This window comes from Salvelinus namaycush, chromosome 22, assembly GCF_016432855.1.
Source record: "Salvelinus namaycush isolate Seneca chromosome 22, SaNama_1.0, whole genome shotgun sequence".
Lineage (NCBI taxonomy): Eukaryota > Metazoa > Chordata > Actinopteri > Salmoniformes > Salmonidae > Salvelinus > Salvelinus namaycush.
Genome location: NC_052328.1, coordinates 33,393,479 through 33,507,716, shown reverse-complemented (window position 1 = coordinate 33,507,716; position 114,238 = coordinate 33,393,479). Strand labels below are relative to the sequence as shown.

At 42.2% G+C, this 114,238-nt stretch overlaps 2 protein-coding genes across 2 annotated transcripts; both read left to right on the top strand.

Annotated features, from left to right (window-relative positions):
- The first annotated feature begins 2,305 nt into the window (after window positions 1-2,305).
- On the top strand, window positions 2,306-23,814 carry LOC120066956 (solute carrier family 22 member 7-like). Its single transcript, XM_039018293.1, has 10 exons — window positions 2,306-2,683; window positions 3,474-3,577; window positions 3,671-3,825; window positions 4,047-4,215; window positions 4,890-5,013; window positions 6,810-6,919; window positions 8,776-8,990; window positions 9,467-9,575; window positions 10,031-10,243; window positions 23,736-23,814. The coding sequence occupies exons 1-10, from the start codon at window positions 2,306-2,308 to the stop codon at window positions 23,812-23,814; spliced, it is 1,656 nt and encodes a 551-aa protein (XP_038874221.1).
- Window positions 23,815-40,205: 16,391 nt separating this feature from the next.
- Window positions 40,206-106,844, top strand: LOC120017767 (zinc finger CCHC domain-containing protein 24-like). Its single transcript, XM_038960740.1, has 3 exons — window positions 40,206-40,751; window positions 57,160-57,360; window positions 106,736-106,844. The coding sequence occupies exons 1-3, from the start codon at window positions 40,515-40,517 to the stop codon at window positions 106,766-106,768; spliced, it is 471 nt and encodes a 156-aa protein (XP_038816668.1). The 5' UTR covers window positions 40,206-40,514; the 3' UTR covers window positions 106,769-106,844.
- Window positions 106,845-114,238: the final 7,394 nt, after the last annotated feature.

Sequence of the window (114,238 nt, the reverse complement as noted above, 5' to 3'; positions counted from 1 at the left end):
CCCCGAAGAACTCAATGCAAGTCAATATTGCAACTAAATATTAGGAAGGTGTTCTTAATGTTTTGTAAACTCAGTGTATATTTCATTATTTTAATTGAGGATATACAGTATATCTATATATATCTGCATGTTCACACCCTTTAAATCATCATAGTACCGGCCTCTAAAATCATTGACATGTGCCACCATTGACATATGGCATCAGTAATTGTCCTAAAATAAATACATTTGTATTATTTTGAAAGAATATCTGTCAACTAGAAAAGGACATTAACTGAAGTAAATGTGGTGTGCTTGCTAGTCTTGAAGTATGTATGGTTGTGAAATAGTATTAGTAGTGGTATTAGTGGTAGTAATGGCAGTAGTAATGGTAGAAGTAGTAATGGTAGTAATAGGGTTTTCATAGGCTTTGTATTAGTTATTGTGACCTATTTTGGGGTGGTTTGTAGTCTTGGAGTTATTATAGTGGGTTATAGTGGGCTAGTATAGTAAGCTATAGTAAGTACTATATGATCATAAGCCATATAATCTGTTTTTAAGGTCTCAAAATCTTTCAGTTTGAACATTCTGTAAGTTTTGTGGCAGTGATTTGAGTTTAGAATATTGAAGCCTGCATTCCGCAATTAAAATTAATTATAGTTTAGAAATGATGAATGGTAGCAAAAACGTGTGTTTAAGCCATCAAAGTTGGGTTAATTCCTAATTCGTTTGCATGCAAAGAGGCACCAGATAGTCTGGTAACAATGCCAACACGGTGGACGCATAAGAGAGACATTTGAATACAATGTGAATACGTGACAAACCTTTATCAGATAGTGATTGGATCATATTGATCAGATCACAAAACTCACATGTTAGCACAAGGTGTAAAGGAGGCTTTGGTGTCAGTACCTACTTTTTTCTGTATCACAGCATATTTATTACAAGAATGTGAAAACACTCAAAAGAAAAACATTGTGTGTGTGGACAATGAACTATATTGACTTATGCACAATGTCAACAGTGTATCAACGTACCAATATCTTGTGACAAAAAAATATAATATAAACAAATTATAAAATGTTTGTCACACCTCTCCAATCAGAACAGCTCAGCTCTTGGCCAATGTGCTTGCCTCACACTGGTCCAGCTGTCAGCTAACACAACAGTCTAGTTTCTGAACTCTGCTCCCAGCTCAGGGGGTCGGGAGGTGTGGAGAGAGGGGGAGTGTGATTGAGTCTGGAAGTGGCATAAACTTTGTTTCCCATTTTGGTTATCTGGGGTCTGGGAACATATTTCCTCAAAGCTTATCGAAGGTGAATTAGAGACTTATCTACTTCTACTTCTGTTGGAAAGCCAGTGGAGGTGTTTCTACCTGAGAAGGACGTGTTTCCAGTAGAGAGGACATCAGAAGGCAGGCTAGCTCTTAGGACTCAAGACTTCAACCTGTGCCGAGAGTTGTCTGTGGTCCCACTGCTAGAGGGAAGTACTGGCCAGAAGAGTCTCTCGCCCACCCTCTCTTGACCCAAGACCTCTACTAAGTAAGTCCTAAATGATTTAATTCTCTCAAGCTCTGTGGATGAATACAGATGTAGGATCTTAATTTGAGCCAGTTTGCTACAGCAGGAAAATATTCCTGCAGCAACAGGAAATGTGAATTCTTATGTGGATTATAATTAAATCCTTAAGAGTGCGTGTGTGTCAATCTAAGTAACATAATAAAATAAACCCCCATCAAAATCTGTCAGTTTAAGCTAAAAATAGATATTTGTTGCATGGACTGCTTCTCAATCCATTGCATCCACATTTGTCAGCCTTATGCATCTGCATGGAAGGAGGCCGAGCTACAGCAATGTTTGTCAGACTGAGAAATCCCGAAAATCTGTCTCCTCACGAAAACGTCTGTACGGTAAAACCCCCATAAGCCCACGGGACTCGTCTGAAGTCGGTAAAGCTGATGTCCCAACTTCTGTCTGTAGTGTGCGAACCGTTTGCTCTACAACCCCCCCCCCCCCCCCCAACAGCTTAGAGTTTTAGTTAATGGACATATTTGTAGGGGTTGATACATTTTTTGTGGAAATTACAAACTTCAGATGCCTTTTTAATTTTGAAACCTCAAATACACAACAAGGAAAGTTCTCCTGGATCAGGGTGACCAATTTAAGATCCTACCTCCACATTAGCGCACTCACATTTTCCTCATTGCAGACTGCATACAAACAACACAGTAGGGTATATGTCATTGTTCTGCATGGCTTAAATTAAATTGATTCTCTTCCACTTTTAGCTGTATTGCAAAGGATCACCCTCTTGCCCAAGCTTGAGGATGAAGTTTGAAAACATTCTAGAGGAGATCGATGGCTGTGGATGGTTTCAGGTGCTGATCGTCACTCTGCTCTGTGTCCCTCGAGTGATACTACCGTGTCACTTCCTGCTGAACAACTTCATAGCAGCCGTGCCCTCTCACCACTGTGACCTCAGCGCTCTGGATGATGGCGGCCTCTTTGGGAATCTGACCCAGGAGCAGAGACTGACTGTCAGCGTTCCAGTACAGGAAGATGGAACTCCAAGCTCCTGTAAGATGTTCCCAGAGCCCCAGTTCCAGCTCCTTTCCAACTCTAATGACAGTGACCTAGCTACAGTCCCCTGTCAGAATGGATGGGCATATGACAACAGCACCTTCAAATCCACTATGGCAACAGAGGTAAAATACTTCCAATGGTATCAGTTGAGTGATGGATAGCTGATGCTAATGGTTCAAAGGCCAAAGCAAATTACAAAGGTTGACAAGATTAAAGGAATAAAGCAGAGGAAGGCAATAGGCGGCCCATTGACCAAATTCGTCCTGCAAGCGATTTTATTTGACCCCAAAAGTTTTCTAAATTAAAATGAAAAAAGGAATTCAACTCAAAATTCTTTTATGTTGGCATTTCCATTCCCAAGTATTCCCATGATTAAATAGAGAGACAAACAGTGTGTGATCGATCCTGTCTCAATATAATCAATGTATGAAACGATTATGATATTGTCAAATGAAATGTAGACTTCTTGCCCGTTTGGTCTTAATTGTGGTCTATTTGCAGTACATTAATGATTATAATGATGTTCCGGCCCCCCGACCTACGACCAGCAGATTAATGTCATTTTGTATTAACCAAGGCTTTGAGCAAATTATACAGTGTCTTGACCCATGAACACAATACAGAACCAAATTGAAAACTCTGTAAGACAATTAAGAGAGAAAAGGGTTTTAAATGAGACCCCTCAGAGTTAGTCAATTATTTTCAAATTCCCTGGTTTGTTGTTATAGTCACATTACATGCAATTCTGTGCCCATTTATTCAATCAGAATTTCACTGGTTAGATATTGTCCCCACTTTATGTAACATACTATTATCATTATTATTATTATCCTCTTCAACTGGTACATGTAATAGGAATTGTGAACGCATGCTTTCTTGACTGTCACTATCATTGCTCCTCTTTCTATAAAGTGGGACCTTGTCTGTGACAGAAAAGGCATGAATAAAGCCACAGCCACCATTTTCTTTGTTGGCGTGATGATTGGAGCTATAGCCTTTGGTACCCTCACTGACAAGTAGGTGATTTTACCCCAATACCTGATATCTACATTCTTTCTTTACATTGAATTATTTATTCGTGGCTATGTTTCTTGAATGCTCTTTTCCAGGTTTGGGAGGAAGCCTATGCTATTGGTGTCCTATACCATATCCATGGTATTTGGATTTGCCAGTGCGTTCTCTAACTCCTATACCATGTTCGGAGTGATGAGATTCTTTACTGGCTTTGGACTTACAGGCATCAGCATCATCTCGACCGTTCTCAGTAAGCTAAGCTCTATAGATTTCATATGAACAAAATGTTAGACTCCATTGCTAAGCAATTTAATTAAATGCAGTTATGAAAGTATTACCTAACAACATGTTAATACAGTGTATTTAATAGTGTAGTTAGTGTTGTTACAGAGGTATAAGACAAACTTAATGTAAAGTGAAACCCAACAATATTGTTAAAACATTTTTTAACTCTATTTACATTCTTTCAAGGTTTGGAGTGGGTGGACATTAAGCACCGGGCATTAATAGGTATAACGGGCAGCATGGCCTGGTCGTTTGGCAACATGATGCTAGCGGGCATTGCGTATCAAGTGAATGATTGGCGGATGCTAATGATAGCTGTCTCTGCACCCCTGGGCTTGGCTATCATCACTTGGTGGTAAGAATACACTGGGTGATATCTGGACCATATCCTAAACATATCAATGGATATCTGGATTTGACATGTTTTTGATACAGCATGATACCGATGCAGACGAAGATGCATATCTATACATGTGTAACCAGCCCCACCCACCACCATGGGGTAGAAGAACTCACCTGAATAATGCACATTCCAAATTTTGCATCACATACAGTAAACTACTGTATAATATAAACTGGGTGGTTCGAGCCCTGAATGCTGATTGGCTGAAAGCCGTGGTATATGAGGCCGCATACCACGGGTATGACAAAACATGTATTTTTTGCTGTTGTAGTTACATTTGTAGCCAGTTTATAATAGCAATAACGCACCTCTGTGGTTTGTGTTATATGGCCAATTTACCACGGCTAAGGGCTGTATTCAGGCACTCTCTATACCACACACCCTCGGGCCTTATTGCTTAAATATAGTTCACTACAGTATTGTAGTGACCTTAGGACAAGGTCCTTAGTGACCTCTTCAAGAGGGTCGGACCACTTCTTGGCATAACAGTTGAAGTGTTGGACTGCGAGTCACAGGAACCCAAGTTTGAGGCAGGATTTGAGGCTACACTCCAAATTCACTACATTATGCAGGGAACTGGTTATTATTGTGCTTTGACCCATTGTAATGGTTCATCATCACTGCAGGTGGCTCCCTGAGTCTGCCAGGTGGCTCATAGCCAATGGCAAAGTGGAAAGAGCCCATCTTTACCTGGAGAAATGTGCTCGTTTTAACAACAGAAAGGACTTCACGTCCAAAATCAAACTTGAGGTAAATGCAACAATTTTCAGTTGCTAGTATTTACTGCTAATAATTACTCTTATTCAAAAATGCACATGGCATGCAATCATTTATACAGCTTTATTACAGTTATGAGGTGTTAGAAAGAGCATAGGTTTGAAGCACAAATATACAGTACAAGTCAAAAGTTTGGACACACCTACTCATTCAAGGGCTTTGCTTTATTTTTACTATTTTCTACATTGTAGACTAATAGTGAAGACATCAAAACTATGAAATAACACATATGGACTCATGTAGTAACCAACTAAATGTTAAACAAATCAAAATGCATTTGATATTTTATATTTGAGATTCTTCAAGTAGCCACCCTTTGCCTTGATGACAGCTTTGCACACTCTTGGCATTCTCTCAACCAGCTTCATGGGGTAGTCACCTAGAATGCATTTCAATTAACAGGTGTGCCTTGTTAAAGTTCATTTGTGGAATTTCTTTCCTTCTTAATGCATTTGAGCAAATCAGTTATGTTGTGACATGTTAGGGGTGGTATACAGAAGATTGCCCTATTTAGTAAAAGACAAAGTCCATATTATGGCAAGAACTACACAAATAAGCAAAGAGAAACGACAGTCCATCATTACTTAAGACATGGTCAGTCAATCCGGAAAATTTCAAGAACGTTGAAAGTTTCTTCAAGTGCAGTCACAAAAACCATCAAGCGCTATGATGAAACTGGCTTTCATGAGGACCTCCACAGGAAAGGAAGACCCAGAGTTACCTCTGCTGCAGAAGATACGTTCATTAGAGTTAGCTGCACCTCAGAAATTACAGCCCAAATAAAGTCTTCACAGAGCTCAAGTAACAGACACATCTCAACATCAACTGTTCAGAGGAGACTGTGTGAATCAGGCCATCATGATCGAATTGCTACAAAGAATCCACTACTAAAGGACATCAATAAGAAGAAGAGATTTGTTTGGGCCAAGAAACACAAACAATGGACATTAGACCGGTGGAAATCTGCCCTTTGGTCTGATGACTCCAAATTTGAGATTTTTGGTTCCAACAGACGTGTCTGTTGATGCAGAGTAGGTGCATGGATGATCTCCGTATATGTGGTTCCCATCGTGAAGCATGGAAGAGGAGGTGTGAAGCGGGGGGGGGGGGGGGGGGTGCTTTGCTGGTGACACTGTTGCTGGTGTCACCTGGTGTGACATTGCTGGTGAAACTTATTTCATAGTTTTTATGTCTTCACTATTATTCTACAATGTCAAAAATAGTAAAAATAAAGAAAAACCCTGGAATGAGTAGGTGTGCCCAAACTTTTGACTGGTACTGTATGTGGAGGATACACTAGCCATAAATGTAACACACTGGAAATAACTATCCCAAGCCAGCAGCATACCGCCCTGCATCCCACTGCTGCCTTGCTTCTGAAGCTAAGCAGGGTTGGTCCCTGGATGGAAGACCAGATTCTGTTGGAGGGCCAGTAGGAGGCACCCTTTCCTCTGGTCTAAAAAAAACTACCATTGCCCTGTGTAGGGTGCTGTCTTTTGGATGGGACGTTAAATGGGTGTCCTGACTCTCTGTGGTCACTAAAAATCCCACGGCACTTATCATAAGAGTAGGGCTGTTAACCCTGGTGTCCTGGATAAATTCCCAATCTGCCCCTCATACCGTCACCTAATCATCCCCAGTTTACAATTGGCTCATTCATTTCCCCTGTAACTATTCCCCATGCTGTAAATGAGAATGTTTTCTCAGTCAACTTACCTGGTTAAATAATTAAAAATAAACTAACTTAGCCTCTCTCCCATACTGCTTAGCACCTGTCTGATGTGGTTGGCATGGACAACCATAACAAGACCTACTCCTACCTGGACCTGGTGAGGACCCCAAAGATGAGAAGACTGGCTCTAATAACAGGCATAGTGTGGTGAGTATATCTGGCTCTACTAACAGGCATAGTGTGGTGAGTATATCTGGCTCTAATAACAGGCATAGTGTGGTGAGTATATCTGGCTCTAATAACAGGCATAGTGTGGTGAGTATATCTGGCTCTACTAACAGGCATAGTGTGGTGAGTATATCTGGCTCTACTAACAGGCATAGTGTGGTGAGTATATCTGGCTCTAATAACAGGCATAGTGTGGTGAGTATATCTGGCTCAAATAACAGGCATAGTGTGGTGAGTATATCTGGCTCTAATAACAGGCATAGTGAGGTGAGTATATCTGGCTCTAATAACAGGCATATTGTGGTGAGTATATCTGGCTCTGCTAACAGGCATAGTGTGGTGAGTATATCTTCCTCTGTATGGACTGGTACTGTATAGACTAGTTTGGGGCTGTATGGACCGGTACTGTATGGACTGGTTTGGGGCTGTATGGACTGGTTTGCAGTACTGTATGGACTGGTTTGGGGCTGTATGGACTGGTTTGCAGTACTGTATGGACTGGTTTGGGGCTGTATGGACCGGTACTGTGTGGACTGGTTTGCAGTACTGTATAGATTGGTTGGGGCTGTATGGACTGGTTTGCAGCACTGTATAGACTGTTTTGGGGCTGTATGGACTGGTACTGTATGGACTGGTTTGCAGTACTGCATAGACTGGTTTGGGGCTGTATGGACTGGTACTGTATGGACTGGTTTGCAGTACTGTATAGACTGGTTTGAGGCTGTATGGACCGGTACTGTATGGACTGGTTTGGGCTGTATGGACCGGTACTATACTGTATGGTTTGGGGTTGTATGGACTGGTTTGGACTGGTTTGGACTGTATGGACTGGTTTGGGCTATATAGACTGGTACTGTATGGACTGGTTTGGGGCTGTATAGACTGGTTTGGGCTGTATGGACTGGTTTGGGCTGTAGGGACCGGTACTGTATAGACTGGTTTGGGCTGTATGAACTGGTTTGGGCTGTAGGGACCGGTACTGTATAGACTGGTTTGCGGCCCATACAGTACACAAACCAATGAAGAATCTCCATTGAAAGTGCTTCTTAATACAGGACTAGTTTTAGGCCTAGATTCAATTAGATCAAGCATTAACCAGCGATAGCACACACCCGCATAGCTGATGTTTTGGCAGTGTCAGAGGTGGAACTGCCTTGGAGCTGTAAAATCGTGAGTAGCTGCCCTTGCAATGATTGTCATGAAGCCACAACCGCCCCACTCGCGTTAGAAGATTAGAACAAGAAAGTGTAGGCTATATAGAAATAATTATGCTCAAATTGAAAAATCATAACACTAAATAATAAAGATTTTTATCATCCTAATCGAAGTGTAAATTACATCTCACATTCCAGTGTTTGAACTTGTAAACAAGGCTGCATGGGATTTCTGTTAATGCAGCCAATGGCAATGTCCGCTTTAGGTATAATGCCGGAAGCCACTTGTGGATTTGACAGGTCTAACGCAGTTCCACCTCCAACACCCCTGCAATGCGGATGTCGGCGAAAGCAGATCTGATTGGATAGAGCTCTTGATTAATCTGTTTCTGTAGAAAGTGTCCTTATGTGTCTGTGAGTTATCTTTTATCTTTATCAAGTCAAACATAATGTATACCTCATTGACTACTTTGGCAATGTCATCGTATTTCCAGTCACGATAGTGTGATTTAGACTAAACAGTCATTAGCCTCCCAGAATGACTGGGCTTATCATGACTTTAGGGCACTGCTATAGAGGGCGGCTTGAGAACGTTCATAACAATGGCATGATGCGACCGAGTGACAGAGGTGCAACTTATGACAAACACAACGTAGATCTCATTGTGTTCTCTCCTCACAGGTATGGCGTGGCCTCAACATACTATGGCATCAGTTTAAACATTACAGGGTTTGGCCTGAATGTCTACCTCACCCACTTCATCTACTCTGCCATCGAGGTGCCCGCCAAGATGGTCGTCTACTTCTGTCTCGATACCATTGGTCGGAAACACTGCCAGGCAGGCACCCTTCTGCTAACGGGAACCTGCATCGCCATCAACATCTTTGTGCCCAAAGGTGACTACATAAATAGGCCATTATTATTGCTTTATAAATGATCATAAAGGTTGTAAATGAATTATGAATTATAATGCTTATATGCAAAGAAATGATATGAATAAAGAAATATATATTTATTAATATTGTATAAAAAGTTTATAAATGCTTATGAACGTTTATATTAAAGTGTAACCCAAAATGAATTCCTAGATGATTATGTGGCCCCGTGTGGCTCAGTTGGTAGAGCATGGCGCTTGCAACGCCAGGGTTGTGGGTTTGATTCCCACGGGGGGCCAGTACAAAAAAAGTATGAATGTATGTACTTGTAAGTCGCTCTGGATAAGAGCGTCTGCTAAATGACTTAAATGTAAATGTAAATGTAATGTGGAGTAAATTGGACAGTAAGGGATGTTTATTATTTGGCCTTTTTTTCGTCAGTGTTTGAGAGATGACAGTGTAATTCTCAGGATCTGTTGTTTTGTTCCTCTGTTCAGGTCAGTGGCATGTTCGCACCATCGTCGCTGTGCTTGGGAAAGGCCTATCAGAGGCCTCCTTCACCACTGTCATCTTGTATACAGCTGAACTCTACCCTACGGTCGTAAGGTCAGATTTACCGGTGCATTTTCACAGTGAAACACTATTAGAGTTCATTTCCTCAAACTGAAGCATGCTTTATTTAACATTTTACATTGACATTTTAGTCATTTAGCAGACGCTCTTAGCTAGAGCGACTGACAATTAGTGCATTCATCTTAAGATAGCTAGGTGAGACAACAACACATCACAATCGTATCAAGTACATTTTCCCTCAACAAAGTATTTATCAGCAAAGACAGTGCGTCATGGGAGCTGTGAGAGTTGCTCAGGCTGCATAACAAAAATTACTAACAAAAATAAAATAAATGTAACCTTTATTTTACCATGTTGTCCCATTGAGGTCAAAATACCTATTTTTCAAGGGAGACCTGTGGAATGCAATGTACAGTGTCCATATTAGGACAGCTTCAGTCTCAGCAGGAGTTTTCTGAGTCTCACTATCAACATTTTCCCCCTAACAGACAAAATGGGTTGGGTTACAATAACTTCATGGCTCGGTTGGGCGTGTCCTTAGCACCCCTCATCATTCTATTGGAGGATGTGTGGAAGCCCCTCCCTGAAGTCATCATCTGTTGTGTGTCCATTCTGTCTGGTCTGGTGGCCTTCCTTCTCCCAGAAACCCACAATGCAAGGCTGCCAGAGACCATTGAGGACATTGAACAAACAAAAAAAAGGTAAACCAGCCGACTTCACAAAAATTGTCAGTGTAATTTGTAACCCGCTGTTACAGTATATACCAGCAGTAGTGGAAAAAGTACCAAATGGTCATACTTGAGTAAATGTAAAGATATCTTAACAGAACATGACTCAAGTAAAAGTGATATTCACCCAGTAAAATACTACTTGAGTAAAAGTCTAAAAGTGTTTGTTTTTAAATATACTTAAGTATCCAAAGTAAATGTAATTGCAATAAATCATTTCAAATTCCTTATATTAACCTGTTTGGCGTGCAAGCCCGACACCGGTACACTTATGACAACAGCCAGCTCAAAGTGCAGGGCGCGAAATTCAAAATATATATTTTTTTAAATATTTAACTTTCACACATTAACAAGTCCAATACAGCATATGAAAGGTACACATCTTGTGAATCCAGCCAACATGTCCGATTTTTAAATGTTTTACAGGGAAGACAAAATATGTAAATCTATTAGCTAACCACGTTAGCAAAAGACACCATTTTTTTTACTCCACCAGTTTTTTACTGCATCAGTAGCTATCACAAATTCGACCAAATAAAGATATAAATAGCCACTAACCAAGAAACAACCCCATCAGATGACAGTCTGATAACATATTTATTGTATAGCATAGGTTTTGTTAGAAAAATGTGCATATTTCAGGTATAAATCATAGTTTACCATTGCAGCCACCATCACAACTCGACTAGAATAACTACAGAGAGCAACGTGTATTACCTAATTACTCATCATAAAACATTTCTTAAAAATACACGGCGTACAGCAATTGAAAGACACAGATCTTGTGAATCCAGACAATATTTCAGATTTTCTAAGTGTTTTACAGCGAAAACACAATATAGCGTTATATTAGCTTAGCACAGTAGCAAACCACACAACAGCATTGATTCCAGCCAAACATAGCGATAACGTATTCACCACCAAAAATATAAATTTTCACTAACCTTCTCAGAATTCTTCAGATGACAGTCCTGTAACATCATATTACACAATGCATATAGAGTTTGTTCGAAAATGTGCATATTTAGCGGCACAAATCGTGCTTATACAATGAGAAAAGTTGCCAAGCTGCCCAGAAAATGTCGGGCGCCATCTTGGAGAGTCACCTAGTCTAATCAATAAATAATCATAAACTTGACTAAAAAATACAGGGTGGACAGCAATTGAAAGACAAATTAGTTCTTAATGCAATCGCTGAATTACATTTATAAAATTAACCTTACTGCGCAATACAGGGTGCAATACAGGGTGCGATAACGCGAGGCTACACTGCAAATAATGGCGTCTTATGCATTTTACTTTTTTCAACAGAACGAATTATCAGCATAAATAGTTCTTACTTTTAGCTGAGCTTCCATCAGAATCTTGGGATGGGTGTCCTTGTCCAAAAGAATCGTTGCTGGGTTGGAGAACGTCCTCTTCCATGTTGTTCCATAGCAGTAAACAATGGCATGCGAAAGAGAGATACCCAATTTTCTACAACGTCACAAAATGAAATACCCGAAAATCGCAATATACTGACATAAACTGATATAAATCGGTTTAAAATAACAAGATTATGATGTCTTTAAAGCCTATATTGAATAAAAACAGAGCCGGATATATATAGGAGCTAAAACCAGAGCTTCTAAAAAGACATGCCAAGACCCTCTCTGCGTCAGCGCGAGGTTCCAAAAGGGTGGACACCTCGATTCCAACCAATTTATAGACTTTCTGAACTGCGTAGAAACTCCATTTCAAGTCTCCCTATTCGCTAACAACCAGGGGAAGGCGTATGCAGTGCATCTCAACCAATAGAGGACAGGCAAATTAATACACAGGTCTCAGAACAGCCAGTAAAATTCTGCATTATTACATACACATAGGAAAATTGCTCTAAGTCGAGTTCTGTTTCACCCACAGATATACGGTTTTAGAAACTAGAGAGTGTTTTCTATCCAATAGTAATAATAATATGCATATTGTACGAGCAAGAATTGAGTACGAGGCCTTTTTGAAATGGGCACCTTTTACCTGGCTACTCAATACTGCCCCTTGAGCCCAAAGAGGTTAAGCAAAACAGATGGCACAATTTTCTTGTTTTTGATTTATTTACGGATAGCCAGGGGAACACTCTAATTCTCAGACATCAATTACAAACAAAGCATTTGTGTTTAGTAAGTCTGCCAGATCAGAGGCAGCAGGGATCAATCAATCCATCAAATGTATTTATAAAGCCCTTCTTAAATCAGCTGATGTCACAAAGTGCTGTACAGAAACCCAGCCTAAAACCCCAAACAGCAAGCAATGCAGGTGTAGAAGCACGGTGGCTAGGAAAAACTCCCTAGAAAGGCCGCAACCTAGGAAGAAACCTAGAGAGGAACCAGGCTATGAGGGGTGGCCAGTCCTCTTCTGGCTGTGCCGGGTGGAGATTATAACAGAACATGGCCAAGATGTTCAAATGTTCATAGATGACCAGCAGGGTCAAATAATAATAACCACAGTGGTTGTAGAGGGTGCAACAGGTCAGCACCTCAGGAGTAAATGTCAGTTGGCTTTTCATAGCCGATCATTCAGAGTATCTCTACCGCACCTGCTGTCTCTAGAGAGTTGAAAACAGCAGGTCTGGGACAGGTAGCACGTCCGGTGAACAGTTGAAACTGGATGACCACATGTTCTCATGATAAGTGCTTGAATTGGACAATTTTCTTGTCAAGGCATTCAAAATGTAATGAGTACTTTTAGGTGTCAGGGAAAATGTATGTGTCACACCCTGGCCTTAGTTATCTTTGTTTTCATTATTATTTTAGTTAGGTCAGGGTGTGACATGGGGAAGTTTGTGTGTTTTTTGTATTGTCTAGGGTGTTGTATGGTTTAGGGGGTTTATTAGAGGAGATGGTTTAGTGTTCAGTGTAGGTGTCTAGGAAAGTCTATGGTTGCCTGAATTGGGTCTCAATTAGAGACAGCTGGTTATTGTTGTCTCTGATTGGGAGCCATATTTAAGGCAACCATAGGCTTTAGCTTTTTTGTGGGTAATTGTCTATGTCAGTGTGTAATGGTCAGTGTCAGCACCATTTTGTTATTATAGCTTCACGGTCGTCAGTTTGTTATTTTGTTTGTTTAGTTGTATAGTGTTCGTTTTGTGTTTTTTCCCTCTTCTGAATAAAAGAAGATGTACTTTCCACACGCTGCGCCTTGGTCCAATCTCTCACCCAAAGACGATCGTGACAGAATTACCCACCAAACCAGGACCAAGCGGCGTGTCAAGCGGCAACAGGACCCACCTACACAGGATTCATGGACATGGGAGGAGATACTGGATGGTAAGGGACCTTGGGCACAACCGGGAGAATATCGCCTTCCTCGTGAAGAGCTGGAGGCAGCTAAAGCCGAGAGGATATGAGGAGGCAGCACGGAAGCAAGGCTGGAAGCCCGTGAGTACAACCCAAAAATTTCTTGGGGGGGGCCTTAAAGGGAGTGTGGCGAAGTCAGGTAGGAGACCTGCGCCTACTCCCTGTACTTACCGTGGAGAGCGAGAGTACGGGCAGACACCGTGTTACGCAGTAGAGCGCATGGTGTCTCCTGTACGCGTGCATAGCCCGGTTCGGTACATTCCAGCTCCACGTATCGGCCGGGCTAGATTGAGCGTTGAGCCGGATGTCATGAAGCCGGTCCAACGCATCTGGTCACCAGTGCGTCTCCTCGGGCCGGCTTACATGGCACCAGCCTTACGCATGGTGTCCCCGGTTCGCCTACATAGCCCGGTGCGGGTTATTCCACCTCCCCGCACTGGTCGGGCGACGGGGAGCATACAACCAGGTAAGGTTGGGCAGGCTCAGTGCTCAAGGGAGTCAGTACGCCTGCACGGTCCGGTATTTCCGGCGCCACCTCCCCGCCCCAACCCAGTACCACCAGTGCCTCCTCCACGCACTAGCCCTATGGTGCGTGTCTCCAGCCCTTTACCACCAGTGCCTAAACCACGCACCAAGCCTCCTGTGTGTCCCCAGAGTCCTGTGCGTCCTGTTGCTGCTCCCCGCACTAGCCCTGAGATGCGTGTCCCCAGTCCGGTACCACCAGTTCCGGCACCACGCACTAGGCCTAATGTGCGCTCCCAGGGTCCAGTATGCCCTGTTCCTTCTCCCCGCACTAGCCTGAAGGTGCGTGTCCTTAGCCCGGTGCTTCCAGTTCCGGCACCACGCACCAGGCCTACAGTGCGCCTCATCCGGCCAGAGCCATCCGTCTGCCCAGTGCCATCTGAGCCATCCGTCTGCCCAGCGCCATCTGAGCCATCCGTCTCCCCAGCGCCATCTGAGCCATCCGTCTCCCCAGCGCCATCTGAGCCATCCGTCTCCCCAGCGCCATCTGAGCCATCCGTCTCCCCAGCGCCATCTGAGCCATCCGTCTCCCCAGCGCCGTCTGAGCCATCCGTCTGTCCAGAGCCATTAGAGCCGCCCGTCTGTCCCGAGCCGTCAGAGCCGTTAGTCAGTCAGGAGCCGCTAGAGCCATTCGTCAGTCAGGATCTGCCAGAGCCGCCAACCAGACAGGATCTGCCAGAGCCGCCAACCAGACAGGATCTGCCAGAGCCGCCAACCAGACAGGATCTGCCAGAGCCGTCAGCCAGCCATGAGCGTCCAGATCCGTCAGCCAGCCAGGAGCAGCCAGATCCGTCAGCCAGCCATAAGCAGCCAGATCCGTCAGCCAGCCATGAGCAGCCAGATCCGTCAGCCAGCCATGAGCAGCCAGATCCGTCAGCCAGCCATGAGCAGCCAGATCCGTCAGCCAGCCATGAGCAGCCAGATCCGTCAGCCAGCCATGAGCAGCCAGATCCGTCAGCCAGCCATGAGCAGCCAGATCCGTCAGCCAGCCATGAGCAGCCAGATCCGTCAGCCAGCCATGAACAGCCAGATCCGTCAGCCAGCCATGAGCAGCCAGATCCGTCAGCCAGCCATGAGCCGTCCAGCCAGGATCCGCCAGAGCCGTCCAGCCAGGATCCGCCAGAGCCGTCATCCAGCCAGGATCCGTCCCTCAGTCCGGAGCTGCCGTCCCTCAGTCCGGAGCTGCCCCTTATCCTGGTGCTGCCCCTTATCCTGGTGCTGCCCCTTATCCTGGTGCTGCCCCTTATCCTGGTGCTGCCCCTTATCCTGGTGCTGCCCCTTATCCTGGTGCTGCCCCTTATCCTGGTGCTGCCCCTTATCCTGGTGCTGCCCCTTAGTCCGGTGCTGCCCCTTAGTCCGGTGCTGCCCCTTAGTCCGGTGCTGCCCCTTAGTCCGGTGCTGCCACTTAGTCCGGTGCTGCCCCTTATTCCAGTGGGGTTAAGAAAGCGGGTAGTGACTATGGTGGGGTGGGGACCACGACCAGTGCCAGAGCCGCCACCGTGGACACACGCCCACCCAGACCCTCCCCTAGACTTTATGCTGGTGCGCCCGGAGTTCGCACCTTAAGGGGGGGGTTATGTCACACCCTGGCCTTAGTTATCTTTGTTTTCATTATTATTTTAGTTAGGTCAGGGTGTGACATGGGGAAGTTTGTGTGTTTTTTGTATTGTCTAGGGTGTTGTATGGTTTAGGGGGTTTATTAGAGGAGATGGTTTAGTGTTCAGTGTAGGTGTCTAGGAAAGTCTATGGTTGCCTGAATTGGGTCTCAATTAGAGACAGCTGGTTATTGTTGTCTCTGATTGGGAGCCATATTTAAGGCAACCATAGGCTTTAGCTTTTTTGTGGGTAATTGTCTATGTCAGTGTGTAATGGTCAGTGTCAGCACCATTTTGTTATTATAGCTTCACGGTCGTCAGTTTGTTATTTTGTTTGTTTAGTTGTATAGTGTTCGTTTTGTGTTTTTTCCCTCTTCTGAATAAAAGAAGATGTACTTTCCACACGCTGCGCCTTGGTCCAATCTCTCACCCAAAGACGATCGTGACAGTATGGGAGTAAAAAGTACATACTTTCTTTGGAAATAGGGGAGTAAAAGTAAAAGTTGTCAAAAAATATAAATAGTATGTACAACGTTCGTACTTCAAAGTATTTGTACTTAGTTACTTTACACCACTGTCTTCCAGGGCCGCCAGGAAAACATGGTACGAGGCGGCATCCCTTGCAGTCAGAGTGCAGTATAACTGCAATACACTGCAGTTAAAGTGCAGTATAACTGCAGTATGCTGTAAATACTGCATAAAAAATAACACTGTTTTTTTACTGCAGTAATTTTGCTGTGTAACTGCAGTTAGAGTGCAGTATAACTGCAGTTATTCTGCAAATACTGCGTCCAAAATACCACAGTTGAATGAGGTTACTGCACTTTTACTGCAGTTTCAAAACTGCAATCTTTTATTGTAAGGGATTTGCAACAGCACTTTTCTATCGGTTTGATTTAGTTTTATTAAATATATTGATGCATTAAAAAGACAGGCATAGGGTTGTTCTTCAGACCGATTTGTCAACTCAATTTCTCTGTCCTTTACATCAAAGTGCTGCTTGCATGTCTTGACCAATCAGATTCACGGAAATCGCAGGTCGTGCGAGATGGGCACAAGCACAAAGCTCAAGGCGCGCTCTCTGCTTTCCTCCGGAATTTGTTAAGCAAGTGTGATAACACATCACTCCTGACAGACACAAGCAAAAGCTATTCCATAAATGTAGCACTCTACACCTAAACATCAGCGATCTGACATGTTTCATTGCATGAAAAATATAATATTTTTCAGCCTGATCAACTGTAGGCTACTAACAACAGCAGCTGCATAGTCTAGCATTCTATGCACCCTGTCCCTCTAGCCAGGGTAAACAAAGCGGTAACGTTGTGTATTTATAGCCCATTTGTTACCTAGACTTTTTCCATTCAAAATGATTAACTGCAATTAATCAATAAACACAATAGCTGACAAGTTTAGGCCTACAGTTGCATAGAGCAGGACTAAACCGGTCACGGCCGTTGAAAGAACTTGACCAAGGTGCAGCGTGGTGAGCATACATATTCCTTTATTTAAGTGAATACGCCGACAAAACAATAAATACTACAAAACAAACCGTGAAGCTAAAGGCTATGTGCCTTAAACAAAGTCAGCTTCCCACAAAGAAAGGAGGGAAAAGGGCTACCTAAGTATGGTTCCCAATCAGAGACAACGATAGACAGCTGTCCCTGATTGAGAACCATACCCGGCCAAAACATAGAAATACAAAATCATAGAAAAACAAAACATAGAATGCCCACCCCAAATCACACTCCGACCAAACCAAACAGAGACACAAAAAGGCTCTCCAAGGTCAGGGCGTGACAGTACCCCCCCCCCCCCCCCCCCAAAGGTGCGGACTCCGGCCGCAAAACCTGAACCTATAGGGGAGGGTCTGGGTGGGCATCTATCCGCGGTGGCGGCTCAGGTGCGGAACGCAGACCCCGCTCCACCACTGGCTCACCCCACTTTGGTGGCACCTCTGGTGCGGGGACCCTCGTCGCCGACCCCGGACTGGGCACTCTCGTTGCGGGCCCCGGACTGGGCACCCTTGTTGCGGGCCCCGGACTGGAGAACGTCGCTGGAGGCTCCGGACTGGAGATCGTCGCTGTAGGCTCCGGACTGGGGACCGGAGCCTCCTGGGGACCGTCGCTGGAGGCTCCGGACTGGAGACCGTCGCTGGAGGCTCCGGACTGGAGACCGTCGCTGGAGGCTCCGGACTGGAGGCCGTCGTTGGAGGCTTCGTGCCATGGATCATCACTGGAGGCTTCTTGCCATGGATCATCCCTGGAGGCTTCATGCCATGGATCATCACTGGAGGCTTCGTGCCATGGATCATCACTGGAGGCTTCTTGCCATGGATCATCACTGGAGGCTTCGTGCCATGGATCATCACTGGAGGCTTCTTGCCATGGATCATCACTGGAGGCTTCTTGCCATGGATCATCACTGGAGGCTTCATGCCATGGATCATCACTGGAGGCTTCTTGCCATGGATCATCACTGGAGGCTTCTTGCCCTGGATCATCACTGGAGTGAGGAGACGTATGGGCAGTCTGGTACGTGGAGCTGCCACAGGGCTCACCAGGCTGGGGAGACATACAGGAGGATTAGTTCTGGGCACAGGCACAGGACTCACCAGGCTGGAGAGACATACAGGAGGCCCTGTCCTTGGCAGAGGCACCGGATACACTGGGCCGTGGAGGCGCACTGGAGGTCTCGAGCTTGGAGCCTGCACAACCCGTCCTGGCTGGGTGGTTATCTTCACCCCTCAAATGCGGGGCGCTGGCACAGGACGCACTGGGCTGTGCAGACGTACCGGAGACACAGTGTGCAGAGCCGGCACAGGATATCCTGGGCCGTAGAGACGTACTGGCGGCCAGATGCGCTGAGCAGGCACCCTCCGACCTGGCTGGATGCCCACTCTAGCCCGGCCGATTCGGGGAGCTGGAAGGTAGCGCAACGGGCTGTGCACGCGCACTGGAGACACCGTGCGCTCCACCGCATAACACGGTGCCTGACCAGTACAACGCTCGCCACGGTAAGTGCGGGGAGTTGGCTCAGGTCTCCATCCTGACTCAGCCACACTCCCCGTGTGCTCCCCCAAAATTGGGGGGCTGCCTCTCGGGCTTTCTTGCTAGCCGTGTCCCTTCGTAACGCTGCCGCTCTGCTTTTGCTGCCTCCAGTTCCTCCCGTGGATGGCGATACTCCCCAGCCTGCCTCCAGGGTCCCTTACCGTCCAGGATTTCCTCCCAAGTCCATGAATCCTTTGCCATTTAGGGTGTCCTCCCATGTCCAGTCCTCCTGAACAAGCTGCTCCTCCTTACCACGCTGTTTGGTCCGTTTGTGGTGGGAAGTTCTGTCACGGCCGTTGAAAGAACTGGACCAAGGTGCAGCGTGGTGAGTGTACATATTCCTTTATTTAAGTGAATACACCGACAAAACAATAAACACTACAAAACAAACCGTGAAGCTAAAGGCTATGTGTCATAAACAAAGTCAACTTCCCACAAAGAAAGGAGGGAAAAGGGCTACCTAAGTATGGTTCCCAATCAGAGACAACGATAGACAGCTGTCCCTGATTGAGAACCCTACCCGGCCAAAACATAGAAATACAAAATCATAGAAAAACAAAACATAGAATGCCCACCCCAAATCACACCCCGACCAAACCAAACAGAGACACAAAAATGCTCTCCAGGGTCAGGGCGTGACAAAACCATGCAAACCAGTATAAAACAGCTCAGCCCTGTGAGTTTTATTGTCCAATCATGCAAATATGGGTAGCTCAATATGGCAAAAGGAGTATGGGTAGCTTCAGCCCAATATGGTGACAGGAGTATGCGTGAGTGGATATGTTGAAAGGAGTGGGTGTATGAAAAGAGAATCAGCTAATTGGGCAGCTTTGTTGTCACTCAAGACTGTTTGCATGGCTGATTGGGCTGCACTACGAGTCGAAATTAAAAGGCTCTGAGTGGTAAATCTGACTTCTGCAGTTGCCGTACAGCGTTGTACGTCCTCTGCAGAAGTCAGGGCATGTATACTTCTTGAACTTCGCTGAGCAGAGCAGAGCTGTTGTGAAGGAAGTTATAGAGGAAGTGAGTTTGTGTTTATACAGGACCTCCCACCAAACAATCATGTCAATACGGAGCTATATGGGGCCCTCCACATTGTTACACAATTTGGGAGGCGCACGGCGATGCGGTACAGAGCTCCATTTGGCCACAGCATACCTCTGGAAGCTCCAGAATTATGTCACACCCTTCATACGGAGCCTCCGACCACATTTTCAGATCAAGCATGAATTGGCTTTAAGCCGTCAGTCAGTGCTCCAGTGTTGTGCCTGTTGACTTGAAGTGCTTCCTACTGGGTATCATAGTCTTGTTGCCGGTGGCAGATAAGTGGCAATTTTTTTCTCTCACATGATTTTATTTCAAGTAGGATTGCAGCCTACACAAGAAATAAGTAATATTGATAACCATTTAGATGTCACCTTGATACATACATAAACTCAGCAAAAAAACAGGGCCCTAGAACAGTCTGCAGCACCCGGCCAAAAAATAAACGTCCTCTCACTGTCAACGGCATTTGTTTTCAGCAAACTTAACAAGTGTAAATATTTGTATGAACAGAACAAGTTCCACAGACATGTGACAGAAATGGAATAATGTGCCCCTGAACAAAGTGAGGGTCAAAATCAAAAGTTACAGTCAGTATCTGGTGTGGCCACCAGCTGCATTAAGATTTGTCAGTTCTTGCTGTGAGATGTTACCCCACACTTCCACCAAGGCACCTGCAAGTTCCCAGACATTTCTGGGGGGTATGGCCCTAGCCCTCACCCTCCGATCCAACAGGTCCCAGACGTGCTCAATGGAATTGAGATCTGGGTTCTTTGCTGGCCATGGCAGAACACTGACATTCCTGTCTTGCAGGAAATCACGCACAGAACGAGCAGTATGGCTGGTGGCATTGTCATGCTGGAGGGTCATGTCAGGATGAGCCTGCAGGAAGGGTACCACATGAGGGAGGAGGATGTCTTCCCTGTAACGCACAGCGTTGAGATTGCCTGCAATGACAACAAGCTCAGTCCGATGATGCTGTGACACACCGCCCCAGACCATGACGGACCCTCCACCTCCAAATCGATCCCGCTCCAGAGTACAGACCTCAGTGTAACGCTCATTCCTTCGATGATGAACGCGAATCCGACCATCACCCCTGGTGAGACAAAACCGCAACTCGTCAGTGAAGAGCACTTTTTGCCAGTCCTGTCTGGTCCAGCGACGGTGGGTTTGTGCCCATAGGCGGCGTTGTTGCCGGTGATGTCTGGTGAGGACCTGCCTTTACAACAGGCCTACAAGCCATCAGTCCAGCCTCTCTCAGCCTATTACAGACAGTCTGAGCACTGATGGAGGGATTGTGCATTCCTGGTGTAACTCGGGCAATTGTTGTTGCCATCCTGTACCTGTCACGTAGGTGTGATGTTCGGATGCACTGATCCTGTGCAGGTGTTGTTACACATGGTCTGCCGCTGCGAGGACGATCAGCTGTCCATCCCGTCTCCCTGTAGTGCTGTCTTAGGCGTCTCACAGTACGGACATTGCAATGTATTGCCCTGGCCACATCTGCAGTCTTCATGCCTCCTTGCAGCATGCCTAAGGCACGTTCACGCAGATGAGCAGGGACCCTGGGCATCTTTCTTTTGGTGTTTTTCAGTCAGTAGAAAGGCCTCTTTAGTGTCCTAAGATTTCATAACTGTGACCTTAATTGCCTACCGTCTGTAAGCTGTTAGTGTCTTAACGACCGTTCCACAGGTGCACGTTCATTAATTGTTTATGGTTCATTGAATAAGCATGGGAAACAGTGTTTAAACACTTTACAATGAAGATCTGTGAAGTTATTTGGATTTTTACAAATTATCTTTGAAAGACAGGGTTCTGAAAAAGGGATGTTTCTTTTTTTGCTGAGTTAACATACAGTCTACTACTCAATGGGGGGAGCATGAACGGCACCAACACCGGGACACAGTGCCCTTCGCTCCCACTTGACGAGACTACTGTCCGGCAACGGCGTGGAAAGTAGCTATCTATACTGAACCAAAATATAAACGCAACAAGTAAAGTGTTGGTCCCATATTTCCTGAGTTCAAATTCAAAGATCCCAGAAATGTTTCATATGCTCAACATTTGGTGCACAAATTTGTTTACTACCCTGTTAGTGAGCATTTCTCTTTTGCCAAGATAATCCATCCACCTGACAGGTGTGGCATATCAACAAGCTGATTAAACAGCACGATCATTACGCAGGTGCACCTTGTGCTGGGGACAATAAAAGGCCACTCTAAAATGTGCAGTTTTGTCACACACATACCACAGATGTCTCAAGTTTTGAGGGAGCGTGCAATTGACATGCTGACTGCAGGAATGTCCACCAGAGCTGATGACAGAGAATGGAATATTAATTTCTCTACCATAAGCTGCCTCCAACGTCATTTTAGAGAATTTGGCAATATGTCCAACCAGCCTCACAACCGCAGACCACGTATAACCACACCAGCCCAGGACCTCCACATCTGGTTTCTTCACCTGCAGTATCGTCTGAGACCAGCCACTCGGACAGCTGATGAAACTGAGGAGTATTTCGGTATGTAATAAAGCCCTTTTGTGGGCGAAAACTAATTCTGATTGGCTGGGCCTGGCTCCCCAGAGGGTGGAGAGTCTATTCAATAAATGGGGGAAAGGTGTATTTATCCCCGGGACACACCAGAGCCCAGGTGTGTCCCATTTCACTGATGACCACAGGTGGTATACAGAAGATAGCCCTATTTGGTAAAAGACCAAGTCCATATTATGGCAAGAACAGCTCAAATAAGCAAAGAGAAACGACAATCCATCAATACTTTAAGACATGAAGGTCAGTCAATACCTAAAATTTCAACAACTTTGAAAGATTCTTCAAGTGCAGTCGCAAAAACCGTCAAGCGCTATGATGAAACTGGCTTTCATGAGGACCTCCACAGGAAAGGAAGACCCAGAGTTACCTCTAAGGCAGAGGATAAGTTCATTAGAGTTACCAGCCTCAGAAATTGCAGCCCAAATAAATGCTTCACAGAGTTCAAGTAACAGACACATCTCAACATCAACTGTTCAGAGGAAACTGCGCGAATCAGGCCTTCATGGTCGAATTGCTGCAAAGAAACCACTACTAAAGGACACCAATAAGACGAAACACTAACAATGGACATTAGACCAGTGGAAATCTGTCCTTTGGTCTGATGAGTCCAAATTTTAGATTTTTGGTTCCAACTGCCATGTCTTTGTGAGACGCAGAGTAGGTGAACGGATGATCTCTGCATGTGTGGTTCCCACCTTGAAGCATGGACGAGAAGGTGTGATGGTGTGGGGGTGCTTCGCTGGTGACACCGCCTGTGATTTATTTAGAATTCAAGGCACACTTAACCAGCATGGCTACCACAGCATTCTGCAGCGATCCACCATCCCATCTGGTTTGCGCTTAGTGGGACTATCATTTGTTTTTCAACAGGACAATGACCTAACACACCTCCAGGCTGTGTAAGTGTTATTTGACCAAGAAGGAGAGTGATGGAGTGCTGCATCAGATGACCTGGCCTCCACAATCACCCTACCTCAACCCAATTGAGATGGTTTGGGATGAGTTGGACAGCAGATTGAGGGAAAAACAGCCAACAAGTGCTTAGCATATGTGGGAACTCCTTCAAGACTGTTGGAAAAGCATTCCAGGTGAAGCTGGTTGAGAGAATGTTAAGAGTGTGCAAAGCTGTCATCAAGGCAAAAGGTGGCTACTTTGAAGATTCTCAAATAGAATATATATTTTGATTTGTTGAACACTTTTTTGGTTACTCATGATTCCATATGTGTTATTTCAATAATTTTTGATGTCTTCACTATTATTCTACCATGTAGAAAATAGTAAAAATGAAGAGAAACCCTTGAATGAGTAGGTGTATCCAAACTTTTGACTGGTATGTACATAAACAAAACATTGTCCTTCTCTCTCCAGAAGTCCCATCTTTGTCTCACCGCTGGAGAAAACTGAGGTCCTGCTGAAGTCACAGAAAAATAATGAGCTGGATCAGTGACTGAGACATTTACTTAACTGCATAGGTGTTATGTTTAGGGCCGCATACTGTACACAAGTTTCAAACTGTTTCAAGGGTATGATATTTCTGACTTCAGAACTGTTGTACGGAGTGGCTATAGCATGCTGAGTTTGTAATTCTAGCATTGCTTCTGTAATAAACCAATTCCAGTGGAACGTGTTGCATGCACCTTGTAGGTTCTGTAGCCAATCTCTTGTCTCTGTGGTTGATATACAGTATTTGAAGTGACTTCACATTCAAACTATAGGCTACATCAGTATTCACATTCAATAAATATTTGTATATTGCACGGACACAGGTTTCCAACACTGGTTTGTTTCATCATTTTTATACTTTATTAGAAAGTTGTAGAAAGAGATGGGTAAGTAGACAGGGTGGAGAAAGGCTGGAGTCAGGAATTTAACCCTGATCTCATCTCCAGTGGGGAGGCATACATGTTCATACAGCCGGGAGTGTTTCTCACTCAACAAGAGCTCTACACAATATTACAAACACTATGAGTGCAATGCTGGATCAAACAAGGATAAGCAGAACATCTTTAAAAACCTCTTCAGCTAACAACGCTGAAATGATTTTTCGGCGACTGTGTATTTGGGCATATATACAAGGGTAGGAGAACACACTACTGGTGAAGAGTGCTGGTGGAGCATTTCCTGAAACACAAAGTGAAGGGGATAAAAACTGTAATATTCTCCTTCAATTTCATTTGAACTATTAGAACCAAGAGACATTTGTTTTGTTCCGAGGGAGACAATTCGGCGTACATGTCTCAGGCAGGGCTATTCTCTTATAAGTGAACAGGGCCCCTATGTCTTTTTCTTCATTTTGTGTTTCTCAAAGGTGGGTCCCATAGTCTGCCAGGTGGCTGATAGACAAGGCCCATTTCTACCTGAGCATATGTGCTAGGGTCAACCACAGGGAGCAGTTTATTACTGATATTAAAACTGAGGTCATATAAATGATATTATTATATTATACCATGGCATACTAGTTGAATACTAGTTTCTGATTGACTTGAAGGGCATAATTTCAAATAAAATAAATACAAATGTCACATGCGCCGAATACAACAGACCTTACCGTGAAATGCTTACTTACAAGTCCTTAACCAACAATGTAGTTTTAAGAAAATAGACTAAAGAAAATATTTACTAAATAAACTAAACAGTTGTGTGTGTGTTATTTCCCTATATTGCATGGCAATATGAAGTAACAAAATCATATCCTGTGTGGCTCAGTTGGTAGAGCATGGAATTTGCAATGCCAGGGTTGTGGGTTTGGGGACCAGTACAGACATTTAAAAAAAATGTATCCACTCACTACTGTAAATTCCTTTGGATAAGACTGTCTGCAAAATGACAACAAAAAAATGTTGGATTTGCACGGTTACATTGGTTAACGACTGATATGATTTATATATTGTATAATATATTATACTTTATAAACAAGTATAATGTTATCTTTGTCTATTGTCTTCATAACAGTTGATTTTCAATCCCATGTCAACTTATCTTCACTACTTTTCCTTCTGCAGCAGCAGTGGCCTGCTATAATGTCACTGATGTTCCATCTGTCTCAGGATGCCACCCAAGGAATACCCAGCCTGCAACACTTCAGACTTCTAGTGTCAGGAGCCTCTATTGAGTGTTTTTGTAACAACCGACTACTTCCAAAATCATCACTATCATCAATTGATAGAGAACATAACGTAGACAAACACCAACACTCCTCAGGTCAGGTGAACTTCAACAATAATAGTGATACCAGTTACCTGGAAAGGAACCAGTTACCAGGATATGAAATAAGAACACCAGTCATGTACAGTAGTTTGTGGAAGCAGGCTATTTCTGATTGTCTCATCATTACTGAGAACTACCTATTCTGAATTACTGAGTTGTAAGAGTTGCATAAATCTTACCTGGAGTGACAGATAGGTAGAACCATTGTATCATGATATCTGATATCTGAGTCCTATGGCTCCAGATCAGTCATGGACACAGTGATGGTTCGCTGGTTGATGTCAGAGATTGAGGCTTTACCACAGTTCTTAGGATGGTCAATGCGCACAACAAAGGAGCAACTATCAAAATGATCCCCTTTACACTGGTATTTCACATGGTTTAAGTATTTCTGATCAGAGCAATATAGGATGGTGATGGAGACTCCTGTCTTCACAGACACAGACACACCAGCTGTAGATGCAACAGTAGCTCATAGGCCGGCAGATTACGATATTGAGTTGTTTCATCTTACCATCCAAAGGGAACGTATGCTGTCGGCTATACATTTGCATCCCCTGTAGAACGATTTGTACCTAAAACATTTTCCATTCAGGCTGCAAAGGCGCCGATTTCCTCCTTAACATGATTTCATGGCGAGAAGGTGGAAAAGAACGGGGAAAATATGCATGCCGGCTGCATACTGTAAGTTCCCTTTGGACGGTGAGATGAAATGACTCAATATCTCCATATGCCGGGCTTTGAGCTAATACTGTGAAATTGTGAAAATGATGATGATGCATTTTAGTGGAAGAGCTGTTTGAAAAGACTGCTTGAAATTTCTCCCTGTTTTGGTGGGATGGGTTTTTGGGCTGCCTGATGACATCACTGGGCGGTAAATTAGTAGATAGACGAATAAGAAAGATAGTTCCAAACTTCTCTGCCAATAACAGCTAGTTTTCAGTTTTCCCCTCCACACTCAGACCACTCCCAGACAGTCCTAGGAAAATTCTTGCTTGAGAAACAATTTTTGTTTCTTTTTTGACCATTTTAATTGAAAACAATCACAGCAAGGTACTATTACCCAGATAATGGTTTCATATTGAGATAAAAACGGCTATATTGGGCCTTTAATCACTTCATAGAAACATATTACCCTTACCTAAGAGTCTGAAAAAGATGAGGAAGAGGAGGGAGAGGGACAGTAAGAGATGAGGAGCCATGTGTGGGTATGTGTCTGAGTGTAAATGTGTCAAGGACCAAGGCACCAAAGAGAATGACTGTATTGCTGGCTGCCCATTATCTACTTAGACATCCCTGTTTCTAACTCTCTTCCTGCTGCTGTTGGTGTAAACATGCCTCCCTCAGTGGCAGACAGACTATTACATTCTGCATATGAACTAGTTTTTACCCAATGCGCTTAATCATTGCTGAGCTGTGGCCCTCTGCTGGAACATAGTAATCATTACAAACAGATAAATGACTGCAGAGGGGTTATGCACCACATTTAGCCATAGGGTCTTAGCACTAGACTCAGATGCTCAGCTCACAGTGCAGAGATGGAGTCGACAGACAGACCCTCAGATCAAAACCATGGTTTGTGGTTCATGGTTCAGAACACAACACAGTCTTAAAAGCTACATTTTGGGAAAAATTACACAACAGCTGCCCGTCACTTGTTTTGGTATAGAACTGAGGGATGCGGTTTGGGAAATGTAACCAGTCTCAAATTCCTTGACAGAGCTCTATATGCAAGGAATGACAGTCCATGACATTCAACAGGTAGTTGTTACCATGATTTGAAGTTATACATTGTTTATTTACAGAATTGTAGTGGAGTAATAGCACCATATATTTTGGGTTATGATAAAGACAGACAGTTGTGCTAACCTTATAAGTCATTTAAAAGTTAGATTCTTCAAAAACCAATGGGTAAGTAGATGTACATAATTGAAATAACCATTGAATAGCTTCCCAAATCCCAAACTGTAGCTTTAATGTGGTTCTAATACATTTTTACAAGACATTAACTCCCACATTTAAACCACACAGTAGACTACAACATAATAGAGCAGAGAAACAACAAACAACTCTGGTCGTAGGTGTTGGTCACAGTTTGATCACCCTGTTGCAGGAGAACATTCCTTGTATTTGAGGTTTTAAAAGGCTGCTGAAGTTTGTAATTTTCCACTTTGTAATTTCAGACTTGATTTCCCCTTACAAAAAAATGTATCAACCCCTACAAAAATGTGCATTAATTATAATCCACATATTAATTCACTTTTCCTGTTGCAGGATTATTTTCCTGCTACAGCAAACTGGCTCAAATTAAGATTCTACATCTGTGTTTCCCAACATCTGTGGTTTTGATCTGTATTCTACATAGGGTTACAAAATCCAGAAACGTTTAATAAATTCCCTGGTTTTCCAGCTTATTCCCTTCTGATTTCGGGAATCCTCCAATTGACAAGCACATCTGAGGAAAATCATTACAACCTCATGACAGGATTCATGAAATGAAGCTAGAAATTAAAAAGGTTGATTGTAACGATTGTAACAATGAACAGTGACACTCCCTCCTTCTACTCCAGTCACTTCCTGTTGGTCCACATAGAGTTCTGGAGTACCAGAACACAGAGGTACAGACACCATAGAAAGAACTCAGCAGCAAACATGGTAATGTTATTATCATAATAAATGAACACAGAACAAATGTTTTTCTTCTTCGTATTTTCACATTGGCTAATTTCATGGCCTGGGTCAGAAATGCTGGAGATGGAGCTGTAAAAACCAAATAAAAAACAAGTGACCCAAGGGGAAAGGGTTTTGGAGCAGAGGGGCAGCAGATATAACACAAATGAAGTGATCCTCAGAAAGCCCAGCAGACTGCCTCAGTGCTTTAAGGATAGATGAAGGACACACAGATAATAGAGGGGTCTTTCTGGGGTGGTTTAGAGTTGTGACAGAAGCATATTGGAGGCAGATATACTGTATGTTGGGACATGGGGGAGGGAGAGGGCTGATGGGAGTTTCGTATTTGATGTGTTACGAATTACAATTCGTGTTATATGTTACGAATTTGTAAAATTTCCAATATCTTAAGAATTTGCAAAACATATGATATGTTACGAATTCTAGCTAGGTGGCTACTGTTAGTTATCTTGCTAACATTAGCTAGGGTAGGAGTTAGAGGTTAGGATTAAGGTTAGGTTTAAATTCAGGAGTTAGGTTAAAGGGTTAAGTTTAGGGTTAGGGTAAGGGTTAGCTAAAAGGGTTAAGGTTAGGGTTAGAGTTCGGAGAAGGATTAGCTAACATGCTAAGTAGTTGTAAAGCAGCTAAAAGTAGTAAGTAGTTAAAAAGTTGCTTATTAGCTAAAGTGCTAAAGTTGTCTGTGATAAGATTTGAACTCATAACCTTTAGGTGTGATTGCATAAACAGTTGAAGTCGGAAGTTTACATACACCTTAGCCAAATACATTTAAACTCAGTTTTTCACAATTCCTGACATTTAATCCTAGTAAGAATTCCCTGTTTTAGGTCTGTTAGGATCACCTCTTTATTTTAAGAATGTGAAATGTCAGAATAATAGTAGAGAGAATGATTTATTTCAGCTTTTATTTCTGTCATCACATTCCTAGTGGGTCAGAAGTTAACATACACTGAATTAGTATTTGGTAGCATTGCCTTTAAATTGTTTAACTTGGGTCAAACGTTTCGGGAAGCCTTCCACAAGCTTCCCACAATAAGTTGGGTGAATTTTGGCCCATTCCTCCTGACAGAGCTGGTGTAACTGAGTCAGGTTTGTAGGCCTCCTTGCTCGCACGTGCTTTTCAGTTCTGCCCACACATTTTCTATGGGATTGAGGTCAGGGCTTTGTGATGGCCACTCCAATACCTTGACTTTGATGTCCTTAAGCCATTTTGCCACAACTTTGGAAGTATGCTTGGGGTCATTGTCCATTTGGAAGACCCATTTGCGACCAAGCTTTAACTTCCTGACTGATGTCTTGAGATGTTGCCACATATATATCCACATAATTTTCCTGCCTCATGATACCATCTATTTTGTGAAGTACACCAGTCCCTCCTGCAGCAAAGCACCCCCACAACATGATGCTGCCACCCCCGTGCTTCACGGTTGGGATGGTGTTCTTTGGCTTGCAAGCCTCCTCCTTTTTCCTCCAAACATAACGATGGTCATTATGGCCAAACAGTTCTATTTTTTTTCAAGGACCAAGGCACCAAAGAGAATGACTGTATTGCTGGCTGCCCATTATCTACTTAGACATCCCTGTTTCTAACTCTCTTCCTGCTGCTGTTGGTGTAAACATGCCTCCCTCAGTGGCAGACAGACTATTACATTCTGCATATGAACTAGTTTTTACCCAATGCGCTTAATCATTGCTGAGCTGTGGCCCTCTGCTGGAACATAGTAATCATTACAAACAGATAAATGACTGCAGAGGGGTTATGCACCACATTTAGCCATAGGGTCTTAGCACTAGACTCAGATGCTCAGCTCACAGTGCAGAGATGGAGTCGACAGACAGACCCTCAGATCAAAACCATGGTTTGTGGTTCATGGTTCAGAACACAACACAGTCTTAAAAGCTACATTTTGGGAAAAATTACACAACAGCTGCCCGTCACTTGTTTTGGTATAGAACTGAGGGATGCGGTTTGGGAAATGTAACCAGTCTCAAATTCCTTGACAGAGCTCTATATGCAAGGAATGACAGTCCATGACATTCAACAGGTAGTTGTTACCATGATTTGAAGTTATACATTGTTTATTTACAGAATTGTAGTGGAGTAATAGCACCATATATTTTGGGTTATGATAAAGACAGACAGTTGTGCTAACCTTATAAGTCATTTAAAAGTTAGATTCTTCAAAAACCAATGGGTAAGTAGATGTACATAATTGAAATAACCATTGAATAGCTTCCCAAATCCCAAACTGTAGCTTTAATGTGGTTCTAATACATTTTTACAAGACATTAACTCCCACATTTAAACCACACAGTAGACTACAACATAATAGAGCAGAGAAACAACAAACAACTCTGGTCGTAGGTGTTGGTCACAGTTTGATCACCCTGTTGCAGGAGAACATTCCTTGTATTTGAGGTTTTAAAAGGCTGCTGAAGTTTGTAATTTTCCACTTTGTAATTTCAGACTTGATTTCCCCTTACAAAAAAATGTATCAACCCCTACAAAAATGTGCATTAATTATAATCCACATATTAATTCACTTTTCCTGTTGCAGGATTATTTTCCTGCTACAGCAAACTGGCTCAAATTAAGATTCTACATCTGTGTTTCCCAACATCTGTGGTTTTGATCTGTATTCTACATAGGGTTACAAAATCCAGAAACGTTTAATAAATTCCCTGGTTTTCCAGCTTATTCCCTTCTGATTTCGGGAATCCTCCAATTGACAAGCACATCTGAGGAAAATCATTACAACCTCATGACAGGATTCATGAAATGAAGCTAGAAATTAAAAAAGGTTGATTGTAACGATTGTAACAATGAACAGTGACACTCCCTCCTTCTACTCCAGTCACTTCCTGTTGGTCCACATAGAGTTCTGGAGTACCAGAACACAGAGGTACAGACACCATAGAAAGAACTCAGCAGCAAACATGGTAATGTTATTATCATAATAAATGAACACAGAACAAATGTTTTTCTTCTTCGTATTTTCACATTGGCTAATTTCATGGCCTGGGTCAGAAATGCTGGAGATGGAGCTGTAAAAACCAAATAAAAAACAAGTGACCCAAGGGGAAAGGGTTTTGGAGCAGAGGGGCAGCAGATATAACACAAATGAAGTGATCCTCAGAAAGCCCAGCAGACTGCCTCAGTGCTTTAAGGATAGATGAAGGACACACAGATAATAGAGGGGTCTTTCTGGGGTGGTTTAGAGTTGTGACAGAAGCATATTGGAGGCAGATATACTGTATGTTGGGACATGGGGGAGGGAGAGGGCTGATGGGAGTTTCGTATTTGATGTGTTACGAATTACAATTCGTGTTATATGTTACGAATTTGTAAAATTTCCAATATCTTAAGAATTTGCAAAACATATGATATGTTACGAATTCTAGCTAGGTGGCTACTGTTAGTTATCTTGCTAACATTAGCTAGGGTAGGAGTTAGAGGTTAGGATTAAGGTTAGGTTTAAATTCAGGAGTTAGGTTAAAGGGTTAAGTTTAGGGTTAGGGTAAGGGTTAGCTAAAAGGGTTAAGGTTAGGGTTAGAGTTCGGAGAAGGATTAGCTAACATGCTAAGTAGTTGTAAAGCAGCTAAAAGTAGTAAGTAGTTAAAAAGTTGCTTATTAGCTAAAGTGCTAAAGTTGTCTGTGATAAGATTTGAACTCATAACCTTTAGGTGTGATTGCATAAACAGTTGAAGTCGGAAGTTTACATACACCTTAGCCAAATACATTTAAACTCAGTTTTTCACAATTCCTGACATTTAATCCTAGTAAGAATTCCCTGTTTTAGGTCTGTTAGGATCACCTCTTTATTTTAAGAATGTGAAATGTCAGAATAATAGTAGAGAGAATGATTTATTTCAGCTTTTATTTCTGTCATCACATTCCTAGTGGGTCAGAAGTTAACATACACTGAATTAGTATTTGGTAGCATTGCCTTTAAATTGTTTAACTTGGGTCAAACGTTTCGGGAAGCCTTCCACAAGCTTCCCACAATAAGTTGGGTGAATTTTGGCCCATTCCTCCTGACAGAGCTGGTGTAACTGAGTCAGGTTTGTAGGCCTCCTTGCTCGCACGTGCTTTTCAGTTCTGCCCACACATTTTCTATGGGATTGAGGTCAGGGCTTTGTGATGGCCACTCCAATACCTTGACTTTGATGTCCTTAAGCCATTTTGCCACAACTTTGGAAGTATGCTTGGGGTCATTGTCCATTTGGAAGACCCATTTGCGACCAAGCTTTAACTTCCTGACTGATGTCTTGAGATGTTGCCACATATATATCCACATAATTTTCCTGCCTCATGATACCATCTATTTTGTGAAGTACACCAGTCCCTCCTGCAGCAAAGCACCCCCACAACATGATGCTGCCACCCCCGTGCTTCACGGTTGGGATGGTGTTCTTTGGCTTGCAAGCCTCCTCCTTTTTCCTCCAAACATAACGATGGTCATTATGGCCAAACAGTTCTATTTTTTTTCAAGGACCAAGGCACCAAAGAGAATGACTGTATTGCTGGCTGCCCATTATCTACTTAGACATCCCTGTTTCTAACTCTCTTCCTGCTGCTGTTGGTGTAAACATGCCTCCCTCAGTGGCAGACAGACTATTACATTCTGCATATGAACTAGTTTTTACCCAATGCGCTTAATCATTGCTGAGCTGTGGCCCTCTGCTGGAACATAGTAATCATTACAAACAGATAAATGACTGCAGAGGGGTTATGCACCACATTTAGCCATAGGGTCTTAGCACTAGACTCAGATGCTCAGCTCACAGTGCAGAGATGGAGTCGACAGACAGACCCTCAGATCAAAACCATGGTTTGTGGTTCATGGTTCAGAACACAACACAGTCTTAAAAGCTACATTTTGGGAAAAATTACACAACAGCTGCCCGTCACTTGTTTTGGTATAGAACTGAGGGATGCGGTTTGGGAAATGTAACCAGTCTCAAATTCCTTGACAGAGCTCTATATGCAAGGAATGACAGTCCATGACATTCAACAGGTAGTTGTTACCATGATTTGAAGTTATACATTGTTTATTTACAGAATTGTAGTGGAGTAATAGCACCATATATTTTGGGTTATGATAAAGACAGACAGTTGTGCTAACCTTATAAGTCATTTAAAAGTTAGATTCTTCAAAAACCAATGGGTAAGTAGATGTACATAATTGAAATAACCATTGAATAGCTTCCCAAATCCCAAACTGTAGCTTTAATGTGGTTCTAATACATTTTTACAAGACATTAACTCCCACATTTAAACCACACAGTAGACTACAACATAATAGAGCAGAGAAACAACAAACAACTCTGGTCGTAGGTGTTGGTCACAGTTTGATCACCCTGTTGCAGGAGAACATTCCTTGTATTTGAGGTTTTAAAAGGCTGCTGAAGTTTGTAATTTTCCACTTTGTAATTTCAGACTTGATTTCCCCTTACAAAAAAATGTATCAACCCCTACAAAAATGTGCATTAATTATAATCCACATATTAATTCACTTTTCCTGTTGCAGGATTATTTTCCTGCTACAGCAAACTGGCTCAAATTAAGATTCTACATCTGTGTTTCCCAACATCTGTGGTTTTGATCTGTATTCTACATAGGGTTACAAAATCCAGAAACGTTTAATAAATTCCCTGGTTTTCCAGCTTATTCCCTTCTGATTTCGGGAATCCTCCAATTGACAAGCACATCTGAGGAAAATCATTACAACCTCATGACAGGATTCATGAAATGAAGCTAGAAATTAAAAAAGGTTGATTGTAACGATTGTAACAATGAACAGTGACACTCCCTCCTTCTACTCCAGTCACTTCCTGTTGGTCCACATAGAGTTCTGGAGTACCAGAACACAGAGGTACAGACACCATAGAAAGAACTCAGCAGCAAACATGGTAATGTTATTATCATAATAAATGAACACAGAACAAATGTTTTTCTTCTTCGTATTTTCACATTGGCTAATTTCATGGCCTGGGTCAGAAATGCTGGAGATGGAGCTGTAAAAACCAAATAAAAAACAAGTGACCCAAGGGGAAAGGGTTTTGGAGCAGAGGGGCAGCAGATATAACACAAATGAAGTGATCCTCAGAAAGCCCAGCAGACTGCCTCAGTGCTTTAAGGATAGATGAAGGACACACAGATAATAGAGGGGTCTTTCTGGGGTGGTTTAGAGTTGTGACAGAAGCATATTGGAGGCAGATATACTGTATGTTGGGACATGGGGGAGGGAGAGGGCTGATGGGAGTTTCGTATTTGATGTGTTACGAATTACAATTCGTGTTATATGTTACGAATTTGTAAAATTTCCAATATCTTAAGAATTTGCAAAACATATGATATGTTACGAATTCTAGCTAGGTGGCTACTGTTAGTTATCTTGCTAACATTAGCTAGGGTAGGAGTTAGAGGTTAGGATTAAGGTTAGGTTTAAATTCAGGAGTTAGGTTAAAGGGTTAAGTTTAGGGTTAGGGTAAGGGTTAGCTAAAAGGGTTAAGGTTAGGGTTAGAGTTCGGAGAAGGATTAGCTAACATGCTAAGTAGTTGTAAAGCAGCTAAAAGTAGTAAGTAGTTAAAAAGTTGCTTATTAGCTAAAGTGCTAAAGTTGTCTGTGATAAGATTTGAACTCATAACCTTTAGGTGTGATTGCATAAACAGTTGAAGTCGGAAGTTTACATACACCTTAGCCAAATACATTTAAACTCAGTTTTTCACAATTCCTGACATTTAATCCTAGTAAGAATTCCCTGTTTTAGGTCTGTTAGGATCACCTCTTTATTTTAAGAATGTGAAATGTCAGAATAATAGTAGAGAGAATGATTTATTTCAGCTTTTATTTCTGTCATCACATTCCTAGTGGGTCAGAAGTTAACATACACTGAATTAGTATTTGGTAGCATTGCCTTTAAATTGTTTAACTTGGGTCAAACGTTTCGGGAAGCCTTCCACAAGCTTCCCACAATAAGTTGGGTGAATTTTGGCCCATTCCTCCTGACAGAGCTGGTGTAACTGAGTCAGGTTTGTAGGCCTCCTTGCTCGCACGTGCTTTTCAGTTCTGCCCACACATTTTCTATGGGATTGAGGTCAGGGCTTTGTGATGGCCACTCCAATACCTTGACTTTGATGTCCTTAAGCCATTTTGCCACAACTTTGGAAGTATGCTTGGGGTCATTGTCCATTTGGAAGACCCATTTGCGACCAAGCTTTAACTTCCTGACTGATGTCTTGAGATGTTGCCACATATATATCCACATAATTTTCCTGCCTCATGATACCATCTATTTTGTGAAGTACACCAGTCCCTCCTGCAGCAAAGCACCCCCACAACATGATGCTGCCACCCCCGTGCTTCACGGTTGGGATGGTGTTCTTTGGCTTGCAAGCCTCCTCCTTTTTCCTCCAAACATAACGATGGTCATTATGGCCAAACAGTTCTATTTTTGTTTCATCAGACTAGAGGACATTTCTCCAAGAAGTACGATCTTTGTCCCCATGTGCAGTTGCAAACCATAGTCTGGCTTTTTTATGGTGGTTTTGGAGCAGTGGCTTCTTCCTTGCTGAGCGGCCTTTCACGTTATGTCGATATAGGACTCTTTTTACTGTGGATACAGATACTTTTGTACCTGTTTCCTCCAGTATCTTCACAAGGTCCTTTGCTGTTGTTCTGGGATTGATTTGCACTTTTCGCACCAAAGTACATTCATCTCTAGGAGACAGAACGCATCTCCTTCCTGAGCGGTATGACGGCTGCGTGGTCCCATGGTGTTTATACCTGCGTACTATTGTTTGTACAGATGAACGTGGTACCTTCAGGTGTTTGGAAATTGCTCCCAAGGATGAACCAGATGATTGGAGGTCTACAATTTGTTTTCTAAGGTCTTGGCTGATTTCTTTAGATTTTCCCATGATGTCAAGCAAAGAGGCACTGAGTTTGAAGGTAGGCCTTGAAATACATCCACAGGTACACCTCCAATTGACTCAAATGATGTCAGTTAGCCTATCAGAAGCTTCTAAAGCCATGACATAATTTTCTGGAATTTTCCAAGCTGTTTAAAGGCACAGTCAACTTAGTGTATGTAAACTTCTGACTTACTGGAATTGTGATACAGTGAATTATAAGTGAAATAATCTGTCTGTAAACAATTGTTGGAAAAATTCCTTGTGTCATGCACAAAGTAATGTCCTAACCGACTTGCCAAAACTATAGTTTGTTAACAAGAAATTTGTGGAGTGGTTGAAAAATTTGTTTTAATGACTCAAACCTCTAAGTGTATGTAAACTTCCGACTTCAATTGTACATTTATTCTCTGAATCCATGATTGGTTTATGTCCCATCTTTAATAGACCTACAGATTAATTAAGAAAGATTAAGATTATTCTGTGATTCAGCCATTTGAATAAAACTGTCATGTTCGTCGTAACATTGAAGAGAGGAGGACCAAGGCGCAGCGTGATAACAATACATCTCCTTTTAATTATAACGAAGACGAAACGAAGAACACTGACAAACTATACAAAACAACAAACGTGAAGCTATAAAACGAAAGTGCAGACACAAGCAACTAACGTATAGACATAGACAATCACCCACGAACTACCTAATGAATATGGCTGCCTAAATATGGTTCCCAATCAGAGACAATGATAGACAGCTGTCTCTAACTGAGAACCAATCTAGGCAACCATAGACATACATACACCTAGACTAGACACATTAACCAACTAAGCCACAGCACCCATAAACATACAAAAAACCCTAGACAATAAAAACACATACATAAAAACACATGTCACACCCTGACCTAACTAAAATAATAAAGAAAACAAAGATAACTAAGGCCAGGGCGTGACAAAAACACGGAAGATATGTGAGATAGGCCTAACAACTTTTGTCCATAGAGTGGCAATGATTTGTCTAGTTAAATAAAAGTTATATTAAAAAAAAGTAATTACAAAATGTTATAAACCCTCAAAGTTTCAGAATCGTGGGAAAAGGGCAGCCATATTGGTAAGGGAGAAATCCAAACCAGTCTAATTGGAATTAATAGTAGAAGTATAATCCTGATTTCACTGATGTAGTAAAATAAAAGTAAGGTATGTAATATATCACAACTTGTGTTATAGAATTATTGTCAACCTAAAATAGTGTTACTTCATTATAAATACAGTTTATCCAGGTTTTATAACAATTGAATGTATAAATAACCTCTAAAAGATATTTAAACAAACCATAAGTGTCCAAATTTTTGTTTTCTTGGAAAGCTGTGAATGCTATTATATCATACAATATCAGTAGGCTACGTATTGCATTTACAACTTGTCTAAATTCTTTCATCACCTAATTTCAGCCAGTGTGGCTGTGGATTGACTCCTATATTTTAATGGAAGGTTGGCATATTGGCAGTTAATTTTAAAAACTGTCTGGTTAGCTAGACAAACATTCAGTGCAGATAAATTCTTCAAATTCATTATTTTACACAATATCTTATCACAACATTGGCAAACCATAGTTGACCAACTCTGTGAATAAAATGACTTACCTTTATACCATCATAAGAAGATTCATGTCCATTCTAGCATTCTAATTCCTAATTCTATGGTTTTGTCTTCCTGTCTTATGCTATGGTCCTCCAGTATTTTTCTTTACAGCTCCTCTGCCGCTCAAGAATATGGGCCAATAGGGGAAATTGAGTTAGGCCTACCTGCAGTTTATCCCCAGTGACGCCACAAGAGGGAGTGAGAGGATGTGTAACTGTTGTCAGGGGGAGGTTTTGCCATGAATGGGACTTTAGTGCAATAACGTAAGACAAGCTCTTTAAGGCAGTGTGAATTTATTGGTTTTCCTTTAACTATTTTGGCTATTTATTCATCACAAATTATTTTATAAAATTTGCTTATGTAATATTGTGTTAACACTTACAGCAGCTTCATCATTTATTATTATTAATATAACTCGTTAGTGCCACTGTTGTCTCACAGTAGGTCTATCAGTAGGCCTATAATTTCTTCCAATTGTACTAGTCAGATTTTTTTTATCACAGATATTTCCTCTAGCCTGTTAGGCCTTGAACAGATGAACAATCAAACAGGATAATTGAAAGCCAGTAACAAAAAAAATGTAGCCACACAAAGCTGTATCCTTATGCTGTGGGATACCTGTTCAGAACCTGATTGCGTATAAAACTGCTTGGGGTAGAACTCTAGCTCAGAACACTCAACTAGTAGGCTTCAAGCTTATGGTTCCAAGGCAGGCACACAACCGTGGGGGGATAGAGAGCAAATGTTGGCAGAAGCCTGGGAATCTCACCCCGACTATAGCTGAATAAACACAATCATTTGTTTACCCCTTCTTCCATAGGATTAGGCCTAATTGGGGTGAGTGTGATCAGAGTGAAACAACACCAAGCATCAGCTATTAAACCCAATGTTTATCTTTCACAGTTTCTAAATAATCTATTATTTTTTTTACCTCACATGTAATCCAGGCATGTACATATAATTTATATGGTTGTTTGTGAGTGTTGGCCAAACTTAGACCTGTTATAAATTATTTCATTAATTAATAAGTCAATGTATAATCACATTCCATAGTGAATGTGTTCTGAATCATTCCTGATGAAATTACTGTACCTGTTTCACAGAATGTGTTTAAAGTTGGAAGGTATATCCATAGTCAGTTGGAAGGTATATCTATAGTCAGTTGGAAGGTATATCCATAGTCAGTTAGAAGGTATATCCATAGTCAGTTAGAAGGTATATCTATAGTCACTTGGAAGGTATATCTATAGTCAGTTGGAAGGTATATCCATAGTCATTTAGAAGGTATACCCATAGTCAGTAGACAATTCTTATGAAAAATGCATCCCTTACATCACTGAGCCATGCACAAGAAACTATTAAATCCCGTTTTTAGAAGTACCCCACAACCCCTTTCCACTACTTCCAGTCTGTGGTAGCACTGCACCCGTTTTGCGGGACTGAATAGATAACAGACAGGTTTGAAGCATAGACAGGTGTGCATGCAAAGCGAGAAGGGTGTAAAAGGCCTCGACCACATTGTAACGGCTGTCCTCCTCCTCTTCAGAGGAAGAGGAGGAGTAGGGATTGGACCAAAGCGCAGCGTGATAGTTTGACATAACGAATTTATTATATCCAGACGAAACACGATAAACACTTGAAATGATTACCAAAATAACAAAACGACGTAGACAGACCTGAACATGGAACTTACATAAATACACGAAGAACTCACGAACAGGAACAGACTACATCAAACGACCGAACAAACCGAAACAGTCCCGTGTGGTGCAACATACACAGACACGGAAGACAATCACCCACAAACAAACAGTGTGAACAGCCTACCTTTATATGGTTCTCAATCAGAGGAAACGTCAAACACCTGTCCCTGATTGAGAACCATATAAGGCTAATTACAAATGACCTAAACATAGAAACACAAAACATAGAATGCCCACCCCAACTCACGCCCTGACCAACTAAACACATACAAAAATAACAGAAAACAGGTCAGGAACGTGACACACATACAAAATCTCAGCAACTCATTTGCATCAATTGATATTCATCAGTAGGCCTATAAACCAATGAAGTTCTTGGTTAAATATGAAATAATGAACCAGGCAACAAATCACCTGAAAGAAAAGGTATTCCTAAATAAGTATTAACATGAATTAAAAACCTAACTTTATTGCTTTGATACATTTAAAAATATAATATTTTCACAATATCAAAAGTCAACAGTAAACCCTCAGAAATTCAATAGGTATCAGGTCATCAACGTAGAGAGGGAGAGATAAAAAAAAACACTTTAGTGTATAGCCTAGTGAATTAAAACCCTGATTCGCCGGCGTGCGTCACGCACCCCAGTGTGCGTTGCATATCCAATGAGGCTCCGGGTGGCTGCCCCACTGCAAATAAAGGGAGATAACGGGCGGTGAGTAGCGGCTGAAAACGTTTTATACTGACATGTTAGAGCAATGACTTTTGCGTAACCGCGTAAAATCTGGGACTAGACTCCCAGCACGAGGATGATATAGGGTTCTTACGGGAAGAGGAACAAGAAACGATTGCCACGGCCCAGTGGGGGAAAGAAAACGGCGAATCTGTTGAAGTTTAGAAAGAGAGTGAGCGACAGAGTGAGCAGGATTCTCAAAATTGAAAGCAATCCAAAAACATAGCTGCGGTGGAAGAGCGAGTGTACCCATTTGAAAGATGAGCTTGATGTCTGCCATAGACACCAGTGCCTCCGTGTACCAGCCTGCGCAGCTACTGAATTGGGTATATCTCTCTTTGCAAGACACTCACCAGACCAGCGCTTTTGACGCCTTTAGACCCGAACCCAACTCTTCCCACCCGGAGCTGAACTACTGCAAGACTCCTGCGGCAGACCTGAGCTCGTCCCTCAACTCCAACTATCTCAACAACTTTTTTCAGCTCCAGCGGAATGAGGTTAGAGACGGATCGTTCTGTCTGTAATTTTTTCCACCTATTATGGAATTATATTACCATTATGTTATTGCCAACGTTAACTAAATATAGTATATAGGCTACGATCTGTTTGTATTTGCATATATCCCATCGTATGTTGAGCGCTGTTTTGCAAAATGTTTGATGGTGTGTGTGTGTGCGCAACATTGGGTATTCTGGTAGCCTACAAATAACCGCCATGGATATTTCGTATATCGACAATATAAAGAGGTGCTCATTAACTTTTCAGACCTAATAGGGCAATATCTGATTCCAACATAGCCTATTCTAACAGCAAGAAAGTTTAGAGAATTCAACATGCACAAGTTTAGCATAACTGGTTTATATTGAGCAGAATTATTACTAGACTATGGCAGGTAGGCCTAATTGATTAGTGGGCAAAATAACACAGACACTGGACAGAGAAACTCTGCCTAGAATGCCAGCATCCCAGAGTCGGCCTCTTCACTGTTGACTTTTAGACTGGTGTTTTGTGGGTACTATTTAATGAAGCTGCCAGTTGAGGACTTGTTAGGCGTCTGTTTCTCAAGCTAGACACTTTAATGTACTTGTCCTCTTGCCCAGTTGTGCACCGGGGCCTCCCACTCCTCTTGCTAGTCTGGTTAGAGCCAGTTTGCGCTGTTCTGTGAAGGGAGTAGTACACAGCGTTGTACGAGATCTTCAGTTTCTTGGCAATTTCTCCCATGGAATAGCCTTCATTTCTCAGAACAAGAATAGACTGACGAGTTTCAGAAGAAAGTTCTTTGTTTCTGGCCATTTTGAGCCTGTAATCGAACCCACAAATGCTGATGCTCCAGATACTCAACTAGTCTAAAGAAGGCCAGTTTTATTGCTTCTTTAATCAGCACCACAGTTTTCAACTGTGCTAACATAATTGCAAAAGGGTTTTCTAATAATCAATTAGTCTTTTGAAATGATGAACTTGGATTGGCTAACACAACGTGCCATTGGAACACAGGAGTGATGGTTGCTGATAATGGGCCTCTGTGTAATCCTATGTCGATATTCCGTAAAAAAAATATCAGTTTCCAACTACAGTAGTAATTTACAACATTAACAATATATACACTGTATTTCTGATCAATTTGATGTTATTTTAATGGACAAAAAAATTTGCTTTTCTTTCAAAAACAAGGACATTTCTATGTGACCCCAAACTTTTGAATGGTAGTGTATATTTATAATTATTTTTTAATTGTCTGACTCTGTTTAGGCTGTCTCCAGCATGTAGGGGCAGGATGCATTAGGGTGAATATTTTCCTGGTATTTTACAAATGTTACATCCCGAGAATAAATCACTTTTCTCCCGGGTGTCCCGGTATTTCCCGCCAAAACCGGAAGTGTCATTCAAAAGCATTATAAAGCTTATAAATAGGCCTATGTCTGGATTTTACTAGAGCTTTTATCGAAGATTCAAGGCTGATGTAACTTTAGCCTGATTAAATACATTTTATGAGTCCTACATTAAAGACATTTAAAGAGCCCATGCCCAAAAAATCACAAATGATTGTGTGGTTATCCAATACTGTACTGTATTATACTGTATTATATGGACTGGAATTATGCATCCCGTTCAAACCATGATAAAGCAGGGAGAGAACATGCGATTCTGGTGCAGCACATGCGGCTTACAAAGTTACAATTATAGGCTAGCGAATTTGATTTAAAAAGTTCATAAAATGTCCCCTAATGTTATTAGCCTACCTCCTCTTTCTCTCTCTAGTGTTGCTGATTCCTTCCTCGCTTTCAACAGTTAAATGAAATAAGTTTGGTTGTCCTTATCTTCATCATTCTAATTGCATACTTGAATAATATAAGACTAGAATGAGATGCAGAACGCTTTCTCTTCTTCGCAAGGCATGAATGGTTATGGGTCTGAATTAATGGTCTACCGCCATCGCACTACCCGTGAGTTCTATTGGCTGCTGTATTTAACATTAAACAAACAAGAGCTTGCCTCCCTCCTTGAACAGTCTATTGGTATAAGAAATGCTAAACAAAATAATGTCCAGCAAGCTATTCTAGTCTAGCTTTTCCTGCATGGGACTCCAAGAGCTAAGGATACTTTTTTACAGAGAGGCCAGCGGAGCACAGGTCGTGCATATTGCACAAGCGACAGAGGCTTTAAGTTAGAAGCTTATTATGCATAACCCTTCATTCATTACCTAAATATAAGGCTAATACTGCTTTGAATGTTATTACCTGAAAGAGGTAGGCTAGGACATCTACAGTGGCAAGAAAAAGTATGTGAACCCTTTGGAATTACCTGGATTTCTGCCTAAATTAGTCATCAAATTTGATCTGATATTCATCTTAGTCACAACAATAGACAAACAGTGTGCTTAAACTAATAACACACAAATTATTGTATTATTGTATTTTTCAATATTGAATACATAATTTAAGTATTCACAGTGTAGGTTGTAAAAAGTATGTGTAAGGGCACAAGGCGAGACCCAGATGCAGACACAGGAGACAGATGATTAGAGTCCAATATGTTTATTAACAATCCAAAAGGGGAAGGCAAGAGAATGGTCGTGGACAGGCAAAAGGTCAAAACCAGTTCAGAAGTACAGAATGGCAGGCAGGCTCGAGGTCAGGGCAGGCAGAATGGTCAGGCAGGCGGGAATGGAGTCCAGAAAACAGGCAAAGGTCAAAACCGGGAGGACTAGTAGAAGAGAATAGAAAAGCAGGAGCACGGGAAAAACCACGCTGGTTGACTTGAACATACAATAGAAACTGGCACAGAGAGACAGGAAACGCAGGGATAAATACACCAGGGAAAATAAGCCACACCTGGAGGGGGTGGAGACAATCACAAGGACAGGTGAAACCGATCAGGGTGTGACAGTATGTGAACCCCTAGGCTAATGACTTTTCCAGAAGCTAATTGGAGTCAGGAGTCAGCTAACATGGAGTCTAATCAATGAGACGAGTTTGGAGATCTTGGTTAGATCTGCCCTGCCCTATAAAATTTGAGTTTGCTATTCACAAGAAGCATTGCCTGATGTGAACCATGCCTCGAACAAAATAGATCTCAGGAGACATAAGATTAAGATTAATTGTTGACTTGCATAAATCTGGAAAGGATTACAAAAGTATCTCTAAAAGCCTTGATGTTCATCAGTCCACGTTAAGACAAATTGTCTATAAATGGAGAAAGTTCAGCACTGTTGCTACTCTCCCTAGGAGTGGCCATCCTGCAAAGATGACTGCAAGAGCACAGCGTAGAATGATCAATGAGGTTAAGAAGAATCCTAGAGTGTCAGCTAAAGACTTACAGAAATCTCTGGAACATACTAACATCTCTGTTGACGAGTCTACGATACGTAAAACACTAAACAAGAATGGTGTTCATGGGAGGACACCATGGAAGAAGCCATTACTGTCAAAAAAAAACATTGCTGCACGTCTGAAGTTCTGAAAAGAGCACCTACATGTTCCACAGCGCTTCTGGCTAAATATTCTGTGGACAGATTAAACTAAAGTTGAGTTGTTTGGAAGGAACACAACACTATGTGTGGAGAAAAAAAGGCACAGCACACCAACATCAAAACCTCATCCCAACTGTAAAGTACGGTGGAGGAAGCATCATGGTTTGGGGCTGCTCAGGGCCTGGACAGCTTGCTATCATCGACTGAAAAATGTATTCCCAAGTTTATCAAGACATTTTGCAGGAGAATGTAAGGCTATCTGTCCGCCAATTGAAGCTCAACAGAAGTTGGGTGATGCAACAGGACAACGACCCGAGTGGCGCAGCGGTCTAAGGCACTGCATCTCAGTGCTAGAGGTGTCACTACAGACACCCTGGTTTGAATCCAGGCAGTTTCACAACCGGCTGTGATTGGAAGTCCCATAGGGTGGTGCGCAAATGGCCTAGCGTCGTCTGGGTTTGGCCAGTGTAGGCCGTCATTGTAAATAAGAATTTGTTCTTAACTGACTTACCTAGTTAAAAAAAGGTTTAAAAAATAGCTAACACCAAGTAAGTGTTTGCTAATATGCTAAGTAGCTCACAAGTAGTAAGAAGTTGCTAAATAGCTAAAATGCTGAAGTTGTCTGTGATGAGATTCGAACACTCAACCTCTCATTGCAAGGGGTTGGTAAAAATGCTGTATATGTGTTCACAAGAAATGGCATGATTATTTGGTCCCAGAAAAAGACCAGAAAAATGGGAGTCTCATTCAAGACCATGATTGTAACTTTGACAAAAAGAGTTCAAAATGTCCAGTATTTTTGTGTTCATATTTCAGAAGATTCTTTAGACATACAGAATGGTGAAAATAGGCACGCTGAGGGGCCAATGGAGAGCCACTCTACTACTGATCACTAACCCAAACAGGTTGACTAGAGAGCCACTCTACTACTGATCACTAACCCAAACAGGTTGACTAGAGAGCCACTCTACAACTGATCACTAACCCAAACAGGTTGACTAGAGAGCCACTCTACAACTGATCACTAACCCAAACAGGTTGACTAGAGAGCCACTCTACTACTGATCACTAACCCAACAGGTTGAATAGAGAGCCACTCTACAAATGATCACTAACCCAAACAGGTTGACTAGAGAGCCACTCTACTACTGATCACTAACCCAAACAGGTTGACTAGAGAGCCACTCTACAACTGATCACTAACCCAAACAGGTTGACTAGAGAGCCACTCTACTACTGATCACTAACCCAACAGGTTGAATAGAGAGCCACTCTACAAATGATCACTAACCCAAACAGGTTGACTAGAGAGCCACTCTACTACTGATCACTAACCCAAACAGGATGACTAGAGAGCCACTCTACAACTGATCACTAACCCAAACAGGTTGACTAGAGAGACACTCTACAACTGATCACTAACCCAAACAGGTTGACTAGAGAGCCACTCTACAACTGATCACTAACCCAAACATGTTGACTAGAGAGCCACTCTACTATTGATCACTAACCCAACAGGTTGAATAGAGAGCTGCTCTACAACTGATCACTAACCCAAACAGGTTGAATAGAGAGCTGCTCTACAAATGATCACTAACCAAACAGGTTGAATAGAGAGCTGCTCTACAAATGATCACTAACCCAAACAGGTTGACCAGAGAGCTGCTCTACAACTGATCACTAACCCAAACAGGTTGACTAGAGAGCTGCTCTACAAATGATCACTAACCCAACAGGTTGAATAGAGAGCTGCTCTACAAATGATCACTAACCCCAACAGGTTGAATAGAGAGCTGCTCTACAAATGATCACTAACCCAACATGTTGAATAGAGAGCTGCTCTACAAATGATCACTAACCCAACAGGTTGAATAGAGAGCTGCTCTACAAATGATCACTAACCCCAACAGGTTGAATAGAGAGCTGCTCTACAAATGATCACTAACCCAACATGTTGAATAGAGAGCTGCTCTACAAATGATCACTAACCCAACATGTTGAATAGAGAGCTGCTCTACAAATGATCACTAACCCAACATGTTGAATAGAGAGCTGCTCTACAAATGATCACTAACCCCAACAGGTTGAATAGAGAGCTGCTCTACAAATGATCACTAACCCAACATGTTGAATAGAGAGCTGCTCTACAAATGATCACTAACCCCAACAGGTTGAATAGAGAGCTGCTCTACAAATGATCACTAACCCAACATGTTGAATAGAGAGCTGCTCTACAAATGATCACTAACCCAACATGTTGAATAGAGAGCTGCTCTACAAATGATCACTAACCCAACATGTTGAATAGAGAGCTGCTCTACAAATGATCACTAACCCAACAGGTTGAATAGAGAGCTGCTCTACAAATGATCACTAACCCAAACAGGTTGAATAGAGAGCTGCTCTACAAATGATCACTAACCCCAACAGGTTGAATAGAGAGCTGCTCTACAAATGATCACTAACCCCAACAGGTTGAATAGAGAGCTGCTCTACAAATGATCACTAACCCAACAGGTTGAATAGAGAGCTGCTCTACAAATGATCACTAACCCAAACACGTCTCTAATAGATACAAAGACAAAATATATTACAACTTCCCCCGGTCTCTCCTTATTAATACCCACTTGGCACAGACATCAGTTCAATGTCTAGTATTGATTTACATTTGGTTGAGTGGTCAACTAATGTGAATTCAACTTCAAAACAACCAAAAATGTCACCCTGTCATTGAATTTAGGTTAAAAAAGAGGAAATTCCCTTAAGTTGATGACTTTTTGCAAATCCAATATGTTTTTCACATTAATTCAACGTCATCGCATGACATTTTTAGGTTGAAATGATGTGGAAACAACGTTGAGTCAACCAGTGGGTGAGTGTGCTACTTTCAAACAACTTACCCCACTCTTCCGTAGCAGCAATTCAAGGAAATTCTGACGAGCGCAACAAAGTTTGAGGATATTTTTCAAGGAAAGTAAAGGACAGTAATGTTACAAGTAAAGTAGGAAAGCCCAGCTTTCAATAGGCGATATGAAAGGAGTGTGGCTATTTGGCCTGGAGAAGTGGTTTTATGCGCTGACAATGGGAGCTGATAATTATTCATTTGTTACTCCACTGGTTTGGGCTGGTAAGAAGTTACGAGTCCTCATTTTCTGAGACCGAGTCAAGGCTGAGTAAAAATGTATCTGACACCCAGACAAGACTGAGACACTCAATATGTGGTCTCGAGACTGACTGGTCTCGAGTATTACAACACTGGGGTAACCTCCCACTGGGCACAGATGTCAATTCAACGTCTATTCCACATTGGTTCAACATAATTTCATTGAAATGACATGGAAACGACGTCGATTCAACGTCGATGTGCACAGTGGGATACTTCTACCCGACAGGTTTGACTAGTTGTTTTACACTAAATGACTAGGATCAATTTCCCCCGACTCTTACAAATAGATCAGGTTGTGGTAACAAAAAATGAGACTTGTTTACGCACTTTCTATATTTATGTCGTCATGAATATTTACAGGGTAAACATGCCATCAATGCAATTGATTGTCCAGACCATATGTGCTGCAGCCTCAATGGCTCGCTATTCCCTACATAGTGCATTATATGGTCCAAACTATGACTATGGAATAGGGTGCATTTTGGGATTCAGCCCAGGTCTGAGCAGCCTTATGGAGAGAGAGCATGTTGATTAAATTGCAAATCCTAACAGTTGTTTGAATGTGTATTACGATAAACTCAAGTGTTGAAGACTAAACTCACACTGGATTTTAGAGAGAGAGAGGGAGAGTTTTAGGTGTCCCTGTTCATTTCAGAACTGGGATATGTAGCTATGAAATGTATTATGATGGTAATCATAAACCATGTTTTTTATTCTGTGCAAATATTCAAATATTTGCTTGAAAGTCTTTCAACAAATATATGTATTTATTTTTTAATCTTTTTTTCCTGTCATTTAGCAGTCGCTCTTATCCAGAGCGACTTACAGGAGCAATTAGGGTGAAGTGCCTTGCTCAAGGACACATCGACAGATTGCGCTTTGCTCAAGGGCACATCGAATCAGCGACTTTTCGGTTACTGGGCCAATACTCTTAACCGCTAGGCTACCTGCCGCCCAGCTATAGAGACTTTTGCAGCCATTTAACATAAACCAGGCCTCTGAAACATGTGTGGTCTTTATACATTAAAACCCATTGTGTAATGTCATACGATCCCCCCTTGAGTAGTGTTGCAAAAACTGAATGAACATGCACACACACATGCACACATGTGCACATGCATACACACACACAATCTGGAAACAGTTGAAGCAGATTGGGCATGTTTTTCTCAACCTCACTGCAACGCCAAGTACAACAACCCACTCCTGAGGCTTGATCTGTCGGAATGAGTAATGTGTATGTTTTTGTCGTCGATGACGTGACGTTGTCTCATCAAATCAAAATGTGGGAATAAATAAAGGGTGTTTTGATGTGAGGAAAATGTGTGGTTAAAGTGGTTGTGAACAGAGGTGGGCAGTATTTATTTTACATCTATATGAAATATGTATTTCAATTTATTTTGTCATCCCTTACAGAAAAACTACATGATTTCATGTGGAAAATCACATGATTTCACGTGAGATTTCACATGAGAAATTATGATAAAAACGTGTTTTTAGAACACATCACATGTGATCACGTTTTCACATGTGTAGTTTCATGTTATCACGTATTGCTTTATATGCTGTCACATGTGTAGTTTCATGTTATCACGTATTGCTTTATATGCTGTCACATGTTATCACATTAACTTCACGTACTGTAAGATCAAATGTGATCACATGAAAACGTGTTTTTGGAACAATTCACTTGTGCTCACATGTGAAATTCATGTGGTTTTTCCATAAGGAATATGCCACAGAGTGGCAAGGAGTGGAATATTGGCACAAATCTGGTCTGGATTCCAGGCTAGTGAACCTGCTCAGTATTGAATATTGCACAAGAGACCGTATTGCTCCTGATCTCCTTGCTTGCATTCCAGTGGTAGGCAACTCTAATAACTTAAAGCGGCAATCACCAATATTGAGATAATAACAGAAACTCCCTGATCATGTTTGGGTAAAAAGCTGAGGGGTGGGGCTGGAGAAATGAAACCACTCTCAAATCATAGACAGAACTATATGGGTACAGACCATCCATGATATCAAAATGATACTTTGAGCAATGTTTTGAGGCTATATGGTGTTTGTTATTTACTTTGTTTACAAACATTGGCATAAAGCAAGCTTCTCTTTTGGGTTCTGATGGAGTATGACAGTTGAACTAAGCTCATGAGACATTTATAAGTTATATTTTTCAAGAATCAATGGGTACATATCATTAATTTATTATGTCGTTAAGTCCAACAGTGGATGTAGGAACTGCTGATTGCCCCTTTAACCTACAGTTGAAGTCGGACGTTTACTTACACCTTAGCCAAATACATCTAAACTCAGTTTTTCACAATTTCTGACATTTAATCCTAGTAAAAATGCCCTGTCTTAGGTCAGTTAGGATCACCTCTTTATTTTAAGAATGTGAAATGTCAGAATAATAGTAGAGAGAATGATTTATTTCAGCTTTTATTTCTTCCATCACATTCCTGTGGGTCAGAAGTTTACATACACCCAAATTAGTATTTGGTAGCATTGCCTTGAAATTGTTTAACTTGGATCAAACGTTTTGGGGAGCCTTCCACAAGCTTCCCACAATAAATTGGGTGAATTTTGGCCCATTCCTCCTGACAGAGCTGGTGTAACTGAGTCAGGTTTGTAGGCCCCCATGCTCGCACACACTTTTTCAGTTCTGCCCACACATTTTCTATGGTATTGAGGTCAGGGCTTTGTGATGGCCACTCCAATACCTTGACTTTGTTGTCCTTAAGCCATTTTGCCACAACTTTGAAAGAATGCTTGGGGTCATTGTCCATTTGGAAGACCCATTTTCCTCCAAACCTAACGATGGTCATTATGCCTAAACAGTTCTATTTTTGTTTCATCAGACCAGAGGACATTTCTCCAAAAAGTACGATCTTTGTCCCCATGTGCAGTTGCAAACCGTAGTCTGGCTTTTTTATGGCGGTTTTGGGGCAGTGGCTTCTTCCTTGCTGAGCGGCCTTTCACGTAATGTCGATATAAGACTCGTTTTACTGTGGATATAGATACTTTTGTACCTGTTTCCTCCAGCATCTTCACAAGGTCCTTTGCTGCTGTTCTGGGATTGATTGGCACTTTTCGCGCTAAAGTACGTTAATCTCTAGGTGACAGAACGTGTCTCCTTCCTGAGTGGTATGATGGCTGCGTGGTCCCATGGTGTGAATACTTGCGTACTATTGTTTGTACAGATGAATGTGGTACCTTCAGGTGTTTGAAAATTGCTCCCAAGGATGAATCAGACTTTCTTATGATTTTCCCATGATGTCAAGCAAAGAAGCACTGAGTTTGAAGGTAGGCTTTGAAATACATCCACAGGTACACCTCCAATTGACTCAAATGATGTCAATTAGGCTATCAGAAGCTTCTAAAGCCATGACATAATTTTCTGGAATTTTCTAAGCTGTTTAAAGGCACAGTCAACTTAGTGTATGTAAACTTCTGACTTACTGGAATTGTGATACAGTGAATTATAAGTGAAATAATCTGTCTGTAAACAATTGTTGGAAAAATGACTTGTGTCATGCACAAAGTAGATGTCCTAACCGACTTGCCAAAACTATAGTTTGTTAACAAGAAATTTGTCGAGTGGTTGAAAAACGAGTTTTAATGACTCCAACCTAAGTGTATGTAAACTTCCTACTTCGGCTGTATTTGTATTGGAGAAATAGAGTACATCAGATTAAATTAAGTCAATGGTTGTGTGCAAAATCGTTCTTGTCTACTATGAGCTCTGTTCAAAAGTAGTGTACTATATAGTGAATAGGATGCCATTCGAGACACGACCTAACGGAGACACGACCTAACGGAGACACGACCTAACGGAGACACGACCTAACGGAGACACAACCTAAGAGACGTTATTTTTGGAGTTGCTATTTGGGAATGTAACTACTCACGGACATGTACAGTATGTGCCCAGACACACAAACCCACACACATGTGTACTTGTGTGCATGAAGGCATGCACATGCACACACACACACATGTGCGCTTACACACACACACACACACACACACACACACACACACACACACACACACACACACACACACACACACACACACACACACACACACACACCATTAGCAGTTGTCTGTGAAGTCTCTTTCCTTTGGGAAGACAGCTGGATTTACAGCCTAGGGTGAGAGAGGGGCTCTATGGTCATGATGACTTTATATAGTGGCTAATGTACTGTATGGTTTACCTTATATTGATTTGATAGTAAGGTTTGATTTGATATCAGGGCACAGATAGGGCTGTCAGCTGGTGATTGTCAAGCAAATATCTGTCGGTGTAACGGCAGCCTTCCTTCTCTTCGTCTGAAGAGGAGGTGTAGCAGGGATCGGACCAAGACGCAGCGTAGTTAGTGTCCATCATGTTTTAATAAAGACGAATAAACGTGAACACTTACAAAATTACAAAATAACAAATGTGGCAAAACCGATACAGTCCTATCTGGTGCAATGAACACAACCACCCACAAAACCCAACACAAAACAGGCTACCTTAATATGGCTCCCAATCAGAGACAAACGACTAACACCTGCCTCTGATTGGGAACCATATTAGGCCAAACACAGAAACAGGAAAATTAGACACACAACATAGAATGCCCACCCAGCTCACGTCCTGACCAACACTAAAACAAGGAAAACACAAAAGAACTATGGTCAGAATGTGACAGTCGGCCTCACAGTAATCGACCGTTAATTAACATAAACACATTTAGCATCTCCTGGCTTCCACACACAGCCTACAAGCCATTTTAAAAAGTCTAATGAATCCATGTAATATAGCCTACACTTATCAATAAATCCATTATTTAGTTTGGACAGGTCTAAAGAAACATGATATGAAGAAAATGTAGCCTATTTCAGAAGAAAATAATAGCAGACTCTGAGTTGTCCTGATGTGGCTATGCCAAACACTAATTTATTTAGCAGACAAGATTTGCTTATAATTCCGTGTGCATTATTTGATGTTATTTTATAGTATGAAGAATACAATTGAACAAAGTAAAAAAATATAAATGCGGCTATTCTGGGTTGAGCGCTTAACAAAGAAATAGATACACCTATATGCTTAATTTAGAGTTATTCATGTAACTTGTTCTACTAATGTTGGGCTATATGTTTAGATTTTTAATACATTGTAATGCTGCATGATGAGACTCTAATGATGATTTGAAAAAAGTCGCTTGAAAGGTATGAGCTATGCTTTGTTTTTTGCGCAGGCTGTTCACACTCCAATAGTCTCTCATTCACAACTTGATAATGTCTCAAATTTCACAGCCGCATCCGCTTTGTGGCCGTAATGCACCCTAAAAAAATATTTTTTGGCCCGGAGTGCTGCGTTGTGCCCTCTCCCTGAGTGTGCTGCTCACAAGGCTCTCACTCACACGGCTCTCCGTCACGTGATTGGTTCTTTCTCACAGGCAACAAGTGAAGACAGACACATCGGGGACGCAACTGCGCGCGTCCTTATCCAATTCCGAGGCACATATTGCAGATGTTAGAAGAACTGCCCACATTTACTTTTCATCAGCCAACAAGATGAGTATGCCTCGCGAACAGCAAAATCACCATCCTATGTCAATCTACTATCCCACATAGTACAAAGGTCGACTTATTCTATTCTGTGCGAGAAATAAATATTCCAAACATAGTCTGGGACAGTTGTGGGATGCTATAGATCCCAAATAAATACAACCACTAGCATCAAAAAAACTTTTTTACACAATGTGGCTGATGCAACAGATCAGAATGTTTAGATTGAAATGTGATAAACTATTAGGCTATTTCTTCACATTATAAGCGCAGCAATGCACACATGGTAGTAGTGTCACGTCCTGACCATAGTGCTTATGTGTTTTGCTTGTTTTAGTGTTGGTCAGGACGTGAGCTGGGTGGGCATTCGATGTTGTGTGTCTAGTTTGTCTGTTTCTGTGTTCAGCCTAATATGGTTCTCAATCAGAGGCAGCTGTCAATCGTTATCCCTGATTGAGAATCATATATAGGTGGCTTGTTTTGTGTTGGGATTTTGTGGGTGGTTGTTTCCTGTGTCAGTGTTTGTACCACACGGAACTGTGACGTTTTGTTATTTTGTAATTGTATATTGTTTTCATGTTATTAAATCATGGAAACTTACCACGCTGTACATTGGTCCTCCGATCCTTCTCGCCTCTCCTCGTCCGATGAGGAGGACGAAATAGACTGCCGTTACAAGTAGGCTATAAACGCAAATGTTCCATTAGCAGAAACACCAATATCAAAAGTGACCGCAAATGAAATTATGCATGTAATGCTTTTATTATAAAGGTGCATTTTTAGGGTGAAAATGATCTTCCCCAAACTTGAATCGCACATACTGCTTATGTCTGCCAGTTAGGCTTTACAACCCTTGTAATGTGCTTAATTTTAAGAAGTTATTTGGCCACTTTAGTTGTGATACAAACCTTATTAAAACATTTAGGGCTATGGGCTAGGCTACATGAGGTGTGCGACTATGATTCGAACAAGTGCTGGGCATCATTCATCATTGATAATATGTAATTCACAAGTGATATGCTAATATTGTCACCCATCAGACTATCCTTGATTTAATATTGTCTTTACATATTCTAAATAATGTATGTGTGACATTTGTTTTAATTTAGAATGGATCATTATCATGCACCTGTATCGAAACAGGGGCAGCGGGAAACAATACATGTCATCTATGCACTATTAACTGGGTGGTTCGAGCCCTGAATGCTGATTGGCTGACAGCCGTGGTATATCAGACCGTATACGCGGGTATGACAAAACACTTATTTTTTACTGCTCTAATTACATTGGTAACCAGTTTATAGTAGCAATAAGGCACCTCGGGGGTTTGTGATATATGGCCAATATACCACGGCTGTATCCAGGCACTCCACGTTGCGTCGGGAAATCAGAACAGCCCTTAGCCATGGTATATTGGCTATATACCACACCCCCTCGGGCCTTATTGCTTAAAAATAGCGAATGGAAGACGCTTTTCCCTGTGGTTTATTTTCATGCCAGCCAGGTAGGCTATACTCTTGTTGTAAAGAGAAGCAATGTGCTTAACATTAGGAAAGTTGAGAAATAAATATAGTAGGCCTAGCCTACAGAAAGCTGATGGGATCCTCCTCTTTTTATTAGCAGCCATCACTCTGTTTTCTCCCGCAATTACATAACCTATAGAAATGTTGCGCAACATGAGCTCATGGGCTCTCAGGAAGTGTTTGATTAGAAGGACAATAGAGTGCTGAGTACCCGGCAGTTAGCAAGTTTGGTGGCTACTAATGACCAGCAGCAGCATCTGAGCTTGGAGAAGCCTAGTTACCGAGACTAAACGTGTGGAATTTGACTGCCTTCATGACTTGTGAAGGCCGGTGTGGCGGTAATACAGTCAGCGCAACAGCCCTAGGCACAGAAAGCTGTATATAAAATGTACACTATCTATAGTATTCTAAGTCTATAGTAGAGCTGGGCGATATGGGCAAAAATCCATATTGTGATAAATTGCCTGAATTGATGCGATAACGAAAAGTGGAAAGTTTATAACATTAATGGGGAGCAGAGTTTTGTTTTATTATTCTTTAAACTACTACTGCTAGTTTGGTTGTTGTAGAAATCAATTATCCCCATTAACATTCACCCATATTAGCAAACTTATTTCATTTCAAACATCACATTTCTCTAGTACAGGCTACATATCGTAATGAACGATAACAGCAAAATGCCTGCGATAAGTGATCGTATGGTCGGTGTGGATCATTTTTGGTTTATCGTCCCAGTTCTACTGTATAGAAGGGTTTGGCCCAGTGGATCAAATTAATGACAGATGGAAAGCCATGGAAAACGGAAAGAAAGCGTATATTTGATTTATGCAGGGTAGAATCTAGTAAATGAACACGTACACACACACACACACACACACACACACACACACACACACACACACACACACACACACACACACACACACACACACACAGGAGCTGGAGCTGTTTAGAGTTGAGCTGCCTCCAGGGTTGGTTAGGTAAAGGCTTCGACCGTCCTCTACTACACTCTGTGTTGCCAAGTGTAAGATTTCAGCGCTATGCAACATTAGACATCAACAATAACATACGTTCCCTAAGCATGGCTGTGTCCCAAGGAGAGATATCATTCACAGAGACTACAGTAACTTTCCATTACTCTGACATTGTTAGCCTATAGCTTGGATTTCTGCCATGTCTCAGTTTTGTGGACTGTTAGGGCTATACAGTGTACATCGTAACTAGGACCAGGAGTTTTTCTTGAGAAAAACGTTGGGCCCTATTACTGGGGTCATGTCACATTCAGGGAAAACCCCTGTCCCTCCCCACAACCAGAGGTTGAACCAACATATCTGATTCGTTGATTGTATTTCAAATAGAGGAAATAGTGAATGAAAATGGTTTTAAAAAGTAATTCTGTCCTTCTCCTTCACTTTGCTCATGGAACATTTACATTCAGTGCATTTAGCAGACACACTGGATCGTACCAATCTCACGCAACACTGACTGGCACGACTTCTCAGAATGAGCTACAAACCATCCCCATGGCCGTAATACTTCAAACAGATCACCATGTATTTACACTGATGCTGTTGTTTCACAGGCCTGTCTGAGACTGCGACCATAATAGCCTGGTCCCAGATCTGTTTGTGGTGTCTTGCCTACTCCTATATAGTCATTGTCACATAAGACAGCACAAACAGATCTGGGACCAGGCTATGAACATGCCTCTCTCTTTCTCTGTCTCTCTCTGTCTCTCTCTTTCTCTGTCTCTCTCTCTGTCTCTCTGTCTCTTTCTCTGTCTCTCTGTCTCTTTCTCTGTCTCTCTGTCTATTTCTCTGTCTCTGTCTCTTTCTCTGTCTCTCTGTCTATTTCTCTGTCTCTGTCTCTTTCTCTGTCTTTCTGTCTCTTTCTCTGTCTTTCTGTCTCTTTCTCTGTCTCTATCTCTCTCTCTCTCCCTCTCGACATCCCCAGTACTTTTCCAGTTCATAAGTTACAGCTGGGCCGAGCGCCAGATGTGCTGAATTTAATGAGAGAAATGATCGAAGGCCGTAGGACAGTCAACGGAAATTGGTGATTAAACTCAACAGCATAGCAAACGCAAAATAATCTATAGCAGTTTTTGTATGTGTTATTGTTTCATTAGTGGTATGATTTATCGAACTAGTCTGTAAGCATGATAGAGGAGAGTTGCAGGTGCTTTTCGGCGCTCTGCCACAAAAGCAATGAGGGAGTTCCAATTCTTTCAAATTCCTTCAGCAGACAGTAAGAAGAGCAGACGGCACTTCAACCTGTGAACTAAGTTTCCACAAGAAAGACATGTTTTTGCCATGTTTTTACCCTGGGTAATATTCCAACTGTGTTTTTACCCTGGGTAATATTCCAACTGTGTTTTTACCCTGGGTAATATTCCAACTGTGTTTTTACCCTGGGTAATATTCCAACTGTGTTTTTACCCTGGGTAATATTCCAACTGTGTTTTTACCCTGGGTAATATTCCAACTGTGTTTTTACCCTGGGTAATATTCCAACTGTGTTTTTACCCTGGGTAATATTCCAACTGTGTTTTTACCCTGGGTAATATTCCAACTGTGTTTTTACCCTGGGTAATATTCCAACGGTGTTTTTACCCTGGGTAATATTCCAACGGTGTTTTTTCCATGGGTAATATTCCATCTGTGTTTTCTCATCTCTCCCTGTTCCAGGCGTTGAATAACAGCGTGTATAAGAATGTCTCGCCATACGGCTCACTCAACAACATCGTTGATGGACTCAACACCCTGACAGACCACTTCTCCGACCTTTCCCTCTCCTCAGAGTCCCGCAAGCCAAGTAAGAGACCCCCGCCCAACTACCTGTGCCACCTCTGCTTCAACAAGGGCCACTACATCAAAGACTGCCCCCAGGTAGGACACATGCTGAGACAGTCCTTATTCTTTTATGTGTTGGTTTGTTTGTTTATTTGTTTGTTTGTTTGTTTGTTTATTTGTTCATTCATCCATCCATCCATCCATCCATCTATCCATCCATCTATCCATTCATGTTTTTTTTGTTCTACCTCTAATTCTATTGGTTCACTGTCTTTCGATTCCAAAATGCTACTGGCTGCCATCGAGAGCCAAAATGGCATCTGAGTCATGTGATCATATTTCCAGCCAATTATGTCCTTTTGAAATTGGCCAGTGGCAGTGGCATCTGTGTGGCTGTGCCCTGACCTAGTTGTCAGACAGACAAGTCTCTGTCCTCTGTGGTCATGAGTGTGTTAATTGGGCAGACAGACGGACTACCGAACGTCACTATGAGAGAGGAGTAATAGGATGAAGTTGACCCTAGTTGCTGATCTTTGGTTGGTTTAAGATTTTCTCCACTAATGGTTAACGTTAGGATTGGTGGAGTGGAAGTTGATCCTAGATCTGTACCTAGAGGAAACTTCACTCTAAGAGTATGGAACCAGCGATATACGAATCACATTTTCATCATCAGTAGATTTAATTTTATCATTAGCCAGGATATTTCATTTGTTTTAAACAAACACAGTAGGATACATACATTTCTTTCTGTGAGGCAAATGGACGTAACCATGGCGAATCAGCATCAAGTGCCAGCTGGGAGGTTCCATGGGTACCAGAGTGTGACCAATGGGGTCCAAGCTGAGCTCTCTTCTGCTTAACAGAATCGTTACAGGACTCTATGGTACTGATGGTACACATCTAGACATATAAATAGAATGAGTAGAATATGCTTTGGAACCTCTCACATTGGCAATTTGACCGGTAGACTTATTCTAGAATTGTGGATCTACCCACCTATTGATTGGATGATGTATGTATGGGAGACATCACATGATGTTTTGTAGTAACCAAAACGATCACATATTAGGATTGCCTACTTCTAGTAATGATAAATGTGTAGATGCACCTTAAAACACAGTAGAATCAATGCACATCGATATGTTGCAAGCATTGCATTATTGACATCACGCTGTATTATGTGCACTGCCATGCTGTAAAATGTCACAATAGCACAACTGAAACAGCATTCGGAGAGATTATGGAGCACAAAATGACTATTGTGGTTTTCACATACAGGCACTTTGAGGAACGTTCTGTCTCTTTTGCCTTGTAAAAGCAAACTTCATGGTCTGAGTTTATGTTTGAAAATGAAATATCTGATTTCGAAACAGGGACAATGACAGTTTTTCTCAGAATTCTGGTGTGGAGAAGTTGTTAGATAACCCTATGGTGATGCCAGATATCCTCTTCTTCTCTCTCTCTTGCTCTTTCTCTTTCTCTGTCTCTCTCTGTTTATCATGTGTGTGTATTTTGTAGAGCTTGCTGGTTAAGACCTGACAGAGTCAACACTAATCCTGTCTTTGTATTGTGTTGATGTTGTAAATCTGTGCTTGATAGTGATCACTGTGTATTTAAACCATTGAACCGGTCAGTTGCAGGGCAGCATTTACAGTGTAGTTTAGAGAGTCAGTGGAAATGTTATTACCACCAAACCCTCTCGACAATATACCGCTACGAAACCAGTCTAGACTTCATGGGCATAACTGAAATGTGTGTGTGTGCATGCGTGTGTGCGCGCACGTACGTACGCGTCGGCGTAACTCAAATCACAGCGAATTTGTCGGAGCTCCCCAACTGTTCGTTAAACTGCAAAACGGATACACAGAAAACACCAGATCTCCAGCGTGTTTCAACCACACCTGCATCACATACATGACATACATGGAAGACACTCCAAATGAGTGCAGACCTGGGCCAGATACAATGCATATGTCCAATACTTGAATTTATTTGAGGGGTGCTTGATTTACAGTAGCTTGGAGTTTGCACTTTGTGCACTATTCCGTTGATTCCATTGTACTAGGTGAACTACATCAAGTACAGGCCAAGTATTAGAAATGATTTGAGCTTGATTTAGCTTGGAAACTAGATCAAGCGCAGCTCAAGTATTTGAAAGTATTTGAGGAGTGCTTTATGTAGAATGTAGTTTGAACTTTGAGGACTACTCCATTGGTTCCATTGTACCAAGTGAACTAAATCATAATTTGATGAACTAAATTGAATGATATGTTTATGAATCAACCATAGCTCAAGTTTTTGAAAGTATTGGACAGACGTACTGTATATATTTGACCCAGGTCTCAATGAGTGTGATGTTCTTCAAGCGGACGTCCCTAAGGTGCAGGACTTCACAGGCCTCCATTTGCTGGGTTTGTGATCCTTTACAGTAATGTTCTGTTAAACCAAAGTTTCTATGGAAATTAAGGTAACAGACTGTACTTATTTTTATAGTAACTTACAGGTAACTGGCTGCCAGTAAGTTACCGTAAAAACAACATGTTTTTTTTACAGTGTACTCTCCATCTCCCAATACTCTTCTACCCCCCGTGTAATAGTCCCCAGTTCTTTCCAGCTTAGTCTGTGATGTTAACGCTTCCCTCCCTCTATCCTCCTAGGTACAGTGTTGTAGTCTCTTCCAGGGGGCTTTTTTCTTCCTCTCCCCCCTCATTCTCCATCAGTCCTCCGTAGTTACTGAGGAGCTGGAGGGGTTAGTATGGAGTGGTACTACAAGGATATTCCTCTCCTCTCTGTCCTTGTATCCTTCTCTGGTATGACTAAAGAGGAAACGCTGGTGGCAGTGTCATAGGACTGGTCCTCTGGGAGCTCTCTGCTCTCCTCTCTCCTCTCCTCTTCTCTCTCCTCTCCTCTCCTCTCTTCCTGTCTGCCTGCCATCATAGGGTGACCGAGGTGTTATGTAAACAGGCTTTTATTTGGAGAACGAGGTCGCTCCCCCAGTTCTGACTAGAATGTCCTGTTCATTGGGGCCTGGCGGCCTGGCTGCCCCCCTGGCGCACAGCCAAAATGTCTTCCACTTTCGTTCATGATTTGTTTGGTGGCCTCAATCGCGAGGTCCGCCTCTGATGTTTCCCTAATGAAAATTATCCATTGATTGACTTCCACTTGCCATGTTTCCCCCTGTACAGGGATTAACACATGGAATATTTGCTGTAATTTGATGTGTGTGGGGAGGGGGGGTCACTGAGTCACTCCCTCATCCAGTGTCCATCTCCCCTCTTCCCCCTATCCCCTTCTCCCCTCTCCTGGCCAATGACCTCAAGCTGCCCTGCTCTACACACTGACATCAGCCCACTCCTACACCCAGCATTCTCTTCTCATGACCAGCACTCTAGAATCTATCTCGGCTGGACAGAGAGGGCAAAGATTTTGGAAATATGGGCAATGCAGTGCTACTGTAAACTGTGAAATTGTTGACATCACATTTATAGTATTTGAGGTCAGTTAGTGTCAGGGTTTGGGGTTAATTCCATTCGAATCCAGTCAGTTCAGGAAATGATTAGTTGCAGTGGTGTAAAGTACTAAAGTATAAATACTTTAAAGTACTACTTAAGTAGTTTTTTGGGGGTATCTGTACCTTACTATTTATATTTTTTACTTTTTTACTTTTACTTTAACTTTACTACATTCCCAAAGAAAATAATGTACTTTATACTCCATACATTTTCCCTGAAACCCAAAAGTACTTGTTACATTTTGAATGCTTAGCAGGACAGGAAAATGGTTGAATTCACACACTTACAGTATCAAAGAGAACATCCATGGTCATCCCTACTGCCTCACTAAACACAAATGCTTTGTTTGTAAAGGATGTCTGAGTGTTGGAGCTTGCCCCTGGCTATCCGTAAAAAAAATTATACAATAAAAAAATGGTGCTGTCTGGTTTGCTTAATATAAGGAATTTGAAATTATTTATACTTTTACTTTTTACACTTAAGTACATTTTAGCAATTACATTTACTTTTGATACTTAAGTATATTTAAAACCAAATACTTCTAGACTTTTACTCAAGTAGTATTTTACTGGTTGACTTTTACTTGAGTCCCTTTCTTTTAAGGTATCTTTACTTTTACTGAAATAGGACAATTGGGTACTTTTTCCACCACTGTATTTTATTAAGGATAGCTTTTTTTTAATGTAGCTTAACTTCTTCTAATGTGAAGTAATTGGTGGCTTGGTAGACTATATTTTCAGAGTAGCTTCCCCAACACTGGAAACAGCAACAGCGGAAGCTATATATACACACATTCCAGTTCCATAATCACTATTTGAACAAAAGGCATATTATCCCTGCTGGATAAAAAGAGCTCTGTTTGTCGGATCAATGAGCTTCATGTGTTTTTTGATCAACACTGACTCAGATGGTCGTCTTGGCCTTGTTCGTTCTCTGATATCTGACTCACTGATCGGCTCTCATCCTAGTCAGAGCTAGATAGATAGAAACAGGCCTAGTTTCTTGGTTTGGTTTAGTTTATTAAGAGCCCCATTACTCACAACAATAGTAGCCTACATGGTATCTGTGTAACTTTTTCTAATGAAGTTGACCCTCTCAAGACCAAGTATCTATCATGCAGGTGAAGATGTCTCCAAACGTCATGGTATCTGTTCAACCTAATGTGGTGTGTTACCACATTAAGCATTAAGTGCTATTCCTCACACCCTTGATGTTGACCATAGGTTTGACCTGAACTCACACATGCACGCACACCTCAGATGTCTTTGTTCTGTCTGTTATGGGAGTGATGATGATAGACATTTGTCATAGGGTTCTGCTGACTGCTCATGTTACCGTGTGTGTGAGTGTGTGTGAGTGTGGGTGTATACCACTGTGAAGTGATCCTGGGCACACCAGAAGGCAAATGGCTGTTTAAATTGTCTTTAATGTGTAACTATAAAAATGTTTTGTTTTTCTTCTGGTGATGAACTTTTTAAAGACTCCAATGCTGTCACTACTGGCAGAGTAGTTTGTGCACAGTGGTGAACTCCTTCCTTGTGGTTGCGTAAACTTAACTAGAAAAACGTGGTCGTTGAATTGTAAAATGCTTCAATTACAGTTTTCTGCCATTCAACAAAGGAGCAAAAGCTCTGTCCAAAAACTCTTACCGTGGTGATTGTGTAAGCAGTTTTGTTTTAATGATTCTGTTTTCTGTTGTATTGGCTGGATGGAAGAGGTGACATCATCAAATACACATTATATGTGTGCAATTTGTGTTTTACTGTGTTGTGACATAATCGGTGCGAAACAATTAGTCCGGTCACACCCATTTTCCTAACGTGTGCATGTCAGCACGTGTGTGGCACGTGTAGGTGCGCGTGTGCACATGCATGTGTGTGAGCGTGCATTCGTGTGTGTGTGTGTGGTTTCAGTCATAACGGTCTCAATTGAACCTGGGCTGTAGTTTCAATCCAGCTCAGCGCCTTTAGCTATTACCATAACCTCATATATCAACACAGTGCTGGTTCCTTCTGGAGATTTGATGTTGTGTGTGTAACAGTATTGCTTCTGTCCCTCTCCTCACCCCAATCTGGGCTCGAACCAGAGACTCTCTGAACACATCAACAACTGCCTCCCACAAAGCATTGTTGCCTATCGCAAAAGTTGCGGTCATTGCAAAGCAAGGGAAAGAACAAATTCAAGGTCTCAGAGCGGGTGTCGTCACCAATTGAAATGCTACTAGTGCGCACCGCTAACTAGCTAGCCATTTCACACATGTATCTCCGCACCAACCAGTGATCCGGCATCAATGCATCAATGTAACAGTGTTGCGTCCGTCTCTTTCTTCGCTCCAACCTGAGATTTCATCCTCAGACAATTGCTTTAATGTTTGGTGTAATTCTCTTATGCCACCATGATTGCGCAAAACACAGGGCCCTATGATTATGATGTATGGGCAATAGAGGAACACACAAGGGGATGTAGCTATATCGTTCTTTGCGACTTCAACATCCCGACGTCTGCATTCGATTAATTTCTTTCCAACTCTCTCTTTCCCCTCCTTGCCTCTTTTAACCTCACCCTTTCCCAATCCCCTCCAACTCACAAGGCAGGCAATACGCTTGACCTCATCTTTACTAGAGGCTGCAGGCCTACTAATCTCACTGCAACCCCCCTCCAGGTCTCTGCGGGTGATGTTCCTGTAGGATTGTATCCTAGTTGCATACTGTACTATATGTTTTCACGCTGGGAACTATAATGGTTGCATCCCAAATGGCACCATATCCCATATATAGTGCACTACTTTTGACCAGACCTATGGGCACCGGTCAAAAGTAGTGCACTATATAGAGAGCCATTTGGGACGCAGACAATGTTCTCCTTTTAGACACTCCTCTCCTCTGATTCACTGACCTGTACTTAAATATAATCATGTGTTTACATTCCCTTGTATTCCTGCCAGCTGTTTAGTGAGCTTAGCAGGCCATCCCTCTTTCACAACATCTCATTATCTCTCTCTCTCTCTTGTTCTGTCCTGTCTGTCTGTCTGTCTGTCTGTCTGTCTGTCTGTCTGTCTGTCTGTCTGTCTGTCTGTCTGTCTGTCTGTCTGTCTGTCTGTCTGTCTGTCTGTCTGTCTGTCTGTCTGTCTGTCTGTCTGTCTGTCTGTCTCCATGTCTATGTCTCTAGATAGAAGTTTTGCTATGGGCAGACATTTTGATATGGACAGACGTTTTGATATGGACAGTAGGGAAACATTGAATCTGCCTTCCTCAACAATACTGTAGCGAGAGATGAAGACTGACTTACGGTCATATTTTCTGTGGCAGTTTGAGATGTTTGATTCTGGTGGTGTGAAGCCATATAGAGTTTCTTTGTATCAGGCAGGGGATGGGGTGTAACATTGTCCCACCTATTCCCTATATACAGATGTAGGATCTTAATTTGAGCCAATTTGCTACAGCTGAAAATGATCCTGCAGCAACAGGAAATTTGATTTATTATGTGGATTATAATTAATGTACATTTTTGTAGGGTTAACACATTTTTCATTAGGGCAAATCAAGACTGAAATGTTAAGGTTGAAATGACAAACTTTGGAAGCCTTTTTAAAACATACCATTTTAAAACATTTTTGAATATTCTCAGCAGCAAAAAAGTGATCAAGTTAAGATCCTACATCTGTAGTGCGCTACTTTCGACCAGACCCCTACGGGCCACTGTATAGGGACTTGTGTGCCATTTTGGACACACCCTGAGAGGAGATAGAGCGAGAAAACACACACAGTGAGAGCAACTTCCTCCTAAAGGAAATCAAAGTTAAAAGAATGATAAAAGTCAGGTTTCCTGCCTCCCTCCTGCTGGTTTGGGCTCTGCACAGGAATCCCACTCTTCCTCTGTCTGTGTTTGTGTGTCCATGTGCATGCATGCATGTGCCTCCCAGTGTTGTTCTGGGTTTTGCTAAGACAAAAGTCAGTCTGTCCACTTCCTGTTGTTGTAACCATGACTCCTGACCCACTTCTGTCTGTGGCAGGGGGCTCTTATGTCATCAAACGGGGACAATGGCAGGTAAACTCGTCGCTGCTTAACAGTCTGGCTCTATCTCAATCAGTCTTTCCGCGATTCCTTACATCGTATCTCCTCTTTCTTAACCATATTGTGAATTATGTTTGGTTCTCTGAAAATAGTCAAACTTAACTTTTCACTCACTCTGTGCTCTGATTTAGTTTTCACGCTCACGTCAGCCCCAAGCCATGGCATGTATCTGGAGTCTCTCCGTAGTGGAGAGAGGAGAGGCTATATATCCCTTTCAATCTGTTCTGCAATGTATTCTCCCAAAAGACATCCTGATGATGTTTAAAGGAAATTGTATTAACCCAAGATAATAATTTTTCCATTAACTTTTATTTGGATATAAACTTTCATATACTGTACTGTAGTCAATCCCAAGCCCGCTCTCAGTCGTTATACTAGGATGTGTCCCAAAGGGTACCTTATTCCCCATATAGTGCCCTACTTTTAACCAGGGCCCATAGGGAATAGGGTGCCATTTGGTTTGCAAGCCTAAGCCTATAGTAACAGAAGAGTGGAGAGGGCAGGAGTTAACACAGGAGAATAAACAGTAGGGTAGAGGTGGGTCAGTACCTCCTCTTATATCCTTATGTAATCAGCTGATGAAAGGAACAAGCTTTTCTCTTAGTGTGTCTTATAACGAGACTTTATACACAATATCTAATTCTCGCTCTTTTTTCACTCTGTCTGTCTGTCTCTCTCTCTCTGTCTCTCTCTCTCGTTCTCGTTCTCGTTCTCTCTCTCTCGTTCTCGTTCTCTTGTTCTCGTTCTCTCTCTCTCGTTCTCTCTCTCTCTCTCTCTCTCGTTCTTTCTCTCTCTCGTTCTTTCTCTCTCTCTCTCTCTCTCTCTCTTTGGTTCACAGACCTCAGACAGACCTATTTCTCTGTTGCTTGTGTTTTCTCAAAGGAGAGGAATTTGATATTGTTTGTGTTTTTTTAAGTAGAATGTGTTCTCAATAACCTACCATTTAATAATAGGCTAATATGAAGTTATCAACAGGGGATCTTGTTACAGTATTCTACATTCATAGGCAAACAATATACCTTTCACTAATAGGACACAACATAGGAATAGCACTTTTTAGACCACAGTGAAGCTGAAGTCTCATGTAACAGATTTAGACTACATCCTTTAGACCACGTTATGGAGCGTTCATGCAGGCTCAGCATACTGACAGCCAAATATACTGTATATATTGTCAAATATGTATTTATGATTGGCTTTTTCAAGTCCACATCATTGATCTCTGATGGAAGACTAGACAACATCAGATGTTTTTCTGGACTTGGCCGTGGCATGTTAATGTATAAGCTTAGCATACCAGAGAAAAGCAAGGTTGAAGGTCAGGGGTCAGGTGATAAAAGCAACCTGATGTCCTGTCAGTAGGAGCAGGTCACTGATAGCACCTCTTTAAATTGATGTTGATTTACTGTAGAGCAACTTTTATTTGGGATGAACTATCTCTTTAATGCCTTGATGTCTTAATGTATAACCTCTTGACTTCTTGATCACACAACATATTGAAGATTAAATTGGCAACACTCTTACTACATGCTTAATACACGCTTACTACATGCTTACTATATGCTTACTACATGGTTACTACACACTTACTACATGCTTACTACATGCTTACTACATGCTTGCTACATACGTACTACACACTGCATGCTTACTACATGCTTACTACATGCTTACTACATGCTTACTACATGCTTACTACACGCTTGCTACATGCTTACTACATGCTTACTACACATTTACTACACACTTACTCTCTAAAAATAAAACCAGTCAGATGACTGCAGAAATCAGACCTTCAGAGAGATGAGCAGTGGTTTATCTCTCTGCTCTCCTCACAGTGACTCCTAACCACATCTGAATGAATGGCAGTGATCTCTCTCTCAGACAGAAAGACAGACAGACAGTGAAGCAGCCCTGGTACTGTGGTGGGTGTCAGGGAGCAGTGACTGACACTGAAGGCTTTGTATTGGGGGTGAATGGGCACCATTGGAGAAGGCCCTAGCTGTGACACACACACACGTACACACACACACACACGTACACACACACACATCTACAGATGGGAATGTTTTGTGGTGATTAAGGCTCCTATTGTGTGTCTGTAGGATATCCAGACAGAGAGGTCAGGAGGCAACCTATATTGATTGCGTCCCAAATGGAACCCTATACCCTACATAATGCACTACTTTTGACCAGAACCCTATGGGCCCATTTCGGACGTGGCCCAAATGGCCCATAGGTTCACTCAGTAGGGTGCTTTCTGCTACTCAGTGGAACAACAGAGTATTGATGTGTGTGTGTGTGTATGTGTGTGTGTCTGTGAGTCAGGGTTTTAATATAGATTTAGGATTCATATGCAATGTATTCTTCCTCTGTTTCCCAGCTGTGCCCCGCAACAAGTATAGTGGAGTGCATAAGAAGTAGTTTGAATTCAAAACAGATTGCCATCAAAACTATAATTTCCCCTTTTCTCTCTCTCCTTTATCTCTCTCTACCCCCCTCTCTCTCTACCCCCCCCCCTCTCTCTCTCTCTCTGTCTCACACTATCTCACACTCTCTCTCACACTATCTCTCTCTCCCTCTCTCACACTCTCTCTCTCTCTCTCTCTCTCACACTCTCTCTCTCTCACTCTCTCTCACACTCTCTCTCTCTCTCTCTCTCTCTCTCTCTCTCTCTCTCTCTCTCTCTCTCTCTCTCTCTCCAATAAACTTTTTCGCTAAGGAAAGCCAGAGCAAAATCCTAGGTGCCATTGCCTGCTGTTGTCCTTGAGCAAGACACTTAACCCCTCAAAAATAACAGCTCCCCTGGTGCCCAGTATGTATGTGTGACTTTCGGAGGGTTTTAAAATCGGAAGTCAAATTTCGGTTGGACCAAATTTCGCTTGGACCTAATCTTAACATACAATTTAGACATCTCTCTCTAAGTGTGGTAGGTTCAGGGAAGCGGTTGGGGTGGCGGGGGAGGTACAATGCACTCTGGGATTGTTTTTGACAGTATGACCCTTGATCTTCCTTTAAGTCGCTCAGAGGGCTCTGTCTCTGGCTGGGGCTCAAGCACAGACACTCACAGGTTCCTCAACACTAGAGAGAGACAGGATGGGGGGAGGAGAGAGAGAAATTGACATTTAATTGAGAGAAAGAGAGAAAGACAAACACCATTGTAAATACAACCCATATTTATTTTCCCTTTTGTACTTTAACTATTGCACATAATTACAACACTGTATACTAGGAAAGTCAGTTAAGAACAAATTCTTATTTACAATGACGGCCTACCCCGGCGCCCCCCTGACTACCAATCACGGACGGATGTGATTCAGCCTGGATTTAAACCAGGGACTGTAGTGACGCCTCTTACACTGAGACGCAGTGCCTTAGACCGCTGCTCCACCCGGGAGCCCTCCATAATAGACATATTATGACATGTGAAATGTCTTTATTCTTTTGTAACTTTTGTGAGTGTAATGTTTCATGTAAAAAAATGTTTGTTTATTTCACTTTTGTTTATTATCTATTTCACTTGCTTTGGCAATGTAAACATATGTTCCCCATGCCAATAAAGCCCCGTAAATTGAATTGAATTGAGAGAGCGACAGAGACAGAGTCCTAAAGCACACAAAAAACTATACATACCTTGGCCTAAACATCAGCGCCACAGGTGACTTCCACAAAGCTGTGAACGAGCTGAGAGACAAGGCAAGAAGGGCCTTCTATGCCATCAAAAGGAACATACAATTCGACATACCAATTAGGATCTGGCTAAATATACATTGATAATAATTTGTAGATCCCATTGCCCTTTATGATTGTGAGGTCTGGGGTCCGCTCACCAACCAAGAATTTACAAAATGGGACAAACACCAAATTGAGACTGCATGCAGAATTCTGCAAAAATATGCTCTGTGTACAATGTAAAACACCAAATAATGTATACAGAGCAGAATTAGGCCGATAACCGCTAATTATCAAAATCCAGAAAAGAGCCATTCAGTTCTACAACTACCTAAAGGAAGCGATTCCCAAACCTTCCATAACAAAGCCATCATCTACTGAGAGATGAACCTGGAAAAGAGTCCCCTAACCTCTCTGGGATATGTGGGACGCTAGCGTCCCGCATGGCCAACATCCAGTGAAAATACAGAGCGCCAAATTCAAATAAATTACTATAAAAATGTAACTTTCATAAAATCCCACATGCAATACACCAAATTAAAGCTACACTTGTTGTGAATCCAGCCAACGTGTCAGATTTCAAAAAGGCTTTACGACGAAAGCACACCAAACAATTATGTTAGGTCAGTACATAGCCACAGAAAAACACAGCCATTTTTCCAGCCAAATAGATGAGTCACAAAAAGCATAAATAGAGAAAATTAATCAATAACCTTTGATGATCTTCACCAGATGACACTCATAGGACTTCTTGTTACACAATACATGTATGTTTTGTTCGATAAAGTTCATATTTATATCCAAAAATCTCAGTTTACATTGGCTCGTTACGTTCAGTAATGTTTTGCTTCCAAAACATCCGGTGATTTTGCAGAGAGCCACATCAATTTACAGAAATACTCATTATAAATGTTGATGAAAATACATGTGTTATGCATTGAACTTTAGATAAACTTCTCCTTAATGCAACCACTGTGTTAGATGGGTTTTTTTAAATACAGAAAAAGCACACCATGCAATAATCTGAGTACAGCGCTCAGAGCCCAAACAAGCCAAAGAGATATCCGCCATGTTGTGGAGTCAACAAAGTCAGAAATAGCATTATAAATATGAACTTACCTTTGATGATCTTCATCAGAATGCACTCCCAGGAATCCCAGTTCCACAATAAATGTTTGATTTGTTCGATAAAGTCCATAATTTATGTCCAAACACCTCCTTTTGTTCTTGCGTTTAGTACACAATCTAAACTGACGATGCGCTGGCAGGTTCAGGCGAAAGTTCAGACGAAAAGTCATTTTACAGTTTGTAGAAACATGTCAAACTAAGTATAGAATCAATCTTTAGGATGTTTTTATCATAAATCTTCAATAATGTTCCAACCGGATTATTCCTTTTGTCTTCAGAAATGCAATGGAACGCAAGCTACCTCTCATGTGAATGGGCGTGACCAGCTCGTGGCACTCTGCCAGACTTCTGACTCAATCCCCTCTCATTCCCCCCTCCTTTATAGTAGAAGCATCAAACAAGGTTCTAAAGACTGTTGACATCTAGTGGAAGCCTTAGGAAGTGCAATATGACCCCATTTCCACTGTATCTTGGATAGGCAAAGAGTTGAAACACTACAAACCTCAGATTTCACACTTCCTGGTTGGATTTTTTCTCAGGTTTTTGCCTGCCATATGAGTTCTGTTATACTCACAGACATCATTCAAACAGTTTTAGAAACTTTGAAGTGTTTTCTATCCAAATATACTAATAATATGCATATTCTAGCTTTTAGGACAGAGTAGCAGGCAGTTTACTCTGGGCACCTTTTTATCCAAGCTACTCAATACTGCCCCCCTGACACAAAGAAGCTAAGCAAGGTGGTTCTGGGGCTCTGATCACGAACACAAACAGACTCCACAGAGCCCCAGGACAGCAACACATTTAGACCCAACCAAATAATGAGAAAAAATATATAATTACTTGACATATTGGAAAGAATTAACAAAAAAACAGAGCAAACTAGAATGCTATTTGGCCCTAAACCGAGAGTACACAGTGGCAGAATACCTGACCACTGTGACTGACCCAAACTTAAGGAAAGCTTTGACTATGTACAGACTCAGTGAGCATAGCCTTGCTATTGAGACATGGCTCTCAAGAGAAGACAGGCTATGTGCACATTGCCCACAAAATGAGGTGGAAACTGAGCTGCACTTCCAAACCTCCTGCCAGATGTATGAACATATTAGAGACACATATTTCCCTCAGAATACAAACCCAATTTTGATAAACTCCCATATCTATTGGGTGAAATACCACAGTGTGTCATCACAGCAGCAAGATTTGTGACCTGTTGTCACAAGAAAAGGGCAACCAGCGAAGAACAAACACCATTGTAAATACAACCCATATTATGTTTATTTATTTTCCCTTTTGTATTTGAACTATTTGCACATCATATGACATTTGTAAAGTTTTTATTCTTTTGGAACTTTTCTGAGTGTAATGTCTACTGTCTACATTTTGATTAAATTGAGAGCAAGAGAGATGCAACAAAAGAGAACAAGAAAGGTCAGAATGAGGGAGTATTGTAGTAATGAGGAGAGGACAGGGAGAGAGAGAGAGGAGTCTCAATGTAAACATGATAAAGCTTATCACAGATACTGGAGACAACTGTAATGGTTCAATGTAAGATCACTAAAGTTCATATTTAGTTTAGAGTGATCAACACAATGTGTAACATATTTAAAGTTTCTGTAATACACATGATTTACATCCTTCAATAAACTGTATTGATGTGGAAAGTTAAAGCACTTACATTGTCAAAGTAAACATAAAAGTAGAGATTTCTCTCTAGGAGTGTGGTAGGTTCAAGGAAGCAGTGTGTGTGGGGGTTGGGACGGCAGGGGAGGTGCAGTGCACTCTGGGAATGTTTTGACAGTATGACCCTTGATCTTCCTTCCAGTCGCTCAGAGGGCTCTGTCTCTGGCTGGGGCTCTAACACAGACACTCAGACTGTCAGGTTCCTCAACACTAGAGAGAGACAGGGAGAGAATGGGGGGAGGAGAGAGAGGTAGAGGGGGAGATGAGAGAGAGGGGGATGAAGGGAGATGTAACCAAGGAAGCAACAGGCCTAGAAAGTAAGAGTATTGAAACTAGGAAGTTGTGTGTGTGTGTGTGTGTGTGTGTGTGTGTGTGTGTGTGTGTGTGTGTGTGTGTGTGTGTGTGTGTGTGTGTGTGTGTGTGTGTGTGTGTGTGTGTGTGTGTGTGTGTGTGTGTGTGTGTGTGTGAGAATTATTTTCAATGTACTTTACTCAAACCAGTGAATATCACTTATTATAAATGAGATCATTAACTGTCAAGCTCAGACATAGATACTCAGTGTCCCTCAGGTTATAGAGAAAGTTTACTACCAAGTTTACTACCACCAAGACTCAGGTGGAATCATCATTTGGCATAAGCAGGACTTAGCACTGAATGAAATTAAAAAAGGTACCAGTCACATTTGGCTAAAACTTAACAAAGGTACAATCTATTGTGACAATGATGTGTACATATGTGCAGCTTATGCTCCTCCTTCAGATTCATCATATTATGATGATCAGTTTTTTGACAATCTCCATACAGAAATCATTACATTTCAGGCAGAGGGTAAAGTGCTTCTTTGTGGAGATTTCAATGCAAGAACAGGTTCTGAGCCTGACTACACTGATGCGAGAGGTAACCACCACATATTTGGACACCCCTCCTTGTACAGAAGCCCTATTATAAATAATATAAACAGTCCTGACCAAATACTGAACAAAAATGGGAAGGAGTTAGTGCATCTCTGTCGAGCCTTAGGCCTGTACATACTTAATGGTAGAATCAGAGGGGACTCTTTAGGTCAGTTTACTTACTGCTCAGCTCTTGAGACAAGTGTAGTCGATTATGCCATCACTGAAATTGACCCCTCCTCCATTAGTGCATTCACTGTCAGACCACAGACCCCATTGTCAGATCACAGTCAGATCAACGTGTTTCTGAAGAAATTAACCGGCAATATTCATTAAAAAAAAACAGCCCAATAAACTATACAACATAAACCAATCGTACAGATGGGCTCCAAACAGTGCAGAGATTCATTGAAACATTGAACTCAAATGAAATGATGAACTCTATACAGTTTTTCAATAACTCACAATACCAAAACAATAAAGATGGTGTCAATTCGGCTACTCTAAACATCAACTGCATATTCCAAAAAGCAGCATCGAAAGCAAATTTGAGAAAACCAAAGAAATGCAACATCAGAAACAAAAAACAAAATGTTTCCGAAAAATGGTTTGATAATGAATGTAAAACAATTAGAAAACACCTAAGACAAATGTCAAATGAAAAACATAAGCAGCAAAACAACCCAGAGCTACGATATAAATACTCTGAAACTCTGAAACAGTATAAACAAACACTGAAATGCAAGAAATTGAATTATACCAACAAGACACTTGATGAAATTGAAAACGCAATTGACCAAAATCAGTTCTGGGACATGTGGAACAATTTAAGCCACAAGAATTAGTCATACAAGATGTAGGAATTTGGAAAACATATTTTGATAATCTATACAAAAACATCCCACAAAAAGACTTACAACAGAACCAATTAGAAATGAAAGAAAAATTGAACATCCTTGAATCAGTCATTAAAAACAACCAAAATCCATTAGATTACCCAATAACCCAACAGGAACTAAATTAAAAGCTCAAATCTATTAAATCAAAGAAGGCTTGTGGTCTAGACAACATCAGAAATGAAATGCTGAAAAACAGCACACCTGAGTTGCAAAATGCACAAAAGTGGAGACAAATCAGACCCCAATAATTACGGGGGAATTTGCGTAAACATTAACTTGGGAAAGGTTTTCTGTAGCATTTTGAATTCAAACCTTTCTTCAAGAAAAAAATGTAATAAGTAAATGTCAAATTGGCTTTCTCCCCAACCATTGCACTACTGACCATATATACACCTTACACACACTAATTAATAAACACGTCCACCAAAAAAAGAGGGCAAAATCTTTGCTTGCTTTATTTACTTTAAAAAAGCATTTGATTCTAAAGGGCTATTCTACAAAATTCTCCAAAGTGGGCTTGGTGGTAAGGTGTATGACTTAATAAAATGTATGTACACAGAAAAGAAGTGCGCAATAAAAATCAAAAACCAAAGAACAGATTTTTTTTCACAACGTCGAGGTGTGAGACAAGGCTGCAGTTTGAGTCCAAATCTTTTCAACATTTATATCAATGAATTAGCAGACATGTTGGACCATTCTCCAGCCCCAGGACTCACACTATTTGACACAGAGGTGAAATATCTGCTATATGCTGATGACTTGGTACTTCTATCAATAACCAAAGAAGGTCTTCAACAGAACATTAATATTCTAGAGCAATATTGCCATAATTGGGCCCTGACAGTAAATTTCCAAAAAACGAAAATCATGATTTTCACAATAAAAAACAGATATAAATTCAAATATAAGAGAGACAAATATAAATTCACCCTGAACAACACCATAATTGAACACACAAAAAAATGACACCTACCTTGGTCTGACCATATCTGCATCGGGAAACTTTAATATGGCAGTGAATGCACTCAAAGAAAAAGCATTGAGAGCATTGTATGCAATAAAAATGAAATTATTCAAAATCAACATCCCAATTTAGAATTTGTACCAAAATATTTGACAGTGTAATCCTACCAATAGCTCTTTACGGAAGTGAGGTTTGGGGGCCACTCAATAAACTGGACTTTAAAATGTGGGACAAACATCCAATTGAAGCTCTACATGCAGATTTCTGTCGGAAAATCCTACAAGTCCAGAGAAATACACCAACTAATGCATGTAGTGCAGAATTGGGCCACTTTCCAGTGGTAATGAAAATACAGAAAATATCATTAAAGTTTTGGCTGCATCTAAATTCAAGTCCAAATTCAAGTCTGCAATTTAAAGCACTTCAAACCCAAGAGCTGAGCCCAGAAACGAGCCCTCTCAGTCAGCTGGTGTTGGACCTAGCCAACCAAGCTGACACCAGCACTGCTTCAAAAAAAATAATTCCAATAAACAAAATCATGAATCAATCAAAGGACTCATATTTACAACATTGGAAAAACGAAACAAAATCCCAAAGCCGACTAAATTGCTATCTGACCCTAAACAGAGAATATGAATTGGCTGATTATCTCTACTGTGTCAGAGATACGAAGCAGAGACAGACCCTTACCAAGTACAGGCTGAGTGACCACTGATTGGCAATAGAAAACGGCAGACATAAAAAGACATGGCAACCCAAAGAGGAGCGTGTATGTGGTCACTGCACGAGAGGGGAGGTAGAGACAGAGATGCACTTTCTCCTTTACTGTGATAAATATTCCTCACCAAGAGATTCATTAGTCACAGAAATGACTACATTTATTCCAAATTTGAACTTATTAAACCCAGAGGAAAAACTAAAAATACTCATGGGAGAAGGAGCAATGGCTCCTCTTGCAGCCAAATATGTATTTGCCTGCCATAGCCCGAGGGACACTGAATAATAACAACTGCATAGTAAATAGTAACCTACTTATTATTACTATTATTGTTATTACTATTATTATTGATGTTTATCATTCCAAATAGTAGTGGTATGGGTGGTAATGGTAATGATAGCAGTTTAATGATGGTGGTGGTAGTAGTAGTAGTAATGTTGATGGTAGTTGTAGTACTGATATAATGGTGAAGATGACCGTTATTTAGTTATAAGTTAGTTATAGTTTCATTTTCAATATTTATATTTTTATATTTATTACATTTCTACTGTTGACTGTTACCATTTTATTGTTATTATTTTTGTATTTAATTTTGTATTATTATTTACTACCATTTTATATTATTATTTGTTATCATTTATAATTTTATTACAATGTATATTGTATACATTGTTGCTTTGGAAATATTGACACAATGTTTTTCATGCCAATAAAGCAGCTTGAATTTGAATTTGAGAGAGAGAGAGAGAGAGAGAGATGCATCGAAAGAGAGAGAGAGAGAGATGCATCGAAAGAGAGAGAGAGAGATGCATCGAAAGAGAGAGAGAGAGAGATGCATCGAAAGAGAGAGAGAGAGAGATGCATCGAAAGAGAGAGAGAGAGAGATGCATCGAAAGAGAGAGAGAGAGAGATGCATCGAAAGAGAGAGAGATGCATCGAAAGAGAGAGAGAGATGCAACGAAAGAGAGAGAGAGAGAGATGCATCGAAAGAGAGAGAGAGAGATGCAACGAAAGAGAGAGAGAGATGCAACGAAAGAGAGAGAGAGAGAGATGCAACGAAAGAGAGAGAGAGAGAGATGCAACGAAAGAAAGAGAGAGAGATGCAACGAAAGAAAGAGAGAGAGATGCAACGAAAGAAAGAGAGAGAGATGCAACGAAAGAAAGAGAGAGAGATGCAACGAAAGAAAGAGAGAGAGATGCAACGAAAGAGAGAGAGAGATGCAACGAAAGAGAGAGAGAGAGATGCAACGAAAGAAAGAGAGAGAGAGATGCATCGAAAGAGAGAGAGAGATGCAATGAAAGAAAGAGAGAGATGCAACGAAAGAGAGAGAGAGATGCAACGAAAGAGAGAGAGAGATGCAACGAAAGAGAGAGAGAGATGCAAGGAAAGAGAGAGAGAGAGAGATGCAACGAAAGAAAGAGAGAGAGAGATGCATCGAAAGAAAGAGAGAGATGCAACGAAAGAGAGAGAGAGATGCAACGAAAGAGAGAGAGATGCAACGAAAGAGAGAGAGATGCAACGAAAGAGAGAGAGAGAGATGCAACGAAAGAGAGAGAGAGAGATGCAACGAAAGAGAGAGAGAGAGAGATGCAACGAAAGAAAGAGAGAGAGATGCAACGAAAGAAAGAGAGAGAGAGATGCAACGAAAGAAAGAGAGAGATGCAACGAAAGAGAGAGAGAGATGCAACGAAAGAGAGAGAGAGATGCAACGAAAGAGAGAGAGAGATGCAACGAAAGAGAGAGAGAGATGCAACGAAAGAGAGAGAGAGAGATGCAACGAAAGAGAGAGAGAGAGATGCAACGAAAGAGAGAGAGAGAGATGCAACGAAAGAGAGAGAGAGATGCAACGAAAGAGAGAGAGAGATGCATCGAAAGAGAGAGAGAGATGCAACGAAAGAGAGAGAGAGATGCAACGAAAGAGGAGAGAGATGCAACGAAAGAGAGAGAGAGATGCAACGAAAGAGAGAGAGAGATGCAACGAAAGAGAGAGAGAGATGCAACGAAAGAGAGAGAGAGATGCAACGAAAGAGAGAGAGAGATGCAACGAAAGAGAGAGAGAGATGCAACGAAAGAGAGAGAGAGATGCAACGAAAGAGAGAGAGAGAGAGATGCAACGAAAGAAAGAGAGAGAGAGATGCAAAGAAAGAGAGAGAGAGATGCAAAGAAAGAGAGAGAGAGATGCAACGAAAGAGAGAGAGAGATGCATCGAAAGAGAGAGAGAGATGCAACGAAAGAGAGAGAGATGCAACGAAAGAGAGAGAGATGCAACGAAAGAGAGAGAGAGAGATGCAACGAAAGAGAGAGAGAGAGATGCAACGAAAGAGAGAGAGAGAGAGATGCAACAAAAGAGAGAGAGAGAGAGATGCAACGAAAGAGAGAGAGATGCAACGAAAGAGGAGAGAGAGAGAGATGCAACGAAAGAGAGAGAGAGATGCAACGAAAGAGGGAGAGAGATGCAACGAAAGAGAGAGAGAGATGCAACGAAAGAGAGAGAGAGATGCAACGAAAGAGAGAGAGAGATGCAACGAAAGAGAGAGAGAGATGCAACGAAAGAGAGAGAGAGATGCAACGAAAGAGAGAGAGAGATGCAACGAAAGAGAGAGAGAGATGCAACGAAAGAGAGAGAGAGATGCAACGAAAGAGAGAGAGAGAGATGCAACGAAAGAGAGAGAGAGAGATGCAACGAAAGAGAGAGAGAGAGATGCAACGAAAGAGAGAGAGAGAGATGCAACGAAAGAGAGAGAGAGAGAGATAAAACGAAAGAGAGAGAGAGAGAGATAAAACAAAAGAGAGAGAGAGAGATGCAACGAAAGAGAGAGAGAGAGAGATGCAACGAAAGAGAGAGAGAGATGCAACGAAAGAGGAGAGAGATGCAATGAAAGAGAGAGAGAGAGAGATGCAACGAAAGAGGAAAGAGAGGTCAGCGTGAGGGAGCCTTGTAGTAAAAAGGAGAGGACAGTGACGGGTTGATCAATAGACTTGATGCTGAATGTTATGGATAGACAGCTTCTTCCTTTGAAAGTGTCAGACTGCCTCTACACTGGTGGTTATTTCTATGTCTGTCACTACCTCTACACTGGTGGTTATTTCTATGTCTGTCACTACCTCTACACTGGTGGTTATTTCTATGGCTGTCACTACCTCTACACTGGTGGTTATTTCTATGGCTGTCACTACCTCTACACTGGTGGTTATTTATATAGCTGTCACTACCGCTACACTGGTGGTTATTTCTATAGCTGTCACTACCTCTACACTGGTGGTTATTTCTATGGCTGTCACTACCTCTACACTGGTGGTTATTTCTATAGCTGTCACTACCTCTACACTGTTGGTTATTTCTATAGCTGTCACTGCCTTTACACTGGTGGTTATTTCTATGGCTGTCACTGCCTCTACACTGGTGGTTATTTCTATAGCTGTCACTACCTCTACACTGGTGGTTATTTCTATGGCTGTCACTGCCTCTACACTGGTGGTTATTTCTATAGCTGTCACTGCCTCTACACTGGTGGTTATTTCTATAGCTGTCACTACCTTTACACTGGTGGTTATTTCTATAGCTGTCACTACCTATACACTGGTGGTTATTTCTATAGCTGTCACTGCCTCTACACGGGTGGTTATTTCTATAGCTGTCACTACCTCTACACTGGTGGTTATTTCTATAGCTGTCACTACCTCTACACTGGTGGTTATTTCTATGGCTGTCACTGCCTCTACACTGGTGGTTATTTCTATAGCTGTCACTACCTCTACACTGGTGGTTATTTCTATAGCTGTCACTACCTCTACACTGGTGGTTATTTCTATGGCTGTCACTGCCTCTACACTGGTGGTTATTTCTATAGCTGTCACTACCTCTACACTGGTGGTTATTTCTATAGCTGTCACTACCTCTACACTGGTGGTTATTTATATAGCTGTCACTGCCTCTACACTGGTGGTTATTTCTATGGCTGTCACTGCCTCTACACTGGTGGTTATTTCTATGGCTGTCACTGCCTCTACACTGGTGGTTATTTTTATAGCTGTCACTACCTCTACACTGGTGGTTATTTCTATGGCTGTCACTACCTCTACACTGGTGGTTATTTTTATAGCTGTCACTACCTCTACACTCGTGGTTATTTCTATGGCTGTCACTGCCTCTACACTGGTGGTTATTTCTATAGCTGTCACTGCCTCTACACTGGTGGTTATTTCTATAGCTGTCACTACCTCTACACTGGTGGTTATTTCTATGGCTGTCACTGCCTCTACACTGGTGGTTATTTCTATGGCTGGCACTACCTCTACACTGGTGGTTATTTTTATGGCTGTCACTGCCTCTACACTGGTGGTTATTTCTATAGCTGTCACTACCTCTACACTGGTGGTTATTTATATGGCTGTCACTACCTCTACACTGGTGGTTATTTATATAGCTGTCACTACCTCTACACTGGTGGTTATTTCTATAGCTGTCACTGCCTCTACACTGGTGGTTATTTCTATGGCTGTCACTGCCTCTACACTGGTGGTTATTTCTATAGCTGTCACTGCCTCTACACTGTTGGTTATTTCTATGGCTGTCACTGCCTCTACACTGGTTGTTATTTCTATAGCTGTCACTACCTCTACACTGGTGGTTATTTCTATAGCTGTCACTGCCTCTACACTGGTGGTTATTTATATAGCTGTCACGATCGCTACATAATTCAGTCTGAATCTGACATCATTGAAGTTGTTTGTGGTGACGAGAAGCCTTGTACAAAACAAAGTCGTCAGTGATTGGATCGTCTCTAACAAATAGAGTATCAAAGACAATGACGAATTTTCAAAATATCGATTTACCCACGTGTGTTCTGGCTCTGGCTCTGGCTCAAACCATCGGTTTCTGGGACCAATCAGACGGTCTGAATGTGTTCGCATTCTAGAAGGGTCAGGGAGGGAGTCAGATCCAGACTCATTGCGGAGAAACAAACGTTAGTCGGCATGGCGTAGCGTTTGGCCGGAGCAATGAGTCTGGGTAGCCAGGCAAACTCAAACCTCCCTTGTCATTCACTGGCCTGGTAGCCTAATGCCATGTGCTGCTGTAGGATCTTTTGGTTGTCTTCTGGAATGGTTGTCTTCTAAAAGCCCATGGCTGTACCACAGTGTGGTAGATAACACCAAACCCCTTTACAGTGAGATTTGGCCTCATTTTATACAAATTAGCCCTTTATTCCAACAGTGAGTAATTTCAAAAGTTTGTCTTACTGAATATACAATATATGGACCTGGAAATGTGATATCTCACTATGAATGTAATACATATGCAGTTGAAGTCGGAAGTTTACATACACCTTAGCCAAATACATTTAAACTCAGTTTTTCACAATTCCTGACATTTAATCCTTGTAAAAATTCCCTGTTTTAGGTCAGTTAGGATCACCACTTTATTTTAAGAATGTGAAATGTCAGAATAATAGTAGAGAGAATTATTTATTCCAGCTTTTATTTCCTTCATCACATTCCCAGTGGGTCAGAAGTTTACATACACTCAATTAGTATTTGGTAGCATTGCCTTTAAATTGATTAACTTGGGTCAAACGTTTCGGGTAGCCTTCCACAATAAGTTGGGTGAATTTTAGCCCATTCCTCCTGACAGAGCTGGTGTAACTGAGTCAGGTTTGTAGGCCTCCTTGCGTGCACACGCCTTTTCAGTTCTCCCCACAAATGTTCTATGGGATTAAGGTCAGGGCTTTGTCAATACCTTGCCTTTGTTGTCCTTAAGCCATTAAGCCATTTTGTCCTTAAGCCATTTTGCCACAACTTTGGAAGTATGCTTGGGGTCATTGTCCATTTGGAAGACCCATTTGCCACCAAGCGTTAACTTCCTGACTGATGTCTTGAGATGTTGCTTCAATATATCCACATAATTTTCCTGCCTCATTATGCCATCTATTTTGTGAAGTGCACCAGACCCTCCTGCAGCTAATCACCCCTACAACATGATGCTGCCACCCCCGTGCTTCACGGTTGGGATGGTGTTCTTCGGCTTGCAAGCCTCCACCTATTTCCTCCAAACATAACGATGGTCATTATGGACAAACAGTTCTATTTTTGTTTCATCAGACCAGAGGACATTTCTCCAAAAAGTATGATCTTTGTCCCCATGTGGAGTTGCAAACCGTAGTCTGGCTTTTTTTATGGTGGTTTTGGAGCAGTGGCTTCTTCCTTGCTGAGCGGCCTTTCACGTTATGTCGATATAGGACTCGTTTTACTGTGGATAAAGATACTTTTGTACCTGTTTCCTCCAGCATCTTCACAAGTTCCTGTGCTGTTGTTCTGGGATTGATTTGCACTTTTCTCACCTTCTCACCGTCTCCTTCCAGAGCGGTATGACGGCTGCGTGGTCCCATGGTGTTTATACTTGTGTACTATTGTTTATACAGATGAATGTCGTACCTTCAGGCATTTGGAAATTGCTCCCAAGCATGAACCAGACTTGTGGAGGTCTACAATTTTTTTTCTGAGGTCTTGGTTGATTTTCTCATGATGTCAATCAAAGAGGCACTGAGTTTGAAGGTAGACCTTTAAATACATCCACAGGTACACCTCCAATTTACTCAAATGACGTCAATTCGCCTATCAGAAGCTTACATACTTTTCTGGAATTTTCCAAGCTTCTATAGCCATGACATAATTTTCTGGAATTTTCCAAGCTGTTTAAAGGCACAGTCAACTTAGTGTATGTAAACTTCTGACCCACTGGAATTGTGAAACAGTGAATTATAAGTGAAATAATCTGTCTGTAAACAATTGTTGGAAAAATTCCTTATGTCATGCACAAAGTAGATGTCCTAACCGACTTGCCAAAACTATAGTTTGTTAACAAGAAATTTGTGGAGTGGTTGAAAAACAAGTTTTAATGACTCCAACCTAAGTGTATGTAAACTTCCGACTTCAACTGTATATATATTTTTATTTTATTTTTTATTGTCTCAAACTTTTCTGTTTGCACTTGTCTCTTTATGGTATATTCTTGCTGCTTTATGTATGTGACAGTTCCTTAGGACCTAAGTCTCATTAGTGATATTACAGTACATGCATGTGTAACGGATGTGAAATGGCTAGCTAGTTAGCGGGTACGCGCTACTAGCGTTTCAATCAGTTACGTCACTTGCTCTGATACCTAGAAGTAATGTTGCACCTTGCTCTGCAAGGGCCGTGGCTTTTGTGGAGCGATGGGTAACGACGCTTCGTGGGTGACTGTTGTTGATGTGTGCAGAGGGTCCCTGGTTCGCGCCCGTGTCGGGGCGAGGGGACGGTTTAAAGTTATACTGTTACATTGATGCTGTTGACCCGGATCACTGGTTGCTGCGGAAAAGGAGGAGGTTGAAAGGGGGGTGAGTGTAACGGATGTGAAATGGCTAGCTAGTTAGCGGGTACGCGCTACTAGCGTTTCAATCAGTTACGTCACTTGCTCTGATACCTAGAAGTAATGTTGCACCTTGCTCTGCAAGGGCCGCGGCTTTTGTGGAGCGATGGGTAACGATGCTTCGTGGGCGACCGTTGTTGATGTGTGCAGAGGGTCCCTGGTTCGCGCCCGTGTCGGGGCGAGGGGACGGTTTAAAGTTATACTGTTACACATGTGTGACGTAGGAGGCTGGTGGGAGGAGCTATAGGAGGACGGGTTCATTGTAGTGTTTGGAGTGGAATTAATGTAACAAAGTCCAACGTGGTTTCCATAACTTTGATGTGTTTGACTCTGTTCCGTTTATTCCACTCCAGCGATTACAATGAGCCTGTCCTCCTATAGCTCCTCCCACCAGCCTCCTCTGCAGTATGAAAAAAATATGTTCAAATGCCTTTCCTGTGAAGTAGTGACGTGCAACATACGCCTAGCTTCCTGAAACGTGTCACATATTATCTGATTAATGTGGTATTTAGTTTCCTGACACAAGAACAAGCCAGAGTATCAGAAATTGTTGTCTGTCTAGACAGAAAAAGGCTTTGATGTCCGATTTTGTTGTAAAAAAAAAAAAATGTTTTTACTGCGTTTTGCCTTTGATGGGGCAGAATAGCAAGTTGACCCAGTTCACGGAGGTAGGCCTACAGGTACAGACTACGCATTGTGTGAGTGATATAAGTAGCCAATAGGGAAGTCATACCATGCCTGTCTGCCATATCAGGGGACTGTACTGTACAGTACACGGACACACTAGCTGAAGGCATCCTTGCCAAACTACATATAAAGAATATTGATGTGGTAGAGATATTCATAACGGTTCCACTTTACATGACATGTAACTTAATAACCTCTTTGGGCTGCAGGGGCAGTATTGAGTAGCCTGGATAAAAGGTGCCCATTTCAAACGGCCTCGTACTCAATTCTTGCTCGTACAATATGCATATTATTATTACTATTGGATAGAAAACACTCTCTAGTTTCTAAAACCGTTTGAATTATATCTGTGAGTAAAACAGAACTCATTTTGCAGCAAACTTCCTGACAGGAAGTGGAAAATCTGAAATCGATGCTCTGTTCTAGGGCCTGCCTATAAATGTCCTTGATATTTATTAGTATACATGCACTTCATACGTCTTCCACTAGATGTCGACAGGCAGTGAGAGAAGAAATGGAGTGTATAACTTGATCTGGGGTCGAATAAAAGCTCTTGGTATGACGTGTCACCAGTTTCCTGTTTTCTGGAGCGCGCGAGAAGGGACCCGGTATTGCCTTCTGAAAAGCTGTCGTTATAGACGACTAATATCTCCGGCTTTGATTTTATTTGATACATGTGACAATATCATCGTAAAGTATGTTTTTTCAATATAGTTTTATTAGATTATTGAAATTTTTTCGGGACGTTAGGCGTGTTGCTTTGTCTGCGTTTGTTCACGAAGGAGAGCTTCGCGCCACTTTGCTAGCTTTCCGTGCTAATTGTCTGGAGAAGAGGACATTCTAAATCCAAACAACGATTGTTCTGGACAAAGGACCCCATGTACAACATTCTGATGGAAGATCATCAAAAGTAGGACCCATTTTATGATGCTATTTCATATATCTGTCGAACATGTTGTACTAGTAGTTTGCGCCCAGATTTTGGGCACTCTCTCGCTATAACTAAGCTGGATGTCGTAATGAAGTTATTTTTAGAATTCTAACACGGCGATTGCATTAAGAACTAGTGTATCTATCATTTCCTATACAACATGTATTTTTTAGTAATGTTTATGAATAGTTATTTGGTCAGAATAGTTGAGTGTCAGAAAAATATCCGGACGTTGTGGGAAAAAGATGCTACGTTAGCACAATGTATAACCACTGATTTCAGCTCTAAATATGCACATTTTCGAACAAAACATAAGTGTATGTATAACCTGATGTTATAGGACTGTCATCTGATGAAGCTTATCAAGGTTAGTCAAAAATTATATATCTTTTGCTGGTTTGTTACGATCGCTAACTTTTGCTGCTGGGGAATGGCTTGTGTTTCTGGCTATTGTGGTAAGCTAATATAATGCTATATTGTGTTTTCGCTGTAAAACACTTAAGAAATCGGAAATATTGGCTGGAATCACAAGATGCCTGTCTTTCATTTGCTGTACACCATGTATTTTTCAGAAATGTTTTATGATGAGTATTTAGGTATTTGACGTTGGTGTCTGTAATTACTCTGGCTGCTTCGGTGCTATTTCTGACGGTAGCTGTGATGGTAGCTGCAATGTAAAACTGATTTATAGCTCAAATATGCACATTTTTCGAACAAAACATAGATTTATTGAATAACATGTTATAAGACTGTCATCTGATGAAGTTGTTTCTTGGTTAGTTTGGTTGGTTCTTGGTTAGTTAGGTTGGTTTTGTGCATGCTACCTGTGCTGTGAAAAATGTCTGTCCTTTTTTGTATTTGGTGGTGAGCTAACATAAATATACGTGGTGTTTTCGCTGTAAAACATTTTAAAAATCGGACATGTTGGCTGGATTCACAAGATGTTTATCTTTCAAATGCTGTATTGGACTTGTTAATGTGTGAAAGTTAAATATTTCTAAAAAATATATTTTGAATTTCGCGCCCTGCACTTGAGCTGGCTGTTGTCATAAGTGTACCGAGGTCGGGCTTGCAGCCAGAAGAATTAACGTAGTAGGTGTAAAAGAAAAGCCTGAAACTAGATCCTCTACATATGGTCTTGACCAAAAGAAAAAAAACTGTCGGGTGAGGTTCTCTTCTGCGCTGTTCAACCAATCCAGTAAATGTGGAGGAGGAGTTAAGATGGAGTGTTGGCTTGTTAACGTCCAAAAGAGGAAGTCTCGTCACAGGCTCTCTTTCCGTTTCCCCTGAAAACCGAAACATCCTGGGGACTAAGCAGAGTCTACCTTAATTAGAACTGTTAACAGACTTAATGAATTGTTATACCAAATCAATTACTATAGAGTGTAATAGTTATTATGTTGTCATATGTTAATACATTGTACTCACCACTTCCAGCCCATAGGCTTATAGTTTGAGCTGGTTTGAGTTGGTTCAGAGGGGAGGGCAGAATAAAATAGATTAAGATAGAACATAATAGAAAATGAGAATATAATTATGTGGATACACTACATACAAAATTGCTTTATACAGTATTATAAACTGGGTGGTTCGATCCCTGAATGCTTATTGGCTGAAAGCCGTGGTATATCAGACCGTATTCCATGGGTATGAGAAAACATTTATTTTTACTGCTCTTATTACGTTGGTTACCAGTTTATAATAGCAATAAGGCACCTCGGGGGTTTATGATATATGACCAATATACCACAGCTAAGGGCTGTGTCCAGACACTCTATGTTGTATCTTGCTTAAGAACAGCCCTTAGCCGTGGTATATTGGCCATATACCACACCCCCTCGTGCCTTATTGCTTAATTATACCATTGCATTATTGAATACTTGTTTCTTATTGGCTTAAAGGGCATTCTAGGAGAGTGATTTAGGGTTGCCTAATTGTAAACGTCATGTCATTGGTTTTGTGATTTTTGGTGGTTGTCCTGTGTTGCTCAGTTGGTAAGAACGTGGCTCTAGCAAAGCCATGGTGGTGGGCTCGATTCCCCACACATACTAAAATGTATGCACTCACTGTACTGTAAGTCTATCTATTTTCTGTTCTGTAGATTCAGATTTCTGACAATGAATGAGATCATTGATTGTTGTAGTCAATAAGTGTCATTTTGCCTACTCTTACAATGTACTTTATGACAGTGATGTACTTCATGACATCGATGTACTTTATGACAGCGATGTACTTTATGACAGCGATGTACTTTATGACAGCGATGTACTTTATGACAGTGATGTACTTTATGACATCAATGTACTTTATGACATCAATGTACTTTATGACAGTGATGTACTTTATGACAGTGATGTACTTTATGACATCAATGTACTTTATGACATCAATGTACTTTATGACATCAATGTACTTTATGACAGCGATGCACTGTATGACAGCGATGTACTTTATGACATCGATGTACTTTATGACAGTGATGTACTTTATGACATCAATGTACTTTATGACATCAATGTACTTTATGACAGCGATGCACTGTATGACAGCGATGTACTTTATGACATCGATGTACTTTATGACAGTGATGTACTTTATGACAGTGATGTACTTTATTTACATTTACATTTACATTTAAGTCATTTAGCAGACGCTCTTATCCAGAGCGACTTACAAGTACATACATTCATACTTTTTTTGTACTGGCCCCCCGTGGGAAACGAACCCACAACCCTGGCGTTGCAAGCGCCATGCTCTACCAACTGAGCCACACGGGGCCCTTTATGACATCAATGTACTTTATGACAGGGATGTACTTGTTTCGTTTTTTGTTCTGAAATAACATTTCCGTTTGTTACTGTGGGATTGTATTGTCTGTAAATCTGAAAATCATCCACATCCAGGAACTGTGATTTACTGCCTGTTATGTTATTGAGCATTCATTGTAGGGCTACGTCCCAAATGGCACAACATTCCCTATATCGTGCACTACTTTTGGCCAGAGCCCTATGGATCAAAAGTTGTGCACTACACGGAATAGGGTGCCATTTGGTGTGTAGACTAGAAGTTCATATTGAGGTCTGTGGTCTGGGTGCTCTGCAACCATTGTTGTGAACTTTAGCTGTTTCAGCAGACAGGCCCTGGTTTATTGGATCATTACTTCAAATTTCAGGACTAAGAAGAGGTTTGGAAATGTTTCAGGACTAAGAAGAGGTTTGGAAATGTTTCAGGAATACACACCCTTTGTTGGGGATCACTTGATGACCCTCGATGACAGTGTGTGTGGGATGTGTGTGTTTCAAGTTAAGGTTAATTTGTCACATGCACACGTACAGTGAAACGCTTAACTTGCTAGTGTGTTTGTGTGTTTGTGTGTGTGTGTTCGTGTGTTTGTGTGTGTGTTTGTGTATTCCAGACATCTGTCTTTCCCTGTCCCTAGAGAGCATTACAGATACCAAAGGATTGTCTGTCAAAGTCGTATCAATCTAGTATTATGATGTCAAGCTAACTATATATATCACTGAGACATTTTATACTCTCAATTATATTTGGAAGGATGTGTGTGCCTGTGAGTGTGTGTGGATGTGTGTACGTCTGCCTACCTCCAGTTGATAGTGATTGGATAATGTTAATGTTTATATTTAGAATGCTTATCTCAGCAGTCGTAGCTGATACAGCAGCAGCTGCCTGTGGACTGAATAAGAAGCTCGCCACTCGTCAGCACCAAATCATCACTGCATACACTGTATATACAGTTGAATTCGGGAAGTTTACATACACTTAGGTTGGAGTCAGTAAAACTCGTTTTTCAACCACTCAACAAATTTCTTGTTAAAAACTATAGTTTTGGCAAGTCGGTTAGGACATCTACTTTGTGCATGACACAAGTCATTTTTTCCAACAATTGTTCAGACAGATTATTTCACTTATAATTCACTGTATCACAATTCCAGTGGGTCAGAAGTTTACATACACTAAGTTGACTGTGCCTTTAAACAGCTTGGAAAATTCCAAAAAATTATGTCATGGCTTTAGAAGCTTCTGATAGCCTAATTGACATCATTTGAGTCAATTGGAGGTGTACCTGTGGATGAATTTCAAGGCCTACCTTCAACTCAGTACCTCATTGATTGACATCATGGGAAAATCAAGACCTCAGAAAAAAAATTGTAGACCTCCACAAGTCTGGTTCATCCTTGGGAGCAATTTCCAAATGCTTGAAGGTACCACGTTGATCTGTACAAACAATAGTATGCAAGTATAAACACCATGGGACCACGCAGCCGTCATACCGCTCAGGAAGGAGACGCGTTCTGTCTCCTAGAGATGAACGTACTTTGGTGCGAAAAGTGCAAATCAATCCCAGAACAACAGCAAAGGACCTTGTGAAGATGCTGGAGGAAACAGGTACAAAAGTATCTATATCCACAGTAAAACGAGTCCTATATCGACATAACCTGAAAGGCCGCTCAGCAAGGAAGAAGCCACTGCTCCAAAACCACCATAAAAAAAGCCAGACTACGGTTTGCAACTGCACATGGGGACAAATATTCTACTTTTTGGAGAAATGTCCTCTGGTCTGATGAAACAAAAACATAACTGTTTGGCCATAATGACCATCATTATGTTTAGAGGAAAAAGGGGGAGGCTTGCAAGCCGAAGAACACCATTCCAACCGTGAAGCACGGGGGTGGCAGCATCATGTTGTGGGGGTGATTTGCTGCAGGAGGGACTGGTGCACACAAAATAGATGGCATAATGAGGCAGGAAAATTATGTGGATATATTGAAGCAACATCTCAAGACATCAGTCAGGAAGTTAACGCTTGGTCGCAAATGGGTCTTCAAAATTAACAATGACCCCAAGCATACTTTCAAAGTTGTGGCAAAATGGCTTAAGGACAACAAAGTCAAGGTATTGGAGTGGCCATCACAAAGCCCTGACCTCAATCCCATAGAACATTTGTGGGCAGAACTGAAAACGTGTGTGCGAGCAAGGAGGCCTACAAACCTGACTCAGTTACACCAGCTCTGTCAGGAGTAATGGGCCAAAATTCACCCAATTTATTGTGGGAAGCTTGTGGAAGGCTTCCCAAAACGTTTGACCCAAGTTAAACAATTTCAAGGCAATGCTACCAACTACTAATTGAGTGTGTGTAAACTTCTGACCCACTGGGAATGTGATGAAGGAAATAAAAGCTGAAATAAATCACTCTCTACTATTATTCTGACATTTCACATTCTTAAAATAAAGTGGTGATCCTAACTGACCTAAAACAGGGAATTTTTACAAGGATTAAATGTCAGTGTTACGCACGCCTCTAAAAAGAGGGAACGCAACTCCCTGCTGCAACTCAACTCTCCGTGAAGCGAAAGAGGTATGGACCGTAGGTGCGAGAAAGGACGACAAAGGCAGAATTTACCGTTACTAGGATTTATTTCCTACACGGTAATATGGGGAAAAGGGGCTGGACGGAACCAAAGGAAAGAAAGTAAATATCAAAGCCCCCCCTCTCCTATCTAACCTGCCTACCCACTTAACTTACCTAACTTAGCACCACCTGGTGCCCTAACCAAAATACAGGGGGTGGTCCGCCCAGGTCTTACCTAGTGTGCCTAGACATTGAATATACTACGGGTATATGTATGCCCGCGGGCCTCTTGCCTAAGCACTCCCTAAGTGCCTTCCCCTTCCCCCCTGGGAACAAATGAAACAGAATAATTATTAACAATTTCACAAACACTCACAAACACAGGACATAGCAAAGCTGCTACCAACAACAACTAATATAGTACATACCAACACTTTCTGATACACAACCAACACTATACAAAATATTCAATTCTATCTCTTCTCCTTCTCTCTCTAATGATCTCTCCAAAACATTCAATCTCTCTCTCTCTCTCTCTCTCTCTCTCTCTCTCTCTCTCTCTCTCTCTCTCTCTCTCTCTCTCTCTCTCTCTCTCTCTCTCTCTCTCTCTCTCTCTCTCTCTCTCTCTCTCTCTCTCTCTCTCTCTCTCTCTCTCTCTCTCTCTCTCTCTCTCTCTCTCTCTCTCTCTCTCTCTCTCTCTCTCTCTCTCTCTCTCTCTCTCTCTCTCTCTCTCTCTCTCTCTCTCTCTCTCTCTCTCTCTCTCTCTCTCTCTTAAATATTCAATCTCTCTCTAATCTCTCTCCTGATCTCATCTCCTGAACAGAACACTGGCTTTTATATCTTCTGGTGGCAATGGTGATTAGAGTCAGCTGCTTCTTGACGAGGGGGCGGGGTCAGCTCCAATCATCAATTAGCCTGGGGTCGACCAATCAGCTGCTTGGGGAGTTTTCAGGAATCTATCTCCTGAAACACACACTTAAATACAACACAGAAACTGGGGAACGTAACAGTCAGGAATTGTGAAAACTGAGTTTAAATGTATTTGGCTAAGGTGTATGTAAACTTCCGACTTCAACTGTATGTTGTATATTTATGAATTGTCCCATATCTATTTATGTGTAGGGGTTGACTTGGTGTTTGTTGGAGGTTGTGGGACTGGCATGACTTTTAGGGTTACATACAGTCATTTTCAGTCATTGTCTTTTGTGTCTGTTCAGTCTTGCATAGCATCAGGAGACATAATCTGACACACAGAGACACGCATTGCCACGCCTCAGCTACACAAATTATATAAATTGAATGTCTAATAGTCATCCTCATTTGTGGGCTGTATCTATTTTTGGAGGCTACATTGGTCAGTAATCCATCACATGCTAACTTTGACGAGCACTGAGCTTGAAATGCCAAGCAAGTCCCTGCCCGGCAGCAGTCGGCTCCATGCTGATGGTAACTGATGGTGGAATTTCAGTCTATGGGAATGGTATGAGGTTTGTAATTCCCACCTCTATCGCCTCAGATTTCCGGGGGTGTACAGTTTTACTCTGGCTCTATTTTGTTAACTATTTCACATTATATTTCAGTTGTTTAGCATATACTCTTATGCAAAGCAACTTAGTGAGTGTATTGAAATAAAAAAGGCTGATACAACAACCACATATCATTGTCTCATGTAAAAACCTATTCAAATTTGTGTAGAATCCTACCACTATAATCTTAGTCGTAGAATATAAGAGTGAAATTCAAGGTTACAAAAAAAACAATAACCAATTTGAAGAGTATCACTCATCAATAGAGAAACAAACCACATGATTAATACGTTCCGTCCCAAATGGCACCCTATGACCTACATAGTGCACTGTAAAGGAAATAGGGTTCCATTTGGGACAACCATAGTAGTTCTAGGCTACTATTACTATGGAACTATTTTGATTAACGGTTCTACTATTACTAAAATAAATATATTCCTGTCCAGTCTTTAAAGGAGGATCAACTTGATTTATGCTTTGATCTTAGCTAACGTTTCACTGAGAAGAACCAGTTGTCAGGTTTAAACCACATCCAGATTCCTGTGTTTTCCTTGTAGAACCCACCATGCTGGCACTAGCTTAGCATGCTTATACTATAATTATGTTAGCATGCTAATATGTTAATGCACTAATATGCCAGCACATTTATACCAGCATGTTTATACCAGCACATTAGCTAAACTCACATTACAGTCACGAGCTGTCTTATCAGGAGCGCTACGGCTAATCAGGTAGCCAAACAAAAGCAGAGAGACTAAACTCAGAGAGAGAGGACTGAAGTGGATCGGTGTGTCTTTTGTAGCGTAATCTGGCAATCTATCTTTTTCTGTTAGTGGGTCAAAATAAATACAGATTGTGAAGAAGAAGAAGGGGAGAGGAGAGGAGGGAAGAGGGGTCTAGTCTCTCTCTCCGTGTTAGGTAATTGAACACATGCACATATTTACCGGGGTACACACACACACACACACACACACACACACACACACACACACACACACACACACACACACACACACACACACACACACACACACTCTCTCTCTCTCTGAGTGATGTCCTGTGGAATTGGGAGACTGAGAGGGGCCTGCAATACTCCACTGTTCCTTTGTTTATGCTGATGGTTTCCAGATGCTAGCAAGGCCAGGGAGACTTCTGATCCCCGCCTCTGTGTGTGTGTGTGTGTGTGTGTGTGTGTGTGTGTGTGTGTGTGTGTGTGTGTGTGTGTGTGTGTGTGTGTGTGTGTGTGTGTGTGTGTGTGTGTGTGTGTGTGTGTGTGTGTGTGTGTGTGTGTGTGTGTCTGTGTGTCTGTGTGTGTCTGTGTGCGTGCGTGTCTGTGTGCGTGCGTGCGTGTGTGCGTGCGTGCGTGCGGCAGCCAAGCAGTCCGGGGTCTGAGCCAGCAGCCAGCCAGGAATTAGGAACAAGGCCAGTGCTATCTGGAATACATGGGAAACATGGATTTCTTTGTAATAACCCTAGAATACCATCCAGGAGTCAAGAGAAAGCGGCATTGAGCTCAGTTGTGTCCCAAATTGAGGAGAATTGAGCACGATCCCATAACATAATAAACTGATGAACAACGCTTCATTATATCTATGTGTAATCGTTAGCCATGTGCAACCGTTGGATACAGAAAATATACAATGTATTGTTTCCACTTGGTTTGACTGATTTATTATAAGGTTGATCAAATCCAGGCTTCTTGTCTGTGTTTTTTTCTACTCACTCTGTTTGCTCCTTAGTCGGGGAGGCAGGTTAGAGTGTTGGGCCAGTAACCGAAAGGTTGCTGGATCGAATCCCCGAGCTGACAAGGTATAAATCTGTTGTTCTGCCCCTGAACAAGACAGTTAACTTCTTATGGCTGCAAGCCCGACGTCGGTACACTTATGACAACAGCCAGCTCAAGTGCAGGGCGCGAAATTCAAAAGATATATTTTTTAAATATTTAACTTTCACACATTAACAAGTCCAATACAGCAAATGAAATGTACACATCTTGTGAATCCAGCCAACATGTCCGATTTTTAAAATGTTTTACAGCAAAAACAGCACGTATATTTATGTTAGCTCACCACCAAATACAAAAAAGGACAGACATTTTTCACAGCACAGGTAGCATGCACAAAGCCAACCTAACTAACCAAGAACCAACCAAACTAACCAACAAACAACTTCATCAGATGACAGTCTTATAACATGTTATTCAATAAATCTATGTTTTGTTCGAAAAATGTGCATATTTCAGGTATAAATCATAGTTTACATTGCAGCTACAATCAGAAATTGCACCGAAAGCAGCCATAATAATTACAGACACCAACGTCAAATACCTAATTACTCATCATAAAACATTTCTGAAAAATACATAGTGTACAGCATATGAAAGACAGGCATCTTGTGATTCCAGCCAATATTTCCGATTTATCAAGTGTTTTACAGCGAAAACACAATATAGCGTTATATTAGCTTACCACAATAGCCAAAAACACAAGCAATTTCCCAGTAGCAAAAGTAAGCGATCGTAACAAACAAGCAAAAGATATATAATTTTTGACTAACCTTGATTTTCTTCCTCTGATGACAGTCCTATAACATCAGGTTATACATACACTTATGTTTTGTTCGAAAATGTGCATATTTAGAGCTGAAATCAATGGTTATACATTCTGCTAACTTAGCTACTTTTTCCCACAACGCCTGGATTTTTTTCTGACACTTTTTCTGACACACATATTCTGACCAAATAGCTATTCATAAACATAACTAAAACATACATGTTGTATAGGAAATGATAGATCCATTAGTTCTTAATGAAATCGCAGTGTTAGAATTCTAAAAATAACTTCATTACGATATGCAGCTTCGGTATAGCTAGAGTACCCAAACGTTGGGCGTCGGCGACTAGTTCACATGTACGACAGATATATGAAATAGCATCATAAAATGTTTCCTACTTTTGCTGATCTTTCATCAGAATGTTGGACAAGGGGTCCTTTGTCAAGAACAATCGTTGTTTGGATTTAGAACGGCCTCTTTCCCTCTCGATTTAGCAAGCGCACTAGCCAAGTGGCACGAATCTCTCCATGTCAACAAACGGAAGAGAACGGAACACGGCAAAACTCCCGAAAATTTTTCAATAATCTGATGAAACTATATTGAAAAAACATACTTTACGATGATATGGTCACATGTATCAAATAAAATCAAAGCCGGAGATATTAGTCGACTATAACGGCAGCTAAACAGAAGGCAAATCCATGTCCCCCTGCGCGCTCTCCAGAAAACCGGAAATGAGGGACACGTCATACAAAGACCTTGTATTCCACTTCAGACCAAGATAAACACGAAATTTCTTCTCTCACCGCCTCTTGACATCCAGGGGAAGGTGTATGAAGTGCACGTATACTCTTACGTATCATGCCCATGTATAGGCAGGAAGTAGAACAGAGCATCGATTTCAGACTTTCCACTTCCTGGTCAGGAAGTTTGTGCCAAATGAGTTCTGTTTGACTCACAGATATAATTCAAACGGTTTTAGAAACTAGAGAGTGTTTTCTATCCAATAGTAATAATAATATGCATATTGTACGAGCAAGAATTGAGTACGAGGCCGTTTGAAATGGGCACCTTTAATCAGAGCTACTCAATACTGCCCCTGCAGCCATAAAAAGTTTTAACCCACTGTTCCTAGGCCGTCATTGTAAATAAGAATTTGTTCTTAACTGACTTGCCTAGTTAAATAAAGGTTAAATCAATCAAATGAAAAACATTTGTCGGTGGTAGTCTCTAGGTCTGCCCAGACAGATCCTCAGTGTAGTAGATTTGGGGGTCTCTCTCTCCTGTATACTCTCTCTTGGCCTGCCTGCCCAGACAGATCCTCAGTGTAGTAGATTTGGGGGTCTCTCTCTCCTGTATACTCTCTCTTGGCCTGCCTGCCCAGACAGATCCTCAGTGTAGTAGATTTGGGGGTCTCTCTCTCCTGTATACTCTCTCTTGGCCTGCCTGCCCAGACAGATCCTCAGTGTAGTAGATTTGGGGGTCTCTCTCTCCTGTATACTCTCTCTTGGCCTGCCTGCCCAGACAGATCCTCAGTGTAGTAGATTTGGGGGTCTCTCTCTCCTGTATACTCTCTCTTGGCCTGCCTGCCCAGACAGATCCTCAGTGTAGTAGATTTGGGGGTCTCTCTCTCCTGTATACTCTCTCTTGGCCTGCCTGCCCAGTCAGTTCCATAGTGTGGGGGTCTCTGCATCCCCAGCCAACCCCATTCAGGGGGGATTGTTTTGATAAAACAGAGCAGCATTGTGTTGTGGAGGGGCTAGATTTATCACTCTCACAGCACACCTGTTCCTCTCCTCTCTCTTACAGCCAGGACTACTTGTCTTCACAGGCATTAAAAAGGGACAGCTGCACCCGCAAAGGACCAGGAGAGAGGGAAAGGAGGGAGGAGGGGGAGAGAGAGGGGGGAGAGGAGAGAGGGGGAGGTGAGAGAGAGAGAGAGTGGGCAGAAAGAGAGAGAGAGACTGAGAACGAGAGAGAGAACTTGGGAAACATTGGGCTCATTTATCTGGCAGTGCATCGTGGAATTGATTAATAACCTCCCAGAACGCACCTGGCTGAGGTTCTGGCACGCGATTGGGCCGTCTACCAGGGCACCGGAAACAGCCAATAAAAAGGCTGTTTTTGTGGCCATGGTAACACAGCTGAGGAGAGGACAGTGTCATTCTGTGTGTGAGAGAGACTGAAGGAAAGGCCATCTGCAGAACCTGGGTCCTGATTGGCTAACTCTTTACTGAGCCCTTAGACAGAGACATTCTGTGAGAAACTGAAGGAAAGGCCATCTGCAGACCCTAGGTCCTGATTGGCTAACTCTCTACTGAGCCCTCAAACAGACATTCTGTGAGAGACTGAAGGAAAGGCTCTCTGAGGACCCTGGGTCCTGATTGGCTAATTCTCTACTGAGCCCTCAAACAGAGACATTCTGTGAGAAACTGAAGGAAAGGCCATCTGCAGACCCTGGGTCCTGATTGGCTAACTGTCTACTGAGCCCTCAAATAGAGACATTCTGTGAGAGACTGAAGGAAAGGCCATCTGCAGACCCTGGGTCCTGATTGGTTAACTCTCTACTGAGCCCTCGGACAGAGACATTCTGTGGGAGACTGAAGGAAAGGCCATCTGCAGACCCTGGGTCCTGATTGGCTAACTCTCTACTGAGCCCTCAAACAGACATTCTGTGAGAAACTGAAGGAAAGGCCATCTGCAGACTCTGGGTCCTGATTGGCTAATTCTCTACTGAGCCCTCAAATAGAGACATTCTGTGAGAAACTGAAGGAAAGGCCATCTGCAGACCCTGGGTCCTGATTGGTTAACTGTCTACTGAGCCCTCAAATAGAGACATTCTGTGAGAGACTGAAGGAAAGGCCATCTGCAGACCCTGGGTCCTGATTGGCTAACTCTCTACTGAGCCCTCAGACAGAGGCATTCTGTAAGAGACTGGAGGAAAGGCCATCTGCAGACCCTGGGTCCTGATTGGCTACTGTAACTCTCTACTGAGCCCTCAGACAGAGGCATTCTGTAAGAGACTGGAGGAAAGGCCATCTGCAGACCCTGGGTCCTGATTGGCTACTGTAACTCTCTACTGAGCCCTCAAACAGACATTCTGTGAGAGACTGAAGGAAAGGCCATCTGCAGACCCTGGGTCCTGATTGGCTACTGTAACTCTCTACTGAGCCCTCAAACAGACATTCTGTAAGAGACTGGAGGAAAGGCCATCTGCAGACCCTGGGTCCTGATTGGCTACTGTAACTCTCTACTGAGCCCTCAAACAGACATTCTGTGAGAGACTGAAGGAAAGGCCATCTGCAGACCCTGGGTCCTGATTGGCTACTGTAACTCTCTACTGAGCCCTCAGACAGAGAAGACTTTACTACTCTGTATTATTCAACTTTGCTACTCGTAACCTGAACATGAAAAACACAGTTATCAAGTTGCTCCTTGTATTGAAAGTTTACATGAACCAGTGTTATTTCTGTTTTTACACTCCTCTTCCGGCCATCAGTGCTCTCTCAAAGTATCAAATACCTCTTTGCATCCCATTACATCCTCAAATCTGTATGTAGATAGCTGAAGCCTGAAGTGCATTGTTGTCTTGTTTTGCGCTCATTGTACAAAAATGATAAATGCAGGACGACAGCATCATATCTATAAAACATAGCTTACTTTTTACTAGCTAGTAACTGGCATGTTCCTGTTCGTGCCTCCAGCCATGATGAATTTCACTGACCTCCTGACCTGGGTGGTCTAATCCAAACATAGCGCAGTATAATATGACAGTAGTATGTTAACACATATGAATATTACAATAGTGACGTTATGTAGGCCTCATAGTTTGAGTTTGGTGTTTTAATCAGTGATATTGGACAGACTGTATTGTGAGTTGGTTTCGTTTCTGTTCTTCTATTCTTTATATTATTTTAAACCACATTTTCCAGTTTTCTATTGTTGAGGTGGGACAGAGGAATGGTAAATATTCTGTGGTCTTTTTTTATGACCAGCCTTAACGGCTGAGTTGCATTTCCAAACTAAAACAATATTTCCAAATTGAGACCAGAAAAGAGGTTTCATGCAATTACTACTACCCACAATTCCCGGAAGCCTCAAAGTTATTTCTCTCCTCTTTGTCTCTCTTTTTATCCCTTTCTTTATTCCTACAATCAGAGAAACAAACCACTGTCTAAAAGATGTGTGCAGGCACAAAACCAACAAATGTGTCTTTCATTTTTGACAGGCCTAGTTATACTGTATGTGTCCAAGAGCTAGCCTCTCTAGGTTGAGGGATTACTGGTCCAAGGTCAGATATTAGCTCATGTCCCTAAAGTGAAGGGTTAGAATTAGGTCTAGTCATCGGATCCCAGATCTGTGGTTTGGGGCAACTCTTCAACCTCAAGCTAGATATGAAGGAACTGGGGTCAGAACTGGGGTCAGGCTAGAGGCCTTTGAAAAAATACAGTCTTATAATGAGAATACATGAATTAGAACATTTGGTAATACTGCACAGCTCATAATGTGTTATAATGTGCTTATAAGGCATTGGGAAGATGTTCATAGGTTACCGTACTTTTCAAACATTAGGCTTCAAGAGCGAAATGTCCACAGCCCTTTTCCATCAGCGTGTTATAGTGTATATGAGATGTAAAGGTCTGGGGAGCTGGCCTGGGGTTATAGTGTATATGAGATGTAAAGGTCTGGGGAGTGGTGGTCTGGCCTGGGGTTATAGTGTATATGAGATGTAAAGGTCTGGGGAGTGGTGGTCTGGCCTGGGGTTATAGTGTATATGAGATGTAAAGGTCTGGAGAGTGGTGGTCTGGCCTGGGGTTATAGTGTATATGAGATGTAAAGGTCTGGGGAGTGGTGGTCTGGCCTGGGGTTATAGTGTATATGAGATGTAAAGGTCTGGAGAGTGGTGGTCTGGCCTGGGGTTATAGTGTATATGAGATGTAAAGGTCTGGGGAGTGGTGGTCTGGCCTGGTGTTATAGTGTATATGAGATGTAAAGGTCTGGAGAGTGGTGGTCTGGCCTGGGGTTATAGTGTATATGAGATGTAAAGGTCTGGAGAGTGGTGGTCTGGCCTGGGTTTATAGTGTATATGAGATGTAAAGGTCTGGGGAGTGGTGGTCTGGCCTGGGGTTATAGTGTATATGAGATGTAAAGGTCTGGGGAGTGGTGGTCTGGCCTGGGGTTATAGTGTATATGAGATGTAAAGGTCTGGGGAGTGGTGGTCTGGCCTGGGGTTATAGTGTATATGAGATGTAAAGGTCTGGGGAGTGGTGGTCTGGCCTGGGGTTATAGTGTATATGAGATGTAAAGGTCTGGGGAGTGGTGGTCTGGCCTGGGGTTATAGTGTATATGAGATGTAAAGGTCTGGGGAGTAGTGGTCTGGCCTGGGGTTATAGTGTTTATGAGATGTAAAGGTCTGGGGAGTGGTGGTCTGGCCTGGGGTTATAGTGTATATGAGATGTAAAGGTCTGGAGAGTGGTGGTCTGGCCTGGGGTTATAGTGTATATGAGATGTAAAGGTCTGGGGAGTGGTGGTCAATGAACTGGAAATAACACTTGTAACTGTAAAGTCAGATTTGTCTAAATACAATCTGAACCGTAACAATGTTGAGAGCTGAATTTACTCATCTGAACCTAAAAGTATGAGTTCATTGCATCACTCAACATCCCTATCAGTATAGATTTTATTGAGTGTTCTAAATCAGTGTTTCTCAGTGCATTTTCCTGCACGTTTTTTTTCTAGCCCAGCACTAACACCCCTGATTTAACCACTAGGAGTCAGGACAAACTCTGGGCCCTAGCTTTTCCTAGTCGGGTCACATAGTTTAGAAAAAACCCTGACACTGAGGTGGATGTGAAAACATTCTCATGAGCAGAACTCCAGATACAATCTGGATGTTCTATTGGCTGGTGTTGTATTTTCTTTCTCCCTATATTATAATTCTAGACAATATTAACGATGCTCCAACATGTTGCTCTTCACCCGCCTCAGTGAAAGGCCTCCCCAATAGAAAATGCATTCTATTTCCCTCCACATAACAATGACTCCAATCCACTTGATTTGTGGCCTCAGCTACAGTTGCTGGTTAGTTAGTGCTATTTTATTACCTCTCTCTCTCTGTCTGTCTGTCTGTCTGTCTGTCTGTCTGTCTGTCTGTCTGTCTGTCTGTCTGTCTGTCTGTCTGTCTGTCTGTCTGTCTGTCTGTCTGTCTGTCTGTCTGTCTGTCTGTCTGTCTGTCTGTCTGTCTGTCTGTCTGTCTGTCTGTCTGTCTGTCTGTCTGTCTGTCTGTCTGTCTGTCTGTCTGTCTGTCTGTCTGTCTGTCTGTCTGTCTGTCTGTCTGTCTGTCTCTCTCTCTCTCTCTCTCTCTCTCTCTCTCTCTCTCTCTCTCTCTCTCTCTCTCTCTCTCTCTCTCTCTCTCTCTCTCTCTCTCTCTCTCTCTCTCTCTCTCTCTCTCTCTCTCTCTCTCTCTCTCTCTCTCTCTCTCTCTCTCAATTCAATTCAATTTCAATTTCAATTCAATTCAAGGGGCTTTATTGGCATGGGAAACATGTGTTAACATTGCCAAAGCAAGTGAGGTAGATATTATACAAAAGTGAAATAAACAATACAAATTAACAGTAAACATTACACATACAGAAGTTTCAAAACAATAAAGACATTACAAATGTTATATTATATATGTACAGTGTTGTAACAATGTACAAATGGTTAAAGCACACAAGTTAAAATAAATAAGCATAAATATGGGTTGTATTTACAATGGTGTTTGTTCTTCACTGGTTGCCCTTTTCTTGTGGCAACAGGTCACAAATCTTGCTGCTGTGATGGCACACTGTGGAATTTCTCCCAGTAGATATGGGAGTTTATCAAAATTGGATTTGTTTTCAAATTCTTTGTGGATCTGTGTAATCTGAGGGAAATATGTCTCTCTAATATGGTCATACATTGGGCAGGAGGTTAGGAAGTGCAGCTCAGTTTCCACCTCATTTTGTGGGCAGTGTGCACATAGCCTGTCTTCTCTTGAGAGCCATGTCTGCCTACGGCGGCCTTTCTCAATAGCAAGGCTATGCTCACTGAGTCTGTACATAGTCAAAGCTTTCCTTAAGTTTGGGTCAGTCACAGTGGTCAGGTATTCTGCCACTGTGTACTCTCTGTTTAGGGCCAAATAGCATTCTAGTTTGCTCTGTTTTTTTGTTAATTCTTTCCAATGTGTCAAGTAATTATCTTTTTGTTTTCTCATGATTTGGTTGGGTCTAATTGTGCTGTTGTCCTGGGGCTCTGTGGGGTGTGTTTGTGTTTGTGAACAGAGCCCTAGGACCAGCTTGCTTAGGGGACTCTTCTCCAGGTTCATCTCTCTGTAGGTGATGGCTTTGTTATGGAAGGTTTGGGAATCGCTTCCTTTTAGGTGGTTGTAGAATTTAACGGCTCTTTTCTGGATTTTGATAATTAGTGGGTATCGGCCTAATTCTGCTCTGCATGCATTATTTGGTGTTCTACGTTGTACACGGAGGATATTTTTGCAGAATTCTGCATGCAGAGTCTCAATTTGGTGTTTGTCCCATTTTGTGAAATCTTGGTTGGTGAGCGGACCCCAGACCTCACAACCATAAAGGGCAATGGGCTCTATGACTGATTCAAGTATTTTTAGCCAGATCCTAATTGGTATGTTGAAATTTATGTTCCTTTTGATGGCATAGAAGGCCCTTCTTGCCTTGTCTCTCAGATCGTTCACAGCTTTGTGGAAGTTACCTGTGGTGCTGATGTTTAGGCCGAGGTATGTATAGTTTTTTGTGTGCTCTAGGGCAACGGTGTCTAGATGGAATTTGTGGTCCTGGTGACTGGACCTTTTTTGGAACACCATTATTTTGGTCTTACTGAGATTTACTGTCAGGGCCCAGGTCTGACAGAATCTGTGCAGAAGATCTAGGTGCTGCTGTAGGCCCTCCTTGGTTGGTGACAGAAGCACCAGATCATCAGCAAACAGTAGACATTTGACTTCGGATTCTAGTAGGGTGAGACCGGGTGCTGCAGACTGTTCTAGTGCCCGCGCCAATTCGTTGATATATATGTTGAAGAGGGTGGGGCTTAAGCTGCATCCCTGTCTCACCCCACGACCCTGTGTGAAGAAATGTGTGTGTTTTTTGCCAATTTTAACCGCACACTTGTTGTTTGTGTACATGGATTTTATAATGTCGTATGTTTTACCCACAACACCACTTTCCATCAATTTGTATAGCAGACCCTCATGCCAAATTGAGTCGAAGGCTTTTTTGAAATCAACAAAGCATGAGAAGACTTTGCCTTTGTTTTGGTTTGTTTGGTTGTCAATTAGGGTGTGTAGGGTGAATACATGGTCTGTTGTACGGTAATTTGGTAAAAAAGCCAATTTGACATTTGCTCAGTACATTGTTTTCATTGAGGAAATGTACGAGTCTGCTGTTAATGATAATGCAGAGGATTTTCCCAAGGTTACTGTTGACGCATATTCCACGGTAGTTATTGGGGTCAAATTTGTCTCCACTTTTGTGGATTGGGGTGATCAGTCCTTGGTTCCAAATATTGGGGAAGATGCCAGAGCTAAGGACGATGTTAAAGAGTTTTAGTATAGCCAATTGGAATTTGTTGTCTGTATATTTGATCATTTCATTAAGGATACCATCAACACCACAGGCCTTTTTGGGTTGGAGGGTTTTTATTTTGTCCTGTAACTCATTCAAGGTAATTGGAGAATCCAGTGGGTTCTGGTAGTCTTTAATAGTTGATTCTAGGATTTGTATTTGATCATGTATATGTTTTTGCTCTTTATTCTTTGTTATAGAGCCAAAAAGATTGGAGAAGTGGTTTACCCATACATCTCCATTTTGGATGGATAATTCTTCGTGTTGTTGTTTGTTTAGTGTTTTCCAATTTTCCCAGAAGTGGTTAGAGTCTATGGAGTCTTCAATTACATTGAGCTGATTTCTGACGTGCTGTTCCTTCTTTTTCCGTAGTGTATTTCTGTATTGTTTTAGTGATTCACCATAGTGAAGGCGTAGACTCAGGTTTTCCGGGTCTCTATGTTTTTGGTTGGACAGGTTTCTCAATTTATTTCTTAGATTTTTGCATTCTTTATCAAACCATTTGTCATTGTTGTTCATTTTCTTCGGTTTTCTATTTGAGATTTTTAGATTTGATAGGGAAGCTGAGAGGTCAAATATACTGTTAAGATTTTCTACTGCCAAGTTTACACCTTCACTATTGCAGTGGAACATTTTACCCAGGAAGTTGTCTAAAAGGGATTGAATTTGCTGTTGCCTAATTGTTTTTTGGTAGGTTTCCAAACTGCATTCCTTCCATCTATAGCATTTCTTAATGTTACTCAGTTCCTTTGGCTTTGATGCCTCATGATTGAGTATTGCTCTGTTCAAGTAGACTGTGATTTTGCTGTGGTCTGATAGGGGTGTCAGTGGGCTGACTGTGAACGCTCTGAGAGACTCTGGGTTGAGGTCAGTGATAAAGTAGTCTACAGTGCTACTGCCAAGAGATGAGCTATAGGTGAACCTACCATAGGAGTCCCCTCGAAGCCTACCATTGACTATGTACATACCCAGCGTGCGACAGAGCTGCAGGAGTTGTGACCCGTTTTTGTTGGTTATGTTGTCATAGTTGTGCCTAGGGGGGCATATGGGGGAGGGAATTCTCTCTCTCTCTCTCTCTCTCTCTCTCTCTCTCTCTCTCTCTCTCTCTCTCTCTCTCTCTCTGTCTGTCTGTCTCTCTGTCTGTCTCTCTGTCTCTCTGTCTCTCTGTCTCTCTGTCTGTCTCTCTGTCTCTCTGTCTCTCTGTCTCTCTGTCTCTCTGTCTCTCTGTCTCTCTGTCTCTCTGTCTCTCTGTCTCTCTGTCTCTCTGTCTCTCTGTCTCTCTGTCTCTCTCTCTCTCTCTCTCTCTCTCTCTCTCTCTCTCTCTCTCTCTCCTTAATTCAAAGCAGAGTAGTGATTATTACGACGAATCTCAGTGTTTCTCTCTATGGTGTTCTGGACGTATGGTGTTCTGACCCTATCGTGTTCTGACCCTATCGTGTTCTGGACCTATGGTATTCTGGACCTATGGTATTCTGGACCTATGGTGTTCTGCACTTATGGTGTTCTATGATGTTCTGGACCTATGGAGTTCTATGGTGTTCTGGACCTATGGTGTTCTATGGTGTTCTGGACCTATGGTGTTCTATGGTGTTCTGCACCTATAGTATTCTATGGTGTTCTGGACCTATGTTATTCTATGGTGTTCTGCACCTATGGTATTCTATGGTGTTCTGGACCTATGGTGTTCTGCACCTATGGTGTTCTATGGTGTTCTGCACCTATGGTGTTCTGCACCTATGGTATTCTATGGTGTTCTGGACCTATGGTGTTCTGGACGTATGGTGTTCTGATCCTATCGTGTTCTGGACCTATGGTGTTCTGCACCTATGGTGTTCTGCACCTATGGTGTTATATGGTGTTCTGCACCTATGGTGTTCTGCACCTATGGTGTTCTATGGTGTTCTGCACCTATGGTGTTCTATGGTGTTCTGCACCTATGGTATTCTATGGTGTTCTGCACCTATGGTGTTCTATGGTGTTCTGCACCTATGGTGTTCTATGGTGTTCTGCACCTATGGTGTTCTATGGTGTTCTGCACCTATGGTGTTCTATGGTGTTCTGCACCTATGGTGTTCTATGGTGTTCTGCACCTATGGTGTTCTATGGTGTTCTGCACTTATGGTGTTCTATGGTGTTCTGCACCTATGGTGTTCTATGGTGTTCTGCACCTATGGTGTTCTATGGTGTTCTGCACCTATGGTGTTCTATGGTGTTCTGCACCTATGGTGTTCTATGGTGTTCTGCACCTATGGTGTTCTATGGTGTTCTGCACCTATGGTGTTCTATGGTGTTCTGCACCTATGGTGTTCTATGGTGTTCTGCACCTATGGTGTTCTATGGTGTTCTGCACCTATGGTGTTCTATGGTGTTCTACGCCAATGATGTTCTATGGTGTTCTGCACCTATGGTGTTCTATGGTGTTCTGCACCTATGGTGTTCTATGGTGTTCTGCGCCTATGGTGTTCTATGGTGTTCTGCACCTATGGTGTTCTATGGTGTTCTGCACCTATGGTGTTCTATGGTGTTCTGCGCCTATTTTGTTCTATGGTGTTCTGCACCTATGGTGTTCTATGGTGTTCTGCACCTATGGTGTTCTATGGTGTTCTGCACCTATGGTGTTCTATGGTGTTCTGCACCTATGGTGTTCTATGGTGTTCTGCACTTATGGTGTTCTATGGTGTTCTGCACCTATGGTGTTCTATGGTGTTCTGCACCTATGGTGTTCTATGGTGTTCTGCACCTATGGTGTTCTATGGTGTTCTGCACCTATGGTGTTCTATGGTGTTCTGCACCTATGGTGTTCTATGGTGTTCTGCACCTATGGTGTTCTATGGTGTTCTGCACCTATGGTGTTCTATGGTGTTCTGCACCTATGGTGTTCTATGGTGTTCTGCACCTATGGTGTTCTATGGTGTTCTACGCCAATGATGTTCTATGGTGTTCTGCACCTATGGTGTTCTATGGTGTTCTGCACCTATGGTGTTCTATGGTGTTCTGCGCCTATGGTGTTCTATGGTGTTCTGCACCTATGGTGTTCTATGGTGTTCTGCACCTATGGTGTTCTATGGTGTTCTGCGCCTATTTTGTTCTATGGTGTTCTGCACCTATGGTGTTCTGCACCTATGGTGGCCATCTGCTTTCTATTTCCTCCCCCCTCCTCTCCCATCTTCCCCCCCCCCCCCCCCTTCCCTCCCCCCTCAGCAGTCCAGGAGGGCTTGATTGGTGGGTCACTCCTCTCCCCAGCTGGCTCTGATGACTGTAGGCCTGTGGTATTTGTTGGGTTATTGTGTGTGTGTGTGTGTGTGTGTGTGTGTGTGTGTGTGTGTGTGTGTGTGTGTGTGTGTGTGTGTGTGTGTGTGTGTGTGTGTGTGTGTGTGTGTGTGTGTGTGTGTGTGTGTGTGTGTGTGTGAGAGAGAGATCTTTGGGGAACACAGCTGGAGGTAAAGCAGTGTGTTTTACAATTACAGTGAGAAAGTTAGACGCACATATATCATATCCTCCAAGACATGCTAACCTCTCACCGTTACAATAACTGGGGAGGTTAGCATTTTATATCAGATCCTCCAAGACATGCTAACCTCTCAGTATTACAATAACAGGGGAGGTTAGCATATTATATCAGATCCTCCAAGACATGCTAACCTCTCAGTATTACAATAACAGGGGAGGTTAGCATATTATATCAGATCCTCCAAGACATGCTAACCTCTCAGTATTACAATAACAGGGGAGGTTAGCATATTATATCAGATCCTCCAAGACATGCTAACCTCTCACTATTACAATAACAGGGGAGGTTAGCATATTATATCAGATCCTCCAAGACATGCTAACCTCTCACTATTACAATAACAGGGGAGGTTAGCATATTATATCAGATCCTCCAAGACATGCTAACCTCTCAGTATTACAATAACAGGGGAGGTTAGCATTTTATATCAGATCCTCCAAGACATGCTAACCTCTCACTATTACAATAACAGGGGAGGTTAGCATATTATATCAGATCCTCCAAGACATGCTAACCTCTCACTATTACAATAACAGGGGAGGTTAGCATATTATATCAGATCCTCCAAGACATGCTAACCTCTCAGTATTACAATAACAGGGGAGGTTAGCATTTTATATCATATCCTCCAAGACATGCTAACCTCTCACCATTACAATAACAGGGGAGGTTAGCATTTTTGGGGATATGGTATTTGTGCATCTGTAACTTTCTCACTCATCGTTATTCACAATCCATTCAGGATTATCTGTAGTCATGGTAGAATCCACATGAAAGTAAAGGTGTTTAAAAAACTGTTTCTACAAAAAAATGACACAATACATTATTTACAATTCATTTCTATTGGACACAGAATAATCTGAAACACAACCAAAACAAAAAGCAAATGCACAAGCTTGATATAGTCATTGCGTGCTATGAATATGGGACCAAATACTTAACTTTTTAATACTTTAATACACATGTAAGTGAATTTGTCCCAATACTTTTGATCTTTTGGTCCCCTAAAATGAGGGGGACTGTACAAAAAGTGCTGTAATTTCAAAACTGTTCACCTGATATGGATGTAAACACCCTCAAATTAAAGCTGACGGTATGCAATTTAACCTCTTATTCAAAAAAAGAACAAATGTCTCACTGTCCCAATACTTTTGGACTTCACTGTACTGTACATCTCTCTCACTGTCTCAACGTCAATCCTTCTCTCTCCTTCTCTTTCTTTACCCCTCTGTTTATGTCTCTATCTGTCCCTCTCTCCTTCTCGCTTTCTCTCTCTAGTCCACTTTTTACTGTCAGAACTCATTGTTTTTATTTCTCTTCATTAGTCCTGTGATCTGTCTACGGAAGGTTCTGTGTAGGAACTGTGAGTAGGAGTACAGGACGGGAAACTGTTACTGCATCGAGGCTTTCCAGTCTGTCTCGGGAGTGTATGAAAACCTGTCTGTGTAAGGTAATGGGGATGTGTGTGTGTGTGTGTGATGAGTCACAGCCCTGCCCGCTGTAGTGTGGTTTTCAGGATGTAGCTGACTGCATGGCCAACTGGTTTGGTAGTGAAACTCCCTCCCCTGTGGACACGGACACACGGACACACGGACACACGGACACACGGACACACACACACACACACACACACACACACACACACACACACACACACACACACACACACACACACACACACACACACACACACACAGTCTGTTCCATCTAAACACTCTGACCCGTATCTTTGCACACAAGGGTCAGAGGCAGGGACATAAACAAACATTATCTGCTGCACAGACACACACACATATCTTTAAGTTATTTTTGATCATTTGCAAACCCCATATTATTATGCACAAAGTCCCCACTCTCGGCTGTCTTGTTTGTTGTTGATGCTAAAACCCATAAGAACTGGATCAGAGCACTGTCCTCTACTGACTCTAGTGTCACGGTCCTCAAATGGTCCCTATCTAACTGACACAAGATGTTTTTACTACATTCATCCCCTAGTGTTTGTGTTCTCAAGTGGCCACTGGAATGCTTGGTGTGTGTACCAAATGGCACCCTATTCCCTACATTGTGCACTACTTTTGACCAGAGCACTATGGGTCCTGGTCAAAAGTAATGCACTCAAAAGGGAATAGGGTGCCATTTGGGACTGAGCCTGAACCTCTGGTCATCTGTGGTCTCAGACCTCCGTGACAGGCGTGGTGTTTTAGACAGACACTAACGATGTCCTCCCACTGTGTTGATTGACACTAGCATTGCCCAAAAAATTAATTAAGAACTAACACCTCACACTTTTTTCACCCCTACTAGCACTGAATTTGCTGACAGCTACTTTATTGAGGAAAAGTATACTTACTATGACTGAGATATGTGGTTGTCTCACCAAGCTATCTTAAGATAAATGCACTAACTGTAAGTCACTCTGGATAAGAGTGACTTCTAAATGACTACAATGTAAATGTCAATGCAAAGACAGGGGTCTTACTGAGGTCTGCAGACTTCGTTCCATGTTACAGTTATTCACAACAACAAAAATGAGATGGAAGTGTGAGGAATTTATGTTAACCATGTGACCTGAAGAGGAAAATAACTCTGGTCCCCAGTTCTATCACATGACCAGGGAGAAATGCTTTTAAACACCTTTTTATATGGTTGTTGTTCTTCACTCGTTGGCTGTGGAGTACAAGGAGTTTTCTTGACCATGTGACCAGACAAGGAATAACTCCAAGCCCTAGTTCTGTATAATAGCTGGTCTGGTACCACAGGCTATGTGTCCCTGCCTCACCCCCCGCTCTGCTGGTGTTTTGAGTTGATCTGAAATGTGGTCAGAGCGTAACCAATCCAGCTCAGGCTGTCTTTACTGTAAACACTGTATCATGTGCATCTGCTGGCCCAGATACAGAGACAGAGTCAGAGACAGCGATACAGAGACAGAGACAGAGCTAGAGAGACAGAGCTACAAAGACAGAGACAGAGCTAGAGAGACAGAGCTACAAAGACGGAGACAGAGCTAGAGAGACAGAGCTACAAAGACGGAGACAGAGCTAGAGAGACAGAGCTAGAGAGACAGAGCTAGAGAGACAGAGCTAGAGAGACAGAGCTAGAGAGACAGAGCTACAAAGACGGAGACAGAGCTAGAGAGACAGAGCTAGAGAGACAGAGCTACAAAGACGGAGACAGAGCTAGAGAGACAGCGATAGAAAGAGACAGAGCTACAAAGACAGATACAGAGCTAGAGAGACAGAGCTACAGAGACAGATACAGAGCTACAGATACAGAGCTACAGAGACAGATACAGAGCTACAGACAGAGACAGAGCTACAGATACAGAGCTACAGAGACAGAGCTACAGAGACAGATACAGAGCTACAGATACAGAGCTACAGAGACAGATACAGAGCTACAGATACAGAGCTACAGAGACAGATACAGAGCTACAGATACAGAGCTACAGAGACAGATACAGAGCTACAGACAGAGACAGAGCTACAGAGCTACAGAGACAGAGCTACAGAGACAGATACAGAGCTACAGATACAGAGCTACAGAGACAGATACAGAGCTACAGACAGAGACAGAGCTACAGATACAGAGCTACAGAGACAGAGCTACAGAGACAGATACAGATCTACAGATACAGAGACAGAGCTACAGATACAGAGCTACAGAGACAGATACAGAGCTACAGACAGAGACAGAGCTACAGTACACAGAGACAGAGCTACAGTACACAGAGACAGAGCTACAGTACACAGAGACAGAGCTACAGACAGATACAGAGCTACAGAGACATAGCTACAGAGACAGATACAGAGCTACAGACAGATACAGGGCTACAGAGACAGATACAGAGCTACAGACAGATACAGAGCTACAGAGACAGAGTTACAGAGACAGAGCTACAGAGACAGAGCTACAGAGACAGACACAGATCTACAGAGACAGATACAGAGCTACATAGACAGATACAGAGCTACATAGACAGATACAGAGCTACATAGACAGAGGCAGAGCTACAGAGACAGAGCTACAGAGACAGAGCTACAGAGACAGAGCTACAGAGACAGAGCTACAGAGACAGAGCTACAGACAGATACAGAGCTACAGAGACAGATACAGAGCTACAGACAGAAACAGCTATAGAGCTACAGACAGAGACAGCTACAGAGCTACAGACAGAGACAGCTACAGAGCTACAGACAGAGACAGCTACAGAGCTACAGACAGAGACAGAGCTACAGATACAGAGCTACAGAGACAGAGCTACAGAGACAGATACAGATCTACAGATACAGAGACAGAGCTACAGATACAGAGCTACAGAGACAGATACAGAGCTACAGACAGAGACAGAGCTACAGTACACAGAGACAGAGCTACAGTACACAGAGACAGAGCTACAGTACACAGAGACAGAGCTACAGACAGATACAGAGCTACAGAGACATAGCTACAGAGACAGATACAGAGCTACAGACAGATACAGGGCTACAGAGACAGATACAGAGCTACAGACAGATACAGAGCTACAGAGACAGAGTTACAGAGACAGAGCTACAGAGACAGAGCTACAGAGACAGACACAGATCTACAGAGACAGATACAGAGCTACATAGACAGATACAGAGCTACATAGACAGATACAGAGCTACATAGACAGAGGCAGAGCTACAGAGACAGAGCTACAGAGACAGAGCTACAGAGACAGAGCTACAGAGACAGAGCTACAGAGACAGAGCTACAGACAGATACAGAGCTACAGAGACAGATACAGAGCTACAGACAGAAACAGCTATAGAGCTACAGACAGAGACAGCTACAGAGCTACAGACAGAGACAGCTACAGCGCTACAGACAGAGACAGCTACAGAGCTACAGACAGAGACAGAGCTACAGAGATAAAGCTACAGATACAGAGTTACAGTGGCAGATACAGAGCTACAGTGACAGATACAGAGCTACAGATACAGAGCTACAGTGGCAGATACAGCGCTACAGAGAGAGAGCTACAGAGACAGAGCAAAAGATACAGAGCTACAGAGACAGATACAGAGCTCCAGAGACAGCTACAGAGCTACAGAGACGGAGAGCTCCAGAGACGGAGAGCTCCAGAGACAGAGAGCTCCAGAGACAGAGAGCTCCAGAGACGGAGAGCTCCAGAGACGGAGAGCTCCAGAGACGGAGAGCTCCAGAGACGGAGAGCTCCAGAGACGGAGAGCTCCAGAGACAGAGAGCTCCAGAGACAGATACAGAGCTCCAGAGACAGAGAGCTCCAGAGACAGAGAGCTCCAGAGACAGAGAGCTCCAGAGACAGAGAGCTACAAAGACAGAGAGCTAAAGAGACAGAGATATATATATATATAGAGAGACAGAGAGAGACAGAGAGAGAGGCAGACAGAGACAGAGACAAGAGAGAGAGATAGACAGAGACAAGAGAGAGAGATAGACAGAGACAAGAGAGAGAGATAGACAGAGAGAGAGATAGACAGAGACAAGAGAGAGATAGACAGAGAGAGAGACAGACAGAGAGAGAGATAGACAGAGACAAGAGAGAGAGATAGACAGAGAGAGAGAGACAGAGACAAGAGAGAGAGAGATAGACAGAGAGAGAGAGAGAGACAGAGAGAGAGATAGACAGAGACAGATAGAGAGATAGACAGGGAGAGAGATAGACAGAGACGAGAGAGAGATAGACAGAGAGAGAGAGAGAGAGAGATAGACAGAGACAAGAGAGAGAGAGAGAGACAGAGAGAGAGAGAGACAAAGACAAGAGAGAGAGATAGACAGAGAGAAAGATAGACAGAGACAAGAGAGAGAGATAGACAGAGAGAGAGAAAGACAGAGAGAGAGATAGACAGTCTACTGGATGGAGAGTAGAAGGAGGATCAGTGTACTGCATGGAGAGTAGAAGGAGGATCAGTCTACTGGATGGGTAGTAGAAGGAGGATCAGTCTACTGGATGGATAGTAGAAGGAGGATCAGTCCACTGGATGGAAAGTAGAAGGAGGATCAGTGTACTGCATGGAGAGTAGAAGGAGGATCAGTCTACTGGATGGATAGTAGAAGGAGGATCAGTCTACTGGATGGATAGTAGAAGGAGGATCAGTCCACTGGATGGAAAGTAGAAGGAGGATCAGTGTACTGCATGGAGAGTAGAAGGAGGATCAGTCTACTGGATGGATAGTAGAAGGAGGATCAGTCTACTGGATGGATAGTAGAATGAGGATCAGTCTACTGGATGGATAGTAGAAGGAGGATCAGTCTACTGGATGGATAGTAGAAGGAGGATCAGTCTACTGGATGGAGATTAGAAGGAGGGTCAGTCTACTGGATGGATAGTAGAAGGAGGATCAGTCCACTGGATGGATAGTAGAAGGAGGATCAGTCTACTGGATGGATAGTAGAAGGAGGATCAGTCTACTGGATGGATAGTGGAAGGAGGGTCAGTCTACTGGATGGATAGTAGAAGGAGGATCAGTCTACTGGATGGAGAGTAGAAGGAGGATCAGTCTACTGGATGGAGAGTAGAAGTAGGATCAGTCTACTGGATGGATAGTAGAAGGAGGATCAGTCTACTGGATGGATAGTAGAAGTAGGATCAGTCTACTGGATGGATAGTAGAAGGAGGATCAGTCTACTGGATGGAGAGTAGAAGTAGGATCAGTCTACTGGATGGATAGTAGAAGGAGGATCAGTCTACTGGATGGATAGTAGAAGGAGGATCAGTCTACTGGATGGATAGTAGAAGGAGGATCAGTCTACTGGATGGATAGTAGAAGGAGGATCAGTCTACTGGATGGATAGTAGAAGGAGGATCAGTCTACTGGATGGATAGTAGAAGGAGGATCAGTCTACTGGATGGAGAGTAGAAGGAGGGTCAGTCTACTGGATGGAGAGTAGAAGGAGGATCAGTCTACTGGATGGAGAGTAGAAGTAGGATCAGTCTACTGCAAGAAGAGTAGAAGGAGGATCAGTCTACTATATGGCGAGTAGAAGGAGGATCAGTCTACTGGATGAAGCATTGACAGATAACTGGTGACGCTCTGGTCAGGAGAGGAGAGGAGTATTCACAAAGCATCTCAAATTAGGAATGCTGATATTTGCTCAGTTTTGCCTTTTAGATTTCAAGATAACATAGACAGGGAAGAGAGGATCCTAAATCAGCACTCCTACTCTGAGATGTTTGATATGGCCCCAGGAATGTTCCGCCTCCCTATCAGTAAAAATAGGCATTGCAAGTAACAGATTACAATTAACACATTTCTTTAGAAATCTCTGACAGTCTCTGCTTGCTTAGTTAAAACATCCCATAGTTAGATTATCTTGAAGGGAACTGTCCAAATAACGTGTTACCATGACATTGTTGTCATCATGATAGCTTTGTGATTGTGTCGGAGCGTCGTCTTATAATGCGTATGGATTGTGTGCTGGTCTAAGAGCCAGGCCATATCACAGTTTCCAGCTTTTCGCTCTCTCCCTCTCTCTCCCTCTCCCTTTCTCTCTCCCCTCTCTCTCTCTCCCTTTCTCTCTCCCTCTCCTTTCCTCTCTCCCTCTCCCTCTCCTTCTTCCTCTCTCTCGCTCTCCCTCTCCTTCTTCCTCTGTCTCGCTCTCCCTCTCTGTCACAGGGGGAGATGTTTTGTTGACACTGGTTAGGTCATGTTGTTGTTAAACTGCTGGACGGTAACAGCCTATCATAGTGAGCTGCTGGACAGTGACAGCCTATCATAGTGAGGCCTTGGCTGCTCGTCCTCAATGACGCAAGGTGCTGGCGAAGGTTTAGACGGTGCCAGATGCTGATGATTAGGCTTCACATTACTCACACTAGATGAACAGACAGACAGGGGCAAGGGTACACATCCTACACCTCTCTCAACCCCACTACACTCCTCCACATACACACACACGTGCACGCACACACGCATGCATGGACGCAGGCACGCACACACACACACCTCTCCACCACTCTACACACCTCCCCACCACCCTACACACCTCCCCACCACCCTACACACCTCTCCACCACCCTACACACCTCTCCACCACCCTACACACCTCCCCACCTCTCCACCACCCTACACACCTCCCCACCACCCTACACACCTCTCCACCACCCTACACACCTCCCCACCTCTCCAGCACCCTACACACCTCCCCACCTCTCCAGCACCCCACCCTGCTCCCCACCACCCTACACACCTCCCCACCACCCTACACACCTCCCCACCACCCTACACACCTCTCCAGCACCCTACACACCTCTCCAGCACCTCACACCTCCCCACACATCCCTACACCCTCTCCAGCACCCTACAACCACCTGCCCCACCACCCATGCACACCTCCACCACCCTACACACTCTCCACCTCTCCAGCACCCTACGCACCTCCCCACCACCCTACACACCTCCACCACCCTACACCTCTCCACCACCCACCTCTCCACACCATACAACCGTTCTTGGGCTAGGCTGTGTAGGGTGGACAGCTCTGGGCTAGGCTGTGTAGAGTGGACAGCTCTTGGGCTAGGCTGTGTAGAGTGGACAGTTCTTGGCTAGGCTGTGTAGAGTGGACAGTTCTTGGAAGGCTTGGTAGAGTGGACAGAACTTGGGCTAGGCTGTGTAGAGTGGACAGTTCTTGGGCTAGACTGTGTAGAGTGGACAGTTTCTGGGCTAGGCGTGTGAGGGTGGACGGCACTTGGGATAGACTGTGTGAGTGGAAAGTTCTTGGCTAGGCTGTGTAGAGTGGACAGCACTTGGGATATACTGTGTAGAGTGGACAGCTCTTCGGCTAGGCTGTGTAGAGTGGACAGTTCTTGAGTTGGCTGTGTAGAGTGG

Coding starts and splice junctions, on each gene's coding strand:
- LOC120066956 (XM_039018293.1), top strand. CDS start 2,306: ATGAAGTTTGAAAACATTCTAGAGGAGATCGATGGCTGTGGATGGTTT. Junction 2,684..3,473: donor AATCCACTATGGCAACAGAG/GTAAAATACTTC, acceptor CTTTCTATAAAG/TGGGACCTTGTCTGTGACAG. Junction 3,578..3,670: donor TTTGGTACCCTCACTGACAA/GTAGGTGATTTT, acceptor GCTCTTTTCCAG/GTTTGGGAGGAAGCCTATGC.
- LOC120017767 (XM_038960740.1), top strand. CDS start 40,515: ATGAGCTTGATGTCTGCCATAGACACCAGTGCCTCCGTGTACCAGCCT. Junction 40,752..57,159: donor TTCAGCTCCAGCGGAATGAG/GTTAGAGACGGA, acceptor TCCCTGTTCCAG/GCGTTGAATAACAGCGTGTA. Junction 57,361..106,735: donor ACATCAAAGACTGCCCCCAG/GTAGGACACATG, acceptor TCTCTTCATTAG/TCCTGTGATCTGTCTACGGA.